This window comes from Peromyscus maniculatus, chromosome X (assembly GCF_049852395.1).
Source record: "Peromyscus maniculatus bairdii isolate BWxNUB_F1_BW_parent chromosome X, HU_Pman_BW_mat_3.1, whole genome shotgun sequence".
NCBI lineage: Eukaryota > Metazoa > Chordata > Mammalia > Rodentia > Cricetidae > Peromyscus > Peromyscus maniculatus.
Genome location: NC_134875.1, coordinates 19434263 through 19578441, shown reverse-complemented (window position 1 = coordinate 19578441; position 144179 = coordinate 19434263). Strand labels below are relative to the sequence as shown.

Here is a 144179-nt window from a genome sequence, read left to right as displayed (position 1 = left end):
AAGGAAAAAAAATTCTGTAAGAAAAAAAAAACAAGAAAAAGAAAACAAAATTCTGTCATTTGCCAGAATATTGTTGAACCTAGAGGCTGCTGTGCTAAGTGAAAGACAAACACTGCATGACCTCACTCCCACGTGGATTCTAACTAAAAAAATAGCATTGAACTCGCAGAAACAGAGAGAAAAGAATGGTGGTTGCTAAGGACTGAGGGCCAGAGATTAGGAGATGGACGGTAGTCAGGCCACACAAAGGTGCTTAGATAGGAGGAATGTACGTAAGAGTTTAAACATGTAACCTGGCAACCGCAGCTCGCGCTAAGACATTATAATAACCGTGTTCTATACACCTAAACATTGCTGCGAGTGTGGGCTTTGTTTTTGTCCTTTGCAGACACGGTCTGGCGATGCAGCAGAGAATGCTGTTGGAGATCCCCCTGCTTAAGTTTTCTGAGTGTCAGGGTTACAGGAATGGCTTTGAGAATAGATTTTAAATGTTCCGACCCTCAAAGCATATGAGGTAATAGATATCTTCATTTAATCATTTCCAAATCTGTACATATATACAGTTACATTGTGTATCATAAATGAATATAATTGTACTGGTAAATCATAAATAACACATTTAAGGCTGGGTATAGTGGCACATGCCTTTCTTTAATCCCATCATTCAGGAGGTAGAGGCAGGCAGATCTCTGTGAGTTCAAGGCTAGCCTGCTCTACATAGTAAATTCCAAGACTGCCAAGGCTATACTGTGAGACCTTGTCTTAAAAAAAAGAATTACAAAAATTAATTCAAATTAAATAAAAATAAAGCTAGTCTATGAAAAGGAAAGTAAATTTAAAATCCTTCAAATATTGGATTGGAATACACATATCCAAACTCTGCTGAAGCTCCTTCCCTTGACTACTAAATATTATACATGTTCTTGTGTCTCATTAGCAGAAATGCAGCTTTGAGTCTTGTCTTCATCATCTGAAGGCTCTTTCGTTGTCTCACAGGAGCTAGAGCGGTCTGCTGATCCTCATTAGAAGGTGCAGCCCACGCCCTTTCTCTCTCTAGCCCCGCCCCCTCTCCCCCCACCAATCATGAAGAGTTTCAGTGATCTCCAGGATTTCCGGATTTGTGTCCAGGCAGGAGCACAGGGAGTCTGTGCAAATACAGATTTGGAGGGTGGTGGATGAAGGTGGGAGGAAAATGATGTTGAACAACACTAAACATATTGATGTGGACTTAATATACCAAGGCTCTGCATTCGGTAGATTCATTTCAGAGGGGAAAGGAGCTTGTTACACAGTCTGTTGGTTAGTGAGCTGAAATATGGTCCAAGGGTGATTTATTCCAAATTAAGGACAAATCTCAGACAGGGCTTGGCCTACTCACAGAAAGGCATCTGGAGCCGAAATGAGACTGCAATGTTGAAGTGAATTGGCTGCCACCTTGGTATGCCCTGAGGACACGACTTCGGAAACGATTTCCCAAGGAGAGCCCAGGCACCTCTCTAATGACTGTTTTGTTTGCCAGAAGTTGCTGTAGCTTTGCCCTTAAGGAAGAGGCATGCATGCTACAACTGCAAAATGATTCCTCTGTTATTGCTGTCCCAGTCTTTGCCAAATGGATCTATGATCAGTTACTAGAGCAAGGATGCGTTGTAAAGGTAGGTGGATTGTTCAGGTGTCTCCAGAGAAATAGAATCAAGACATATGAACATACTGGGTGGCAGGGAATCAAGGGCAGTCTGGCTGTAGGTTCATGCTAAAAACCCTTCCAGCCTCCTCTGCGATCTCAAAGAACAGCCCCCCCACCCCCCACCCCACTGCAACTCTGCCTTGTAAGCCTAAACTCTAATTAGACTTCCCACTGTGCTGACTGCCTAGCTATGGTGTTAGGTGCTAACTTTGCTTAGGCCCTATCTGTGCTACGGGTTGTGAGTATGCCCATGGCATTAATAAGTCTTTTAGTAAACTCTATACTCAAAAGGATGTTCTGCTGCAGCATGCTCCCCATGAGGTCCCAAAGCTGAGCATCTTACTCAGCATGACTGAATGTGTCCCTTGAGGTTTACTTCCTAATGCAACAGAGTTGAGAGGTAGAACTTTACAACTTTTTTTCTGGTGCTGAAGATAGAGTTGAGGGCCTTGTACAACTGAGCACATCTCCAGACTGGAGATGTAGAGCTCCTAAGACATGGTTGTATTGTGAGGCATCTCCATTCCAGGATGGATTATCAATGTTAGAATGGGTTAGTAATCATCAGGGCAGGTTGGTTTTAAAAGTGAGGTTGGGCCAGGCTGCGGTGGTGCACACCTTTAATCCCAGCACTCGGGAGGCAGAGCCAGGCGGATCTCTGCGAGTTCGAGGCCAGCGTGGTCTACAGAGCGAGATCCAGGACAGACACCAAAACAACACGGAGAAACCCTGTCTCAAGAGACAGCTTCTCTCACTGAACCTGGAGCTTGCCAATTCAGCTGGGCTGTTGGTTACATCTATAGGGCTGGCTAGCCAGAAAGCCCCAGGGTTACTCCTGTCTCCACGCTGCAGCAATGGGATTATTGGTATAAGCGACTGTGCCTGATTTTTGTGTTGGTTCTGGGGCTTTGAACTCAGGCCTTCAAGTTGGTGCAGCAAGCACTTTGTTCATAGAGCCATTTCTCCATCCCCCAGTGTCACATCTTACCTCAGACTTACATCCTAAAGCAGTCCTTAGGGATCATGGCATCATTCTTTTGAATTGGTGGCATTATTCTCATTGAGGAGGAAATGGAAACTAATCCAGATACCCTGGCAGTGTGCTTGCTAGATAGAACATGAGAAATCACCCCTAAACCAAACCAAGGCCTTTGAAATGAGTCGCACTTTGGTGATCACATAATCTAAGGCATATCAAGACAGTGCTTGTAAGCTGAACAAATACCCACATCTCGGCTTTAAGGAGGGACACGGCAACAATTTACCTCAGGGTTGCGTGCTGCAATGTTCAGCAAGAATCTGCTAGTTTGGAGTAGGGCCCAGAAAAACAGGGTTTTTCTTGTATAGCATCTGTGGCTTCAGGAATAGTTCCCTGTGGCCAGTTGATACGCAAAACAAGAAAACAAATATGCTCGAAAACTCACGTGTGGCTTTAATCACTAACAACATGTAGGCAGCAGCTACATTAGTTCCTTCACTGCTGCTGAACAAACTACTCCCCCCAGCAGCTGAAAGCGGAAACTATGTAAATGAACAGCACTGTGGGGCTCCGCTGGGAGGCTCACAAAACCAAAGCTGAGGTTTCAGGCAAGCGCTGAGGGGCTGGAGAGCGCAAGAAAACTCACAGCCAAGCTCGGCCTACTTAGTGGCAGATCTAGGTTCCTAAGATTGTATGCAGGGCGAAACAGCACTGGAGGCTGCTAGGACCACACCCATACACCTTTGGTACACATTCTTAAAGCTTCCGCACTGTTACCGGACATCGTGATCACGGTGTCAGGTGGGATAGTACGCACCAGTCTGTGAAGATTAACTTCCAAGATCAATCCCAATCTCTCAACAGGGGAAATGACAGTGAGACTGCATAAGGGACTACGTCCTAGAGAACTTGGCTGCCAGGTGGCAGGCCCAAGGTTTTGGAAACTGACCGAAAGAAGTAGAAGGACAGATTTGTTCTTACTTACATCGAGATTTATTTAAGGCACGACTTCCTTTCCTAGCCATATTATCAAGAGAAAACCATCACTCCTTGACCTAGAAAATGACTTCCTGCCCGTTGTGGTGCACATGTCTTTAAATTGGGAGATTGCATCCAGTGTGCATGCTCTGGACATGCACTGCCTCATTGTGTTTCCTATAACTGGAATTGAATAGTTCGAAATAGGAATGGAATGATACTTTTTACAGGGTCTTATTTAGTCTGGGCTAGCCTTGAAACTTGTATTATAGCCAAGGATAAACTTCAAAACCTTACCCTCCTGCCTCTACTTCCTAAACTCTGGGATGACAGGTGTGTGCCAACACTCCTAGCTAAAATGGCTATGTTTGAGGAGTTGCCTGTGTTTCTAGCTCATAGCACTGACTGTGAAATTGGATAGTTAGGACCTAGAAGGTGGCAAGTCTCTCTTTTGCTACCAAGTGTATGGAGCAGTTTGTATCGGCCTCATTTATGTCTTTGGTGATAAAGGAAGTGATGCAAGCATCCAACCCCACCTGCTACTCCTAGGGATGTAACACCGACCTCCGGTTTCCTATCCTGACAGTTTGAGACACTGCTAGATCATCTTTGCAAGGAGATCCCCAAATGAATCCATTGACATGGAAGTGGAAGTAAAAAGATCATGACAAGCCGGGCGGTGGTGGTGGCGCACGCCTTTAATCCCAGCACTCGGGAGGCAGAGGCAGGCGGATCTCTGTGAGTTCGAGGCCAGCCTGGTCTCCAAAGCAAGTTCCAGGAAAGGTGCAAAGCTACACAGAGAAACCCTGTCTCAAAAAACCAAAAAAAAAAAAAAAAAAAAAAACCCAAAAAAAAGATCACCACTACGGAAACTGCATCTTTCTCAATCAACAATCATATGAGGGAGTATTTCTGGAGGAATACTTGGTTATCACATGATACTTGAATGCATTACAAGGGCTAAAAGGAGGATGGTGTGAAAGGTACGGAGTCCTTCTTAGTACTCTTGTGCTTTGTCATTAGAGGTGATGGACATTTCCAGCAGGTCAATTCACACAGGACATGAAATGGCCCAGCGCAGATGGTTAAGTAAAAAGGCTTGGAGATAGCTCATTAAATCAAACGCCTGGACCTGTTGAGAGGCTATCTCTGGACAATGGGAATATGAGATGGTTGGGACACCAGGTATAGCAGCATACACTTTTAAACCCAGTCCTCAGGAGGCAGAGGCAGGCAGATCTCTGTGAATTCTACATACTGGGTCCTGGGACAGTCAGAGTCGTACAGTGAGACCTTGTCTCAGAAAACCAAACAACAACCAAAAAACAAAAACAAATTAAAAAAAAACCCAAAGCAATACTTGGGAAAGACAACAGTTCTAAATACCAGAGATTACCCTGGTGACCTGCTTCAGAATACAGACTCGTCATGATATTTACCTGATGAGACAATAACATCAATAACATCAACCAGCAGAGGGGAGAGAAAAAAATCAACAAACCAGCAAGAAATTATGCTTTCAAAAAAAAGGCACAGGGAGAAAGCCCATCTTTATTAAAAGTAGTTTAAGACAGTTTTCTTAGAGGTAATTATCTTAGCTAATACATTCACGGGGACTTCAGCATCCTCCTCCTACATCCAGGAACACACTAAACCATTTGCTGCATCTTGCTGACCACAGTAATAACAGGATCATGCGCTCAGGTTTAGATTGCCCCTGATAGTGCTTTCGGACATTAGTTTGTCCAGCATCTCGTCGAGGTAACTTATCAAGTGGTATCTTTTAAATCTGAAAATAAACATACACATCATGTAAAAAAAGATACCCAAAGAAGCTGTGCAGCAGGAAGTTCTGTGTGACCCAAAGCAGGGGCTCCCCATCTGTGGGAATAGTCAGCACATCCCCGGCACCAGGTGCTCTAGCCAATATGAAGGGTGTCTATGAGGCTCCGTGCCCAGCTCAAGACTACCGTGACAAAGGAGGGCTGAGTGGGCCTGGAAGGACGTGTCGAACACAAGTGACATCAACCTAAATGTCTGTGTCACCAGCCTTAACTCTAAAGTGGGGGCCAGGGACTGAGAAACTCAAAGCAGGCGCTGTTCTCCACCCTACACCCAACCACTGTACCGTGAAGATGTGCGGTTCCTCTGGGCACTCACTCACCTTGCGGCTTCCTTGATGGCAAACTTAACAAACTGAATCTGGACTTCCAGAGGTCCCTGCACTTCTTCAAGCAGCTCGAAAATCCTCCCATAATCTGAAGAGAATATAAGAATATTTCAGTATTTCTCAGAAATGAAGAAATAGAACTGGTGGATCCGTGTGTACCTCAGTAATGTGCTTTCTGGTCAGGAATGTTAAATGGTGGGTATGTGTTCTAAATGCCTAAGCATAGACACTAATACAATTCTTATGAGAAATAACCAAGCAACCTTACAAATGAAAGATGGAGTCCACTGAGATGTTTTAGTCAAAGAGCGACTGTACTCAACTATAGAGAAAACCCCGGTTGTGGCAAAGGCTCCCTCTCCTGAGGCAGTTTCAGGTTATTCTAATCATACAACTGGAGGCATCTCTCTTGTCTGTTACTAGCCATTCTTTGGGTACTTACGGCGTCCGAAGCGTCGGATTTCTGCCATCAGGGCATATTTTATTTCCTGATTAGCCTCCTCTGGGCCCAGTGGGAGCACGTAGCAGCTGATTGCCAGTGAAGATGTTGCTGGTGCATTAGCAGTGCTTGCAGAGTGCTCAAGGCTGACACTTTCCTCTGCAGCTTCGACTTTAATTTCCTCTTTGAGATGAAGAGCACCACCAGCCAGAGAACCTTGTGGACTGGCATCTTCTGCCTCAGACTTCAGCCGTTTTTTATCACATTTTCGCAGAAAGACTGTAGGTGGCTTGGAATCACCCTCAGTCATCCCCACCTGGGCTTCCTCGTTGTCAGAAACATCTGGAAAGCAAAGCGGCAAACTGAGCTATGAAGGGGGGACTCCATGACTCCACATAGTCACCTCTGTGCTCTTTAGGGTCTGAAATTATTTTAGAGGAGGAGAGTACACCAGAGAAAAATCTCAACCATGACAAACTGAGCCCAGGATAGAGCATAGAAGAACACCACCGTGGACCTTGTGACTCCATGAACATGTGCACAAACAACTTGGACAGGACAGTGATGAAACAGCAGATCCCTGGTACTCATAGCTTAGAGTCTCACTGATACACCTTACAAGTTGAAAAGCTAAAGATGCCACAATGTTAGTTGCACACCTTCACTAAGAATCTGCATCTATAGGTGACTTTTCATCTTTCCGTTTTGTGCCAGGCTGAATTATTTTCCCTCTCCCTCTGACTCGTCTGTGTCATTTACTCATGTTCTGTTATGCCCAGCACCTGCCAAGCGCTAGGCATCATCAGTGAACATGGAAGACAGGGAGCTCCCCTGCTCCTGTGGAGTTGATAGTGTTGTGGAGACATCATCGGAGAGGAACCACACACTCAGCTCTTCTCATGTGGGGGAAGAAGCCAGCAGACCTGTGAGAGAAAGCAGCAGAGGGCGCTCACAGGGCCACCAGGTTGGTGCTCTCCAGGGGAGGGGTCCTCTGAGCGAATCAGAGGAGGAGACAGAGGGAGCCTGTGTAGATGTGGAGGTCAGCATGCAGTGGGAGCCAGGGAAGGGGATGTGGGCATCGTGTAGTAAACAATAGACACAGAGTATGAAGGTGGGACCCAGATAACTATAGAATAGTGGGTATTGGTGATGCAGAGTCTGATGGACCATGGACAGGTATCAGGTTGTAACTTGCATGCTTGGGAACACAGGATTTTTGTTTCAGCATGGATTTGGCCTACTCTATTTACCTACTGATATCCTTCAGGGTTAAGAGACGTTGTTAGGAAGTGGGTACAGATGGAATGGAGACTGAGCAGAAAACACCTCTCTATTCTATGGGAATTAATCATGACTGTGGACTAGAATGAAAGACTTAAATGGCCTAAGTTAGGAACTATTACATGATTAAGCAAGAGAAGAAAATAAAGGGGAGGAAAACCAGCGACAAGGCTCCACCAATAAGAAGAAAGCTAAAGCAGATTATGGAGAACAGACATCCCAGGAAGTTAGGGCTGAGGAAATGGCCCAATGGTTAAGAATAGTGGCTACCCTTTCCCAAGGACGCAGGTTTGAGTCCCAGTACTCACATGGCCACCCACAACCATCTGCAACTCCAATCCCAGGGGATCCCATGCCCTCTTCTGGCTTTTGTGGGCAGCAGGTAGACAAGTAGAGCATAGATACACATGCAGGCAAAATACCCACATACATAAAATAAAATAAATCCCAGCCAGGCAACGGTGGCACACACCTTTAATCCCAGCACTCAGGAGGCAGAGCCAGGTGGATCTCTGTGAGTTCGAGGCCAGCCTGGTCCACAGAGCGAGTTCCAGGAAAGGCGCAAAGCTACACAGAGAAACCCTGTTACGGAAAAAAAAAAAAAAAAAAACAAAAAAAAACAAAACAAAACACAGAAAGTTGTCAGTAATAAAGGGGTGTCTGTCTACATCACAAGCTTCTGAGCAGTGAATGTCATTATCATTGCAGACCAATGAAGTCCACAAAAGCTTTTGTGGTGTTAATGACACAAAAGGCAGGGACCCACATGGCATTAGAAAATGGAGGAAAAGAGAGAGTAGGTGAAGGAGAAGCAAGGTCAGGTGGGAAAAGCATCTGCTTCCTCTTGGAGCTTGTCCTCGCCAGCTGCAAGGGGCTGTTTGAACTTGCTGCTCTCCCTGCAGTAACCCCCATCCCTTTCATCATTTCACATGGTTTCTTCACTTTGTAAACTGCTCATATCTGTCCACCCAACAACGACATATTTACCTTCTTCCTTCACCCTGACAGGAGCTTCACGTTCTTCCTTCACCCTGACAGGAGATTGACGTTCTTCCTTCACCCTGACAGGAGCTTCACGTTCTTCCTTCACCCTGACAGGAGATTGACGTTCTTCCTTCACCCTGACAGGAGATTGACGTTCTTCCTTCACCCTGACAGGAGATTGACGTTCTTCCTTCACCCTGACAGGAGATTGACGTTCTTCCTTCACCCTGACAGGAGATTGACGTTCTTCCTTCACCCTGACAGGAGATTGACGTTCTTCCTTCACCCTGACAGGAGATTGACGTTCTTCCTTCACCCTGACAGGAGATTGACGTTCTTCCTTCACCCTGACAGGAGCTTCACGTTCTTCCTTCACCCTGACAGGAGACTCACGTTCTTCCTTCACCCTGACAGGAGATTGACGTTCTTCCTTCACCCTGACAGGAGACTCACGTTCTTCCTTCACCCTGACAGGAGCTTCACGTTCTTCCTTCACCCTGACAGGAGCTTCACCTTCTTCCTTCACCTTGACAGGAGCTTCTGACACCATGTCCTCGGTGCACCTTTTCTTTGGTGATGGACCCATGGCTTCTTCTTCAACAGGGCTAACTTCCTGTTTAAGCATTGTGCTAGGCTCCATTTTGTCTGGCTTTTTCCCTAGAAAACAGCAATGAAAAGATAATATTTCCTGGGCGTGGTGGTATACATCTTTAGTCCCAGAGCTCAGCAGAAGCAGGAGGATCTCTGTGAGTTCCAGGACAGCCTGATCTACATAGTGAGTTCCAGGACAGCCAGGGCTGTATACAGAGACCCTGCCAAAAAAAGAAAGAAAGAAAGAAAGAAAGAAAGAAAGAAAGAAAGAAAGAAAGAAAGAAAGAAAGAAAGAAAGAAAGAGAGAGAGAGAAAGACGAGAAAATATAATATTTAACAAACTCTAACCACTACAACATTGAAAACATACTCAAAAAGCTTATGGGATATGATGGGGTAAGAAGTTTCCTCCATAGTAAGAAGAGTCAAGAAAACAGATATCAGAGAATTGTGAAAAAGCAAATGCGGCCAAATCTAAATATACCAAAATGTTTGAAATGACAAAGAAGTCAATGGTACAGTTTTTGAAATTCTCCCGAAGCTTAAAGAAGCAAATAAGAAACTGAAGAAAGAAGTGAATTCATGAAGCAGATGAAAAAAAATGACAATTGAAATAGAGATCATGGGGAGTCAGAGCCGCACAGAAACCTTGGAAATGTAAAGACTGATGCATCAGACAAACAAACAAACAAACAAATAAAAAAACCCATTTAACAGAAAGCATCTAGAGCAGGGCTTCTCTGACCCTAAACCACCCATTCACAGGAGTCTCCTAAGGCCATTAAAAAACACAGATATTTGCATTATGATTCCTATCAGTAGCACAATTACAGCTATGAAGGAGTAACGAACATCATTTCATGGTTGGGGGTCACACAACATGAGGAACTGTGTTGAAGGGTCACAGCATTTGGAAGGTTGAAAAACCCTGCTGTAGCCGGGCGGTGGTGGCGCACACCTTTAATCCCAGCACTCGGGATGCAGAGCCAGGCAGATCTCTGTGAGTTTGAGGCCAGCCTGGTCTACAGAGTGAGTTCCAGGACAGGCGCAAAGCTACACAGAGAAACCCTGTCTCGAAAAACCAAAAAAAAAAAAAAAAAAAAAAGAAAGAAAGAAAAAGAAAAAAGAAAAAAAAGAAAAACCCTGCTGTAGATCAAGTATTACAAAAATTTCCAGGAATTAAAGACAGGATAGCGGAATTATTACTTCCAAATAGCGAAAATTTAAAAAAACAAACAAACAAACAAACAAAAAACACAGCAATCTCGACCACGACTTTCAGGAAAACTGGGACATGCTGAGGAGACGAATCCTCTGAAATTTTGGCTTAAAAGAGGAACCAAGTTACAGTCTAAATGTATAAACTCTAGTCCGTGAAAGTCCGGTCGAAAATCCCCCAAGTCTTGGGGAAAATGTGGCTATGCAAGTAAAGGAGGAATCTGCAACTAGACCTGATCAGATAAAGCGCCTCTCCGTGTCATCTTCTGGTTCGAAGATGGAGGGAGCAGAACAAAGAAAAAATACTGGAAGCTGCCGGACAGAAGCACCAAGTTAGGTACAAAGGCAAACCCACGAGGCTTTCCAGAGACTTCTTCGCAGAAACTCTAACGTCCGACAGCCACAGGCTGATACATTTTAAACCTTGAAAGGCAGTAATTGTCAACCCAGATTACTATGCCCAGTAGATTGATCTTTTAAAATCAGAGGAGAAACAAAGTCCTTCCAGGATCAGCTTGAACTAAAACAATCCACCACACTCAGCTGTCCTGAAAGAGACACTAAAGAAAGAATACTACACACAGAAGACCAAGATCCACAGCCGCACGAGAGAGCAGGGAAGGGAAAAAAGGTCTCACGATAAGAATAGAAAGGCAAACGGCATTTGGAAAGGGGCAAATCTTTTTACCTCAGTGAGCCCACAAAGCTTTAAAACGAACAAGGAAGAAGTCTGTACGTACCTTGCAGTCTCCAGAAAATATGCAGCCTGAGGGGTGGAGAGGCAGCTTATATATAAAGTGCGTGGTGCTGAACTCGCATGCGCACCTTAGAAAAGGTCACACACAAGGGCACTCATCTGTAACCCCAGCGCAGGAAGTCGGAATGGCAGAGACAGGACAGTCCCCGAGGCTTGCAGGCTTGCTCGTCCAGCCTGACCAGTGAGGTCGACTGAGAGGCTCTGTCTTTAATAACTAAGGGAGAAGGCACTAGAGGAAGACACCTGACGTCATTCCCCGGCCTCCACATGTACAGGCACGCACAGGTGAATACCCCCGCATAAAAATGTGCAAACAACAGAAAAGAAATATACAGAACTGAGAAATGTTAAGAAAAAAAAAAAACAACTGTGTCCCCTCTCCAAGAAACTTACTTCGTTGTCAAAGATAAAATGACAGAAAGTATGGAATATTGTATTCCCAGGCAAACAGAATCTGCACAAGCAAGAGCAGCTAGATTGTTATGTGAAAAAGCTAACTTCAAGAAGAAAACCGTAAGAGATAAAGAAAGCCACTGCACCTTAGTAAAGAGAACAATCCATGGAAAAGTTGTAATCATTGTAAGTACGTTCAGAAAATGTTGGAGTGTATCGGCACTACATTAAGGTATAAAACAAGAGACTTCTTGGACTAGTTTAGACCAATAGTGAGCCCAAATTTGAGTTCCCCACTTCTCCCCCCCCCACGCCCCCCCCCCCCGAGTCTTTCATCTGTCTGTAGTTTCTGATTGGGGGCCTGTCTGCTGTCTGTATGCCGTGCTTACGATGTGTCACAGTCCCTGACAAAGGGCTTTGCTCTGGCCGGGCAGTGGTGGCACACACCTTTAATCCCATCACTCAGGAGGCAGAGCCAGGCGGATCTCTGTGAGTTCGAGGCCAGCCTGGGCTACAGAGCGAGATCCAGGACAGGCACCAAAACTACACAGAGAAACCCTGTCTCGAAAAACGCAAAAAAAGGGGTCGGGGCTTTGCTCTGTATTTATTTAATAGCATGGAAAACATGGTATGGGAAAGGAATGAGGAATTCTTCTCTACAAAAATCTTTAACCGAGTTTTGCAAGGGGAGAAGTTACTTTACTGACCCAAACTGACCCTTCAGAGCGTTTAAAACTGCAGAGATGTTATCAACCTAACAGCCACATGCTGCTTCCCACATTTATGGGATATTTGTCATGTAAGGTTGCTTTTAACCTCTTAGCTGCTTTCAGCATGGTTCCCACAATATACATACGTACATTATCCTTGGTCAGGGGCATGGACACATACATACTTTAATATTAAAGCTATGCATTTAGCTTGGCTAGTAAAAGCTGATTGCTTGGGAAATCCAGGGCAGAGTAAATTTAAGAAAATGGGTTAGTTGGCAGATACCATGTTGGTAAAGTTGCCATATTACCAAAAATGATGTACAGATTCAATGCCATCTGCACCAAAATTTTGGTGACATCATTCACGAAACTAAAAAGAACTATTTATAGTTCTTTTTTTGTGCTTCCAGATGGAAGCACAAATGATACCAAATAATCCTAATATCAATCCTGGCTAAGCAAGAGCAGTCACAACCCCTAAATTCAAATTACCCTACAGATTCACTGCGGCGACAAAAAACGGCCTGTGGGCACCCAGTGGGGGAGAGAGGGGAGGAGGCAAGATGGAGGAGGGGAGAGAAACAGACAGAGACAGAGCGAAAAACAGGAGAGGAGAGAGGAAGGGCAGAGAGAGACGCGATGAAACAGAACAGAGGACCCAGGAAATAAGACCAAAAAATACGGCTCTTTCTCGACAAAAGTGCCAAGATACATAAATGGAGAAATGAAGCTCCTTCATTCACCACGTGGTGCTTGACCAGCTGAGTATCTACACGTACAGGACTCAAACTAGGTAGAAAGACCGAAACTCCAAATGGCTAAACTATGACCTGAAACACTGTGACTGCTGCAGGCAAACAGGAATTACACCTCAAGATGCGGACCTAGATAGGCAGACAAAGACCTTTCCAAGATGATCTCAGTGAGGCCGGGGAAAAAAGGAATGGCAGATGGCGTTTCATCCAGCTGGAAAGCTGGATGCAGCAAAGAAAACAATTATCAGAGATGGGACATAAGTTGGCGTCGTGGATGATGAGTATAACCCAGTGTTGAGAGACAGAGGGAAGATTGAGGAAAGTTTGAAGCCAGTCTATGACACCCAGACTCAAAAACAAAGCAAAATCAAATGAAAGAACAAATAACCACGGGAACAGATGTGGCGAAGTGGGAGGAGCAAACCGTTAGGAAAAACTTTCCTTAGGTTTAAAAATGGAGATAAAATAGAATGTAATAAAATCCCATGGAACAGAAAATCTGAATGTTTTTTTTTATATTTTGTAAGATTCATCAGGACTGGCCGGGCAGTGGTGACGCACGCCTTTAATCCCAGCACTCGAGAGGCAGAGGCAGGCAGATTTCCATGACTTCAAGGCCAGCCTGGGCTACAGAGTGAGTTCCAGGAAAGGTGTATTCTACACAGAGAAACCCTGCCTCGAATAAAATAATAATAATAAAAAAAGGATTCATCAGGACAAAAATTTAAACCTTTGTATCCACAGGCTTCTGGTAAGGAGTCTTCTGAACATTTGGGTGGAAAAAAAATGTGTTACACAAATTATTTCATAGAACAGAAAAAAAGTAGATAAGTTTCTAGCTCACTTTGTGAAGCTAACAGAAGCTGATACAAACCTACTAAGATGTACAGTAGAAGAGAGCCAAACTGTGAAGCACAGTCTCTCCTGAAAACAGAAACAAATATCGATTTTAAAAAGTTATTATGTGTGTGTGTGTTTGTGTGTGTGTGTGTGTGTGTGTGTGTGTGTGTGTGTGTGTGTACATACGCCATGGTGCAAATGTGAAGGTCAGAGGACAGCTTCTGGGTTCCATCACATGGGTACCAGAGATTGAAATGACATCATCATGCTCGGCAGCAAGCACCTTTACTTCCTGAACTATCTTGTGGGCCCGGAGACAAACATCTTAAATAAAGATTATCAAACAAAAACCAAAGGTGGGTGGAAGCCATGCCGCACGTCACCGTACAGTTCAATGCAGAAAGGCAAGGCTGCTGCTTTAACTTCAATCAACTTTAAGCTCGGGACAGGGTCAGGGAAATAGCAGGTCATTTTAAGTTCAAATCCTCTTCGTGACTTGAAAGGATCAGCAACTGAGAGCACAAAACCAGTGCCGAACCCCACTGAAGTGTTTCTACAGAAGACAAAATAGCCGTGTTCTCTCGTTTGCCAATCTGGATTGAGCGCTATGGACACCCAACAGGAAGCAGCACCAGGCCTGTGTGGGTGGAGGAAGTGCAGTAGCAGAGGGGGAGAGAGGGAGAGGGGAGGGGATGGCCAGGCGAACTTGAGCACAGTGCCATGACACGTGAGGAGGAGACCTTGAGGACACCCGTTGTTATGATGCAAACCAACCTAACAATTAATAAATAATAAAGTGTAGGCAGGGTGTGGTGGTGCCTGCCTTTAATCCCAATGCTCAGGGACCTCTATGAGTTTGAGGCCAGCCTGATTATTATAGTGGGTTCCAGCTAGGGACATAGCTCAGTGGAGGAGCGTTTGCCTAGCATGCAAGAGGTCCTGGGTTCAATCCCCAGCCCAACAAACAAACCCATAAATACATAAATGCCATTATAGTGGGTTCCAGGACAACCAGGACTACATAGAGAGATTATCTCAAAACTCTCCTTGCCTGGAAAAAAAAACAACAACAACCAACCAAATAAATAAATAATACAGCATGTCTACAAAATAAACAAACAAACAAACAAAAGCCCCTACTCCACCACAATGTCAAAATTCACTTAAAAATAGCAAGCATTTTTTCCCTAAATTCTTCACACAAGCCAAGGATGAATGAACACTCTACCCAACAAAATGTTAGACATCTTGATACTATGGCAGACCAGGGAACTGTGAAAACAAGAAGGCAGGAAAGGAACAAGTGAAAATGTCATGATTACGGGTGACATTTCTATATATAGAGAGCATTTAAAATGATCTAAAACTGGGGCCGGAGAGATGGATCAGCGGTTAGAGCACTGCTCTTGCGGAGGGCCTAAGTTTGATCCCAGCACCCACCCACAAGGCAGCTCACAATTGTCTGTAACTCCAGTTCCAAGGGATCCTACAATCATCACACAGACATACTTGCAGACAAAACAAAAACAAAAACACCAGAGCACATAAAGGAAATAAACCCTCAAAAAAGAAATCAGTTTTTAAAAATGATGTAAAAGCAGGGGCTGAAGAGATGGCTCAGCAGGAAAGAGTATCTCCTTCTCTTCCAACACCTCCATTAGAGTATACTCCAGAGAGTATAAACCACATTTAAAGAATTTGGAGACTGCAATAAATGGAAAGGAACTACGGTATGTCTATGGGTTGAATGTCTTGTTATTAAAACTCAACAGCATAGCTAGGTGTGGTACTGCATACCTCAGAGGCAGCTGGATCTCCCAGAACTCAGGGCTAGCTGTTTCTACAAATGAGTTCCAGGTTACCAAGGTTACACAGTGAATTCCTCTCTTAAAAACAAACAACAACAAAAAACCACCTTCTTAGCATTTCCTCCCAGAAGTATGATAATGGCGTTCAAAATCATGCTATGTTAATTTGTCTAGAAAAAGGGCAACCTGAGACTAAAATGAGTATCGATATGAAGTCTAGGCTATCTAAACAGTCTTCAAGGAAAACCACTGGATCAGAAAACACACTACCACATTGGGGTTTCAGTATTCGAAGCAAGAATAAAGAAACAGCCGTGGGAAAGGACAGCGAGTCTGGGAACAAGCATGGCAAGCAAATCTTTTGATGGTACTGGGGTCCGCAAATGACTGCAGAAAAGGTAATCCATTTCACTGAGACAAGGAAAGATTAGGCCTTGAGCCTACTTCATGGGGGTTGTGAAATAACGCCTATGATATTATGGATATTTGTGGAGTTAGGGTAAAGATTGCTTTATGTTTAAAAATATTACGTGTGTGTGTGTGTGTGTGTGTGTGTGTGTGTGTGTGTGTGTGTGTGTGAATGAGAGACAGACAGACAGACAGACAGAGGAGTCAGAGACAGAGACAGAGACAGTCAGAGAGGCACTGGGTGCTTGTGTGCCATGGTATGCTTGTGGACATCAGAGAACGAACTGAGTCTAGAAGTACTTAATTGAGGTTAGATTTAGGGTACTTAATGGAGGTTCTCACTGGATCTTCTCCCCAGCCGTCTGTTTTTAGAGTACTGAGGACTGAACCTTGATCATTAATCGTGTTAGCAAAACCCACACCCTGAGCCACACCCCTAGTAGTGTAAGGGTACAAGAATCACTGAAGGAAGACCCCAGACTCTAATAGTATGTCGGGGACAAAGAGCATTTATTCCAGCATGTGGGGCCACCACTGTACAAAATGGTGACCCCGAAAGGAGCACACAGGCCCCTTTTAAGCTCTGCTAGGGGAATTCTAGGAACAGTTAGGTCACCTCAAATACAGTTGGTTAAGCAGGCTGTAGCTGCATTAGAACAATTTTAATTGGTTCTGGTTATAATTTTACCGGTTTGGGCATACTTGGGCAAGGCAGGGTATTTTTTAGGGAGATGACAGGAACTGTCTTTTTGGTCACTGCCTTGAGGTACTGTGGGGCTGGCTCAGGCCTAGTACATGCTATCTCCCTCGTTGTCCTTTTAGGAAACTGAAACTCAGGCCCAGCTGTAAAATGGGGAAAGTTCAGACCTTTCAGTACTTCTTGCATTTATTGTTTTTGATCTGCAACAGGCCTCACTAGGCTGGCATGAATTTGCTAGGTAGCCCAGGTGGACCTTGAACTTGCAATCCTCCTGCCTCCCTTCCCAGTTCGGATTATAATCTTACACAGACATGTCCATACAAATGTGAAGGACAAGGAGGTCTTGAGGTGTCCTGTACTATTCCCTTCCTCCATCCTCCATTCCTTTTCTCTTTCCCTCCTCAAGTCTGCCTTCTCCCCTCCCCCTTCCGCTGCACCCCCCTGCCCACCTCCTTTCCCTTATAGTCTCACGTCTCCCCGCTTCCTTCTGCTCCCAATCCTTGTAGCTTTGGGGTTACAGGCACCTGCAGAACTCAGGTCCTGTATCCCCCTTATCCCTCCACCCCCATACAGTCATCCTCCCGTCTCCACTATACAAGTAACCCAGACACATAAGCAGAGGTGAGAAAAGCACTCAGATGTCCTGTGTTCTGTCCCCTCTCGTCTCTTCCCGACCCAAGCCAGAGTCTGGCTGAGCTGGACAACCCAAGGAAAAGTTTTGTGCATTTGCCTCTGGATAGCTGAGGAAAGTCCCTAAGGATTCATGGTTGGCTGGGCCTGGGAAGGCTTAATCAAGGAAGAACCTGACTTTGGTGTAGATACTTAAACTTGAAGGTGTCTCTTCACAGCAACTGGAATCCCAAAACAGACCTCCACATGAATGCCATGGCATATATATTATTTTAAATACTTATTTTTTATTTTAATTTATGTTTAGGTGTTGTCTTAGTCAGTATTCTATTGCTATGAAAAGACCCTTGCCGTGACCAAGGCAACTCTTATAAGAGAAAGGAATTGGGGCTGGCTTACAGGTTCAGAGGCTTAGTGCATTGTCCTCACGGCAAGGGAACATGGTGGCAGGTGACATACAGGCCGAGAGCCACAGTCTGATTCATAGGCAGAGAGAGAGAAGGAGGTGGTGGGGGAGGAGAGGAAGAAGAGAAGAAGAAGAGAGAGAGAGAAAGACTGATCAGGCCTGGCATGGGCTTTGGAAACATCAAAGCCCACCCCTAGACACACTGTCTCCAACAAGGCCACACCTAATAGTTTCACTCAAATAGTTTCACTCCCTGCTGACTAAGCATTCAGATATATGAGTCTGTGGGGGCCATTCTTATCAAACCATCACAGGGTTTTTTCTCTTCTTTCTTTCTTTCTTTCTCTCTTTCTTTCTTTCTCTCTCTCTCTCTCTCTCTCTCTCTCTCTCTCTCTCTCTCTCTCTCTCTCCCTCCCTCCCTCCCTCCCTCCCTCTCTCCCTCCCTCTCTCTCTCTTTCTTTTTTTTTTTCAAGACAGGGTTTCTCTGTGTAGTTTTGGTGCCTGTCCTGGATCTTGCTCTGTAGACCAGGCTGGCCTCGAACTCACAGAGATCTGCCTGGCTCTGCCTCCTGAGTGATGGGATTAAAGGCGTGCGCCACTGCCTGGCCCGTCACAGGTTTTTATGTCTGCATGCGAGCATGCGCATGCAGGTGCCTGGGGAGGCCAGCCCTAGAGCTGGAGTTACAGACAGTTGTAAGCCACTTGATGTAGAAGGTGGGAACTGAACTGGGGACCTCTGGAAGAGCAAGTGCTTTTAATTGCTGAACCATCTCTCCAACCACACACACACACACACACACACACACACACACACACACACACACGTATGAAAGTTGAAACAATAAAGGTTGGCTCTGCAAATGTTTTTAGTCCATTTTAGTTTTTATATTTGCTTATTTGTTTGGGACACGTCACTACCCACATGTAAAGGTCAGAGGACAACTTTTGAGAGTTGATTTTCTCCTTCTACCATGTGGGTCCTAAGGTCAAACTCAGGTCATCAGGCTCAGCAGCAAGAGCTATCTGGCTGCTTCCTGGCTCTGTCAATGTTTATATGCAAGTCTTTATACGGACATATTTCCCCTTTCTCTTGAATATATATCTAAAAGTAGAAATGCTGGATCATTTGATAACTTTAGGTCTATTCTTTCTCAAAACACCACTCTCTTCTAAAAATGTTGCAATACTTCAAATTCCCACGAGCCATGTCTGAGTACTCTAATTTCTTCATTTCTACAACACTCGTTGTGCTTTTAATTTCTATTTCCTTAAAAGCTAAGGAGGCGCGTACCTATTTGGGTTTTGAAAGTCACAGAAATGAGATTTCCCATTTTCTTTCTGGTGTTGGTGAGGCCTCCCAAGTTCTGAACTCCCAAGTTTCTCTGGTATTCTGTTTCTCCGGGGCCCCCACTTTTACAGAACAGTAAACAGTGGAAAAGTATTTTTGTCTTTGGAATATCCTCTTCTCTTCTTGGACAGAGAAATTTGCTTGCAAAGTGTCCATTTGAGTGACCAGAATGGCTAAGGCAGATTTCCCTATCGGCGAGAGTCTGTCTCAGATTTGATGCCCGAGATCTCGGAGGCTGTGAGTGTTGCCAGAACTTGGCAGTTCCCTCCCCGTGGCAGAGATGGGAAGGTGCAAAGGAGGTGTGTCACTGAGATGCGGGTACGAAGGCTGTGCTTCTGTAATGCTTCAGTGGGGACATCTGAGGGTCAGGACAGGAACAGGGGACAGAGACCCCCCCAACAGCAGGGCAGCTGCCCAAGGCACATCAACCAGGTTAAAAAAAATGTGCCACAGTCATGCTGGGCATCTCTGAGCCCTGGTGGCACCCCCGGTTTCACTGTTCCTGGAATTTAAACTCCTGCTGGTCACTCAAGCTAGGAGACAGAAAATGGTGCTCTGAAATAGATCTGTTGAAGGCCAGCCCTGAGGAGAAGAGTTTCCCTCCTCCAGTTGTCGTCTTGCGACAAGGGAGCTGAAGAATGCGGATGGTTTTCACGGACTGCATGCAGCAGGTGAAAATGCCGATCGGCGCCAAATCCAGGAGCCTGGGGGGGTCTTTGTCTCCACTGCACATTGCCCTTCTAGTCATTTTCGAAACTCTGTGGGGAGCTGGGGGGGCTCCTGGGGCCGACTCCTGCATTTTCCTTCCATACAAGCACATTACTTTTCTGAAAGTTGAAGCATGTGAGCTGAGGAGAGGGGGTTAAAGAGACTTTATGGAGTTTAGAATTCTAAGTCAAAAGGATAGGCTGTTGAAAGATTTGGGAAAAGACGACTAGAGATGGAAGGCAAAAAGTACCTCTCCAGTTTGGGTGCAGTGACCCCAGAGGTTCCCTATAAACCTGGAGAACAGTGAGGCTTTGCAGATGCACCATCTGGAAGCAAAGAATGCTGCTCTTCCAGCTGTTCAAGAAGCCAGCTTCCAGCAGTCCACCTTAATGCTGCGTTTTGTATAGGAAATCATGGAACTACTTCAGGAGTGGGCTACATTTAGACTCTTGCTAAAGGAGGGTCTCCGCTTAGCCTAAGAACTTGACCACGTTTGTGACTTTCCCAGAGAGATAAAGAAGAATTGCCTGATTCTGAATTGGAATACACACACACACACACACACACACACACACACACGCACACGCACACGCACACGCACATGCACGCACGCACACACACACACACACACACACACACACACACACACACACACACACACACCCCTTAGAAGCCCAGCTTGACAGATACATGAGTTCATCAGAGATTTTTTTAAATGTTGGGCAGATTTACTCACTGTTCCTGCCTACTTCCTGATCACATCCCACCCCCACACCCTAGGTCCTGTTTGGGGGAGTTCATGTGGTGTCCAGTACAGGGCAAGTGCAAGATGGACCTTTATAAGAATGGACTCCATCCTCGTCCTTATCGGAAATGCTGAGGGTCACCACAAACCCTGTCAGCCCGTGGGAAGGCTGGCTTCGGGTTGCTGCAATGTACACTGTCGACTCCGTGCATAAAACAACTAAATGGGATCCTCTGCAGAATGCTGTTTCTTTCGCTAGAAATTGGAGAACTAGTCTCCCAGCTTTTTTGGGGGGGTTGGCTGTTGCTTTTGTTTACTCCACTTTTCTGATGCTCTTTTGATCCTTGGAGAGGGATTTCTATGATTCCTTTTGTTTTGTGTGTCAAGGGCTAAACTGGGACAGCAACAGTATTAACTGCAACAGTAAATGCTACCTCCCCGGGCATCACAAACACCAGCCAAGAGTTCATGACCTGTATTGCCCAACAGAAAGTCCAGTCAATGTGCAGAAGCATCGTAGAAATCTAAATATCTATGTCATTAATAAGTCTTTAAGCCATTTAAGGTTTTTCAAGACAAAAGGAAATATACGAATATACATATCCATATTGAGTTATCATAGAGGTGAGTTTGTCTTAAACTTTGGTATGTACGTTTTTGCTGGGGCTTGCTTTGTATCTATACTGGGGATTGAACCCAGGCCTCATGCATGCAAGGCAGGATTTCTACCACTCAGCTATAGCCCCTGCCATTTTATTTCTTATTTTGAGACAAGGTTTTACTAGTTGACCAGGCTGGACTTGAACTTACTCTGTAGCTCAGGCAGACATTGAATTTGCAGTTCTCCTGTCTCATGGTATGTATGGATGAAGATTTATTTATACTTTCTCACTACCACCAAGGCTTGGATGGAAGTTGTCAGATCCCACTTACTTAAGAGAAAGTGCCATCTTGGTGCTGGGAACCCAAGAAAGCTGGTCTAGCTTGGGAGGCTGTGGGAAGCGTATTCTCTAGTAGAATATGCCTGTTTGACTGTATAGGGGGGATTCACCACATATCCAACAACTGGTTTTGTTGTAGATTGCCACTGTGGTCCCCATTCCTCATAAGAAGAAATTCGCCTCATCTGTGACTGGCAGCAGCAGTCATCTATGAGTACAAACAAAAATGTTTCGGTGCTATATTATAGCCGCTTAATAAAATGGCAGTGCCTTCTCTGTGGGTACCTATGACTCCGCTTAGCACAAGTTTCTGACCCAGCTTCTCATACCAGGCACATAGGTCCCCTCCCATGGGTGGCCTAAGAGCCAATCAGAATGTAGTCGGTTGTACCATGCTTCTTGTGCCTCTGTCACAGCAGTAAGCACATCTTCCATGGCACATCTGTAGCCCAGCAGGGCCATTTGTGATGGCTGCCTGCTAGCAGCCCAAACAGCATCCTCAGGCACTACAAAGTGCTAGCCAACGAGGAAGAAGTCGGCTGTTCAGTCTCAGCTGTTTTCCTTCGAGGCCTGTATCCAGAGCAGGTTCTGTCTTTAACGCTAGGAGCTCACTGCTCAGTTTGCTCATGCAACTGGCTGAAGTAAGTAGTCTTTCTAGTGTGGGCGCCATCTTGACTGCCTACCTGGCCAATGAATTGTAGACAGGCTACCCTGAGATGGGAGTTTAATTTATGAGTTTGGTTTGAAAAGCATCTTTATTTACCCACATAGGGTGCCTTTATTTAAACTCCTTTGCTATTATTTTCACAACCCTTTTATAAAACAATAAAAACAACTCTGTGGAGTTATAAGGCAAGTGAAGATAAAACTGGAACACCAGAATTTGGGGGACTCTTACTGCAAATGCTCACAAACAGAGACAGCAATTTAACCTTTGAGTTGCACTTTATTCTGAGAGCTGGCTGTCTTGGGAGGCTCACATGTTTTTATTTTATTTTTTCCATTGTGTGTGTGTGGAGTGTGATATATGTGTTGTGTGAGGATGTGTTTGCCATAGAGAGCATGCGGGTAGCAGAAAATGACTTGCCATAATCATTGCTCTCCGTCCACCCTGTGGGCTCTGGAGATGGAAATCAAGTCATCAGACTCGGCTGCCAGAACCTTTACTCACGGAGCCATGTGGGCTCTGGAGATGGGAATCAAGTCCTCAGGCTCAGCTGCCAGAGCCTTTACTCACGGAGCCATCTTGCTGGCCTGAGGATGATTATCTGTTCAAGCTTTCCTTGTCTCTCATCTCCAGTCAGTAGATTGTAGAGAAGGAGAGGATTGGAAGACAATCGGCCCAGAGTTCAGGCTTCTGGCTCTGGTCAGTTAATCAGTCACATTTCTGAGACGTGCGGTATCTTTACTTCTGCTGTTATCATCCCCTGCACTCTCCCTTCATTCTCTGGCTGGCTGGCCCCAGGTGCTTATCGGAACAGCGGATCTAGTAAGCATCTGCTGGTACCAGCCTGTACTCCTCCAGGGTCCCTGAACCGGGGGTGGGGTTAGGTCGGCACAAAGACCCAGTTTGATTAAAATCAAATAGGGGTTCAGATTTCTTTTTTAATATAGAGTACAAATGTATCATATAATATAGAAGAGTAAAGCGCCTCTGTCTGTCTCCTCTGTCCCTGTCAAAAATATCACCATATTTGGGTGTCCAAAATTGTTTTTATATTTCCATTGATTGTTCAAACTTGTACAGCACTGTTTGTAAGATGGGTGTCTGCTCTCATTATTGTTAATCCTCTGTAGATGCCTACTTATAACACTGAGCTGGGTGAGGCCTGTTTACACGAGAATACTTACAGGAATCCTGTGACAATGCACACACATGAAGGCACATCTGCTTTCCTCATCCATGTGCCTAAGCCCTGTGAAATCTATCCATCACTCACTTACTAGGCATATTGACTTGTATGTATACTGTTAGGCTGGTGGAGCCATCCTTCAAGACTGGATAGCCAGGGACAAGGCTCAGAACGTTAACAGTATGCTTCAGGGGAATGCCTGTAAATGTTGCTGGTTTCCAGCCTGTGCTGTCCCCTGCTCCATTTGTACCCTGATTTCACATGTACCCAGTGGATAACGTCCTCGTATTTCGATGAGCAAATGGCTAACACGTTTGTGAAGGCATCAGTTTTTGGTGACAGCAGGAGGGCCTGAATTTGTGTCTTCTGGAAGCCATGGGAAGATCGTTAGCTGATCTGATTTATTTTGTACTTTTCATGTTTTTCTATCTGTTGGCCCACAAACAGTTACAAGTGCTCTCTGCTACTGCGCCATCCACAAAGTCACACCCCTAAAGACAGAGTAACTGTCTGTGAAAAAACTAGTGGCCGTTCCTTGTGAGTCAGCCCTGTTCTTACCCATCCCCCAGGCCCCCAACTCTGGCTTCAGTTCTGCCGTAGTGGTTTTATTTTCTGTGTGTATGGATGTGTTTGCCCGCATGTATGTCTGTGTACCATGTGTATACCTGTTGGTTGCCTGTGGAGGACAGAAGTTGTTGGATCCACTGGAACCGGAGTTACAGATGGTTGGTTGTGAGCCATCCCGCGAGTGCTGGGAATTGAACTTAAGTCTTTGGGAAGAAAAGCCAGTACTCTTAACCTCAGAACCCTCTCTCCAGCCTCCTCGTGACTCTTAATGATCCCATTGGCTGATCTTTTCCTTTCTTTACCCAGATAGTATCTATATTAATTTGTACATTGCCTATTCCTGTTTTGTACCCCAGCTCACCAGGGCCATTGATATACCAAACATATTTAAAGATGGCAAGTATCTGTTCTAGGCCTTTATCTGGCATGGTTATTTGGTTTACTCACTGGAAGTGGTCCAGTAGCTTGGAAGGATATCAGTGCCATTATGGCATGCTTGGTATTTCTCACAAGACTAGCAGATAAGACTCCACGCTGTTGTAAGTTTATGTGCCACATCCATAGAGTCTGGTATTTTGACATTCCCGAAGGCCAGAAGACTTTCAATGCATCTCTTTATGTTATTTGTTGTATTGCTACTGGAGTAGGTTCAGTGATGAAGCCCTCCTGCTGCAGGATTTTATATGTAACAAGCAATATCTGTTTCTGTGCTGCATTCAGGGCTCCTACCCCCTTTTAAAAATGGAACCCTAAATCTATCAGAACAATCTGTTCAACTTGTTTCTGCCATCACCCCCAGCCGTAGTTCTCCGAGCTCTGAGATCGTGAAACAAATGGGCCCTGGGGCCCAGGAACATAGAACTATTCAGCCTGGGCCACAGGAATCTTAGCTTACACATGATGCCCTTTCATCAGGTTATATAAAGAATAGGCATCTTGAGCAAGATGATGTACAAAAATGTGCCCGTGGTGGTTAGTTTTTTTTTTTTGTTTGTTTGTTTTGTTTTGGTTTGATTTGGTTTCTTGAGACAGGGTTTCTATGTGTAACAGTCCTGGAACTCGCTTTGTAGACCAGGCTGGCCTCGAACTCACCGAGCCCACCTGCCTCTGCCTCCTAAGTGCTGGAGGCATGAGCCGCCATCACCCAGCAGATGGCTAGTTTTTATATTAACTTGACACACGTTAGAATTGTTTGGGAAGTGGGAACCTCAACTAAGAAAATCGCTGTTATGTAGCACTTTCCTCTGAGACTGAAACATTCTATCAGGAAGTGCCTTAGCAGAAGGTAAACAACTCAAAACAGCTTCCGGAGTCCCCCAAACTGACCAGATTGACTAGGCCCCTCCATTTGAGAGTAAACAAGCCAAGCTGCTAAGAGTCCCTAGGAGATAAGCCAAATTGCAAAAAAAAAGATTCTGAGAGCAGCTGCCCTGCCCGGAAGAAACAGAGCAGCCGAGCTGCCCGGAAGAGGAGTTTAGACCTAAGTGGAAAGGACACTCTCCAGCCTGCAGAGCTGCCTGCAGGCTGTGCCGCGAGCCCCAGGCTCCCAGCTGTGTGAGCTGTCACCCGGCTGGGGTGAACTCCGGTGAGGCAGCTGGCTTTGAGTCATTTCTGCTCCTGTAAGTAACCTCTCATCCATATTCCTGTGACACCAATAAAAGTCATTGGATCACCAAGTTGGTCCTTGGTGCTATCGAAACGTTGGGTCTATCATTGGCTCCCCATCTGGAGAGAGTGGACGAGTGTATAGTGGCTCCCCAGGAAAAACCTTGTCAAACAATGACCACCAGATTGCCTTGTGTGCAAAGCCTGTACTGCATTTTCTTAATTAGTGATCGATACCTCGGCTAGTGGTCCTGAGTGCTTTAAGAAAGCAGGCTGAGTACGAAGAGCGAGCTAGTAACAACACTCCTTCATAGCTGCTGCTTCAGTTTCTGCCTCCAGTTTCCACCCCAGTGTCCCTGCCCTGCTTGAGTCCCTGTCCTGACTTCCTTTGATGATGGACTATGATAAGGAACTATAAGCTGAAATAAACCCTTTCCTGCTCAAGTTGCTTTGGTAATGATGTTTTATCACAGCAACAGAAACTAAGACAGTTGCCATATTCAGAACTCCTAGAAATACATGTATCTGCTTCACATTTACTGGCACATGCTGATGTTAAAAAAAAAAAAAAAAAAAAACAAGCCAGGAGGCAGTGGTGCACACCTTTAATCCCAGCACTCAGGAGGCAAAGCCAGGTGGATCTCTGTGAGTTCGAGGCCAGCCTGGTCTACAGAGCGAGATCCAGGACAGGCACCAAAGCTACACAGAGAAACCCTGTCTCAAAAAAACAAAACAAAACAAAACAAAACAAAACAAAAAACAACAAGCTTATAGAAAGATGGCTCAGCAGTTGTGAGCACTGGTTGCTCTTTCAGAATACCTGATCATGATTTTTAACACTCACATAGTGACCAACAACACACGTAATTTCAGTTCCATGGGATCCAGTGCCCTCCATGAGCACCAGGCACATAAATGATGAACAGATATACATGCCGGCTGTCTTAGTCACTTTTCAGTTCCTGTGACAAAACACCATGAGCAAGGCAACTAACAGAAGAAAGAGTTCAATTGTGGCCTCACGATTCCAGAGGGCTGGAGTTGGTGATCATCAGTGGGGAGCATAGGGGCAGGAAAGAGTCGGGATGATGCTGGAATAAGTAGCTGAGTGCTCTCATTTCAATCCACAGGCGTGAGGCGGGGCAGGGGGGAGGGGGAGGGGGGGCTGAGACTTATCTCTCCCAACAAGGCCAACACCTCGTAATCCTTCACAAACTGGCAATCAAAGAGTTGGCCAGAGCTTCCCCGACCCCAAAGATCTTGTGCTCCACTAGTGAGCAAAACCTCTTCCGAGGTCCCGTTGCATTCAATATTTGGAGGGGTCTTAGTTATCACAGTTATTTGACCTGGTACATTGGCATCAAAAGCTGCCTCCTACATCCTCAGTTCTCATAACGTCACCTGATCCTCCAATGGTTTTCTAATCACTCAAAGTTGCTGATACATTGGCAGGCAGCATCCAAGAGTCCCTAATGGCCCATATGAGCCAGTCTTTAAGGAGTGAGGGATTTCTTTCAGACAGCTGGAGGTTCTGTGGGCACTGACAGGGCAAAGGATGACTCATTATGTTGCTTTAGTCCCTTTGCCAGCAATGTGCTTAGAGATGATTGACATTCACATCCGCATGCCAGAGCCTCACAAACCAATCAGTAATAACTTCCTTGTTATGCCTGTTTAAATTCTCAGTTCAAGCAGCTCAGAATCAGAATAGTCCCTGATTGCCAGGCGGTGTTGGCGCTCACCTTTAATCCCAGCACTGGGGAGGCAGAAATCTCTGTGAGTTCAAGGCCAGCCTGGTCTCCAGAGGCGAGATCCAGGACAGCCAGGGCTGCACAGAGAAAGCCTGTCTCAGAAAAAAAAAAACAACAACCAACCAACCAAACACAACACAGAATAGTCCCAGATGACCACCGTTTCTTAAATGGGGCCGTTGTCAGGATCTTTGTCTCCATTCTTAATTGTGAACTTTTCTCTTTTTCTGTCCCAAGGGTTGGATTGGTGTGGGGATCTCATCCACACCTTTTACCTCACTGTTTTCCTCCTTACTACCCCGTTCTCCCCATGGATTTTAGGGTTGGGTTCCAGCAACACGCTTTTCTCTTTGGCACTCACGTCCCATTTGTCTCACAGTCATGAGCAACATTACAAAATCGCCATTTCATCCTCCATTTTTTTTAAATCTAATTTTCTGGCCAACTCAGGCTACTGTGGAAGACGCTCCTTGCATGTTGCTTTCCAGCTAGGGCTCTCCTTCCAGCTAGTGAGACAGGCTGCGCGCGTCTTCTTACCTGTAACGGGGGCCCGGAACTGGAGTTCCCGCTCTCCTGCAGGTCCGTCCTATGCACACTACTTGCAGGGGTATCCGTGAGTTCGCGCTTCTACTAGGCACCGGGGTGCTTAGCACAGCAGAGCACACTCATCAAGGAGGCACGCCATTCCTAATCATATGGAGGGTGATGTCTCCTCTCTGGAATTTCCCCTGCAGTTGCTCCACCCTGATTCGTTTGGATCTGGGGGAGGGGTGGTCCATGTTCAGGTGACAATTGTGGTGTCACTTTTCCAGGGAAACAGAGAAGAAGTGACAGCGCTAAGCTCAGGCAGTGCTGGGGAGAGGATGGAAGCAAACAAGACTTACAGTGGAACCATGCGTTTAGGTGGAGCCTGGCCTTTGCCTTCCTAAAATGTTGACAGTCTCGGCAAACACTGTGAGACTGGGGAGGGATGGCTTGCTTCACTGCCGTCTGGCACGTAGCTTTAGAACACACAATTAACTGATGCTCTGCTGGAAAATGGGCTCCTTTGGCTCCAATACGGAAGATTATTTTCCCTTCACTATGTCTTCAAAAGTGCAAATGTTATAGAGAGGAGACCATTTGAGGGTAACATTAAGCGTTGAGGAAGGCCTGAATGTAGGCAAAAGGATACCTGAGTCATGAAAGGGGATGTAAAGGTTGTTGGTTTTTTTTCTAGTTTCAACTCTGTGCTGGATAGATTTAGGTCAGCTTGACAAACTACAGTCATCTGAGAGAAAAGAGCCCCAATGGAGAAAATGACCCCATAAGATTAGGCTAAGAGCCAGCCTATAAGGCGTTTTTTAAATTAGTGATTGATGTGGGAGGGCCCAGCCCATTGTGGATGGTGCCGTCCCTTGGTTGGTGGTCCTGGGTTCTATAAAAAGGCAGGCTGAATAGCCGGGTAGTGGTGGCGCACAGCTTTAATTCTAGCAGCACTTAGCAGGCAAAGACAGGCAGTTCGAGGCTAGCCTGGCCTACAGAGTGAGTTTCAGGACAGCCAGGGCTACACAGAGAAACCCTGTCTTGAAAAACAAACAAAGGGCTGAGCAAGCCATGGGGATCAAGTCAGTAAACAGCACCCTCCATGACCTCTGTATCAGCTCTTGCCTCCAGGCTCCTGCCCTGTGTGAGTTCCTGTGCTGACTTCCTTTAATGATGAACTACTATGTGGAAGTGTAAGCCCAATAAACCCTTTCCTCCCCAACTCACTTTTGGTCATGGTGTTTCATCGCAGCAGTAGAAACCCTAGGACAAACTCTGTCATGGTTTCTTTCTTCCTGGTAAACAAGTGAATAAACATGTAATTAATAGTGAAAGTAAAAAACCCTAAGTGATCTCCATTGCTTCAGAATGACTATTCTAACTATGGGTATTCGCTGAGATGTACAGAGTTTAGGACTGGGCAAGTATTGGAGTGGGTTCCTTAAACAAACTGTGTAGTGTTTTTTATTAGTGAGTTAATTAGAATGAAGTGATTTTTTTAATGTACAAATACTAGGTCAACAAGAATTCCCTGAATGCGATGTCCTTTCTCAGTCAGCCACAGCTTCCACAGTGTTACTCACCAATTATATAAGAAATTTGGAAATCTACACAATGCAATATGGGTCTAGCCTTGAATACACACACACACACACACACACACACACACACACACACACACACACACACACATCAGAGATTCATTGAAAGTACAGGCATTTTCTGTCCAGAAAGTTATAACTGAGTCTAGACTCTACAATATTTGTGCCATAGTTTGTCCTGGTGGCACATACCTATAATCTCAACACTTAGGGGAGGCTGAGGCATTAGAAGGTCAAGGTAGAAATGTCACTTGAGTTTGAGGATGGCCTAGGCTACATGGTAAGTTTGAGACCAGCTTGAGCTAAAACAATGAATCCCTGTGGTACACACACACACACACACACACACACACACACACACACACACACACATTTGTACCTTAGCCTCCAAAATTCTGGAAAGTTAAGGTTAGATTGTTCATGCTGGAGACTTACCATAAACCATAAGGAAATCTATAAGTTGCTTACCCAAATTGCACAGATTGAGTCTTTCCTAAATAAAGACAAACAGCATTTGCTTCAAGAAACTCTGAAACTCAGGGAGAAGTTGACTCTCTGGTAGCCATTTTCTGACTAGGAAAAAGTGGAGAAAGGGATAAGAAGGACCACAGCCTCTGTAAAAACTGTTGATGACTTCAGTGAAGATTCGTGATTACAAAGATAAATGGACATCTTTTGGCTTTGATACTTGTCCAAACAAAAGGGTTAGGAAGTAGTTTGATTGGACAGAAAAATAACTTTGAGAGATCCTGCCTCAAAGAATAGAGAATGACCTGACCAAGGAAGAAGACATGCACACATGCATACCCACACACATGCAAACATGTATACAAACATAAAGAAGAAAAACTTGTAAATTTGCCCAAATATAGTAATTCCATTTAATATAGTAATCAAGGTTTAAAGCTGGTGGTGGGGTTTGGGGATTTAGCTCAGTGGCAAGCGCAAGGCCCTGGGCTCGATCCTCAACTCCAAAGAGAGAGAGAGAGAGAGAGAGAGAGAGAGAGAGAGAGAGAGAGAGAGAGAGAGAGAGAGAGAGAGAGAGAGAGAGAGAAAGAGAGAGAAAGCTGGTGGGGGATAGATAGATTGTTCAGTGGTTAAAGTACTGGTTGCTTTTAGAGAGGACCCAGGTTCAGTTCTGAACATATACAGGGTGGCTCACAACACCCACGTGGCGACTCACAACTACCTGTATCTAGGGGATGTCATGCCCTCTTCTGGCCTCCTTGGGTACTGCACCACGCAGGCAAAACATTCACGCATATAAAATAGAAATCAATACATCTTTTAAAAAGTTTTAAAACTGAAGCTTCAACTTGATTGTGTCTCTTTCCAGAGGGATAATTATCCAGCCTGGTAAGTAATTGTGATGCTAGTGGCAGACAGGGTGGTAGGAACAGCTGAGAGCTCGCATCTCAAACCAAAAGCAGGAAACAGAGAGAAGAGCTGAACTGGCTCCAGTCTTTTAAGCCTCAAAGGCTGGACTCGGTGACATACTGCCACACCAACTCCAGTGTCGTCCGTGTGATATGAACAATTATGTCAATAATAGCGGACGGGAGAGACGTGTCCCACAGGACTAAGCTCCCTGGAGGTCCCTGGCAGAGTGCCCGTGTTATGCCTCCTTCTCGAAGGAGACGTGCTTCACAGATCATGAGCTCCCTGGGCTATGGGTTCTGTATAACTGCTTTTCTGATAATGTTCTAATTAATCTATGAAGCACAGCCAAAATTAATGAATGCTTGGGTTGTGAACTATGGAGAAAAGGGGAAGCTGGACATGGATCTTAATCAAATATAGCAGAATGAGCTATTTTTTAAGACCCCAAGCCGCTAGATAAAGAAAGTATAATAGTTCAGTTCAGGCACTTAATGAACACTCACCCACTCGGAATCCTTTAGGAATCCCAACTAAAGTGTTTTATGGCAGAAAACGTTATCTCATAGGAGGCAGATGGTGGGCCCCTCTGTTGAGGAAGTTCAGCATGGGAAACTTAAGGACTCCATCAGAACCCCTTCCCCTTACAGAAGTAAAAGTACAAGAGTCCATATTTCAGCAGGTAAAAAGGTTTTATATTAAAAGAGATATGTGATAAAAGAACTAAAGAAAGACTTAGGGAGGATCTGCAGCATCCAAATTGGCTAAATGGGCCATGAGAACCAGAAAAGTAGAAGTGCCTAATAAACTAGCGAGCGGATAAGATAAAGATGAAGGACACAGCCGTAACCGCAAAGAAGCCTTCACAAGTTTAGGGACTGTACTAAGTTTAAAAAACACAGACTGCTCTTTGGGTCATAAAGTTCTTGTGAGTGAAGGGATATGTCTAGCGCCGATTAATAATTGTGTGCTTGCTGTTTTATAAAGATGATGTAATTGAATTATTGCCAAGCTCTTGTTGTTCCCTGTATGACTTGATAGTTTTCTCTTCTGTGTATAAACTACTGACTTGCAGAAGTAAAATTGCAGCAGATTCAAACCACTTCAGAGTGTGTTGTCTGTCTGTCATTTGCCGAATCCTTGCCTTCCTGACTACCCAAGCCCTGGTTCCCCTACGGTCCTGGTACCCCCGATGGGCCAGTGGTGACAACATACTTCCTCCAACGAGGCCACATCTCCTAAGCTTTCCCAAACAGAACCACCAATCAGAGTCCTATCATTCAAATGCCCAAGAGGTTGAGGGACATTTCTCATTCAAAGCACACAGATGAGTGTGAGGGAGTGCATGCATGTATGTACAGAGGCCGGAAGAAAACTTGAGCTGTCTTGCTCTCTCATACCCTCCCTTATTCCCTCGAGACAGGATCTCTCGTTCAACCTGTAGCTAGGCTGATAGCCAGAAAGCCTGAGTCTCCATGCACCTCCTATCCCCAGAGTGCTGGAGTTACATGCCTGACTATGCCCTGATTTTTGTGTGGGTGCTGGGGATTTGAACTCAGATCCTGATAATTGCATGGCAAGTGTTCTTACCCACTGAACAATCTCCCCAGGCCCCAAACATTGTATTTCTTCATCACATTGTCAGAGGATCCTTTTTATTGTAAGAGATTCATAGACTACCATGCTAATAAGATTTGCATATATTTTTAGAACAGCTCCTAGGACATCCCTTTTTTGTAATCTACTTGAATGATACCAAAGTTTAAACATTTTTTTCAATAGGAACACTGTCGTCTTGCTTACTTTTTCTTTTAGTGCTACCAAAAGAAAGCCCACATTTTGCACAGCAGTATTCACAATTAGATTTGATTGGAGAACCAGAAGACTAGAATCATGGAGGGACACAACTAAAATATTGTCCACTGTTCAGGCCCAAAGTGGACAGGTATATCACTATAGTTCCAACTGGGCCAGCCCTGGAGGCAGTGGTGAAGGGGAATGTTCTGGGAGGAACAAACCTCTACAGTGGACCAGGCTGTTCCTTTTGCCAGAAGGAGAAGTGGACAGAGGTATGAGTGACCTACATGCATAGGCTGTGTCCCAGTCATTGATTGACTAGTCAGCAACTTTCAGAATACACAATTAAAATGTTCTCATAAGGAGTCTAGAGAAAAGCCATGTTGTGGTCTGGATATAAAGGCACATATGTTAAAGGCCTGGTCTTTGTTTGTGGCACTATGTAAAGGTGATTGGCCCATGAGAACCTGAACTCCATCAATGGTTTAATTCATGGGTGAGTTCACAGTTTAGTGGACTCCCATGATGCTATGCTCTTCTCCATTAGAGATTTTTATTTCAGTTAGAGAAATTATTTGGCCAGGGAAAACAATAATGTCTCCACTGAAAGAGAAGTTGACACTTCCAGCTGGCCTTTTTGGATTGCTCATCCTTTTCAATGAACTGGCAGAGAGGGAGGCTGTTCTTTCCTGTAATCTCTGGGGTGATTGGACCAGACTGTCGAATACAAGTTGAGTTCCCATTTCAAAAGGGATTATAGAGGGGTATACATGATAAGGCTAGATCTCTTCTTGGTATGTTTTGTGATTTAGGGCAATGAGCAATTAAAAGAATTCAGTCGAAGCAGACATCTAATGGCCAGAGCACTGAGGAGTAAATGTTTGAGTCACATTCTCTCTGGCCAAGAACCACGAACAGATAAGGTGGTGGCTGAGGGCATGGGTAGGGAGGAGCAACTATAAACACCAGATACGACATTGTGATCTACTGCATAAACCACGACTTGATGTCTTTAGCCTGATGAGTTGATAACAAGCCCCTTCTCAAGCAGGTAAACAAGAAAAACATCTGTATGTTTAAAGACAATGTTTACAAGAACCCCAGATTTTACTGACAGAGACTCCTAACACTGAAATATTTTACTGCTTTTTCTTAGCGTCTGGAAGGCATTTTAAAAAACTACAACATTCTAGGAAACTTCAATATCTAGTTCCACTCTACTACAACAACAAAAATCCTGTTGTTTCTCAATAACAGCTGGGATAACATTATTAAATGGATAGGATGTATTTGACTTCACTGTAAAGGTTGTGAAATTTCAGTCTTTGTAGTAGCTATACAAATGTCCCAAATTAAGAGTTTTCTTTTAAGCCTCAAAATCAAGACATTTCATTTTCCCAAGGATATCTAAAACACCTGCAGTATGGAGCTTCAAATGTACATAAGATTCTAAAATGAAGTTTCGTGGAAAGTGGAGGTGCAAATTAATGTAGAAACACTTGCTGAGGGCCAGTGAGATGGCCCAGTGGGGGAAGGCGCATGCTGCCAAGGCTGATGGCCTGAGTTCCAGCTCCATGTGGTGGAGGGAGAGAGCCGACTCCTGCAGGTTATCTTCGGACTACCGCGGCATGCCTGTGGCCTTCATACCCCCCCCCACACACACAGAGACACACGTGCCCCTCATGTGCACTGATATCTCCCTCCCTCCCTCCCTCCTCTCTCTCTCTCTCTCTCTTTCCCTCTTCCTCTCTCCCTCTTGCATGCGCACACACACACACACACACACACACACACACACACACCATAAAGGAATTAATGTTTAAACTTTAAAAAAATCTGTTGAGTCCATTTTCCAAGTGTGGTGAGTGATGCTCCACTTCCACACCCAAACTGAACTCAGCTTCAGGCACTCAGCTCTCTCAGCAGACCTGCCAGGAACAAAACAATGCATAGGTTAGGGGTAGCTGAGGCCGGGTCAGGGCCTGTGACAGCATCAGTAATAATTTGAAAAGTAGATTGTTCCTGGGTCATTATGGGCTGGATGGACTAGAGGACTCTCAGGTAGCATTCAGGAGGTTGGCTCATATCTACCACTATTGTTGAGGCCAATGACAAACTTGTAAACAATTCAGCATGTCCTTCATTGTTGTATGGCAGCATCATTCATGGGCCCACCAAGATGACTTAGTCACGTATGACAGCATTTGGGTAAGCTTTTCTATAAAGATCCAGGTGGTAAATATTTGGGGGTGTGTAGGACATTCACTACTTCCATTGCTCAAATCTAGGTGGAGTATCAAAGTGGCCCAGGTATAGACGAGTGAATGATTCCCATTGGGAATATGAAGAGGATGCAGAAATCAATCAATGCCTCTCCACCTTTGCAACCATTCTTACAAGTTAGGACACATCTAGTTCGTATTTTGACAGGTTAATGTGACCTCTGCATCCAAGGAAACTAATGTAAAAGATAACTGAGTAAGAAAAGGGAAAATACATGTCTCCTTTGCCCAAGTGAAGAGAATCCAGAAGAAATCAGGGGAGCATTTCTTTCACAGATAACCCCAGAACTGCTCTTGACACACATGAAAAAGAAAAGGGCAAATATGCCACATGAGAGATGTTAGTCAGCTTCCCTTCAGTAAACGTTCCTCCCTTTGTTTCTCATGATAGGTAGACCTTCAATATTTGTAACAGTTTTAGGATTTCTTTTTATTTGTGTATGCCACAGGTGTGTGGGTCCTCTCAGAGGCTAGAAGAGAGTGTCAGACCCTCTGGGGCTGGAGTTACCAGTGGTTGTGGGTGCTGAGAAATGAACTCGGATTCTCTGCAAGTATAGAATGCATTCTTAACTGCTGAGCCATCTGTCTAGCCCAATAACGTTTATTTTTTAAATGATGTACCCCGAGAAGTACCTTGTGTTTTGAAAAAGAGCAAGAGGGAATCCCTTATTGTAGTGGGTAGCCATTCCAGCTTGGATCTGGAAGTTCCAACCCCCATTGAGACTCTGGCAACTGTCACGCCTACAAGGCGGGGCCAGGGGAGGCGCCTGGAGACCTGAGAGCTGGATGGGCCAGCGCTCTCTCGGTGTGCTCTCTCTGTGCGGGAACGCTGAACGGTGGAGATCGACGGAGCAGAGCTCCAGAGAACACCGCTGGATTGCGATACACCTTCCCCAGACCCTGAGACCTACCCATTACTTAATTTGTGAGTTATGCCATTAAATAAATATCCGTTTAACTATGTGAAGTGGCCAAAATAATTTCCTTGAAAAAGAACAAGAGTGAGCCCCTTATTTTTAGTGATAAATGTTTTTTCACTACTTACATTAATCAAACTTTTGATTTTTTTTTTTTTTTTTACTAATTGATAGTGGAATTGATTTTCCTTGGACTTATTGGGATGTCTTTGGCACAGTCCCCAAAACAGACATTTCTTTGATTCTTTTTTCAGCTCTAGATAGATCGCTGGTAACACATTCGTCTTCTAATCCATCGCTTCCAGGGCTTTTAATTAGGCCCTCTTTGCCGACACTAGCAATGTCATTGAAGAATCCAGTGACATTTCCTGCTGTATTCACAGTGTATAGTGGAGCCATCAAGTGGTCTTGTCACCTTTCCTATGTCTTCTTTTTCTTTTCTTTTCTTCTCTCTCTGTCTCTGTCTGCCTCTCTCTCTCTCTCTCTCTCTCTCTCTCTCTCTCTCTCTCTCTCTCTCTCTCTCTCTCTCTTTCTTTCTGTTTGTTTTTTCAAGACAGGGTTTCTCTGTGTAACAGCCCTGGCTGTCCTGGAACTCACTCTGTAGACCAGGCTGGCCTACAGCCACGTAGATCCACCTGCCTCCGCCTCCTGAGTGCTGGGACTAAAGGCATGAGCCACGACCGCCTGGAAATCTCCTTTTCTTTTTTTTCATTTTTAAAATTTATTTATTAAATTTAATTTTACATATCAGCCACGGATTCCCTTGTTCTCCCCCCTCCCACCCCCCCACCGCTCTCCACCTTCCCCCCAGCCCGCCCCCCATTCCCATCTCCTCCAGGGCAAAGACTTCCCCGAGGATTGAGTTCAACCTGGTAGATTCAGTCCAGGCAGGTCCAGTCCCCTCCTCCCAGGCTGAGCCAAGTGTCCCTGTATAAGCCCCAGGTTCCAAACAGCCAGCTCATGCACTGAGGACAGGACCCGGCCCCACTGTCTGGATGCCTCCCAAGCAGATCAAGCTAACCAACTGTCTTATTTATCTGGAGGGCCTGATCCAGTTGGGGGCTCCGAAACACATGAATTATGAACCAATAGCTGAGGAGCCTTCTTTTTCTTTTTTTAAGATTTATTTATTTATTATGTATACAGTGTTCTGTCTGCATGTATGTCTGCAAGCCAGAAGAGGGCGCCAGATCTCATTATGGATGGCTGTGAACCGCTGGGAATTGAGCTCAGCACCTCTGGAAGAGCAGCCAGTGCTCTTAACTGCTGAGCCGTCTCTCCAGCCCCCAACCTGGGAATCTTCTTATCTTCTTGAGGACAACATGAATGACAGTAAGTTCCCTGCCCCCCCCCTTTTTTTTTCTTCCAGACAGTGTCTCTCCTTATAGCCCTGGCTTTCCTGAAAATCACTATGTCAACTAGGTTAGGCTGGCCTTGAACTCACAGAGATCCATCTGCCTCTGCCTCCCAAGTGCTGGGATTTAAGGTGTGAGCCACCATGCCTGGCCCTAGTTCCTATGTTTCTTGTTCACTGCTGATCCTCAGATCCTGGCTTGTGCTTGGCAAAGCAGAAGATGAGTACATGACCTAGAGGTGTCAGACTGGAAGTGAAGAGAATTTGATATCCTGAGGCAGAAGAGGTAGGGACAGGAACTGCCCCCACAAGAGAGGACGGGGCGGGCCGTGGCGACGCCTTCGGCGCTCTTGATTGGAGGTTTCTGAACCTGAGGAGGGCGGGGAGACAGGGTTGGGAGGGGGCGGGAGAAGAAACAGGAAGAAGCCTCCCGTGAGGCAGAGGAGGTGGTGCGTGCTAGGGGCGGGGTAAGCTAGCTGGGAAAAGAAGAGGGTGAAACCACACACAGCTGTTCTTGTGTTGGGGATGAGTTGAGCAAAGATGTGAGAGGGAGAAGCAAAGGGTGCCTGGGTGGTGGTAGGGTGCTCTCGGAGGGGTCCTCTAAGTAGAGCCTGAGAACACGGGAGGACTGTGTAGATGCAGAGGGAGAGTTCCACGCTGTGTCAAGGACCAGGGCAGAGGATGCAGGGGCATGTGTTGGCGGCCAAGGAGTGAAAGGCAGAAGCAGAGAGAGTGACAAGGAGACCATTGTGACCTAGGAGAGGAAGGACTGGTGGGATGAGTTATCCAGACTCTTCTAGATCACAGTCAGGATTGCATCCTTGGGGCTTTCTGCATGGACATGGCATAGCTCATTTACATATTCACAGCCTCACTCTAATGCAGTGTTGGAGGGAGGATGGATGGGAAATGAACAAGAATGGGAAGCAGGCTAATCAGAACAGACTTCCTGACCATCAGTGATCAATAATGTCAGAGTAGACCAGAAGAACAGAGAAAACTATCTGACTCCAAAAGTATTATGTGATTAAATGAGAGAAGAAAAGAAAGAGAGGCAAAAAGGATGACAGGTACTCATATATAAGAACAAATTGCAGGATGTGGAAAATCTAGAAAGTAGTTAGGGAGACCATTTAAGGAACTATCGTGGTACATTGGTGAGAGATCTTGGTACATTAGGGCTAGAGTAGAGACAATTGTCAGATATTGAATTAGAGATGATGTTGTCAGCAGTTGCTAAAAGAGAGGGTGTGTGAGGATACGAGATACCTTAGTGACTGGAAGATTCTAGGTACAGAACAATGCCGAGTTGTACAGGAGCTGACATATAACTTGTGAATGGGGACTGTACCCAACTCTTTCTGATTGTTGTGAAATTTTTCATGGGTGGGGAGACTAGGCAGTGTCTCCCCTCTCCTTCTAAGGTTCCAATAACAAACCAAAGTTTGAGTCCACCAGAGATCCCCCTGGTGAACCAATGAGTTTATTAGGTTTACCTACACAGCTTGAGTGATGTGTTCCAAGCAGGCGCATGAGGGCCCCTAAAGCAACGCTGGAAAGTCTGCGTGCAGCACAGAAGGCTTCCCCATGGCTGCGTAGATAGGGGCCTCCCTGAATCCTTCCCCATCTAGAACCTCTGGTCCCTCCCTGAATCCTAGAACCTCTGGTCCCTCCCTGAATCCTAGAACCTCTGGCCCCTCCCTGAATCCTTCCCCGTCTAGAACCTCTGGTCCCTCCCTGAATCCTAGAACCTTTGGCCCCTCCCTGAATCCTTCCTCATCTAGAACCTCTGGTCCCTCCCTGAATCCTAGAACCTCTGGCCCCTCCCTGAATCCTTCCCCATCTAGAACCTCTGGCCCCTCCCTGAATCCTTCCCCATCTAGAACCTCTGGTCCCTTCCTGAGACCTTTAGGACAAAACTGAATACAACTGTTTGGGAGGAGTAGCTAGATACTCAGGTGAGGGTTCCATGACAGTCCCATCCCATCCTTCTGGCGTCAGTTATCAACAAGCCCAACTGTGTGACCTTTTCCCAGCAGACCCGACATAATTCCCAAAGGCAGTGGAGTGGCAGTTTAGCTCAGAGGATAGTCCTGTACTACACTGACTCACTGTTGTGTTTAAATACTTATTATGTTTTAAATTTTCTTGTATGTGTGTTCATATATGTGTGTTCAGGATGTGTACCTTTGAATGTGGATGTGCATGCTGTGGTAGAAGTCAGAGAACAACTTTCAGAAGTCAATTATTTCCTTCCACCATGGGTTCTGGGTATTTAACTCAGGTCACCAGACTTGTACAACAAGTGCCTCTGAGCTATCTCACCAACCATGGATTTATTTCTCAAGAAATAATTTCTTGAGAAATAAATCCACACACTTAAGAAGCAAATCTACCAAAAACCTACAGCACACATTATTCCTAGGAGTTAAAAATTAAAATCGTAGGCCAGGCATGGTGGCAATGCCTTTAATCCCAGCTCTTTGGGAAGCAGAGGTAGGCCAGTCTCTGAGTTTGAGGCCAGCTGGCCTACATAAGCAAGTTCAAGGCCAGCTAAGGCTACATAGTGAGACTTTGTCTCAAAAAATAATTAGAATCTTAGCCGGGCGTTGGTGGCGCACGCCTTTAATCCCAGCACTTGGGAGGCAGAGCCAGGCAGATCTCTGTGAGTTCGAGGCTCAGCCTGGGCTACCAAGTGAGTCCCAGGAAAGGCGCAAAGCTACACAGAGAAACCCTGTCTCGAAAAACCAAAAAAAAAAAAAATTAGAATCTTGCAAAGATGAAATGTGCTCTTTGTCACCAATTCTATTCAACAGTACAGTACCAGAATGTAAATTATTTTGATGAACCAAAATGTCAAGTATATAAATTCAGCATTCAAAAATTAACTGAATTTCTAAAAAAAAAAAAACAGTACCAAGAAATGTAGGAAACATGAGTTTTTAAGATAACATTAGCAAACATTAGCAAAACTATGTGAGGAATAAATATGGAAACATACAGAAATATACATCTTTTTTCTTTATTCTTCTCTCATATAGTACATCCCAAGCACAGTTTTCCCTTCCTCTCCTCCCCCCAGTCTCCCCCTCTCCCCTAGGTCCACCCATCCTCCGTCTCCCCTCAGAAAAGAGCAGGCCTCCCAAGGACATCAACCAAGCAGGGCATTATATGCTACATTGAGACCAGACACAGAAATGTACATCTTTTATACATAGAATATATGAAGAATATGTATGTGACAATAATATTTATATATAAATATATATCTATATATCTATATCTATATATAAAACCAGTATGCAAGTAATTATAAAATTACTTGGATGACAACATAAGGAAATGGGAGGTTCAAGCTGGAACAGGGACAGAGTGGGAGAGCAAGGAAAGAGATACCATGATAAATGAAGACATCATGGGAATAGGAAGAGGCAGAATGATAGCGAAGTTCCCAGGAATCAAGAATGACCCCACCTTGGACTAACGGCAATGGTTGAGAGGGTGCCTGGACTGATCTACTCTGATGACCGGATTAGTGAATACCCTGTCATCATAAAGCCTTCATCCAGTTACTGATGGAAGCCGATACAGAGAGCCACTGCTGGGCACCAGGCTGAACTCCAGGAATCCAATCAATGAGAAAGAAGAGGGATTCTGTGGGCGGGGACATTGAGATCATAATGGGAAAACATGCAGAGATAACCAGCCACACTAGTGGAAACCCAGGAACTGTGAACTAATAGCTGTGGAGCCCCCATAGGACTAGACTAGGCTCTCTGGATATGCGAGACAGTTGTTTAGCTTGAACTGTTTGGGGGGCCCCCAGGCAGGGGGATCTGGATCCATCCCTGGTGCATGGGCAGGCTTTTCGGAGCCCAATGCCTATGGATACCTTATGCAGCCTTGGTGCAAGGGGGAGGGACTTGGACCTGCCTCAGGTGAGTCTGCCAGGCTCTGCTGACTCCCCATGGGAGAATTTGACTTGGGGGAGGTTGGAATGGGGGGGTTGGGGGGGAAGGCTGGGGGACGGGAGGAGGGAGGAGGGGGGATCTGTGGTTGGTATGTAAATGAACAGAAAATTTCTTAATAATAAAAACACACTGATAAAAATTTTATTTTAAAAAAGAGAAAAAGAATAGTGAAGACAAACACAAAAAGAACAAATTAGGCAGATCGGGCTTACACTTCTCAGGACTTTCTGTTATCCTTTATTAATCAACACAGTGTGGCACAGAGCATAAGAACAGAACAATGAAATAGAACAGCAAGGCCCAGAGGGATCCCACTCACGTGTGGAAATCTCTGTGCTTCAGAGGTGGCCCTGCAGATGACTGTGGGAAAATACACCAGGCAACATATGGTCCTGGACAGTTAGCAGTCGGCGGGAAATTTTGCAAATGTCAGGGCAGAGTGGCCCCTGCTATAATCATAGCACTCTGGAGGCAGAGCTAGAAGCATCTAGAATTCAAAGCCAGCCTGGGCTAGGAGGTGAGATCTTGTCTCAAAACCTCAAAAACTAAACTGAGTAAATGATGCAATCTGATTGGGTTCTTAATATCTTTCTCTCCCCCCCACCCTGTCTCTGTCTATCTGTCTCTCTGTTCTCTCTCTCTCTCTCTCTCTCTCTCTCTCTCTCTCTCTCTCTCTCTCTCTCTCTCTCTCTCTCTCTCTCTCTCTCTGTGTGTGTGTGTGTGTGTGTAGCTGGAATGTTTCTCTACAGGTCCCGAAAAGCCCCTGCAGTCCCGCAGCCCACTTATAAAATACTCAAATACTCACTCAGATGCTTATATTACTTATAAACTGTATGGCCATGGCAGGCTTCTTGCTATCTGTTCTTATATCTTTTTTTAAGCTATGTTTTTTAAAAGATTTATTTATTTATTTATACAGTGTTCTGCTTGCATGTGTCCCTTCAGGCCAGAAGAGGGCACCAGATCTCATTACAGATGGTTGTGAGCCATCACGTGGTTGCTGGGAATTGAACTCAGGACCTCTGGAAGAACAGCCAGTGCTCTTAACCTCTGAGCCATCTCTCCAGCCCATGTTCTTATATCTTAAATTAACCCATTTCTATTAATCTATACCTTGACACGTGGCTTGTGGCTTACCAGTAACTTACATCTTGCTATTCATCTCGGCGTCAGCTGGCAGCATCTCCTGACTCAGCCTTCTTCCACCCAGCATTCTCCTCTCCCCTTGTCCCACCTGGTGATACCCATGTGATATGAACACACAACGTGTGTGTGTGTGTGTGTGTGTGTGTGTGTGTGTGTGTGTGTGTAAGTGCAGGCATAAGCATGTCACATCATATGTGTGGTGGTCAGAGGACAACTTTGGGCATCAGCCCTTGACTTTCTACCTTGTTTTAGCCAGGGTCTCTGGTTGTTTGCCACTGCAGATGCCGAGCTAGCCAGCCCGCAGGCTCCCAGAGCCTCCCCGGGGTCCCAGAGCCTCCCCGGGCTCTGTTTCCCACCTAGCTGCAGTGGTGCTTGGATACTGCATCTGACTTTGTGGAGGGTCTACGGACTGAATTTAGGTCATCATGTTTGCTTACTAAACCATCTCCCCGGCACCCTCACTTTATATTTCTTTAAAGTTCCAAATGGATTATATACTTAACGAAAAAAAAATAGACGTTAGAAGAAAGTAAAAAAACAAAAAACTTTTAAGACTTCAAAATAGGAAAATATTTCCAGAAGAGGACACAGAAAATGCTAACATAACAAAGAAGGTTCCTGTGGTGGTATTGTGTTCCCCAGTGTAGCTAGAGTTTTCCTGCCTGGCCCACAGTCAGGACAAATCTCTCTCACCTGCCAGTCCCACAGCCGCTCAGACCCAACCAAGTAAACACAAAGACTTCTATTGCTTACAAACTGTATGGCCGTGGCAGGCTTCTTGCTAACTGTTCTTATAGCTTAAATTAATCTATACCTTGCCACGTGGCTCGTGGCTTACCAGCATCTTTACATGCTGCTTGTCATGGTGGTGGCTGACAGTGACTCCTGCCTTCCTGTTCTTTCTTTTCTCCTCTCTGTTAGTCCCGCCTATACTTCCTGCCTAGCCACTGGCCAATCAGTATTTTATTTATTGACCAATCAGAGCAACACATTTGCCATACAGAACATCCTACAGCACCCCAAAATATTGTGCACCCTAATAAACTTATCTGGGGTCAGAGAACAGAACAGCTACTAGATATAGAGGCCAGAAAATGGTGGCACACGCACCTTTAATCCTAGCATTTCAGAGGTAGAAATCCCTCTGGATCTCTGTGAGTTCAAGGCCACACTGGAAACAGCCAGGCATGGTGACACATGCCTTTAATCCCAAGAAGTGATGGCAGGAAGCAGAAAAGGTATAAAAGACATGAGGACCAGGAACCAGAGCCTGGTTAAGCTTTCAGGCTTTGGAGCACCAGTTCAACTGAGATCCATCTGGATAAGGACTCAGAGGCTTCCAGTCTGAGGAAACAGGATCAGCTGAGGAATTGGCAAGGTAAGGTGGCTGTGGCTTGTTCTGCTTCTCTGATCTTCCAGCATTCACCCCAATACCTGGCTCCAGGTTTGATTTTATTAATAAGACTCTTTAAGATTCATGCTACATCTGGCGCCCAACGTTCGTGGTACGAATTCTCGAAAAAGCTACTTGCCTGTGGCCATGCGGGCCCCAGCTCAGGCCCAAGCTACATGTTGCCAGTTGTGGTGGCGCACACTGGTTGGATTTATTGAAGGAGGCAGAGTCAGGAGGATCCCGGGTTTGAGGCCGGCCTAGGAGGCTTGCTGGAGGAGAAGCTGTGGCCAGGGCCAGGCCGAGCCACAAACGGTGGTAGTAGGACCATGGAGGCAGCGGCTGCTGCTCTGAGTTGCTGGCTCCTTCTCATTGTGTTGGTGACTGCAGTGATGCTGCTACCTGGGACAAAGGGTTTACTGCTGCTTGTTCAGAGAAGAATTGCCAGGACCATCGTTTACAAGAAAACATCGATAAAGGTCAGTTCGGAAAGGTTTGGAAAGACAAATGGTGGGGAGAAATTGCTGTGAAGATTTTCTCTTCTAGGGAAGAACATTCATGGTTCCAAGAGACAGGCGTTTATCAGACTGTGATTGCTCCAAACCACAGAGGAGGACTCAGAGGCTTCCAGTCTGAGGAAATAGGATCAGCTGAGGAATTGGCAAGGTGAGGTGGCTGTGGCTTGTTCTGCTTCTCTGATCCTCCAGCATTGACCCCAGTACCTGGCCTCAGGTTTGATTTTATTTAAGATTCGTGCTGCAGGTTCCTATGGTAGCATCGTCAACACTGTCATTTTTAAGTTTGGTGGCATGTAAACACATGTCCCTTTTATTCAGTTTCATTTCATATGCTCCTATTTCATACTGGCCAAATATTACATGGTAACACATTTAACTACACAAAGAAATGCATGTTAATCAGAGCAGAAAAGTCAGTACTTTTAGTAATCTTAGAAAAATGAAGCCCAAATTTTTCAGAATTCTATGCTTATTTGTGAACTCTGCTTTAAAGAAAGCATTATAAAAGCAGGGCTAGGGCTGGAAAGATAGCTCCGTGGATAAAGGTGCTTGGCATGCAAGCCTGATGAGCTGAGTTCAGATTCCATCCATGCTGGAAGGAAAGAGCCCAGCCTGAGTTGTCCTCTGACCTCCACAAAATCTAGAGTCTGCATATGACAGAAATGATGGGACTTTCATAGCCTTTTTTTTCTGTGTGTGTGTGTGTGTGTGTGTGTGTGTGTGTGTGTGTGACACAAAAGCATAAGGAGGGCCATTTGGGAAGAAGAAGGGGACCATTTGGTGAAGGGAGAAGGTAACGGAGGGTTGAATATGGACAGAGCACATAACTTATGAAAATATCATAATGAAATATATCACTCCGTGTGATTAATATACAGTAATACTATTAAAACATAACTAACACTGTACACAAACATGAGAAAAATCTAGGTAAGCTTTAAAACTCATTACCAAAAGCTTGGCCCATGAAAGAGAAACTTGGTAATTTAGACTATACTAAAATCTACAACTTCTCTGTAGCAGATAATATTATCAGAATAAAAAAACAGGCCACTGAGTATAAAAACAATATTTGCAAAATACACATATATAAAGGACACTCAATATATACACAGAAGACTTCAAATTGATCAATATAAAAACAATCCCATTTGAAATTGGACAAAGGATGGGACTGGAGCAATGGTTCAGTGGTTAAGAACATTGGCTGTTGTTCCAGAGGACACAGGTTCAATTCCCAGCACCTACATGGCAGCTCATAACCAGGGGATCCGACACCTTCACACAGACAGACATGCAGGGAAAACACCAATGCACATAAACTAAACAGAAATAAATCATTTTTCAAAAAGAAAGAAAAGAAGCAAAGGAAGAGTGGAGATGGCCAATTTAAGCACATGAAAACATAAAGGCACTGCAACTTACCATAATGGTGAGATGTCGCTTGACACTTAGCAGTACAGCTCAACTTCAAAAGCAGACGATACCAATAACAGATAAGGTGCCAAGCTACAGGAATGCATTCACTGCTGCGGAGATTGCAAAACTGTACAGCCATTTTGAAAGACAGTTTGGCAATATCTTATAAAGCTAAACATAATCTTAACATATGATCTAGCAACTGTGCTCCTTGGTATTTACCCAACTAATTTGAAATTTTATGTCCACACAAAAAACCTACATGGGAATGCTTACAGCAACTTGACTCAAGACCAGCCAAACTACCGAGATGTGCCTCGATACTAAGTAAACAAGCAGGGGCATCCAGAGAATAGTCTAGTATTCAGAGAGGAAAAGAAGTATGTTATCATGACACAGAGAGGAGTGCTGAATGCAGATTCCTGAAAGAAGTCAGTCCAAAAAAAAGGGCTACATAGTGTAGGATTTCAACCATATGGCAGGAAAAATGAGTGTACAGGGGCTTAGGGGAAGGAAGCAGAGGCAGGGTACGGGACTTTTCAAGACTGTGAAATGATTCTATATGATAACACAATCGTGCTTACTCAACATTATGCACCTGCCAAAACTCATTCATCTTTAGAACACAAAAAGTGGATACTGTTGGGCTTGGACTCACAGGCTTCTAATCTCAAGCATACTTGGGAAGGTGAGGCAGGAGGATCTCAAGTTCAGGGTCTTCTGGGGTACTTAGTGAGATACTATCTCAAAATAAAAAGGGTAGAGGGCTTGCTTGCTTAGCTCATGTTAAGGACCAGGTTCAATCTCCAGTACTGAAAACAAAACACAGTAAAATGAACACATACAAAATGAGAAAAGAGTGAACCCTAGTGTGCACAAATGAAACAATTATTTAGGAGGCCAGGGCAAGCCCCAAATAGAATGTACACTGTGATAAAACAATCTAATTGTATTATAGATTTATGAAGTGGCTGGCACGGGGTCATTGCTGTGAGTTTGATGCTACCCTGTCTATAGAGTGGCACTCTGTCTAGACCCCCCCCCCAAAAAAGAAACTAAAACATAAATCAGTCAATGTCCTGAAGAGAGGGAAGTAACACGTCACTTTGCAAATGAGCAGACTTTAACACTAATGGCAAACAACCAACTTGTAATCTCTGTGCTCTTTGGGGGAAAGTTGTTTCCCTGGGCCTGTGAGTTAGAAATCCTGCAATGACTTTACATGTACTTAAATAACTTAAAGAAATATTAGTTATACAACTCAGTTAAGTGAATAGCACATGGTGGGAGTCAGGTTTCAGCTGCAGTGGGAGTTTACCAATTACCAAGGAAAAGAAGTTAGAATGATCTATGGGGTGATGTATTTAAAATCAGCATGAACTCATTAAGCATAAATCTAGGCATTATATGTACAAATAGTCATACTTACACGTAAGTGCACAGGTTAATATGCGCACATACATTTCCTTGTTATATCCAAATGAAAAGATTTAGAAGCAGTGAAATTCCAGTGAGAATGAGCAAATCCAGTGGCCGGGTGTTAGGTGTTGGTTTCTAATACTATTCTTCACCTCAATGAAACCAGACTATTTTTTGAGAATTGGCTAATTCTAGGACTGGAAAAGGAAACAGACAATATGAACTTATAATGTATTGTCATGCTAGAAAGCAAAGAAATGCTTAAAATAAAAATCTACCACGATGGGGGCATGCCAAAGGGACACAGAAGCTCCCAGAAAAAGCTCCCAGTGTTTACAACGCAAACAGTTGCATCAACAAAATAAAGTAGTACTCATATCTGTGAATCCAAACTTGGATAAATGACAAAATAAATTAGTACTGATTTCAGAAGTTACTTCTAAAGAAGACATCTGAATCAGTTATGTAAGTACTCTAACCTCAAGGTAGGATAGCATAAATTCTCACTTCCTAAGTGTGGCCGTATATAGGGACTTCGAATAAGTACTGGGGTGGCGGGTTTTACAGTGGAGACGCCTGACAGCTCTTACCTTTGACACGTGAACTCATGATGAACGGATACATGGCCTTGGCATGATATGATGAGGGCACAGTTTACCTTGGCTGTCTTTCTCTCCCACCCCAACATTTAATCACAGTCTAATAACAGACAAATCCCAGTAGCAAGACATCGAAGAATGTCTATGAAGCTGTCACCGCCAAGAGAATCCAGGACACGATATCTGAATGTAAGGTGGTCCTGAGGATAGATTTCTGGAACACAAAACAGATACTAGGCAAAACCCAAGAAATCTGAATAAAGGATGGACTTTAGTTAATATCTTGCACTAATATTGGTTCGTTGATTTTACCAAATGTCATAAGCTAACGTGTTAGTAACAAAAGAAATCAATTATAGGACACATGAGAACTCTGCATTATCTTTCCAAGTTTTCTAAAAGCATGAGAATGTTCTAATAATCAGTCTACCTTCCTAACCATGCCCCAGGAAAGATAATTCACCTAGTCATTCTAAGGATTTGGGGGCAGTAATTATCCCCTCAATGAGATTATGTACTTCTTCCCAGAAGTCCTTCCTCCATTCAGTCTCTTGCAAATCTTCCATTATGTAGCACAGAGGCAAGAAAAGCGTAACCTTGCTCTTTTGTTTTTCAAGACAGGGTTTCAGCCCTGGCTGTCCTGAAACCCACTCTGTAGAGCAGGCTGGCCTCGAACTCACAGAGATCTGCCTGCCTCTGCCTGCTGAGTGCTGGAATTAAAGGTGTGCACCACCACGGTTGGGCGTTTTTGCCTTTTTCTATCCTTCTGTCTCTTTTGGATACTAGCCAAAGCCTTGAATGCTTTGCAGACGCTCTGGGCTTCCTCGCCACTTCTCTGAGAAGCCTCCTCCTCTTCTGCCTTTCCGCTGCTGACATGTTGACCCCGGGCTGCTGGCTGGTCTTCATCACCGGACCCACCTGCTTTCTCTAAACACCACCCTTCTTCCTGGCAGTTTGCCTGGCCCATTGTTTTTTTCTTCAACTCTAATAGCATTGTCATCAACTGTCAAAAAAGGTCAAAGAACCAATTTGATTTTAGAAAAATACCACTTTTCAAAAAGACAGACTAAAGGGACACTAACGAGTGCTAATCTGTGAACCTTGGGGAAGCAGCTATAAAAGCTATTTGAGAGAAGTGTGGAGAAATTGGAATAGAGAATGGTTCGTTCTTGTTTAGTTACGAGAGTGGCATCGGGATCATATGGAGAAATAAGCAACAGTGGCAAGAAAATTAGGAATGATGGCTCTAAATGGAGAACCTCGAGGCTCATCACACTATTCTTTCACATTTCACACGCTTCCAAATTCCAAAACAAAAATTCAGGAAAAGTATCAGTATGGTTTTAGATATGGGCAAAATGATAACTGGAGGTTATCTAGGAAAATAAGCATGTCAAGATAATTAGGGGAAATCCTCAGAAGGAATAGTAAGGTTTGGACTAGAGATGCCAAATATGAGAATATAGAGCTGGGGACATTGACCAGCAAGGTAGAGCACTTCTCTTTCATGCTCAAGGATTTGGGCTAGACCCCCAGGACAACAAAAAGGGGGAAGAGAAAGGAAATATATAGCAATTTAAAACAATTAGAATTTTTTGTGTGGCTTTTTTCCCCTCTAGAGACTGCAGAGTCCAGTGACAGATCTGTGGACATTCAATGTATGAAGATGGCTCTTCCAATCAATGTGGGAGAAAATAACAAATGGGGTTGGGATAACCAGTTAGCTACTTGGGTAAAAAGTATTCCTATTACCTAAATAAATTCCAAATGAACAAAAGATTTCAAGTATAAAAGCAAACAAACAAAACCCCCTTGAGCCAGTTTTGGTGGGACACACCTGTAATCTGAGCACTTAGAAAGAAAGCTGAGGCAGGATTGTGGTTAGTTCTAGGCTAGCCTGAGCTACATAATGTGTACAGATCAGCCAATACAACATAGAAAGATCTTATCTCAAAAAACAGACAAACAAACAAACAAAACCCCTTTAAAGCGCTAGAGAAGTATATTCAATTCATTCATTCTTAAATGTAAAAGCCTTTCTAGGCAGAGCAAATTCCCAGTAGCCACAAATACTGATAACTCTAACTACAAAAACAAACAAAATTCAGGAAAACATCACTAAACAAACAATTTTCTTAACTTACAAAAAGCTCAACTGAAAACAGAACACGACCACACACACAGTTCACTGAAAACCAAAAGATGAGAAAATGTGTTCCATCTCTTCCATCAAAATATATCAAACTGGCTGGGCAGTGGTACGGCACACCTTCAATCCCAGCACTTGGGAGACAGAGGCAGGCAGATCTCTGTGAGTTCGAGGCCAGCCTGGTCTACAGAGCGAGATCCAGGACAGCCAGAGCTGTTATACAAAGAAACTGGGTCTTGAAAAATCAAATAAAAAAATAAAAATTTAAAAAATGCATTAAATCTTCATTAAATATAAGATTCCAATAATTCACTTTCAGAAGATCAAACCAAAAACCAATTCATATCCAGTATTGGCATGGATCTGGTAAACATTTCTTCTCATACACTGTATGTGGAAGGACACTGGACCGTGATGTCTGAAGGTCAATTTGATAGTAGCTACTGAACTGAAAATGAAAAGCATCCTTTGATCCAGGAATTCTATGGTAGCAATTAACCCCGTGGGCCTAAATCTCATTAAATGCATGTATATATTTACTCCAATATGACCCAGTGAAATACTGAAAACAATCTAAAAATTCACCAGTTTGGAATATTAGTTGAAAAAATAACGAGGTGTTTCTGTATATACTGATACAGAAAGATCTTATAAAACACAAGAAATGAAACAAACAACGTAGAAAAGCATAAACTGTCTAATTCCATTAATGTAAAATAATGAAGTATATGTTGGGTGGCAATTAAAGCTGGTTACCTCTGGAAACATACATATTAGAGAGGGAAGAAAAAGTTCTTTTTTTCTTTCAAAACACAGGGGACAATTCTATTTAGAAATTACACAATGAACAAACATATCACACAAAACAAATGTAACATATGCACATTTCTAGCCATCTAGCTACTCTTTGAGAATATTCTGTCATTTAACAAAATGAAGTTTTGCATCATCCTAAAGCTGGCTTCACTAACAAGGGGCTAATTTTTGTAATTTAAAATTTTTCATATATTTTTTGACTTTCTATATTACCTGGTCTTTTATTCCATATGCATATATTATATTTCCCTTTCCTTCTTAAAAAAAACACTTTGTCAGGTTATTTTTAAATATCCTACATGGACTTTCAAATTACTGTAGGTAACTGGCAAGTTTTATACATGGGACTTGCCTTTAGATTTTCATTAAACTTTTGATTTTTCCCTGGTATGCCAATCATGGTTTTTTGTTTTGTGCTTTTTTTTTTTTTTTTTTTTTTGGTGGGGTCGGGGACAGGATCTCACTACACAGCTCTGGCCAGCTTGGGACTCACTTCGTAGGTCAGTATTAAAGGTGTGTGCCGCCATACCCAGCTCAATCCAGGTTTTTTGACTATCATTTTAACTGTATGCTGCATTTGTGATGTGGTGATCACATGTTGCTGCTCAAGGACCACCTCCTGTGCCCTGCAGGGCACTTGCTTATCTAGAAGTGCCATTATACATTGTGAGTGCAAAAGCGAAAGTACATTAAGACTTTACATATACAGGGGCATGGTGGTGCTCAACTGGACTTGGGATGCAGGTGCAGGACAATTAGGAATTCAAGTCCAGCCTTGACCCCAGCACTCGGCAGGCAGAGCCAGGCGGATCTTTGTGAGTTTGAGGCCAGCCTGGTCTACAGAGCTAGTCCAGGACAGGCTCCAAAGCTACAGAGAAACCCTGTCTCAAAAAACCAAAAAAAAAAAACTTTAAAAGAAGACTTTACATATATAATTAAAGTATGCATTCAGAAAACAGCATAATACTAAAAAAATACAATATCACAATATTAGTTCACGTTTTTCTGGAGACAGAGAAGCTGAAGAAATGAGATTAAAAGTTAAAAACAAAAAACCCAAATACCAAAACCAAGGTGAGACAATCACTTATTTATTGGACAGGGCAAGGTCATTTAAAGAGAGGAAACATATCCAAAAATGGGTTTATTGGTGTTACAGGCATCAAGGCTCACAAACAACAGTATTCAATACATCATGGAAACAGGTCACGTACAGCCAGGAAGATGCTGTCATGTCACTCAAAAGTATGCCACAAGTGCTTAGGAAGCAATCACTAGGGAGTAACTGCATACTTGTCACCAATTCCCAATCTTTATTCCCTGCAGCTGAGCTATTAGCCCATAGGATTTGGCTAGTTCCCTGGTTATGAAGTGTGTTCCTGCGTTCTGGAGAACTCGGATTGTATGTCTCCTACTTTTTAATGTCACTGAAATCATGTCAGTATAGGCTTACCTAGCACTAGCTCACAGCACTGGTTTTGAACTACCCTAGGCAGTAATGGACTATCGCACAGTATTGTAAATAATATTCTGTACTGAACACACTTAGCACTGTTACAATGCACCCATATCTTGTTAAGTTGTATAGTACCATATTTCAAGAAGATAGCAGAAATTCAATGAAGTCGATTTAAAAAAAAAAAAATTGGGGATGTTTACCTGGCCTGAGGTATACAAGCTGTCCGCAAAGGTGGACATATCTAAAATTTACTATGTCAATTATTTGCCAAAAAATTTAGCATTATTTTTAGCAGGATTTTCTTGGCTGGGTAGGCAAGAATAGATTTGAATATCTACTGTAGAAACTAAATAAATGTTAGAAGCAGTATTACAGAATGGATGTTCGGCTAGAAGGGAAACTATTCTATGTAACAAGATTAACTGAGTAGTCTGTCAGGTATTGGCTTTCCCTCTTTAAATCCATTAATCTAGCAACTACTTTTTTTACCGTGATACTGTGGATGAACCTAAGGCCTTGCATATGCTAGCCAAGCATTCTACCAGATTAACAATCCCAGCCCCTCAACCTCTTCCTCTCACTGTACTGGGCTCTGGGTTCTCAAGACGAGTGTTCACTCCACATAGAAAACCGTATTTAGGAATCTGGTCACAACGACTAAAATATTGCATGAATTCATTTTTAGTAAATGATCAGATTATACATATGTAGACTATTATTAGTTCCCTAGGATCTAGCTGGGACACACTGGGAGGAAATCGGAGGTGACTACTAAAGAATACGGGGCTTCATTAGGGGTAGTAAAATGGCCTAGATTTATCATGTAGTTGCACAACTTTGCAATTATATTAAAAGTTACTTAATTGTATGCTTTTAAATTTGTATAACTTCTTTAAAGGTAAGGTCTCATAGTGTATCTCAATCTGGCCTTGAGTTTGTGTGACAACTTTCCTGCCTTGGCCTCCTGAGTGTTAGGATTACAGGCGTGAGCCGCATCTAGCAACTATGCCCTTTAAAAGAATGAAATTACAAAGCATGTAGATTAATTCTCAGTTAACATTGTTATGAAAACACATTAAGAAGGAAGACAGTCCCCAAAGAGAAGAAAATGAGAGGCTCTTCAATCAAGTACTAGTCAAGGAGAATGGGAGAAAGGCTTGATGTGCAGCATGCTTCCTGCATGCCATTTGGATTTCACTATCATCACGTTAGTTCTTGGATTCACTTTTTCTGGGGGTGGGGGTGGGGTGGAATTAAGACAGGGATTCACTAAGATAGCCCAGATTTGCCCCCAAACTGGTGATCCTGCTTCAGCCTCCTAAGTGCTAGGATTACATGCACATGCCACCATACCTGGCTTGACTTCACATTTTTAGACTGTTTCTAAATTATTGTAGGCGATCAGTAGATTTCCGAGTTGTTCTCATTAGAGAACAGTGTCAGTGCTACACAGACTTGGAAAAACAAAAGAATCACAATCCAATGCCAAGGGGATGTAGCTCAGTTTGTAGAGTGCTTGCTTGGCATGCATAAGGCCCTGGGTTCAATCACCAGGAGCCAGAAAACCAGGTATAGTGGCAGCACCTATAACCTTAGCACTGAGGAGGTGGAGGCATAAGGATCATCCTTGGCTACATAGTGAGGTTGAGGCTAGCTCAGGTTATGTGAAATCCTCTTTACAAACAAAAAACAAAAACAACAAAAACAAATCAATGACAAAATAATCTTGTCCTTTGAAGCTGTGCATTACCAGGTAGAAAGGCTGAGGTTCATTCCTAATGAAAAAATGCCACCAAGTGTGAGAACATTTGGATAGCAAGACCCTGCCTGAAACAAACAAACAAAAAAGCTTCAGGTGGGTTTCCTATCAAAATCCGCAGAGTTATTCCCTTTACACCTATATGATTTAACAAAATTAATATGTTGGTGCTTGTGGAAAGCAATAGTCTCTACGAAGTAATGTTGAGCTTCTTAGTTTCCTAGCTAAAAAAGCTCCTCCAACTTTCCTAAGAGTAAAACGACTGTTTCTGAAAACATTCAATGCTGTGTCCTTATGCTCCCCTTCAGCACCATAGTGAAGATGGAAAACTCCAAGCCAGCTTGCAATCAGAAGCTACGAAGCAACTTCTTAAATGACCTTAATTTTCTAAGAGAATTGAAATAGATTAGCTCCAAATATTTAGAACATATTTGGCCCAATTTCTTTGCATATGCCTTTAGATTAAGTGAGACATTTCCTTATTTTCACTAATTTACCAGTTTAGTATGAAATAAATAAGTCAACAGACTTTGAATGAGTGAAACTGGCTAATGACAATCAGTTTTCCTCAATCAATACTAATCTACACAGGCAAGATAATGAAGTCACAAATTGTCTTTTTGGTCTACTTTCAACTAGTCTTACATTATATAATGAGTGAAAATTTTACAACAAAACAACAGGAGTAGTTTCACAGCAAGATGAACTTGTTAAATATATATGTTATGATAGAATTTCTAACACAAAAAACTGCTCACTGCACACAGAATCTCAGAAGTGATGAAACGAGACAGCTAATGTTAGAAGGTATCTGGGAGTAGGGTCTGGAGAGAAACCATTGATAAAGTAAAAACTGGCAAGTATCCGTAAAAGCAGAGTCACTCTTTAGGAAACCTAAGAAAAACTGCAAAGTCACCATTCTGGTCTTCTTAAAGAAGTCGGTCTAATAAGAATTGAAGACCATTTGACTCTTGTGCTGCAAAATGCAGGTGTTACATGGTATTTTCAGGACTCCTAAAACCTGTAGTGCAAAAGAAAAGAAATCTATGAAAATAAATAATCACAAAAATCCCAACGTTTTTCTGGGAAATGTGTTCAAAACAGTGACTTTTACAAAACATGGGAATTGTTTCAAATGAACAAAAAAAACCTCTATACGAAACTTCAAAGACTCATTTCACAGATAACTTATACACCATTTGATTTCAACAATGTACAAACAAGGGCCATAGATTATTGTAATTAGCTCTGAAATAGCAATATAAATACTGATGTTGGGGGGAGTGTTTGACACCCCAAACTCCAATACTCAATTCTGTGTCTGTCCTGTTATTTAATTTGTAAAAAGCTTAACGGCGCAGTGAGTCAAACTTTCGTAACTTCAATGACGTGTTAGAGGACAATGCATCGAGGTTTGAAGAATTTGTTGCATCCGAAGGCCGGAACAGTACTCGGCCACGATGATTAAATACATAAAAAGATGGGTGATTCCTTAAGGTATCAAATGTCCTTAAAAAGAAAAAAAAAGCACCAATTTTAGATAAACCTTTATAAAAGCACATTTGGAAAATAAGCAGGCTTCTAGTTAATTATGAATTTGCTGTGAATTATATTTTAAATAGGAATAAATCTGAGATTAGACTACAAATGGTAATCACACTGTATTGCATATTTTTACTCTACAAAGACTGTAAGAAACTTGGAAATGACCATAAAGTTCTCAGATTTTTTCTTCAGCCATTCATCCTTCCAGGATGCCTATTAATGATAACAAATACTAGATGAACTTCAGTCATCTCTATAAATTTCACAGTAGCTTATGATAAATCATCTTTCAAATGCTAGCATACAGACTGTACCTCTGATTATTCCTCCTTGGCCCTAAGCTGTAGACATTTCAAGGATTTGTTTTTCAAGTACAGTGAAAAATTCCTTTTGGCCTTCTGTATGGACTATTGGCCAAATGCAACTATTTGCTGCCCCCTACTTGATGCCATTTGGTTTGGCTCTTTTCTTTGCTGGCCTCTTGCCTGAGAGCCTTCAAAGACTCTCCCAGTAAGGTTTGTATCATCTAAAAAAGTCCATAAATGTCCTGAGATATGAGCTTTTAGTGTTTGCTTTTAAATATTATTTTCTTGAAAAGAACCAGAGAATCTTCCCTTTATGGAAAAAATCTCAAAGTTAGCCCCACTTAACCACCCAAATGGAAATGGGGGGGGGGCTGGAGAGGTAGTTCAAGGGTTCAGAATGTATACTGTTCCTACAGAGCACCAGGGTTTTGTTCTCAGCATCCATGCTGGGTGGGTGGCTCATAACTGCCTTTAACTCCAGTTCCAGGTGCATCCAATTCTCTCTGGCCTCCGTGGGCACCTGCATGCACATAGTGCACATAAACTCATGTAGCCACATATACATAAATACAAAATAACCTTAAAATAAATTGAAATAATGAAGAAAATGGAGGGGGAGTAACTTCCTCCAGTGTAGAGATATTTACTGAAAATATTGTAAAGGGCTATTTTTCTAGATAAAGAAGGTAGGGAAAGCCCAGAAATGGAATTGAACAAACTGAAGTAAAAATATGAGGCAGGCAAGCAAACAGAAAACAGGAAAAACATGCAGAATAATGATGGTATTAATCCAGAAAAATAGAAAAAGGGCTGAGGGTACTCCTTAGGTTCAAATGACAGAGGAAACAGAAAAGTCAGTTATTCTTCCAAATACTAAGCTAGGACAAGAGGATAAAAGAAAAAGAAGGAAGACACAAGGAGGTAGAGAGGAGACAGGAGAGAAAAGGAGGGAATGAACCTAGTTAATGCTTCTGAGCTATTATCTTTCTATGTACCTATTTTCATCTGTCTATCACATTCTAACGAACCAGTGATTTTAGGCCACTAGCAGGAACCATAATCTAATACCTTGTTTTTACTTCTCTCCTCTTATGGTTTTGTTTTGTTTTGAAGCAGGGTCTTCCTAGACTCTCTTGGAACTCACAATCCTTCTGTTTCATCCTTGAGAGTGCTGGGCTTACAGGCATGTGCCCCTATACCTGGCTTTCAACTTTGACTTGTCCTATGACACCAAATACTGACTTAGTACTTTTGCCTCATTACCCCTACATAATCAAACTACATAATGAAAAGATAAAAGTGAAACTAACTTTTGTGTAGCTGAAATCACGCTGTAAATCATGTACAGAAAACAAATCTCTCTGAAGTTAAATGCTTCTGGAAAGGAACTTACTTATTTTTTAATTCTGAAGTGGCATCCATGTCTTTGAATTCCCCTGCGATATGAACTATGCCATAACAGGTAACTGCAAAGGCCAGAAGTGTTTGAAGAACTATCTGTGAGTATAAAGACGCAGATTAACAAACAGCACATAAACACTCTTTGAAAAAATTGACAATCTGCTTCCCCCAACCCCACCCCGCACTGTGCAAGTTCTAACAAGCATTCCTCAGTGCCACTCGCCAAGGAGTCACTTCTTGAAATGATTTACACTCAGACACAATGAAATCTCTTAAGTACAATAACACTTTTGATGTTTTAGGAAGTGAACTTAGCAACATGCTCAGAGGAGCAAAGTCACCAAGTACTAACTGGTACCAAGCCACTTAGAACTCAAGTACCAAATAGTGTCTGCTTCCAAGAGCAACTAAAACTCTTCTTTGTTATTTTAGTACTGGTTAGTATCAGAGAGGGCACAAAACATATGAGCAGAGTATAAAGAAAAGCAATAAAAAGGTATCACGTACCCGCCAACCAACTAAACTTTCAACCCTTGTCATTTTGAAACAGGGTCTCATTACATATCCCAAGTTGGCATTAAACTCACAATCCTCCTGCATTAGCTTTTCCAGATGCAGCAATTACAGGTATATGCCACCAAACCTGGCTTCTCAGAGCCTTCCAAGTCCCTGTCCCATTATTTCCTTTCTTTCCTTCTTAAAGTTAACTATTATACTTAATTGTGTATTAATCAGTTCCTTGCTGTTCTTGACCATTTTCCTTCTGTTTTTGAACAATTATGGAACCTCTAAAACACATTATGGTTTACTTTTACTCATTTCAAATCTCATTTAAATGCACTCAAATACATTCTTTTGAGTCTAGCTGTCGTCCCTCAACATTCTTTGTGAGATGCATCCCCACAGCAGCTGTCTATTCTTTTCATTGTGTTTAGCACTTATCATATGAAAACACCATGATTTATTTCATTATTGCTGGGAATGTGGGATGTTTCCTGTTATTTTTATAAGGCCAACATAAATATTTCTACATGTCTCCTGGTACACAGGAATGGAAATTCTGAGTACAGAGTATGTGTGTGTTCAGATTTATTACATAACACCAAACTGCTTTCCAAACAGGTTGTGCAAGCAACAGTGCTTAATTTAATGTTTGAAATTAACCAACATGGGATTATGGGCCTCTTTTCTTAATTACGATTACATAAATTTTTAAAATTTGCCAACTGAGAATCCTAAGAAGGTTACTTTAAGTAGATATAAAAATGCATGTATGTCTGTATACATCTACTAAAAAGAAAAGGTGAGAGGAGGGTAAGTTAACAGCCACATATACCATATCTTTAAAAACACTTCGAGACATAATTAGCCACAAGCTAGTACTGTCTAAACCCAACAACATCTGGAATGTTACTTTACATTGCAACCACCAATCTACCAAAGAGATTTTTTTTTGTTTTTTTTCCGGAGCTGAGGATCAAACCCAGGGCCTTGTGCTTGCCTAGCTGAGCTAAATACCCAACCCCTGTTTGTTTTTTTTTTTTTTTTTTTTTTTAATTATTAAGAGATCTTCTGGGGGCTGGAGAGATGGCTCAGAGGTTAAGAGCACTGATTGCTCTTTCAGAGGTCCTGAGTTCAATTCCCAGCAACCACATGGTGGCTCACAACCATCTGTAATGAGATCTGGTGCCCCCTTCTGGCGTGTAGGCATACATGCAGACAGAATACTGTATACATAATAAATAAATAAATTTAAAAAAAAAAGAGATTTTCTATTCATTTTACATACCAACCACAGGTTCCCCTGTCCTCCCTCCTCTCATCCTCCAGCCCTTCCTCCCAACCCATCCGCCATTTCCATCTCCTCCAAGGCAAGGTCTCCCATAGGGAGTCAGCACAGCCTGGTACATTCAGTTGAGGCAGGTCCAAGCCCCTCCTCCCCGCACCAAGGCTGTGCAAAGTGTCCCCCCATAGGCAATGGGCTCCAAAATGCCGGCTCATGCACTAGGGATGGGGTCCCATTCCCACTGCCTGGGGGCCCCCTAAACAGTTTAAGCTAAACTTGTTGTTTTTTTAAAACAGGGTCTCAGCTCAATGTTACCGAGGAAACCCTTGAACTTCTGAGCCTGTTTCTACATTCTAAGTGCTAGGATTATAGGCGTGTGCCCCCATGCCCAATTCATTGGGAATAGAGGATCAAACACAGGGATTTGTGTATGCCAGGCAGACACTGTACTGAATTACATTCCTAGCCCCAAGGAGATTGTGTTTCATATAACACAGCAAGAATGTGGTAAATCAATGAATTGTCATGAAAATATATCCCAGAAAAATGATGTCCAAGGAAAACTATAAAGTAGGTGTGGTGGCACATACTTGTAATCTCAGCACCCAGGAGATGAAGGCAGCATCAGAATCAAGAGTTTCAAGGCCATTTTTGGCTACATACAATTTCAGTGGTAGCCTAGGCCACACAGCCTCTGTCTCCAAAATAAAACAAAAACCAAAGCTAGCTAATTCCAACACTATATATATACTTAGTATTGGATAATGAATTTGGGGACTCTTCCCTGGTGAAGACTATTTCTCCTGTTCTCAGCATTCCTTAGTTATCTGTGCTTCTTTGTCTGGTGTTGAGGCCCCAGAGTCATCCCTTAAATCATACACATACAAGTAACATTATAGGAACTGAGCAGTTGTATTTATACATTTAAGAATATATAGATATATACATATGTATGTAACACAATTTAAGAAATAGAAGCCAGGAATTTGAGTGACATGGGAAAGATTGGAGGGAGGAAAAGGGGAAATGATATAATTATATTTTAATTTCAAAAACAATTTTTAAAGTACATGTACACATACATAATGCTTTTATAAAGGATCTAGTTTCAACCTTATTTCGTTGTTTATTTCACATTTATTTATAGGGAGGAAACATAGGTGCCATAGCGTTAAGGGTTCAAGTCAGAGACTTGCAGAAGTTGGTTCTCTCCTACTATGTGGATTCCAGGGATTAAAGCCAGATCATCAGGCTTAACAGCAAGTGCTTTTACCCACTGAAACATCTTTACCACTGAGACATCTCACCAGTTCCCAAAAGCTGTTTCAATTAGGTAAAACAAAGTACATGTACCTAAGACAACACTGTGTATACATAGGAAAAATAGGAACAAGCCTAAACCCTGATAGCCTTTAAACTGTTACGAGTAAATGTGAAATTGCCAAGGAATTGGATCAGTTCTGTTGCTGCTATTGTTTTAATTGTGTGTGATTAGTTTATATTTTTCACACCTATTGTTTAATTCTGTTACAAAGAACTTACTATTTTTCTAAGTTTAAATCTAATAGTAACACTAAATTATAAGTCAAGTGAGGACTAGGCATTAATTCGGGTTAAAAGCCACCTTCTTTAGTTTTTAATCATTGACTCCTGTCTGTAAGTAAGTACTGTCAGCATTGCTTGTTTTTAAACTTCATTTTCAAAATCAAGAGGAACTGCTGGGCCAGTGAAATGGGTGAGTGGGTGAGGATGCTTGCCACCAAGCCTGATGACCTGAAATTTTTTTTCCCTTGGGACCCACATGGTGAAAGAGAATTGACTCTTGCTGATTGTCTTTTGACCTACACACTTGTGCTGTAATAAAATATTGAAAAAGGAATTTTTATAAAAACTTGAGACAAATAAGAATTTTAAAGGCCATTTTATATTGTGGATACAAAAACTTCTAGAAAGGCCCCCTATTTCCTTCTTTAGTTTTTGTTGTTTTGATAAAGGGTCTTACTCTGTAGTCCAGGTTGACCTCAAACTCACAACAATCCTCATGCCTCAATCTCCCAAATGCTGTGATTATAGCTGTGAGCTACCATGGCTGATAAAAAGTTCTAATAGAAAATCTTTAAGATTTCAAAATCTTTAGATTTTATAGAGTGATAAAAGCAGGTAACATCTGGGCAAGGTAACACAAGCCTTTAGTCCTAGCATTCAGGAGGCAGAGGCAGGGGCAGAGGCAGAAGCAGATAGATCTCCGTGAATTTGAGACCAGCTAGATCTACATAGCAAGTTCAAAGTCAGCGAGAGCTACACAGTGAGACTCTAGCTCAAAAAAAGAAGCAGGTAACAGATGTCATATAATGCTTGAAAATGAAAAGAATACAATAAAATAACATAAAAATTACCACAAGCAAAGTGGTTGATTTTTAAATACGTATTTAATGGAATATAAACGACCAACTTACATCTATTGGTAGTGATTCATCTTCCTTTTCTGTTAGTCGCATATAAGAACGATCTATAAACCAGAAACATACCATTAAGGATATTGTAGCCTGTTTTCCTTTCTTAAAATGCAAGAAAATCAATATACCAAATAAGTGGCTGATTTACATGCTACATAAAGTAATGCTAATCCCAGATTCCTCAAAAACCTCTTCTAATGCAGTCAGCCTTATCTTTATGAATTAGTTTATGCTTGTCATGGCCTGTCTTTATTACCTTAACTGAGTGACAGATGGCCAAGTATGAAACTGAAATAACTAAGCATAATTTTTCATTCATTAGTATAGAAAATCTAGAAATTCTCAAACTTTCGTTCACTAAGTGGTCAAAGAAGTCATAATTATTTAACAGTCGACAGGACTACAAACATCTTCAATGCTGAATGACCCTGCCATTGTACAGTGAAGCCAAAGTGAAAACTGGCATGGGAATGTTTCTCTTCAGTGTAGTGGTGTAATCGGAGTTTCAGGACACCAATTTCTGTCCCTGCTCCTACTTAATTCTGCTGCTGCCTTAACTTCAGGAGGCAGCAAGGGTCTGAAGGATCAGGATTTGGAAACTGGTAACCCTGAGTCATACACAGTACCAGCTCTTCTATTTACTATAATTTACTGTACCTCACTTAAGACATCCTCAGCAACTCCAACATGTATTTCAATTGTAGAGTGTTAAAATGTGAAAGTGAGCAGAGTGTTTCTTAGACTCAAAGAGCTACAGAACCAGTCAACTGAGTTTCCTCGGTGGTAAAATGGGAATGTGAAAGTTAAACAGGGTTTGTTTAGTGCAGGATCGCTGCACTGCTATAATAAAGGTCACTATGGCAGAGATGAGCATGCTACGACACCATAGGATGCTATCTGATGCCACAATTTCACATGACACAACTAGTGTCAAAGGTAATGCCAGACTTTTGCCAGCCTGAGCATTACAGAGATCTTGCTGCAGTTAGTTACAAATCCACAAGGCATTCGAATCATGTGAAAAATATAAAATCCAAAATCTTAATTCTAGATTAAGTAGGACAATTCATACTTCATAATATACTCTAGACTTAAAATACCCAAATTGTTTTAAGTGAATGTGGTATGACTCTGTTAAAAAGGTATGTTTCAGACAGAGCATATTTGAATTTACAGAACTTATAATGGCAGGAGTAAAGAGAAAACCAATCGAATATCAAAAGTAGTTTTGAATTAACCTTCTAATGTCCCACTTCTAGCTAGCTTTCTTGTTTGAATGAAGTCTAACATGGCACTTTAACACTAGCTAGGCATTTCTTCATTGTTGAAACGAGGATGTTGGACTTCAAGCAAGGGCCTTCTTTGCACCATGACTGTATAATAGAGCCAAAGCTTACTTTGAAAATAACACAGTACTCCAGTGTATGCTAATCTCCTCCAGGACGGTGCCTCACAAACTAATGTGCACGTAAATCACCCAGGGATCTATTAAAATGAAGATGTGATTCAATAGGTCTGAGGTGGAGCCTGACTGTCTACTAACAAGCTCCCAGGTGATGTCCATGACGCTGGCCTATTGACCACACTACAAGCAGCAAGGCTCTAAGACACTTTCTGCGGGTCCCACTAAATTACTACTCCCCATGAGCATTTATACACACACCCCCGTTTGCATATGCATATTATTTTACCGTAATTATTTCTTGTAATTATTTCTCCACTAGCCTAAGAACTCCCTTATGGCATCGCGGAACCTCTAGCATCTAAAAGCAGAAGTAACTTCAATCATTGATCTGAGAAAAAAAATTAAAACCCACCATATAGCACGTTATCTTCTGCCCAAGGTCACACAGATTTAACAGTTAAGCAAAATTTTAACGACCAGCCCTTTAATGTTACCGGTCTACTGCTCTTTCCCGTGTCACACTGCCTCCCTGAGGCAAATGGTCACTTAACTTCTCAGACTCTGCCTGGACAGCAGAGCGCCCAGGATGCTGTCGACCTGTCATGAAGCCACAAGCATTCAAAGTTCTCAATCCCACACTTTGATCCGCTTTATGCTGGATCTGACATCTGGTGTCTTAAGTTCTGAGACAGACTCCTGCTCTGAATCCTTTCTCAAACATCAGCAACCTCTTCTAACCTTTCTGCAGTCTAGCTGTTCCACACCCCTCCAATTTTAAGCCTTCCACCGAGGACCCTGAACTGCTTTACTTAGTCACCCCAAACTATACGGTCTCTAACGGCTGCTCCCCCGGCACTGGGTCCGACAGTTCCTCAGGGGAGCGCCCCCACACAGCCCTAGGTGTCCCACACGCGACAAGTCCCCGTCCTTCATGCACTTACGCTGAGCAGCTGAAAAGGCAGCATGGGCTAGGGCAAAGAGGCCGACGCCTACAAGTCCTTTCCACAGCGATGGCGCCATGATTCGGAAGGAGCGGCAGCCCAACAAAAGGAGGCGAAGGGCGGTTGAGCTATTCCTCCTTTCACCGGCGGGCGTCCACGCGGCGCAGGAACATGACGTCACCAAAGCCCTGGGCGCGAAGTGCCGGGTGGCGCAAAACTCAGTGAGCCGTGAGAAGGAGGAAAAAGGAATGCTGGGAAGAAGGAGAAAGCGACACGGAAAAAGGTCCTCAGGGCCTCCTTCGAGTCTGCGCAGTGCCGCTTCTCTCCGAGGGGCGGAGCTGAGCCGAGGGCGTGAAAGAATAGGCCAAGCGAGACCAATGGGGAGGCGCAGGAAAGTGCCAGCAAATAAGCGCGGGACTTGGAGAAGGGGCGGGACTTAGGAACGGCCCAGGAGGAGAAGAGGGTGGGGCTGGTGGCAAAGGCTGTGGGTGGGAGATTCAGAATCCTAGCAGTTTGTATTTGTAAGTTGGCTAGTTAGTTGGTTTGGTTTTCTTTCGAACCCAAGTCCTTTGCTTTCATTAAGTCTTCCCTATGCTTCTGGCCTCGGACAACTAGTACTGAGGAAGGTTGCAAGGGAATTAGCGTGAGGAGGCAAATAAAGTGTGGAGGGTGATAACTTGGGGGGCGGGGTTGGAGCCCTGAACCCTTGACTTGCAGGAGACGCTCAGAAAATTAATTTGGCTTCGTACATTTCTACTTTACCTTTCTTTGAGAAAAATCCACTCAAAAAGGAGTGTAGCATAGCGGAACTGTTTTGTCGTGAAGAATGCTAGCATGCATTAAGGAAAAAATAAGTCAATAAAGGGATGTTTAAAACAATCTGATCAGGATCCAAGTATAACCTCCTTTCTCCGTTTTTGTCTTCATCTCCTAAAATGTAGGCATTCAAAAGTGAGGTCTTCCCTTGATCTCTTTTTGCTCTGCTCTCTGTTGACAAGCTCATTAATTCGTTTCCACTTCAGACCAGCATAGGTACTATAGTGATTCCAAATCAACAACTGTGTCTCAAATACCACTCCTTAGCTCCAGGTCAGCATTCCCAGCTAGCCACTGCTGGATATTAATTTGTGTGTAAGTAGACCCCATGGTAAATGAAATTTATATGGCCAAACGTAATTCACCCCCTCAATTCTATACACGTTACTTCAGTGCCCCTGCTGAGTGGCACAGCTTTGTAAACTGCATATCACAAAATAAATGTAAAGTGTAATTACCGTTCTTTCCCATCGACCTCTAAAGAACTGTCATCTCAATCAGTTGACTCACCAGTACCTGTTTACTGGTACTCCTTATTATGCTTTTTAAATGTGAAGCACCCCACTTGTGATCTCCTTAATCTACTCAAATCAGAGTGTATCACCTTCTAAACTATATCATTTATTTACCATGTTTGTTATGTTACTGTTGATTGCTTCCTCTCTTCCCATTCTGGACTGTGAGCTGCAAGAAGACATAGAACATTGAGTGCCAAATAATAGAAACTGAATGCATATTTGTTGAATGAAGGATGAATAAATGCTGGGAAAGAACTGAAAGTGATTTTATCACTGAAAAAATCTTTACAAAGATTCCTTCTAGCACTTTGAATTGGGTTTTAAAAGATCCCTGTGGTCTTTTGATATACTTGGGTTGCTTCACATCTGAAAAACTGGAAATTAAGACATCAAAGAGCCAACAAGATACTTCCTTAAACTTACCTGTATTGTTTTTGTTCTGGATCCCATTACTCAAATATCATGTCAGTCATTACTGTTCTGTGGGCCCTCTCCACACAGTGCTTGATCAACATCAATTGCAATATCAAGTATTCCTTACAAAAGAAGAAGTATCAATAAACATCACAATCAGAACGAACAAACAACTCATCACTGTTTAATTGGCAGGAAAATGCTTTTTTCTCAATGCTTGGGATGTTGCAAGATAGAAAATCCAGTTTTAAAACAGACCAAAATTTTGTTTTAGCTTAGATAATGCTCATTAAAACTTTTCCAGGTGACCTAATAACAATTTATCTGAAGCAGAAAATTATTAAAAGGCTAGAGGGTTTTGAGAGGGGGAGAGGTGAGGAGGGGAGGGAGGAAACCGACTGACTCTCACTGTGTAGTCTCTGCGGGCCTCAGAATAATAATTGAAACTGTTGTGCCTTATCCGCCTACTCAGTGCTGGGATTGTTGGCATGTAACACCAAGAACACTTTCTTAAAGTCTCTGAGTTCTGGGTCACTTATTTAAAAAAAAAAAAGAAAGAAAAAGAGGTTATGGAGAAATACGCCCACTGAGAAATCTGGTATTTGTATAAGCCACAAATGCATTTTCCTAGTCTTCAGAGAAGTGACTCAGTTGTAGAAAAAACGTTTTGCTTTCTGTTAACTTAAGATACACTTGCATCTTTCCCTATCTCACTCTCTTCCATGCATACACCACTCCTTTTAACCTTTTATCACTGTATCAAATACCAGAAAACTAGCCTGGTTTTCTGTTTTCTAGTCATAAACTGTTAAATCAAGTTCACGGGGTTTGTTTTGAAACAGGGCCTTGTTAGGATGCCCAAGCTGGCTTCAAACACTTGGGCACAAGTAGTCCTTTGGCCTTGTGTACTCCCAGAAACTGTACGACTACAGATGTATACCACCATGCCTGTGGAATGGCATTTCAATTTTCTGTAGATTCTAACCTGAAGGGAGATCAAGGTGTTCTTAGTTAGAGAGAAATGGATCATACTAATAAGTAACTAGAATCCACTCAAACATGGTTCTGCGGGTTGGAATTAGTCCCAGAGTACAAGATGCAACTAGTGATAGCACTGAGTTCTTTGAACAAAAATCAAAATGCATAAAGCACAGTATTTAAAATTCTAAGTAACTGAAGAAGTGCCTTGATTATTCCCCCTCCAAAAACCCTCCCTACATGTGCGGTTAATTATATGATACAGATATTATTGAAGGTGAAGATAATAATAGCTAAAACATTTATAGATAAATGTTTTCCAGGTTAACGTGTTAACTAGAGAAAAGTGTCCCAGCATTGGACCTTAGCTTCATGCCAGCCAAGTTCTTAAATATCTTCATAATGTTACTTGTGAACATTTCAGTCGCTCAAATATATTTCCCCTTTATCTACCATACTCTGATCTAGTGTGAAAATTCGCCTTTCCTGCAAATATGTTCCTATTGCAGATATATAGATATAGATACAGATATAGATGATATAGATATAGATATAGATGATATAGATATATAGATATAGATATAGATTAGATATAGGTATAGATATAGATGATATAGCTATAGATATAGATTGTATGTACTGAGAGGGCTGGTGAGATGGGTTAGCAGGTAAGGGTGCTTGCTGCCAAGCCTAATAACCTCAGTTAAACCCCCAGGACCTACATGGTGGCAGGGGAGAAAATGAATTCCTTAAAATTGAGTATGGGCAAATGTGCAAACACACACACACACATACACACACACACACACACACACACACACACACACTGAATTAAAACTTAATTTTATTTTACTGATTTATTTATTTTGAGTACTTTTCTCTTTTTAAGAAATTTTTTATTCATTTTATATACCAACCACAGATCCCCCTCTCACCCCACCTCCCACTCCCCCCAGCATCCCCCCCTCACCCCCATCCCCTCCTCCACAAAGGTAAGGCCTCCCATAGGGAGTCAACAAAGCCTGGTACATTCAGTTGAGGCAGGACCAAGCCCCTCCTAAATAATTTTTTTTTTAAAAAAGAAGTTTCTTCAAGCTAATTATATTTAGAACAATATCTCTGAGTAACATATTCTAGAATTCTTTTACCTTCTAGGCAAACTAACCTGCTTGGCTGCCCTGTCTGTCTGTCCACCACACCCTCCTCCTTCCCTTTTTCCCTCTATCCTCCCCACTTCATGGACTTAATCAGCAAATAAGGAATTGCATAGTTCTTTCTCAGGTAAGGAATCAAATCAATAAAACAGCAGAAACTGAATCATTCAGACAGGCAGATCTTCCACAGATACATATAGGTTTTACCTAACACATTCATCATGCAAAAAGTGCTTGTCCAGGTTCCCTAAAGACTTGTAACTGATCTGCCAGAGAAGAATTCACACATTTTTTAACAACAGCAAAAACCAGGGCAAAGCAGATAGATCCCTTTGACACGTTTTACCCTTCAGCCAGGCAGATGTATAGCCCTTACCAGAGCTCATGCCTCTCTACAGGCAGCTCCTGGTGGCCCCAGGCAGCTCCCTAGCTACCAGAACTGGAATCCAGGTCCCTAGTTTGAGGCTCTCCCTAGGAAACTAGCATTTTCAAAATTAATGTTGCATCCTCTTATTTTCTTCTTACAGACATAGTGTGTACTTGGAAGAAATTCAGACAAGAAACAACGAAACATGTATCTCAAACGATCTAAGTAACACTTTGGTATTTTGAGAATCCAATCTTTTTTTTTTTTTTTTTTTTTTTTTTTGGTTTTTCGAGACAGGGTTTCTCTGTGTAGCTTTGCGCCTTTCCTGGAACTCACTTGGTAGTCCAGGCTGGCCTCGAACTCACAGAGATCCGCCTGCCTCTGCCTCCCGAGTGCTGGGATTAAAGGCGTGCGCCACCACCGCCCGGCGAGAATCCAATCTTAATAAGATTGTATTTACATGATTCATGGCTTTGAGATTTGTTTACTGAATTACTTATACTGCAATGGTTTTCTAGAGCATGTACTGGGGTAGAGTTTGGACCCTGGATTTTCCTTCTGGACATCTGGGAGACTGAAGGAGTTACTCGTCTCTGTGTTTCAGTTCCCTCACCTGTAACTTGAGGATAGTCACAGTGCTCATTTATAGGGGCCATGGTCAGGACTGAGTGTGGTGATGCCTGTGAGATGTGTAAGTCATCTCACACATTGTAAGTACTCAGTAAATGTTGACTGTCGTTTTTATTATTTAAAAAACATTTGTTTTTACAATTTATATGTATGCGTATCTGTGGGTGGATATGTGCACATGAGTACAGGTGCCTGCAGAGGCCAGAAGACCAGTGTTACCCCCTAGAGCTGGGGTTACAGGTGGTTGTGAGCTAGCTGCCTGATATGGGTGTTGAGAACTGAACTCAGGTTCTCTGGAAGAACAATGTATGCTCTTTAACTATAAAGCCATATCTCCAGGCCTCAATTTTTTTTTATTTATTGTTACTTTACTATTACTGTGGATGTAGGATCTTGGGGGAGGGTGGCTCTTGTGTGCCATGTGCACCATGGCACAGATGTGGAGATCAGAGCACAAGTTTGTAGAGTTGGTTCTCTCCTTGCATCTTTATGTGAGTTTTAGGGCTCAAACTCAGATCCTCATGATTATCCAGCTGAACCATCTCTTAATCCTTATGATTATTTTAATGTGTGTGTGTGTTCACGTGCATGAGTACAGATGAGTGCAGGTCAAAGTACACCCCCAGGTGTTGGTCCTCACTCTCTACCTTGTTTGATACAGGATCTTCTTTTTGCTGCTATGTACCCCCAGACTAGTTAGCCCATGAGCTTCCAGATTCTCCATTCTCTGACTCCCCTCTTGCTGTAGGAATACTGGGATTACAGATGTGTGTTATCCAATCTAGCATTATGTGTGTCCTGGGGATCCGAACCCAGATCTTCATAAGTGTGCAGCAAGCGTTTTCCCCCACTGACTGAGCCATCTCCTTGGTCCCTGTTATTATTATTTGTTATTGATCTTTCTATTTTTCCAAACTAAAGAGATTCCTTATCCCATCACTCTTTCCTAAAGCATCAGTTGCTTCTCCCCTTGATTTTTTTTTTTTTGAGACAAGGTCTCATTGGTTTTGGCTGGCCTAGACCTGCCTGCCTCTGCCTTTTGAGTGCTGACCCTTCGTTTTATATTTTAATTATTGTGACCATTTCTAGATTGAATACATCTCCCAGGGTTTGTTGTTGCATCTGCACAGAGTAGCCTAGGTTACTTGTATGAGCTTAATATGAGCATGCACTTCAAAGAGCCTCCCTAATGGCACTGAAAAAAAAATCTGGCTTTTTTTCACATTGGGATGCTCATATGAGGTAATAAATTGTGTGAAAACTTTTGCATGTATATGGTGAATTCAATGGGTAGCTGTGACCTCTGTTTGAGTTTAGGCATTCTGTTTGGATATAGGCATTCACTTCAATATTGCCTCAGGACTGAGCTCATGATACCCTCCCTTTCTTGTTGGGAAAAGTCAGGACCTCCCACAGCTTCAATACTGAACATATAGCTCCCAAACCTATTGCTGGTCCTGATGTCATTCCTGAACTGTCAAGCTACATTTCTAACTGCCTACTCCAATATCTGCAAGTGGATTTCCCACCACTTTCCTTTTTATTTTGGGGACAGGGTCTTATTGTCATTTATCCCTGGCTGGCCTGGAACTTGTTGTGTAACCCAGGTTAGCCTCAGACTTGTGATAATTCTTCTGCCCCAGCCTTCTGTGTGCTGGGATTATAGTCATGTGTCAGCATGCCTGGATTCCCTCCGATTTCTTACATACAGCCTGTCCATAGCCAAGTTCAGCCTTATGACTTCCTATTATTCCTGCTAACAGGTCTATGTTTTCTAATTATGCAGATTCAAAACTGTGGAGTCCTTTTTCCATGTTTTTTTTTTTTTCCTTTTTGGCAGTGCTAGGGATCGAATCCAGGGCCTTGCAAATGCTGAGCACGCGCACTGAGCTGCATCCTTAGCCATCTACATTCTAACAGTTTGCCGCTTTTATTCCTATCTTACCCAGTAAATTAAGGTCCTATTACATTTTGGAACTAATTCTGTTTTATTTTTCCCTATCTTTTTGGTAGGAGAGTGTGGTTCTTTGAATGAGAAATGTTCCCCATAGGCCTGGGAATTTGAATTCTTGTTCCAAGTTGGTGGTGCTGTTTGGAGTGGTTTAGGTGGCGCAGTGTTGGTGGAAAAAGTATGAGAATGTCATTGGGGGCAGGCATTGAGATTATATAGCCCCGCCCTACTTCCGATATGCGCTGTCTGCCTCAAGCTTGCATTTGAAGATAAGACTCCCGGTCCCCTGCTCTGCTGCCCTGCCTGCCACTTGCTGTAATGCCTCCCCAGCATGGTGGGCTGTTAGCCCTCTGAAACTATAAGCCAAAAGAAACTCTCTTTTCTTTAAGTTGTGTTCGGTCATGGTGTTTGTCACAATGCCAGGAAAGGAACTAATGCAGAGAGGGCACAGGCTGGCCTCAAAATTATGTTGCTCCTACCTCAGCCTTCTGAGCCCTGAAATTACAGGTGTGTGTCACCATGGGAAGCTGCTTTTTCTAAACTCCTAGCTGGCCTCCCAGTACTCATCGCTTTGCATGTAATTTATTCCCTTTTCTGCTGCCAAACCTAAACTGGGGGGATTTTTGATTGGGGAAACGAATGAGCTAAACATTTCAGTTGCATTGTAGCTCTTCCATTATGTGACTTCTCCTAAACTTCTCCACCCTTCTCCCAGGACATGAATTAGTTAACCCACCATTTATCAGGCACTTCCAGTGAACTAAAGATTGTGCTGAGCGCGACGAAGCTTATCTGTGCTTTTCAGTTATCAAGTATTTACTGAGTACTTACTATGTACCTGGTATTGCAAAGCCCTCTTTCAGTTTACCCTTGAATTGAGTTTATGTTTCCATGGAAATTGAACGCCATCTGCAAACATGGGGATTTCCTTTGCACTCATTGAAATTCAAGAGACACTTACTGGTGCGTTGATATGGTATGTGCTAGTGCATACATTTTACATTTTCTTTTGTATGCTTATGTGTACATGCGTGTGTGAGTGTGGGCCATGGTTCATGTATGGAGGACACAGGACAATTTGCAGGGGTCAGTTTTATCCTTCCACCATGTGAGGCAGGCTTATTGGCATATATCTTTACCCACCAGATCATCTTTGTTAGCCCCAGAGTACTTACTTTGGTTAAATTTTGTGCTAGGTGCTGGTGATACAGGACAAAGTAATATCTAATTCCTGCCTTGGAGGTGCTCACGACCTTAGAAAATGAATATGATAATTATCAGGAAAACTAGGATAGAGATCTGCTCAGGGGTTCAGGGCCTTTAGGAAGAGGAGCCCCTAACTCAATCTGTGGGCATCCGGGAACATTTGGTGACCTTTATTCTGAGTTTTGTCAGCCACATAGACATCACTTTTGGAAGGAAGGGGTTGTTGGTCTATTCAAGTAGGAGGAACACAAGGAAAAGCATAGGAGATATATATATATATATATATATATATATATATATATATATATATGAAGCATTCATGGAACTACGGGTGTAATATTTTGTTTCAGAAGATCAGAAGATCTGGGGTAAAATAGATCAGGGGAGAGCAGACTATAATAGTGAAGAAACAGCCTGGAGCCACAGTCCTCCAAAAATGATGTCCCATGTTGAGGGGCCGGAACTAAAGTGGATGGGGACACCGGAGGAGCTGGAGCAAGGGTGTAACATTAAAAGCAGAGTAAAGCTTCAGAAAGTGCTGTCTCATAGGAATGTGGGGGAATGATTGACAGGGACTAAGGCAGAGGTCACACTTTTCCAACAAAGGGTCAGATAACAAATACCTTACAGGCCCCAAGGCCTCTTTCAAAGTTACCCAACTCTGCCCCTGTTACAGAAAAACAGCCATAAAACAGTTAGCAAACAAATGGCAACACTTTTTCCAATACTCCATCATGGATGAGCACTGCAATTTTGATTTCTGGTGATTGTCGCATCACAAAATACTCATTTGGGTTTTTTAAATTATTATTTTACAATGTCAAAATTGTTCTTAGCTTCCAGTCATTAAAAGCAGATGGCAGGTTTCTTTGGGCCCTAAGGCTGTCTTCTGATATTTGATAATCCCCACACTAGGGGATGCAATCCCAGAAAAGACAGAAAAGCTTTGGAGAAGTTTCTCTCTCAAGCAAGAGGAGAAACAGGTGCGATAGTTATGGAGAAGCTTGAAGGAAGGGCTGTATGTCAGCAGATACCTGAACACGTTGACAGAGTAGCAGGGGACAGAAAAGGAGTCACCGAAGGTGGTGGTGGGGTGGGGTGGATGATGGTTAGTTAGAGTTGCTTCTGGAAGAGGCAGAAAGGAAGTGATGGGATGAGCTAGACTGAGGAATACGTTTTCTCCTCCTCCTCCTCCTTTTTTTTTTTTTTGAGACAGGGTTTCTCCGTGTAGCTTTGGTTCCTATCCTGGAACTCACTCTGTAGACCAGGCTGGCCTTGAATTCACAGAGATCCACCTGACTCTGCCTCCTGAGTGCTGGGATTAAAGGTGTGCGCCGCCGCCTGGCCTGGTGAGGAATACGTTTTCTGAAGGAAGAGGAAACACCTTTTAGGTGAAGCTGAAGGGGAGGAAGGATGGGAAGACATGAATGTGGTATTTAATTAATTGGAGGGTAGGAGCTTCCCAGAATGCTTTGAGTTTCTCAACGAAAACAGAAGCAAGGCTAGAACTCTGAATTGTCTATCTGATTACTGCAGTCCCTCAAAGAAGGTGGCAGGGCTGAGAGGAAGATAGAAAGCCTATAAACCAGCCTTTCAAGTACTTTGGATGTGTAGGAGTGACCAGGAAGTGGTTAGATGTCGAAAACGAGGAAAGAGAAGGTCACAGCTTCCCATGAAGGGTGGAGGAGTAAGGGCTTTGAACAATAAGGAGGAAGCAAAGTGTCAGCTCCTTCAGGCTACATGATACATGGTGTGTATGTGCATGTACATGAGCATGTGTGCAAACACATGTTGGCATATAGGACAGCAAGGTTGTGATGAAGTGAACTGCCTCCACTTGAAACAGCTTCAGAGCAATTAAATGGAGGGGATAAAGGACCATGAGAGGAGCCGCTGAGGTGGGAGCTGGGGCCAGAACTGGCAGGGGTGGCAGCAATGACGAGAAATGGAGCTGGGAATGAGAGGTGGGAACAGTGTGTGTGTGTGAGAGAAGCACATTCTGAGGGATGCCTAAGTCCCTGGGTGTGACTGGTGGAGTTAGAGCTGTGTAAATTCCTCCTGGAGCACTGCTATCTAGAGGCTACGGATGGAGAGCGTATTGAGTTGCTGGGGCCATGGAAACTGTGGTGGTAGTCTGGGGCTGGAAAAGATTTGTTCACGGTGGTGACTTTGACTTTAAGACCCAGCCACTCATCAGAACGTGGTTTTGTGCAGAGACAAAACAGCCTTGGAATGAGTGGCTTTGTTCAAAGGAGGTAAGTACTGTGAGGTGTCCTAGCGAGGTCTGAGGAGGAGGAAGGCCAGGGATGCTCCTGGCCTGGGGTTCTTGCCTGTGTAATGTGCCCAGCATGGTGTGAACAGGGAAGTGCAGCTAGACTGGAGCCAGGGAAGGAGGCAGGTGGTCATGAAGTTCCTTGTGAGGACACACAGGCCCAGCTACTGATAGGAGGGCCTGGGCAGTTACTGCTGGAAAAATTCCCGGCCGGCCTGTCAGACAGAACCACCATTCCAGAGTTGTTTTTCTTTCTCTGGAGTCTCACTATCCTCACAGAGCTTAAAGAGAAGTCTTCTCTTTAAGAGAGAACTCTTTAAGAAGAGGCATTCACACTGGGGCTGCCTGTCACTGTTGTTGGGTTATATGAGGCCCTGAGATGAAAAGCTTTCAGGATGATACATTTGATATAAAATGGCAGGGCTGGGATTGATACTTAGTACTAATGATGTCATGTGGATACATACTCACAGGGGGAAGACTAAGCTCCTTTGCAGGATATGCTCAATATATGCTCAACAGGTAGAGATCTGAAGGGATGGTGACAGGCCAGTGCTTGAGACTTGTAGCTTATCCATGTAGAAGTGAAAGTCTAGAGAAAAAGAAGCCTAAATCACCTAAGGAGTGATCCTACAAGTAAGGAGACTTTATTTTTTTGGAGAGGTTCCCAAACACAGTTCAACTGTGGAGGTGAATTGTGAAAATCTTGCCTTGTGAGGTCCAGAGGAATACACAGAAATTACTCTGGGGGGAGGGCGGGAGATGACAGGTAGGAAGTCAAAGGAAAAAAAAACTGGTGATATTTTGTGGTGATATTGTGTTCCCCAAAATATTGTGCACCCTAATAAACTTATCTGGGGTCAGAGAACGCAACAGCCACTCGATACAGAGGCTAGAAAATGGTGGCACTCACACCTTTAATACTAGCATTCCAGAGGCAGAAATCTGTCTGGATCTCTGTGAGTTCAAGGCTACACTGGAAATAGCCAAACATGGTGACTCACGCCTTTAATCCCAGAAAGCGAGCCTTTAATCCCAGGGAGTGATGGTAGAAAGCAGAAAGATATATAAGATGTGAGGACCGGGAACTAGAAGCATTTGGCTGATTAAGCTTTTAGGCTTCTAGCAACAGTTCAGCGGAGATCCATTCAGATATGAGGACTCAGAGGCCTTCAGTCTGAGGAAACAGGATCAGCTGAGGAACTGGCGAGGTGAGGTAGCTGTGGCTTGTTCTGCTTCTCTGATCTTCCAGCTTCACTCCAATAACTGGCCTCAGGTTTGACTTTATTAATAAGACGTTCTAAGATTCCTGCAACAGCATGTGCCTTAAAATAGCAATCCAAAAGAACAAAAGGAGAGGGAAACCACTAAAGATTTCTCCCCAAAGGGCGGGAAATCTGAGCACAAACTTGGTTGACTATTCTTTGCAAGGTTGATGAAGTTATGTATCCATTCCTGATGCGGTAGGTGGCATATATCAAGCTTTGACTGTTAAAGAAAACCTAATTATACAGATACACACATGATCCTTGCCTTTGTGTGAGTTCTTTTATGAACTCTTATAATGTTGTTGTTGTTGTTGTTGTTTTTTACCCCCAATAATGACAGAATAAGGGATTCTGATTTAAGTTACAGAGCTGGAGATTGAGGCCACTCCCAAGGGGCCAACTTCTTATCCTGTTAAGAGACACTGGGGGACGATATCCAGATGGGTTATGAAGATCGATTCCTGTCCCCTTCCCAGCTGTCAGAATAGAATCAAACTAAAGGGCGCGCAATCTGCGTCTGATTACACTAGGCCCATGTTTATTCAGCAGAAAACAGTGGGTTAGATTGGATGTGTTTTCACGCTCGGACAAACCTAGAGCTCGAGGTGTGCCCGTAGGTGGGCAGATGGGCAAAGGAATGGGAACGCGCGGGCGGGAGCTGTGGCGGTCCCTTTAAGAGCGGAGGCCCCGCGGGGCGGTGCCTGCTCCGCGGGCTTGGCTGCAGCCCCGCCCCTTTCCCGTGAGCCCTCAGGGAGTGGTCCGACCGCGGGCGGCTGCGGGTGAGGAGAGGGGCGGGGGTAGGGGGTGGGGGGGAGACATGGCTGGGGCTCGGCGCGGCTGGCGGCTGGCGCCTGTTCGCCGTGGCGTAGGCCGGGCCCGGGCGCGTCCACTTATGCGGCCCCTCTGGTTGCTCTTCGCAGTGAGCGTCTTTGCCTGGGCCGGGGCTTCGGACGGCTCCGGGGGAACGACGAGAGCCATGGACGAGGAGATCGTGTCCGAGAAGCAGGCGGAGGAGAGCCACCGGCAGGACAGCGCCAACCTGCTTATCTTCATCCTGCTGCTCACCCTCACCATTCTGACAATCTGGCTCTTCAAGCACCGCCGGGCCCGCTTCCTCCACGAAACCGGCCTTGCTATGATTTATGGCAAGTGTCTCGGACCCCTGTCCCCTCTCTGGCACTACCCCTTTCTCTGCCTGCTGGCCGCTTCTCCTCCTGCCCTAGTCCTGCTCGGCCTACATTATGCTCCCCTTCTCATTCCATTTTCCACCTCGCCTTAAACCGTCCCCCGTTTCTCTGCCTCACCCCCCTTTATTTCTGCTACGCCCCCCATTTTTCCTACCTCGTTCTCTGCCTCGCCTCCCCATTTTCTCTGGCTCTCCTCTCTGTTTTTGCCTCTGACCCCACCCCCTTTTTTCCTCTGCACCCCTCTGCCCCTTCTCTGCCTACCAAGCTGGGGACCAGTAAGGGTGGGTGTTGAGGATGGGAACGGGAGTCGGGTGCGGTGGCTGGGATGGGGCTTGGGGTGGGGGGGAGGGGAAGACATCCTTGCAATCTATGTCTCTGGGGTGTCAGTTTGTTTAAGGGTCGCTGAAGCTGCAGTAGTAGCTGTACTGCCAGCAGCTGGCATTCATTTGGAACCAGAGTCGACCTTTACTCATTGCCCAGCTTTTGCTATGCCTCCTTTCCAGATGCAAATGATAACCTTACTCCCGTGGAACCCACGCAAAAACCCGAAGTAGGCTACAGAAGGCTCAGGACATTTTAAATGTCGTCCTCATTTATTATACTATACTGTAATACCTGATACGGAGACCTAGGGTTGACCCTTAGGATTCAGGCTTAGGAAAGTGAGGACGAGTCAGAGTTAAGGTTCTTCCAGCAGCATGTTACATACCATATGATGAGAACAGTTCAGCCAAATAGTAATTAAGAATCTTCACGGCTATGCATACGGGTGACTTGCTGTTGGCATGAGGTTATCGACCAACTGCTGTGTAAATGATTTTGGTTTTTGAGTCTCAGTGTGCTTTCTTTTGAGGTTATTTATCTGTGCGTGTGTTGGGGGGGCAGACGATACACACACACACACAAACACACACACACACACAGAGAGAGAGAGAGAGAGAGAGAGAGAGAGAGAGAGAGAGAGAGAGAGAGAGAGAGAGAGAGAGAGAGAACAAGAGAGCAAGAAAGGAAAATCAAACCGTGGGTTTGGAAGCATTTGGAGCCATGCTCCAGCCTTGTGAGGAGGTATTGCTGACAGTCTCCTTATCTGCCTAGGAGGGTAGACAAAGAGTGGGCAGGACATGTGTGAAGATTACCTTCATTTGCTACAGCCTGGAATTGTTGAAGATAGGTAGAGGAAGGTTTGGCATTTCTTCCGTGCAGCCTCCACCCCCTTCCAGTAAATCCAGACTTCTAGAATGTGCACGAATCTCAAGGGTAGCAATAAAAGGTAGTTGTGTGCCGTAAGAAAATGCATGGTCTCAGGCTTGTTTTTCATTTGTAAGGTAATAAATTCTAAGCATGAGGAATATCCCTGTTTACTAGGATGTCAAAAAAAATGTATTTCTTTTTCTTTCTTTCTTTCTTTTCTTTTCTTTTTTTTTTTTTTGAGACAGGGTTTTTCTGTTTAATAGGCCTGGCTGCCCTGGAATTCGCTTTTAGACCAGGCTGGCCTCAAACTCACGGAGATCTGCCTGCCTCTGCCTCCGGAGTACTGGGATTAAAGGCTTGTGCCACCACCACGTGGCCAAAAATTGTATTTCATTTGTAGTGCCTCTTAAGGCTAATTGGTCATACAAGTTGTACATTTTATCTAATTTCTCAGTGTTACAATGTGGGTGACTTGTTTACTATTTTTAACAAACATTTACTAATTAGTTTATTATTATATAGTATGAACAGAATCTATAGATGTGTAGGACCTTTAAGGAGTGTAAAGACATCATAAAAAGCATATAATGACATTTGAACTTGGGTTAAATGCAAAATGAGTCGTAGAGTGTTAAAATAAGGAACTGATCTCAGATAATCTCTTTCCTATGGAGAGAGATGGTTTTATAGGATACTTGATGGTACAAGGCTTTAGACCAGGGATTGACATTTTTTAAAGGGCTAGATAATAAAGATGGTAGATTTTAAGGGTTATGTATATTGCATTTTAATCTGTTTTTTTTTTCCTCTTTGCAAACTTAAAAAAATGTAAAACAGAACAGGGCCCAGAGAGATGAATCAATGGGGTAAGAGCACTGGCTGCTCTTGCAGAGACCCTGGTTTGCTTCCCAGCTCCCACATGGTGGCTCACAGCCAGCTATAACACCAGTTCCAGGGGATCTGATACCCATTTCTGGACTGTGGGCAGTGCATATACGTGCTGCACCAACATACGTGCAGGCAAAGCACGCATACACACAAAGTATCAATAAATGTGTTTTAAAATTTAAATCTTCCAGTTTTTAAAAATTAAAAAAAAAACTATTCTCAGCTCTTGGGCCATGAGAAAACAGACTGAGGTCTAAAGCTGCAGAGCCCTTGAGAGTCAGCCCCAGATTTCTGTTTCCCTGTGCCAGTCACGCTGTGTGAGCTTAGCAAAGCCCCAGTCCTCTCTCACTCTTGTCTGTGTCTTGGGAATGAATGCGGAGGGAAGGTGGTTTTAGCCTCACACTTGCCTCCCGAGTAAACGCTCAATCAATGCTAGCTGTGCTGTTCCTGTTGCAGCTGCAGCTGCAGTCCTCTGAGGCTCAGAAAAGTTTTTAGAAGACACAAACAGAATGAAAACAAATTAAATAGGGACTGAGAGTGACCTCGGCAATGTTTGTTCTTTGCTATCTGGTGTCACTAACTTCCTCTAACTCATGGCTTGAAGTAGACAAAAAGGATTGTTGATGGATGGCCTTTCCTAAAGTTTCTAATATGAAAACGAATAGAATGCCTTAGTAGTAATATTCTATGAAGGAACAGCAAGGGTATCACTTGAAAAAATATAAGGTACAAGAGTGTTAGTCTGGGAGTCATCCTGGGATTGACTTGGAATTCCATAGCTTGTTCCAATTTCTCCTGAGAAGTGGGGGCTGTGGAATAAACAGGTCCCCAACTCCACAATCCAGCTCCAGACTAAATGGGATTTGGTCGATGTATTTCGAATGTCTAGCAAACTCGAGTTTTCTAATCCCGATTACTGCCATTTTTATCTTCATGTGACTCTTGCACCATCATAGCAGTTGTGCTCCTGTATATTTCTAAGATGGCTACTTTATAGTTTCATCTCTAGGTGAAAAGAGAATCTCTGTACACCGTGCTTCAGCCTGATGGCCATCTAACTGTGATACTGCTTTCACTATGGAACTTCTCTCAGAAAAGTGCTGTTTGTGTTTTGATTGACTGATAGAGATGGAGCTTGCTATGTAGCTCAGGCTGGTCTTAAACTCATGGCAGTCTTGCCCCTGCCTCCCTAGAGCTAGGATGACAGGCGTGCATCACCATGCCTACCTACATCGTTTATCTTTGTAAGAAGCAAGGGTAAAAAGCTTAAAGCACAGCCGGGGGTGCTGCTGTACACCCATGATCACTAAACCCAGGAAACAGGCAAGAGCATAACAAGTTGGAGGCTATCCTCGGCTGCCGAGTGAGACCCTCTCTCAAAACAGTCAAACAAACAAAAAGCAGACTGAAGGCACTCATGTGGTCAGCTTCTAGATTGTAATATGGATTAATAATTGCTCTAGTTTAAAACAGGTTCTTAGCCAGGTGGTGGTGGCTCACGCTACCTTTAATCCCAGCACTCAGGAGGCAGAGGCAGGTGGATAGCTATGAGTTTCAGGTCAGCCTGGTCTACAGAGTGAGTTCCAGGATAACCAGGGCTACACAGAGAAAACCTGTCTCAAAAAACAAACAAACCAAACCAAAACAACAACCAAAACCCCGACTCTTATGTGGAGGTACACAGTGGAGACCAGAGCTCAACATTGGGTGGCTTCCTCAGTCACTGTCCACCTTATTTTTTGAGATGGGTTTCTCACTGAACCTGGAGTTCAGGGGTTTACCTAGACCAGCTGGCCAGCACACCCCATGAATCTTCCTGTCTCTACCTCTGTAGCAGCAGGATTACAGATGCACTCTGCTGTAACCAAGTTTTTACCTGGATCCTTGAGATCCAAGTTCAGCCTCTTAGCTTGCATGGCAAGCACATTGCCAAGTGAGCCTTCTCCCCAAGCTGTGCAAGCACAGCATCAGTGCACCCACGTGTTTGGTTCATTGGGCCAGCTTTCTTAAGAAGCTTAAGAGTGAGTCACTGGGAGTTGAAACTGTTGAGGTAGTTAATTAAGTCTGAAAAGTGATCACTCACTGCAGTGTGCTTACAAATAAGAAGCAAATGACAGAAAAATATTTGTTTTGCCTTAGGGAGTCTTGTTTAGTTAAGTCATAGGATTAACTGTTGCTCTGTCAGTAAACATTTGTTAAGTGTCTGTGATACGTGGCATATGATGGGGAAGGCAGGTCAGTGCCACAGTCCTTGCCCCCAAAGTGTGTACAATCTAACGACTTAATAGCTAGTGTTTATTGAGCATCACAGTATGCTGGAGTCTGTATCATTCACTTTTTAAGTAGCATCTCATTTAAACCTCATAGCAACTCTGTCGGATGGGTACTGTTATCTTTCTCATTTTATAGATGAGGAAATTAGGGCTCAGAGAGGTTAAGATCTTCTTGGTATCATATGTTTAGTCAGGAGTCAAACAGTCTATCTGGTTTAATAGCCGCATTTTCTTAGCCAGTAAATCACAACAGATGTCAGTAAAAGCTTTAACTTTCTTTGCTGTCTTGAAGTTCAATTAGCCATTGCCACAGAATTACAGTGTTCTCTTAAAAGATTTTTTTTTAATGTATACGAGTGTTTTGTCTTCATGTATGTCTGTGCACACATACATGCATTGCCCTCAGAGGCTAAAGATAGTATCAAATCTCCTGGAGTTGGAGTTACAGATGATTGTGAGCTGCCATGTAGGTGCTAGGAATCAAACCTGGGTCCTCTGCCTGGGAAGTCAATGCCCTTAAACTACTGAGCCGCCTCTCCAGCCTTCTCTTGCAGCATTTTTGAAACAAGTTATTAATGTTTTTATGAATGCGTGCACAATTTTGCTAGGAGGCCCTGGGCATTGAACACAGGACTTCACTCATGCTAGATAAGCATCCTGTCATTGAGCTATATTTTCAAGGTCCTCTTTTTACTTTTATCTTTGAGATAGGGTCTCACTGAATAGCGCTGACTAGCCTCCAACTTGCTGTAATTCTTCCTCTGTCTTTTGAGTGCTGGGATTCCAGGACAAACACTTCTTTTGAAACTTTCTTTCCTTTCCTTTTTTTTTTTTTTTTGGTTTTTCAAGACAGGGTTTCTCTTGTGTAGCTTTGTGCCTTTCCTGGAACTCACTTGGTAGCCCAGGCTGGCCTCAAACTCACAGAGATCCACCTGCCTCTGCCTCCCGAGTGCTGGGATTAAAGGTGTGCGCCGCCGCCGCCACCACCACCGCCCGGCTGAAACTTTCTTACTATTGGTAAGTGTGAATGTTTGTATTCTGTGTTTGTGAGTGCAGGCACACATGTGCCACAGTGCACGTTGGAGGTAAGAGGATAACCTCATGGAGTCAGTTCTCCAGTGATTGGACTCGGGTCAGTAGGCTTGGGTGGCAAACGCTTTTAGCAGTTGAGCCATCTTGCTGTCCCCAACCACTTCTTGAGGTGTAGAAATATTTATCCATTTTGGCTACACCTAATTCTTCAGTGGTCTACTTCCATATTTTGAGCCCCGGGGTTCTCAGGTGACTGGGCTGGAATTCCTGAGGAAGCCTTGTTGCATTATCTGGAGGAGCAGACACTAGCGGGCCGGGGGGCACCGAGTTCCTTAAACCTGGGAAGTTTTAAGGAGTGCTTTCAACACAAGTGGTCATGAATGCATGGGAGGGGTAGGCTTCTCTTTTGTAAAAATATCTCTCGTCACGTCACCTGGGATTAATTTACATTTTGTAATATCAATATATTCTGTGCGGCCATATGTGTAGGATGCTAGATGTTTCTGCTTTATCTCCCAGACAAAGCACTCTTTTGTGACTGTTCTCTTCACTAGGAATTGTTTCAATTCCATGATTAGGATTTGACCTTTTACACAACTTGAATTTAGTTGATCTGTCAACTTTTTTCCAGAGGAATTCCAGTTTTCCATCTGCTGTAATGAAAGGATCTGTCTTGTTTCCAACACAAGTAATTGTTCTCCATGCTGTTGTTTTATTTTCCAAGGTGTGTTTTTTAAATCTGCCCAAGTGCTGGGCCTTGATCGGGGCACCTGATATTTCAGTGTGGGTTCAGACATGCAGGGGAACCAGTGGACACTCTTCCTTGCATTGGAAAGAATTTATGCTTCTGTTGTTAATATTTATAGTAGCTAAACTGTGATTTTTTTATGTGTAAATGCAAAGGGATAACTTTTACTGAGCCCCTTGTTTCTAAGTCTTTTAGGATATGAGAGAACAAAGCAGTTTCTGTGAACTACACAGAGGGATTCTATGGATGCAGTCTTTCCTCCCTCCAAGGTTACGTCTATCAAGGATTGCTGATAAGCAGTCATGATAGTCTTCCTCCTCTCCCTGCCCCGTCCCTTCTCCCACACTCTCCCCTCTCATTCTGGTGCTCTGCCCTTTTCATCTTCTGGAGGTTAGTCTGGACTGGAGATCCTTCTGCCTTACAGGTAAGCTCCACCATACCCAGTTGTTTTTGTACAGCTGTTTTATTATTATTATTATTATTATTATTATTATTATTATTATTATTAATGTGCTGGGGTTTAAACTCAGGGCTTTGCACTTGATACTGCTCTTGCACCGAGATACACCCTACCAATCCAGAAGGCACGGGGGCTTTTAAAGTGAATCTTCATTTCAGATCTGAACATTGACCAAAGTATTTTTTTTCAAATTGATATTTGCTGTTCAGCAATTCATCATTGCTGCTTACTTTAACAAGCACATGTGGTGTTGGTGAGTTAATTGTAAGGGCCTGTCTGTCATCTTTTCTCCCTCCCTGTTCCCTACCAGCTACTGTCTTTACAGCCCTGTTTCTTTTTTTTTTTACTTAATTTTTTCACGCGATATATTTTGATCATATTTCCCTTTCCCTAACTCCTCCAAGACCCTCCCCACCTCCCTTTTCACTCAACGTCATGTTCCTGCTCACTCAGAATAAGAACAAAGGAAAAATCAAAACAAATACACCAAAACCCAGTAAGATTTAAAAAAATAGTGAAACACCCCCCCCCCCAGATGAAACATGGAGTCTGTTTTGTGTTGGTTAACTACTCCTGGGCATGGGGCCTGCCCTGGAGTATGATTGATCTACCCAGTGACACTCCATTGGAGAACACTGATTTTTCCTTTGCAAACAGAGATCAATTGCAAATAGCTTCTTGGTCAGGGTCAGACTTGGTGTCTACTTCTCCTTCCCAGTGCTGGGATTTTGTCTGGTTTGAACTTGTGCATGCTGTCACAGTCTCTGTGAGTTCATATGAGTACCAGTTAATTGTATCTACAAGATGCTGTTTCCTTGGAGTCATTGCCTTCTCCAGCTCTTACAGTCTTTCTGCCTCCTCTTCTGCATAGCTCCCTGAGCCTTTAAGGGAGAGGTTTGATAGAGACATCCCATTTAATGCTCAACGTTCCAAAGTCTCTTACTCTCTTTGCATTGTCTAGCTGTGGGTCTCAGTGTGAATTCCCATCTGATGCCAGAGGAAACCCTCTGAAGAGGTTGAGTGATAACAGTGATCCTCTATACATCCCCCTGATTCTGTTTCATTTCTTCTTACTCTGGTCAGGCTTCTCCCCCACTAAAACTGCCCTTACCAAGGCAACCCATACCTTCCTTCTTGCTAAACCCAGAGGAGATTTCTCACTCCTTACTTATTTAACATTATTGTAGCATTTGATAGTTTTCATCATTTCCTCAAAAAAAAAAAAAGGAATATTTCTGCTTCTTCCTGAATGCTTACCCACCTCTTATGTCTTCCTATTCCTTTGGCTTTTCCTCCTCGGAGTCGTTATCAGTTCCTCAGTTCCTTTTGGACCTTTAGTGTTAGTTGTTAGTGCATCAGACCCAGGACCCGTATCTGTAGTCCTCTTCCCATAGTTCTCGCTCTCACACCATCATCTCATTGTGTACCTACACTTGACTGACTGTGACCACTAAGTTGAGGCTCTCGGCTTGTGCTCCAGACCCCACATACTCAGTGTGCATTCTCCACAGGCTGATGAAACTCAGCATGTTTGAAACTAAACTGAGAGGGCTGGAGAGATGGCCCAGCAGTTAATAGCACTTGCTCCTCTTCCAGAGGACCTTAGTTCCCAACACCATGTCAGGCATCTCACAACTGCTGATACTACAGCTCCAGGGCACTCCACGCCTTCCTCTGGCCCCATGGACACCTGTGCGTATGTGACAGACAGATGCACACATATAAATGAAAGTATTTTAAAAACTAACTTGGACTTTCACCCCTATAAATCCATTCTCTCTGTGTGTTCCCACTTCATTGAATGGTCTTGTTTTCCATCTGGATGCTCAGGCCAGTATAACCACCTCATTGTCAGTCCATTAAGGCTCCTCTAGTCTTTCATCTCATTTGCCCTAGCCTATTCTACTTAGCCACCAAAGCTTTCTAAAATATGCTATCTTCTAACCACCACTTCTGGCATTACTCTCTTAGATGAGGTCCAAAGCTCTTATTGTTTAATGATTGCAGCATTCACCCAGACCGCCATTTCGACCCTTTCAAGTCTAGACCGACCTTTTAAAATAGAACACTAATGTCAAGCTCACACTCAGGACTCTTGAGTGATTTCTTTTTACTTCAGGGCAGTGTCGTGCAAAACCCCTTCTTCAACACACCTTTTGTTGTTTATGATTCAATTCCTGCAGATCTTGTGGACTTCACCTCTTGTCGGCTCCTAATGTAGCCACACTCAAACATCTTGTGATTCCCCTTATCAGCCATGTTCTGTTAGTCCTTGAGTAGATATGTATTCTATTATACCTCTACCTGGTAATGACATTTAGTTACTTAGGTGACATCACTGTCAAACCCTCTAATGTTCCACTCCCTTAGATTTGGTTAAATATCTTCTATATGTCTATATGTGTTGCATTACAATTGTTTTTTTTTCTTTCTTTTTTTTTTGCTAACTGGATTGAAAACTTTTTGAAATGGACAGTATTTTCCTCTGTGAACCCTGGGGATGTATCTAGCATAATTTGGCAATTTACATCTTAAATGAATGGGTGGCCAGTCAAAATAAAAGACCATGGGAAAGTAAAGTGTAGTTAGCACTGTGACTCTTGCCTTAAGGAAAGTTCAAGAAGTATAGGTTCAGTGTGTAGTTGAGGTATATACATATAATAAAATATTAATTTGCCATACAAATGAAGTTTTGATATATTCTACATAAAGGTGAATGTTCAAATATACTAAGTGAGAGAAGTCAGACACAAGAGGTCATACATTGTAGGATTCTATTTATATGAATTGTCTACTGTAGGCAAATCTATAGAGATGAAAAAGTAGATCTTTGGCTTCCAAAGGCTGGAGCGAGAGTGATAGCTTAGTCATAAACTACTTACTGCGAAAGCATGAGAACTTGAGTTTGGGTCCCCGGCACCCAATTAAAAACAGGCATGGAGCCGGGCGGTGGTGACGCACGCCTTTAATCCCAGCACTCGGGAGGCAGAGCCAGGCGGATCTCTGTGAGTTCGAGGCCAGCCTGGTCTCCAAAGTGAGTTCCAGGAAAGGCACAAAAAGCTACACAGAGAAACCCTGTCTCGAAAAAACAAAACAAAACAAAACAAAGCAGGCATGGTGACATAGGTCCCTGGAGCTCACTGGCCACCTAGTCTAGCCAAAGTCAATGAGGTCTAGGCTCAGGGAAACACCCTGTCTCAAACAGTAGAACAATGACTGAGGAAGACACCCAATGTTAACCTTTAGCCTCTACTACACAGATGTCCATATATGTGCATGCATGTATGTGTGTACACATCTATACATACTCAAAGTTTTTAAAAATTAAAAAGGACCAGAAAGCTAGAGTTTGGGCATAGGGGAGTAGGGACTATTCTACTATTTTTGGAGTAGTGAAAATGTTCTGGAATTAGTGGTGATTGAGTTACACTTTGTGACTATACAATTTGTGAATATAGTAAAGACCACTGAATTGTATAATTCAGAAGAATAATCTTTATAACATCAGAATTATTTCTCAGTAAAACTGTCATTAAGTCTTGCAGCTTATCAGTACAGTTTGATGGAACCCAGAGGATTGTGTGTATCTGAATATGTGTAGGAGTAAAACCTGTATGCTGATCACATAGGATCAGAATCAGGACTTTTCTTTCATTTATTGATTCTGAGGTGGGTATTTTAAATTTTAATTCTGACCTTTCAGTAGTAGAAGAATTCAATCAATCTATAAATGGTTTATTACTTTGCCATTTATTAAATATATATTATTTGGTCCCCTATGTGCGTGTGCTTTGGAAATAAACACAGGGAGCATATATGTTTACCTTGTTAATTGATGGATGGGGATTTTAGAAAAACATACTTTTGTGGTCTTGGGCTTAAACCCAAGGAGTAGCACTAAAGAAACATATTGCTTTTTCCTTCTTGTTTGGAAATAGTGTCTCATGTAGCTCAGGCTGTCCAGGAATGCACTATGTAGCCCAGGCAGGTCTTGAACCCAGTCTTTCCTTAGCCTCCTGAGTGCTAGGATTATAGGTGTACACCAAATGTGTCAGCCTCAAGAAGTATACCTTTCAAGTATGACTGCATCTTCAGCCTGACACCCCATAGAGCATAATCTGTGCACAGATGACTTAAAGATACTTTCTCATTTAGTCACTTTCCTCATTGGTTATGTATGTGATGACTTAGAAATGTAGTGGCCTATGCTGTTACTCTAGGGCACATTTTCCCTCCTGTCCCACAGATTACATGAAGATTAGACTCTTAGACATGTGAATTCAGTAACACTTTAAACTGTAATAGCATTTGGTCTAAAAAATTGGTTCTGATCCACCAGAGACTGTCATCAGAAGTTCTCTGTTCTTAATCCAGAGAAGTGTGTTGGGTACAGATAAGCAGTTTCTGTCTGCAAGAAGAGCTGAGGTGGTCCTTTCATTTCCAGGTCTTTTGGTGGGCCTTGTGCTTCGGTATGGCATTCATGTTCCCAGTGATGTGAATAATGTGACCCTGAGCTGTGAAGTGCAGTCAAGTCCGACTACCTTGCTGGTCAACGTCAGTGGAAAATTTTATGAGTATATGCTGAAAGGAGAGATTAGCTCACATGAACTCAACAATGTTCAAGATAATGAAATGCTTAGGAAGGTAAGTGTTTAGTTGAAGGGGATGTTCGCTTCTTTTGAAAAGGTATGTAATGAGCAACTAGATGAATCTTTAAAAAAAAGAATGACCTATTGTTTTATTTATTTTTTGACTTACTTACTTATTTGTTTTTTTTTTTTTGAGGCAGAGTTTGACTTTGTATGCTGCCATAGAATTTGCTACACAGACCAAGCTGACCTAGAACTTGTAGCAGTCAGTCCTACCGTCTCTGCCTATTGCTTTCAGATGCATTAATACATTGGGTTCCTTTAGTTCCTCCCATGGTCCCACCAATATTTCATTGAATTCTTTTGTGCCTTGTCTGTATTTTAGATGAGCATAATTTAACCTTTCTTTGATTCATAATGTAGCATAACTTCTGGCGCCCTAGTAAGAGCTTCAGGTATTGTACCATGCTTTCTATGGGAGGTTGGGTTGCAATCTCATGTAGCTAGAGTTTTCCTGTCTTGCCCACAGTCAGGACAAATCTTTGTCTCCCGCCAGTCCCACAGCCGCTCAGACCCAACCAAGTAAACACAGAGACTTATATTGCTTACAAACTGTATGGCCGTGGCAGGCTTCTTGCGAACTGTTCTTATAGCTTAAATTAACCCATTTCCACAAATCTATACCCTGTCACGTGGCTTGTGGCTTACCGGCATTTTCACATGCTGCTTGTCCTGGCAGGCGGTTCCAGGCAGTGACTCCTTCTGCCTTCCTGTTCTTTTATTTCACTTCTCTGTTAGTCCCGCCTATACTTCCTGCCTAGCCACGACCAATCAGGTTTTATTTATTGACCAATCAGAGCAATTTGACATACAGACCATCCCACAGCACAGCCAAGTGCAGACCATCTCAGACACCTGCACTCAGGCCCCTGGTCCTAATCATCCTCTATGCGGACCTGCTGGGTAAAGCCACAAGGAACCCAAGAACAGGCTTCCACAGGACATACAGAACATCCCACAGCAATCTCACTAGCTCTCCAGATTCCTGGGTGCTTGCCTGTGTTCCGCTCAGTTTCTCCCCTGAAGCTGCTCAATACCACTTCACACATTGCTCTGTGTTCACCCACCCTTTATCTCCTGTCTTTCAGTTAGCAGGACTTGATCTTTATAGTTGCTTGATTGTGTTCCTGTCTTAGGTAGGGTTTCTATTGCTGTGAAGAAACACCATGACCATGGCAATACTTAGAAAGGAAAACGTTTACTTAGGGCTGGCTTACAGTTCCGAAGTTAGTCCATTATCATCATGGGGCAAGCATGGCAGTGTGCAGGCCGACATGGTGCTGGAGAAGGAGCAGAGAGTTCCACATCAGGATGGGCAGGCAGCAGGAAAGGAGGGTGACTCCAGGCCTGGCTTGAGCATCTCAGACTTCAGAGCCCACCCCCAGTAACACACTTCCTCCAACAAAGCCACACCTACTTCAGCAAGGACATACCTCCTCATAATGTCACTCCCTGTAAGCATACAGGGGCCATTTCCTTTCAAATCACCACAGTTCCTATCTGTTATGGTTTTAAAAATTCCTACAAACTTAAAGTTTACTTTACAACCAGAGTACTTAGCAGCCATGGCAAAGTCCAGTCCTTAAAAATTCTAGGAAAGTAAGTTTTTTAGCATGGTTAAGTGTATAGCTGCATTGTGTTCATATCAATTCTACTGCAGCCTTCAGAACAGAAAGGGGCATCTGCATTGTTAAAACAAGTAAGTTTTAAAATGAGGGGGCTGTGAGGACTGTAAATTTTGATTTGTATGGAAAGTTTTAACTAACTACAGTATTATGTTGTGTAGCTTTAGAGAGATTACCTGTGGAGCAACTCAGTTTCCTTTTGTCAACAGTAAGTGTAGCCCTGAATTCTGTTTCTGAATTTGGGTCTCTTTTATATAAAGCAAAAATATGTTTATCCTTTTCCCACTTTTTTTTCCAAGACAGGGTTTCTCTGTGTAGCTTTGGAGCCTGTCCTAGATCTAGCTCTGTAGCCCAGGCTGGCCTTGAACTCACAGAGATCCGCCTGGCTCTGCATCCCGAGTGCTGGGATTAAAGGCGTGTACCACCCCACCTCCCAGCTCTTTTTCCACTTTTTAAGATTTTTAGAATTTACTTTGTTTTGAGACAGAGTCATGCTCTGTGGCCTTGGCTGGTCTATTACTAAGTAATTCAGGCTGACTTTGAGCTCACAGCAATTCTCCTGCCTCAGACCCTTCCCAAAATGCAGGGATCACAGGTGTGTATTATTTATGTTCTGCTAAGAATTTTAATGTAATATTTTTGCATAGTTTCCATAGAAATAATATAACTGATTATTCCAGCATTGAGTAGGACAGTAGCTATCCTGTAACACAAAATTTATTATGTGCCTAAAACGTGGAAGTATTAGATTCCCTGTCTAGAATATTTACTTTTAAGTTAGCATATAAAATAATAGGTTTTATGTCATTTTCATCTTTTGTGTCATTATACTTGTCTCTAATTTGTCTCCCTTTCCTGTTGCCCTCCACACACACACTCACACACACACACACACACACAGAGTGAAGAGAAATATTACCGAATGGGAAAAGAATCTTTGTCAAGTGCACATCAATCAGGATGTTAAAATCTAGGATATGTAAAGAATCATAAGAAAACCCTCTAAAATCTATCCAATCAGTAAATGTGCTAATAAAGTAAATAGTTTATCAAAAGAAGAAATAAAATGGTCAATAAATAAAAAGAGTTCATCAGCAGACAAATGCAAATTTAAATCCTACATGAAGTGTTTTGAAGTTGACATAGGAACATTCTTGCTGTTAACTCTTTTCCTTTTAATAGTTTGATGACTTAGTGAGATATTCTGAAGGAAATAATCTCAAGGAATTCTGTATTTTAACAGGTTACTTTTGACCCTGAAGTCTTTTTCAACATACTGCTTCCTCCTATCATATTTTACGCAGGTTACAGTCTGAAAAGGGTAAGTGCTTTTGCGTTTCCTCTGCTTTGAGTAGCCTTAACTTTCCCGTGCTTTGATGGGTCTTAAATTTCCTATCCACTTCTTAGTACTTGGCACTTCAGAAACAGGTCATGTCTTCCAAGTTCTCCTTCCTTTTCTCCTTGTCTTTTTGAAATGTTGAAATTTATACCAGTACCTGAATGCTTGCTCTGACTGGCTTCTTCTAGAGAACGATGCTTTTAATATTAGCATAGCAAAGTGCAATAGAAAAAAATATTCTTTGTCAATACTTGGTAGATATTCTAACAGAGCATAACTTTTTTTTTTTTTTTTGTCAGAGACATTTCTTCCGGAACCTTGGGTCTATCTTAGCATATGCCTTTCTTGGAACAGCAATTTCTTGTTTCGTTATTGGGTAAGATTTGAAGCTTGAAATGTCTTTTAGCCTTCACGTTATAATTATAAAAGAGCAGCCTTTGACTTGCATTTGATTTATGTGTTACTGTAATCTCAAATGTGTTTTAAGAACTTTTGTGGTACTTATTAGTAATAAGTTGTTTTACTTTTCCTAAAAGTATTAGCCATATGTAAATACCTGTTCTTCCAATCCAGGATGAATCACAGAGTACTATAGTAGATTCCTTTTCTTGTTCTTCCTTTGTTCTAACTTCTTCAGTAGTTGGCATTTTTGTAATAGAGGAATGTGTTTATTGCACAGGTCCATAATGTATGGCTGTGTAACTCTGATGAAAGTGACTGGACAGCTCGCAGGAGATTTCTACTTTACAGATTGCTTGCTGTTTGGCGCCATTGTCTCAGCCACAGACCCAGGTACGTTTTAGCCAAAGCACATGTGGGTGCTCTTTTGAGCTAGGGAGTCAGGAGTAGGTTCTCCACTAGCGCTATGCTTTCCAGTTGTGGGGGAGTAGACAATTCTTAATTCCTTTGGTTTAAGCTTATTTGGCTGTTTTACTTTATTACATTTGCCTATAGCTGGTTCACAAATTGATGCTGCTCTGATGAGAGCTATTAAATATTTTGTTCAGAAATTTAAATTGCTCTTTATACCCTAGTGATTGAATATAGCAAAAGAAAAGCTAGGTTGTAGTTTTTAAAATTGGTTGTATACTTCCTTTTACATTTCTAGACAACCATTTCTCTAAAAAGCTTCTGCTTATATTCAGCTATCGGCATTTTACAGTAGAAAACAATTTGAGTTTTTTGGTTTTTGTTTGTTATTTGAGATAGGGTCTCATGTAGCCCAGGCTGACAAGCTGGTCTCTAATTCACTAGGTAGTCAAGGATAATCTTGAGCTTCTGATCTTCAACTTGTCCTCATTTCCTGCGCTCTGGGATTTTTGGAGTGTGCCATCATGCCTGGTTTATGCAGAACTGGGCATCAAACACAGGGCTAGGTGCATCCTTGGCATGCACTCTACTGTTTTTGTTCATTGAAGACAGGGCCTCCCTCACTGTAGCCTAGCCTAGCCTTGAACTCATGACACTTTCCTACCTTAGCATTGCACATGCTGTGCTTGCAGGCATAAGCTACCATGCCTAACTAAGAAAAGTAGCTTTAGTAGCAATGCTGATAGAGTCATTGGTATATTATTGAAGAATTTTTTTTTTATAAAATTGGCCTTATGGCTATGAAATTATTCTATTATTGACAAAGCTTGCTTCTTTGTGATTTCAGTGTGAAATCTCTAAGAATTTGTGTTAGTTAATGAATTTAATTGCTAATGAAGTTAAAAATTATAAATGTGTATTGGTAAACTAACAGCTATATTCAAATGAAGAATTTGTAGAAAATTTAGAATGAAATGGTCAGGGTAAACATCCAGAAATTATAAAGAGTTCAGTAAGCTCAACACTAAAGGAATAAATAATCCAATCATTATGTTGTTTGATGAACTGATAAGATACTCTTAAAAAATGTACAAATGGCCAATAAATACGTTTTGAAAATGTTCAACACTTTTAGTCATTGGAAAAATGAAAATCAAAACTACAGAGACTCCATCTCACCTCAATCAAGATGTCTGTCATCAAGGAAACAAATACAAACATATGTTGGTGAAGCTGTGGGATGGGGTGGAAGAACTCTTGCTGGATGGGGTGACTTATGCCTGTAATTTTCGTATTTGAGAAGGTGAAGCAGGTAGATTATTGTGAGTGTGAGGATAGTTTGGCCTGCAGAGTAAGAGCCTCAAGAAAAGGGAAACTTATACACTGTTGGTAGGAATGTAAATTAGTTTAACTACTATGAAAACCAGCATGGGAGTTCCTAAAAAATAAACAACCTAAAAATAAAACTACTATATGATCCAGATATATCACTCTTCCAGTGTAAGTAATATAAATCAGCATACTGCAATGATACCTGTATACCCATGTTTTGTATAGTACTGCTATTCATAGTAGCATGCTATAGAATCAGCCTGGGTAGCCATCTACAAATAAATGATAAAGTGTGATATATACACATAGATGCATACACATATACCATAGAGTTTTATTTTTCATAAAGAATACTGTTTTGTCATTTCCAGAAGAATGGATGGAACTGGAAATCATGTTAAGTGAAATAAACCAGACCAAAAAAGACAAATTTCACATATTTTCTTTCGCATGCAAAACAAGATTTAAAAAGAAAAAACATGGGTGGAGAGGTGTGGGGGTTAGGAAGAGGGCAGGAAGGGGAAGCTTTGGTTAGGATGTGAAAACAAGAAAATATTAAAAAAAAAAAAAGAAAGAAAAAGGAAAACCATGTAAGTAGAAGAGGAAATATTTGGAAAGAGAGAAGGAACCAGCTGATAAGAGGGACAAGTAATGGTAGTGGGATGAATATTATCAATGTGCATTATGTATATGAAAACATAGCGAAACCCATTAGTTTGTACAATTAACATGAAGTAATAAAAGTAAATGGGAAGAAATGCCAGCATAGGAACAGACTCAAGTTTTTTTGCTCTTCTTTGGTGTTGGGAGCCTTGCTCGTGGTAGGCAAGTGCTTTGTTACTGACCTGTGTCTCTATCCCCTAGACTGAAGATTGAGAACCTGGGGTCAAAGTTTTCTTTGACTATTAGTTGGAATTTGGTAGAGGTTTATTCTGTTTCAACTTTTGCCCTTGTGAGTTAATCATCTTCTTTGATTGTCATAGAGCACAATTGAAACAAGTGTCCTAAGGTTATCTTTGAATTCCTTCCTTAACTCTGATAACACAGGGAATGACAGAAAGGAGAAAGATGTGTTCCGTGTTCTATGAGAGCTAATTCTAAAAGATTACTCGGGGCTCACTAGGCACAATGGTGTACATGCTTGTAATCTCAACACTTGAAAGTGGAGGCAGGAATTTAGAGGACTTGTGGCCAGCCTGGGCTGTCTAGTGAGACTATTTCAAAATGAATAACTAAAACACCAAATGAACAAACAAAGAGAGTTCTCAGAAAGCCATTTGTATAGCTTAATTTTTGTGTGTGTGTGCTGAGCATAGATAGAAGAATGTGAGGACTAATGTACACTAGGCAAGAACTCCATGGCTGAGCTCTATCCCCAGTCTTTTGGTGCTAATTAATTAATTAATTTTGTATTGGATATATGTGTAGTGCATGTGTTTGTGTGAGTATGTGTATATGTGTGTGCATGTGTATGAGTGTTTTCCTCTATACCTTTCCACCTTAGTTTTTTTGAGACAGAATCTCTCACTGAGCCTGTAGCTCATCAATGTCTAGACTGGGTGGACAGTAAGCTCCAGGATCTGCCTGCCTCTCCCTCCCCAGCACTGGGATAATAGGCAAGCCTGTTATGTGCCTTTCCATGTGGGTGCAAGCCATCGCCCCGGCCCCTGTATTTTTGCATTTTGACACAGGGCCTTGCTAAGTCCCCAAGGCTGGCTTTTAACTTACTCTATGGCCCAGGCATTCCTTGGATTTGGCATCTTCCTGCCTCAGCCTCTGGAATATTTGGCACTACAAGTTTGTGCCACCCAGGTTTGCCTTAGTTTAGCATTTTTGTTTTGATTTCTTTTGTATGTAGTTCAAGGTGAGCTGATACTCATAGCCCAAGTTGGCCTCCACCTAATGGTAATCCTTCTGCCCCAGTCTTTCTAGTACTGAAATTATAGGGGTGAGCCACCACACCTAGTTGTAGCTTAACATTTTAAAACACCGATATCATATTGCTTCTTTATAGATTGCGCTGAGCCTGTCCCTTATGTTTTTCAAGAAGCCAGTGGTCTGGGGTACCCTTGTCTTTCAGTAGAAGCAGGCATCTTGACCTTTCTAATGATCGAGCTGGCAACATTTCTTCAACCTTCTGGTTTTGTTTTAGTTGGAGCATTGCCTGACTATCTCGAGCAATAATCTTTTGTTTATATAAAGTTTGACAGATTTTTTTTTCTAGATTATGTAGGCACTTTCTCTAGTTCTATTATTGTGCATTATCTTTCTAGAAGTTTGAGCCATAGGTTCTCTATTCAAAATTTGACAGTATTTTTCCACTCTCCTTTTTCTTTCTTTGGGTAATCTTTATGACATCCTGTTCTTGGGGATGGAGAGATGACTCAGCAGTTAAGAGCATTAATGGTTCTTCTGGAGGACCCAGGCTCAATTCCCAGCACCAACATGGTGGCTCATAACTATCTAATGCCAGAGGATCCCATGCCCTCTCCTGGCCTCCATCTGTACCAGGAACTCACATGGTACACAGACATACATGCAAACAAGACACCTACACACATAAGATAAAACAATAAAATAAAATCTCCCCAAATAATTTTTTTCTTTAAAAGATTTGTAATTTTTTTCTTTGTTTTACATGCATGGGTGTTTTAGATGCATGAATATCTGTGCACCATGTGCATGCCTGGTGTTCGAGGAGGCCAGAAGAGGTTGTCAGGTCCCCTGGAACTAGAGTTAGAGACTATTTTGAGCCTCTACATGGGTGCTGGGAATTGAGCTCCAGTTCCCTGGAAGAAGAGCCAGTGTTCTTAACCACTGAGTCACTTCTGGCCCCCAGGTTTTCTTTGCTTTTCAGAATTTCATGCATATATATGTAAACATATGACATATCTGCATGTTGATATGTCTGCGCCCATGTTTTGCAATATAAATTATATCTTTTAAAACACAAGCTTTCTGTTTTTATGTTTCCTCTTTGAAAATGCTCTCATTTCTGGCTATATTAATTTTTCATATCTACTTGGATTTATTTAATGGCTGAGCAATATGTGACCCAGCAATGAAAGTTACAGTGTAACGAACGTATCAGTCTTATCTGATTTTCTAAAAATCTAATATAATTGCTTTCCCAAAAGAAGGGAGTGTTGTGTTTTCTATCCTTCTTACCCTGTAATATCCTGATAGTTGGCTTCTTCATCAGTTAAATATGGCAGCCGTTATTCTGGTCATAAATCTTATGCCAACCAAAAAGCTAAAGTTGCATTTTCATTTCCTGAGGGCTTTACTAAACTTGGTATGGTTTCAATTTGCAAGTTAAGTAGAAGTGAGTTGTAAAGCTCAGGGAGAAGGGGTGTTTACAGAAAGAGATGCTTTCATATTTTCTTCTTTATTAAAGATTAGCTGCTACTTAGTCTATAAAAATTCTGAATATACTCTTTATAGGAAATAAATGTACAAAACCAGACTCTTCAAATTTGCATGAAGACGGTAAGCCAACTCAGTCCTTCAAGATTATTTTCAGCTGTTTTTGAGAAAGGTGGTGTTGCATGTAGCCAATTAAGAACAAATAGTGTCAGAAAATTACTAAATCTTTAATTCAGTAAGAGAGTGTTAGAAAGGAAAACATGAATTTCCAAATACCATCTAATAGCTGTTGAGGGACACATGCTGTGTTTGTGATGTCTAAGTATTCCTCTGATTCTTTCTATCCACTAGTGACTGTTCTCGCCATCTTCCATGAACTTCAAGTTGACGTTGAACTCTATGCTCTTCTCTTTGGTGAAAGTGTCCTCAATGATGCCGTTGCCATAGTGCTGTCCTCGTGAGTGTCAATTTTCTTTTATACTCGGAATGGTACATGCAAGGGTACTAGCTGCTGAACGTCAGTTGTTGAGTAAAATACATTATGACTAGAAATATTTGAAACAATGAGTCTCTTTTCCTTGCTCTGCTAGGAACATACATTTTATAGATAACTTGGAAAAATGCATGGAAAAAAAATGAAAGAAAAATTGATATATATTCCCATCATATCAAAATAATTCCTATAAAAATCCAGGACTGTTCCTTCTGCTTTTTTGTTTGCCATGCATTTATATAATAGTCATTTCAATGTCTGTAATTTTATTATGTGTTTTAACATTATAACACAAATACATTTTTACTTAGGTTTAAGTTTTGAATTCAAAACTGCATGAAAAGGTTTGTATATAAATTCTGTTCTTTGCCAGGCAATGGTAGCACACAGCTTTAATCCCAGCATTCAGGAGGCAGGAGCAGGTGGATCTCTGAGTTCAAGGCTAGTCTGGTCTACAGAGCGAGTTCTAGAACAGTGAAGGCTACACAAAAAAACTGTTTTGAAAAACCAAAAAAGGAAAAATACAAAAGAAAAAAAGAGAAACTCTGTTCTTAGGATCTAATCCTTGGTTTCCTAGCTCCTGAGAACTGTTTAATAAAAAAGTTTCTTTCATGTCTCACTGTTTCTTCAAATCCAATCACAGATAGGGATATATTTTTATTTGCCTCTCATTTCTGTTTTTATTTTTAACTTTTGGCAGTTTTGGGGATTGAACCTTTAGCCTTGTGTTTGCTAGGTAAGTGCCCTAGCATTGAACTACATCCCCAGCCACTCAATTTTTATCTTGGAAGTAGCTTATTCATAGGTGTATTCTAGCTATATTTTCACATCAAAAGATTTTTTTATTCTTTGCAGCTTGTGGTATTCTCTGTGAACTGCATTGTAATTCTTTTTTCTCGCCCTCAATCTTTTACTACTGGATATTTGAAAAACTTTTATTCCTTTGCTTTCCCAAAGGAAGTTGCAATGTTTAACCTAGAGCTTTCTTCATTTGGCATAGGCATAGGTATATGGTAGAATAAATTTCAGAGGTGACTGGGATTTGTGGTTGCTTTAAAGGACAAATTTTAGTTTTATTTAATATTGGCAAGTTGCCAGTTAGAGGATTGTATCATTTTATACTTGAACCACCATGATATGAGACTATCTTTCCTCAGCACTTCCCCAGTCAACTATTATTCCAGATTTTATATTTTTGCCAGCTTGATAATTGAGAAACTATATTGTAGTTCAGTTCATTTTTCTTGTTTACCATAATCATCTGAGAAATGTTTTTATCTTAGAGGTGTTAAATGTACTTTTCTTGATGATAATTGTGGAATGAGCAATGCCTTTTATCCAAGTATAGAAATTGCTGTATGTGTTGTTACAAGGTGTTTGCAGGTGGAAGATGTTCTGTACCCCTGAGGAACTCACTCTTACCTAAGGACATACACAATCACATGGGCAGCTACCTTCACCTTATGCTAAAACTTGCCATGAGCAAGAAGAAGAAAAAGCCCTTTACATCTTCTCATGACTTTAGTTTCTCTCCTTACTTCTACTTTGTTAGTTATACAAGAGTCATAAGTCATGGATTCTGTTTTGCACAGCGCGACTGCCACTGTTGCCTTACTGCGCAATGAGAAATTACCCTTTCAGAAATAAAATGCTAACCCCTTCAATGCTGTGGATAGCAATATTTTAAAGTTCAAATCCCTTTCTGCGAATGCTCTATGTTTAAGTGTTGCTTCCTTCCCTGCTGTATCTATTGCCAGAATTTTTTATAACTAAATTAAGAAATGAAACCTAATGGCTATAACTAATATTGATGCTGATGCTAACTGTGAGTACCTTCAATGATGATAGGTACAAAATAAAAGTTGTATACTATATAAAAGGAGGAATAGATGGATAGTGTAATTTTAATTTATGTATTTCAGAAACATGACATGATAAAGGTCATTGAAGCTTCTAGTATATAAGTACACGAGACTCCCAGTCCTAAGTGCTACTCCAGACAATTATTTTACTGTGTAATCATCTACTGATAAGCATTCCTTTCTTTTTGCTCTAATGAGTTAAGAGTTCAAAAAGAAATCTTTGTTCTGTTCTGTTCCTATCTTTGTTTTGTTTTGTTTTTGTTTTGTTTTTCGAGACAGGGTTTCTCTGCGTAGCTTTGCGCCTTTCCTGGAGCTCACTTGGTAGCCCAGGCTGGCCTCGAACTCACAGAGATCCTCCTGGCTCTGCCTCCCGAGTGCTGGGATTAAAGGCGTGCGCCACCACCACCCGGCTGTTCTGTTCCTATCTTAAACTGTTGTTTACCGTGCCTTACATTTTCCATCAATGAAGTAACCCATTTCCTGTAACTTTAGCATATGACCAGTGTTAAGAAAAACACATACATTGAAAACATTTGTGTTTTGGTGATGAAGAAATACGTTCAAAAGAAAAAGGTTTTCCATGGATGTTCTCACAAAGGGCCACACTCCTCCTATTGCAGCCTTTCTCAAATTGAGTTCTGTGAGTGAAGGAAGCCTTCTAGAAAACAATTTGAATGATTTCTTTCTCTTAAGGATAATACATAGCTAGTACCTTTCTGAATTGTTAACTCATGCCATCTCTGCTCCAGCCTTCACGGGAGGCTTCATTATAACAGGGAGCTGTGAGCTATAGATGTGTCCATGGAGCTGAGCAAACGAGTTCCTGCCCCCAAATGAGAGGGAGAGCACTTGTGTTGCCTGGCCATGGGAAGTCACTAGAGGGAGGTATTCAGCGGTATATTGACACTCATTTTACATTCACCTTTGATGTGTTTCAAAGGGTGTTAAGTATACTCTACTTGTATTGCATCCCCTTAGTTTAGTAATTGCTGTTTATATTCTATAAGGCAATTTTGTGTGGAGAGAATGCCTTTCTGAGAGAACTGTTTGGCAATTAACAGATTAAGGCAACCCTTTTAAATTTATAAAATTTATTTTGGAACTTGTTTATGTTTCTGTTTGGTGGGAGCCAATTCTCTCCTTCCACCATGTAGGTTCCAGGAATTGAACTCAGGTCATCAGCCTTGGCAGCAAGTGCCTTTACCCACTGAGTTATCTTGTTGATTCCAAAGATATATTTTAAAGTAAAATTTACAGGCCAGTGTGTAGCCAGAAGCTTTTCTCCCCGCCTGCTGGTACCCAAATAACCAGTCAGAGGCTTAATATTAATTGCAAACTGTTTGATCTATGGTTCAGGCTTATTGCTAGCTAGCTCTAACATCTTAAATTAACCTTTTTCTATTAATCTATTTTTGCCATGGGGCCATGGCATTACCAGTCTGCTGGCATTTTGTTCTTTGGGTGGCTGGATCGTGTCTGCCCTGACTCTGCCCTCTTCTCCCTGTCTTTCTCTTAGATTTCCCACCTGGCTCTTACCCTGCCTCACCATAGGCCAAAACAGCTTCTTTGTTTTTTTTTTTTTTTTAGTTTTTCAAGACAGGGTTTCTCTGTGTAGTTTTGGTGCCTGTCCTGGATCTCGCTCGCTCTGTAGACCAGGCTGGCCGCGAACTCACAGAGATCCACCTGGCTCTGCCTTCCAAGTACTGGGATTAAAGACGTGCGCCACCACCGCCCGGCCACAGCTTCTTTATTAACCAGTAGTAACAACACATATTCAAAGTGTACAGAAAGACCATCTCACAGTACCATTGGCTATAACCTTTTTAAAAGTGAGAGAAATATTGCTATATTTCTCTCCAGAAATGGAAGCTGTTTTGGAAGCACTTGATCAGCACTGTAGCTACAGTATTGCTCTGTTTTGATGAAAATAGCACAAAGGCATAGACTAAAATATATAAAAGTCACAAAGATATTCTTCCATGCTGCTGAAGAAAGAAATATTAGGAGCAGTTTTTGAAAATCCAGTTTATGCTTTTGTTTTTATTTTCTATTGTACAGGAATGAAAAAACAGGGGCTTTTGCATGCCTTTTGTATGTGAGGCAAGTGTTCTGTTAACTGAACTTTATCCCCAGGCCCTAGAAGCAACTTTTAAAGTCTAGCAATGGGCAAATGGTTAAATAAATTATGCTGCTAATACCATTTTAAATTCTTAAATATTTTGGTTTTGTAATTCTTGTTTCATTGCTCATTGAAGGAGTAGAGTTCAAAACCATGGGCTGGTATATAGCACAGTTGATAGACTGCTTGCTTAGCACACATGAAGCGTTGGGTTCAATCCCTAGTACTACATTAAAACTAGGCCTGGTGGTACATATCTGTATTCCCAGTACTTGGCTGGTAAAGGCAGAAAGATCAGTAATTCAAGGTCATCCTCAACTACACAGTGAATTCAAAGCCAGACTAAAGTACTTATGGATCCATGACTCATAAAGAATTCAAAACATTATGCATGTGAAAAAAGAGAAAATAAATACAGAAGGATAAAAGACACATCTGTTAAGGCAGTAGATGATGGGGTGATTTTCCCTTGAGCCATATGTTGCATTAATATTAGGATTTTTTGAAAAGTATTCATGTAAATATTTATGCTACAAGATGGAATATGTCCTGATATGGAAAAAATGAGTCAAGATTTCAACCCAGAGGCCAGCATTTGCCTAAAACAGAAGACACAGTCCATCATGTGTCTTCATTTTAGTAATTAAAGAATAAAATAATGATTAGCGTGAAACTGTAGTTTAGACTAATCCAAAGGGAGCAACGTGAGGAGGCAGAGCATACGTATTATGTTTCACTGAATATTGTGAAAACAAATATTATCAAAGAGGATGAAGGTTGCAGTAGAGAAGTGTGGTTTTCTTCCTGTAGAATGTATTTTAATGTTACATAGCATAGTCATATCACACTTGTAGGTGGAGTTTTTCTGTCCCGCCAGTCAGTTCTGTCCCACCAGCCAGCTCCCCAAATAACCACAGAGACTTGTTATTAATTATAAGTGCTTAGCTGCTTGCTTAGGCTTGTTACTAACTAGCTCTTAACATTTTAAAATAACCCATTTCTATTCCTTTATTGCTGCCACACATGGCTTTTGACTTGTTACCTCATTTTGTACATGCCCTGCTTCCTCTGCCTCTAGCTGGCAACTCCTGAGACTCTGCCCTTCTTTTTCCCAGCATCCTCCTAGTCTGGCTCTAACACCCAATCTCTTCCTGCCCAGCTATAGGCCAATTAGCTCTTTCTTAACCAATGAGAGTAATACATATTTACAGTGTACAAAGAGTGTTCCACCACACACACTTACAATGGTGTGACCTTTTGTGTATATGCAAACTTATCGTGCTATTAAAAGCCATTTCACATTTATCGAAACAATATATACTCTTTTAGTTCCAAAGTGATCTAGTTACTTTGAGCTTTTAAACACAGATGTATAAAAATTTCAACTCAGATTGAGTGTTAGAAGTTTCTTAATGGTATTACTAGAAACTGATGTGCTTTAATGAAATAGATACTAATTAGGAAATCATACTTTGGTCTTGGTTTTTAACAGTTTAATCTGGGAGATATAAAGAGAACTTGTCATTACATGGTATAGGTAACACACTTTTTAGCCTTGAATCAGAAAATAATTGTAGTAAGCTCAGGGTGAATTCATTATATTCTTAGGAATGTGTTTTTCTTCCTCTTCTTTGATATGACTTATATAGTGTCTTTGAGTCTGTACTTTTCAGTACCTTAATTAACTGAGATGAGAAGTGATTCAGTAACAGTAAACACTGTTAGCAGAGACCTTCTGGTAAAAGTGGTTTTCTTGGTCATTTCTATTTCCTTGGGTGACTGTTATAAAAGAAGCTCTTTTCAGACCAGGTTTGGAATTTGAGTTCAAGGCAGAGATTGTTCATTTTCATTGCCTGGCTTGACTTGGTTCAGAGTGACTCTTTCTTAAGTTGAGGGTGGAGGGTCCAGCTAGGTATGCCCAAAGTCCTCCAGAGTGGGTCCTAATTCCTTGGAAGGCCTTTTGAGCTCATTCACCTAAAGAAGTCTGTTTTAATGAATAAATACATATTAGGCATTTGGCCCATTCTGGCATTTTAAAAGTTGGAAAAATCCTTCATTTTCCCATAAGAGGAACCATATGCAATGGGGTTGAATATTGAGCAATGTTCTTTATATTCGTATGCCTCTTCAGGAAACAAGTAGGGTTTGTTTATTTTCACTAGTGTATTAGGGCTTTGGAGCACTAGAAAAACACATTCCTAAGAATATAATGAATTCACCCTGAGCTTACTACAATTATTTTCTGGTTCAAGGCTAAAAAGTGTGTTACCTATACCATGTAATGACAAGTTCTTTTTATATCTCCCAGATTAAACTGTTAAAAACCAAGACCAAAGTATGATTTCCTAATTAGTATCTATTTCATTAAATTCGTATCTATTTCATTTGGAGCACAGATAATTCTTTTTTTTTTCCAGTTTTTCGAGAGAGGGTTTCTCTGTGTAGCTTTACACCTTTCCTGGAACTCACTCTGTAGCCCAGGCTGGCCTAGAACTCACAAAGATCCACTTCCTCTGCCTCCCCAGTGCTTGGATTAAAGGCATTGCCACCACTGCCTAGCTTAGAACAGATAATTCTTAAACATAATCATACACACACACACACACAGGGAGGAGCGAGGGAGAGGGAGAGAGAGGAGGGGGGAGAGAGGAGGGGGGAGAGAGGGGGGGGAGAGAGGAGAGAGGGGAGAGGGAGAGGAGAGAGGGAGGAGAGAGAGGAGAGGGAGAGGGAGAGAGAGAAAGGAGAGGGAGAGGGGGAGAGGGGAGAGAGGGGGAGAGGGGAGAGAGGAGAGAGGGAGGAGAGAGAGGATCAAGAGGATCAAGAGGAAAAGGCTTGGTACAACTTTTAAGTAGAGACCTTTATAGTGGTCTTTATGGTGCTCCTGAAAGCTATGTTTTCTTGCTAGCTGTTTATACTGCAGGATTCTTTTTTGTAGCCTTTTGTAATTCACATACAAAGAGTTGGATGTAGCTGGAAGTTTTCCTGTGCCCTGCCAGGTCCTGCAACTTCTCAGACCCAAGTAAATACACAGAGGCTTATATCAATTATGAATTGCATGGCCCTGGCCTATGGGTCAATTTTCTTGCTAACTAGCTCTTATAACTAAACTCAGCCCATTTCTATTAATCTATATGTCGCCACGTGTTCCATGGCTTTACCTGTGTGCTATTACATGCTGCTCCCTGGATGGCAGGATGGCTGCTCCCTGGATGGCAGGGTGGTATCTCCCTGCCTCTCTTTTCTCTTCTTGTCTGTCTGCTTGAATTTCCACCTGTCTCTAAGCTGCCTTGCCATAAGCCGATGCAGCTTTATTTATCAACCAATCAGAGCAACACATATTCACAGTGTACAGAAAGACATCTCACAGCAGTTGGAAGTCTCTTTCTTCTTCTGATTTTGTCATTAAAGTTCTATACTAGAAAATGCTTCCATTTTTTTGTTTTTTGTTTTTGTTGTTGCAGTTTGTCACTGTATAGCCAAGGCTATCCTAGAACTGGAGTTTCTCCTGCCTTAGCCTCTCAAATGCTGAGGTTGCAGGTGTATGCTATTATATCCGGATTTGGATAATATTTTAAAAGTAAAAGTTGCTACTAGAATTGAGAGCAATCTTGTCTTTTTTATAGCTCAATAGTGGCATACCAACCAGCTGGAGACAATAGCCACACCTTTGATGTCACAGCCATGTTCAAGTCTATTGGAATCTTCCTTGGGATCTTCAGTGGATCTTTTGCAATGGGTGCTGCTACAGGAGTGGTGACAGCTTTAATATCCTTTTATTCTCTGTATTTTGTCCTCTTAACCTACTGAGGTAGTTTAATGAGGCATGGTTTTCCCTAGTTCCATGGCTGGAATTGCTTTATAGTTACTAGTCTTAACCAAGTTTTTCTGAAAACAGGAAGCAATCTTTGTTACACATTCACTTAATGAATTCCATTGTTTTGCATAGGCTCAGTGCCTTAAAATTTGTGTGGGGAGCAAGGTCTCATGTATTTCAGGCTGGCCTTGCATTTCCTATGGATCTGAAGATGTCTAGAAGTTCTGGTCCTCCTGTCTCTTCCCCCCAAGTGTTAGGAATCTAGGCATATACCACCATACCCAGTTTGTGCAGTGTTTAGGCTTAAACCCAGGGCTTTGTGCATGCCAGGCAAGCCTTCTACCAACTGAACTGTATCCCCATCCCTCAACCCCTCTTATGTTTTTAATTTAATTTTATGTATATGCCTGTTTTGCCTGTATGTATGTCTGTACATTGTGTGCATACATGATGCCTGCAGAGGCCAAAAGAGGATGCTGGATCCCTTGAAACTGGAGCCACTGAGGGTATGGGTGCTTGGAGCTAAATCCAGATCCTCTTCAAGGGCAGCCAGTATTGTTAACTACTTAGCCATCTCACTTGCCCCTACTCCCTTTTTTGAGACTGGATCTTATTATGGTAGCCCAGGCTGTTCTCAAATTTATGATCTTCCTGCCTTAGCCTACTTAGTGCTAGAATTGCTGTCCTGTACCACAATGCTAAACTGCCCCTAAACTGTCACTGAAGAGTCTTTGACTAGATGCAACTATCCCTTTGAGGACGGATTTTGAAGTTCTAGATTAATTGGTGTGAAGTAAATAGACTCCTCAAAGTCTTCGGGTATTCTCTGCTGCTGGTCATCTTTGTCACTCTTCTCTCTGTGCTTAACAGGACAACAGAAAGTGTGGTTCCTGGGTGAGCACATACACGTGTTCATCCAGAGCCCTGGCCTGGGAGTCCAGAGGACCTGAGTTGTAGTCCTGATACTGTCACTAGCTAGCCAGGAGTAATACAGGGCAAATTATTCTTATATTCATTCAGGAGACATTTGCTGATTGCTTGCTACAATCCAGATGCCGTAGTCTGGGAATCAAAGATAAGACAAACATGGCTCCTGCCTTGCAGACACAAATATGATAGAGGTGTTGACATTTGAACCCTGGATCTCAGTGTAGGAGAGTGGACGGTTGGGAAAATTGAGTAGGACTAGCTATAAATCTTTTTTAAGATTTATGTTTTTATTCTACTTCTGTGTATGTGTGAGTGTATGGCACATGTGTGCAGGTGTCCCCAGAAGCCAGCAGAGGGTGTTGAATCCCCAAAAGCTGAGTTATAGGTGGTTGTAAGCCACCCTCACAACCCAACTCAGGTCGTTTGGAAGAATATCAAGTGCTCTTAACATTGAGCCCTCTCCAGTTTCAACCAATTATAAATCTTTTAAGACGCTTTCATGTAAAACATATGTGTACTTCTTTTTGAACACTCTTGGTTTTATGCTGGAAGAGAGTACATTCCTGAGTTTTTTGTTTGTTTGGTTTAGTTTTTTTGAGATAGGATTTCTCTGTGTTAACAGCTCTGCCTGTCCTGGAACTCGATTTGTAAAACAGGCTGGCTTTGAATTTATAGAGATCCTCCTGTCTCTGCCTCCCAAGTTCTGGGATTAAAGGTGTGAGCCACCATGCCCAGCTATCATTCATGGCTTTGTAATTGGTGAACTGAGGCATAAAGGGCAGAAAAGGCGGGTTGAAGGGAGCCAGTACAGGCTGTGTCTCTTCTCTGCTACAAGATCTTCAGGGCTAGGAAGTGTATCTTGTTTATTATTTGTTATGGTGCTAGTTTATGGATTGACTCTAGATTCTAGCCCTAGATTTATCATAACTTGGCACAGGCTCTTCCACTATCACCCAGCATACACTTTTTTAGATTAGTATAAAGGAGTGAAGCGCCTCAGTTTCTTCATCATGCGATGAATGCTTTGTATTGCAGATGAGCTAGAAGATCAAATAAATGTGAAACTCTGTGGAAGTTACATGTTTTTATAAATGCAAATTGTTGTAATTATGGAAACTGTCATGCTCTGGGCCACAAGAGAATGGAGTTTTGGCACGGTTGTGTTTCAGTGTGCTGATCTCATCTGTCTTTTATTAAGTGTTTTCAGGCAGAATATGTCATACTCATAAATCAGTCGGAACATCTAATTTGTGAGATTTTCTCACTGATAGGAGGGCAGCTCCATAAGATTTCATTCTAAGAATTTCTTACCATTTTACTTCATGCCTTTTGTGTTAGAGAGGCTCAAGAACCCATCCTGAACTTTCACAACTACCTTGAACTGACTATTATTTTCTAGTTATATTTGTGTGTTACTATGAGATCTTGTTACCAAGCTTAACAGTCTTACGTGACAAAGTTCACCAAGTTGCGGGAGTTCCAGCTGCTGGAGACGGGTCTGTTCTTCTTGATGTCCTGGAGCACCTTCCTTTTGGCTGAAGCCTGGGGTTTCACAGGTAGGTGACTTTCTTTGCATTGTAAGCCCAGATGAGGAGTGACTTAGAGAGCTCCTTTCCAAGTAAGGCAACTCCTTTAGTGTTTGAACATACTCATTATGGTTGGGAGTCAAGGTGGAGCTTCAATGCAAGGAATTGGTTCCTCCCAACGAAATAAGTCAAAGTAAATGAAAAGGTCAACACTATGCATGGAATCTACTTCTGTAAAATAGGAGACTTTGTATAAAATTTAGGAGCCTGCCTTTTCTGTGAATTGGACTTTTCTGTCTTTGCAGGTGTGGTTGCAGTATTGTTTTGTGGAATCACACAGGCACATTATACGTACAATAATTTGTCCACAGAGTCTCAGCATAGAACGAAGCAGGTAAGAGAAACTTTATAAACAATGAATAACATTTTCCTTCTCTTGGCAAAACAAAAGGTTTTAATTTTCAACTTAAATATTTGTGATCATTTCAAACTAATGTCTTCTCTTCCCCTGACTCTAGAAATGGCTGGCGCTGGCAGGTTGCAGGATAGCAGCTTCTAGGGCAGCAGTCGGGCAGCAGAGTAACCAGCAGAGGCTGTTATGATTGGACTTCTGAAAACTAGTCAAGTGGCTTCCCCTTCTCTTAGTATCTTCCTAATCCAGTGGCTGCTAAGAGGAATGATTTGAAGGCCCACTGTGACTTGATCAGAGTTTCTGCTGTGCAGTGTAGGAAAGATTGACTTCTTATCTGGATCTGCTGAGCTACACAGAGACTAAGCTTTCTGCACTCTTCATCCAGGCCCTGTATTACTGCTCCTTCCAGGAGCACCGGGCTGTCATTGACTGGGCACCGCATGAACAGGCTACCTGAAAACAATCCTGACGGAGTTAGGCATATCGCTTTCCTGTCTTAGGAGACATAGAAGACCAATTAATAAATGAACTGTAATGTCTGCAATAGTAATGTGGGCATATTGGATGACTGTAGTAAGAACTAGGAACTTCCAATTTTGCAGAAGGCTAGAAAAGATGAGTTGAGTCTAGAAAGGACCAATAGTGAAGCAAAATAGTAATCCCCCCCCTCCTCAAGCTACATGCTTTCCCCAACACTGCAAAAGAAATTAGGCTCCCCCCAGAGCATTTATATGGAGGTTACAAATCCCTTTGTCAAATAATTTAGTACACTGAATGTACAGCTGTAAAATAGCCAGAGGAGTGGTCTTTTTTTAGGTGGCAAGGTAGGGCATAAAAACAGCAAGGTAAGAGCTTGTTGGTGACATGAAACTTGCATACAGAAAATACATATAACCAGAAGGAATCACAGTGCATGGACTTGGAATTCTACATTGTACAAAACATCTGGGAAGACAGAAAACAGTTTGAGGCTGGAGGAACTGGATGTTATCGTAGTAGAAACGATGCATCTAAAGATGAGAAGGATTTGGGTAGCCTGGTACAAACAGATGTAGTCCTTAGGTTAAATTTGGTCTTGGCTATTTTGTGAACTAGAACATTCTTATAATTTGAAATGGTTAAGAAAAGCTCAGGAGAGTATTTTTTAAACAATGAAAGCTATATGGAACTCAATGTTAGTGTGTATTACTCAAGTTTTCTCAAGCCAGAGCCACACTCATCTTTTTTTTTTTTTTTTTGGTTTTTTTATTATTATTATTATTATTATTATTATTATTATTATTATTATTATTTTACAACACCATTCAGTTCAACATAATAGCCACAGAATCCCCTGTTCTCCCCCTCTCGCCCACCCCTCCCCCCAGCCCACCCCCCATTCCCACCTCCTCCAGATCAAGGTCTCCCCCGAGGACCGGGGTTGACCTGGTAGACTCAGTCCAGGCAGGTCCATTCCCCCCTCCCAGACCGAGCCAAGTGTCCCTGCATAAGTCCCAGGATTCAAACAGCCAACTCATGCAACGAGCCCAGGACCTGGCACCAATGCACAGCTGCCTCCCAATCAGATCAAGCCAACTGACTGTCTCACCCGTTCAGGTGGCCTGATCCAGTTGGGGGCCCCTCAGCCTTTGGTTCATAGATCCTGTGCTTCCATTCATTTGGTTATTTGTCCCGGTGCTTTATCCAACCTTGGCTTCAACAATTCTCGCTCATATAAATCCTCTTCTTACTCACTAATTAGACTCCCAGTGCTCCACCAGGGGCCCAGCCGTGGATGTCTGCCTTCAGATTCCTCAGTCCTTGGATGGGGTTTATGGCACCACTATTTGGGTGTCTGGCCATCCCATCACCAGAGTAGGTCAGTTCCTGCCGTCTCGCGACCATTGCCAGCAGTCTTTTGAGGGGGTATCTTTGTGGATCTCCGTGGGCCTCCCTAGCTCTCTGCTTCCTCCCCTTCTCACCTTCTCATGTGGTCTTCATTTACCATGGTCTCCTATTCCTTGTTCTCCCTCTCTTTTCTTGACCCAGCTAGGATCTCCCACTCTTTCCCTCGACTGTCGCCCTTCATTGTTCCCACTCATGACCAGGCTATTCATGTAGATCTTGTCCATTTCTCCGTGTCTTTTTTTGGGGTCCCGTTTTCCAGGTAGCCTCACTGGTGATGTGAGTAGCAGTCTAGTCATCCTTGTTCCACATCTAGCATCTTCCTATGAGTGAGTACATACCATATTTGTCTTTCTGAGTCTGGGTTACCTCACTCAGGATGATTTTTTCTAGATCCATCCATTTGCCTGCAAACCGTGTGATGTCGTTGTTTTTCTCTGCTGAGTAGTATTCCATTGTGTATATGTGCCACAATTTATTTATCCATTCTTCAGTTGAAGGGCATCTAGGTTGTTTCCAGGTTTTGGCTATTACAAACAATGCTGATATGAACATAGCTGAGCAAGTGCTCTTGTGGTATGATTGAGCATTTCTTGGGTATATGCCCAGGAGTGGTATAGCTGGATCTTGGGGGAGATTGATTCCCAATTTTCTAAGAAAGCGCCATATTGATTTCCAAAGTGGTTGTACAAGCTTGCATTCCCACCAGCAGTGGAGGAGAGTTCCCCTAGTTCCACATCCTCTCCAGCATAAAGTGTCTTCAGTGTTTTTGATCTTAGCCACTCTGACAGGCGTAAGGTGGTATCTCAGAGTTGTCTTGATTTGCATTTCCCTGATGATTAGGGATGTTGAGCAGTTCCTTAAATGTCTTTCAGCCATTTGGGATTCCTCTGTTGAGAATTCTCTGTTTAGTTCTAAAGCCCATTTCTCAATTGGACTGTTGGTCCTTTTGATGTCTAATTTCTTGAGTTCCTTATATATTCTGGATATCAGTCCTCTGTCAGATGTGGGGTTGGTGAAGATCTTTTCCCATTCTGTAGGCTGTCGCTTTGCCTTGTTGACCGTATCCTTTGCTCTACAAAAGCTTCTCAGTTTCAAGAGGTCCCATTGATTGATTGTTTGTCTCAGTGTCTGCGCTACTGGTGTTATATTTAGGAAGTGATCTCCTATGCCAAGGCGTTCAAGACTATTTCCTACTTTTTCTTCTAGCAGGTTCAGAGTAGCTGGATTTATGTTGAGGTCTTTGATCCACTTGGACTTAAGTTTTGTGCACGGTGACAGATATGGATCTATTTGCAGCCTTCTACACGCTGATATCCAGTTATGCCAGCACCATTTGTTGAAGATGCTTTCTTTTTTCCATTGTACACTTTTGGCTTCTTTGTCAAAAATTATATGTCCATAGGTGTGTGGGTTAATGTCAGGGTCTTCAATTCGATTCCATTGGTCCACATGTCGGTTTTTATGCCAATACCAGGCTGTTTTTATTACTGTAGCTCTATAGTAGAGCTTGAAGTCGGGGATTGTGATGCCTCCAGAAGTTGTTTTATTGTACAGGTTTCTTTTAGCTATCCTGGGTTTTTTGTTTTTCCATATGAAGTTGAGTATTGTTCTTTCCAGATCGCCACACTCATCTTTTAATGTATATATAGCCTATACAGCTTTTCTGCTAAACTGGCCAAGATGAGTTGTGACAGAGACTTTTTGCCTGCAAAGCCTATAATATTTACTCTCTGGCACCTCATGGGGTTTTCCAGTTCCTGCATTCAGAATTAGAGCTGAGACTCTGGATCCACTGTGGCTCTCAACACTGATTCTACTGTTTTCTGGCTATGTGATCAGGAAGAAGTTAGAGAATTCCTCCGTGTTTCAGTTTTGTACTCTAAAAATGGAGATATAATAGTACTTTCTTCCTGAGTCATGAGATTAAAATGTGATAGTGTGCATGGAGTCTTTGCTTAGTATGGTAATCAGGCCCATAGTAATAATGAAAGAAACTGTACTTACACCCATTAAGCAAGCAAATAGGATATAGAATGTATTAAATCATTCATAGAAAAATATATACCTATTTTATTGTTTTCTCTTATTTTGGGTAATAAGCCAACTCTGCTTTTTTGTGCAGTTTTGGGGATTGAACCCAGGGCCTCTTATTTGGTGGGCAAGTGTTCTACCACTGAGCTGTATCCCCAGACCTTCCAACTCTGCTTTAAAAAACATTTCTAACTCTGCTTTTAAAAAGAGTAAGCCAGGCATGGTGTGTACCTGTAATAAAAACACTTAGGAACTGGGGAGCTGGCTCAGTAGGTCAAAGAGCTTGCCATGCAAGTGTGGAGACTTTTAAATCTCCAGAATACATGTAAAAGTTGGATGCATAACGTGAGTGTCTATAAGCCTAGCGTTCCTAAAAGAAGATGGGAAGTAGAGACAAGAAAATCTCCAGAAACCTGACAGTCAGCTAGCCTGCTATCCACAGCCAAAAAAAAAACAAAAAACAGAGGTACCCTGTCTCAGAGAAGGTGGAAGGCAAGAACTAATACTTGAGATTGACACCTGAACTTCACACGAATTCAGTGATATATGTGCTTACATTCATATACACAACACAGCACACCCATAAACACATGCACTTAGGGAATGGAAGAGGATAATCTGGAATTCAAGGTCACCCTAAGCTACATGGTAAAATTCTGTTCCAAGAATCTCATCCAAACAACAACAAAAAACAAAAACACCAACAAATTTGCTCAAAGCCATAGAGCTAGCAAGTAGGGAAAAATGTGGTTTAAGCCTAGGCATTTAGACTCCTGAGCTCAGATTCTTTATCTTTCCTGTTGTTGTGGGGCAGATGGCTCCTGGGAAAGGTCAAGGAAAAGTAGAGCTAATAGAGGGCCTTCACTTTATTGGAAAATTCTCGTACCCCTGCAGTGGAAACAGGGATGTGAATGGGTAGACCTTGACAGGCATCAGGGGAGGGTGCTAGGTTCATACTATCAAAGAGAAGCCCTGTTTCCATAAAATGAGAAACTAAGACCTAGTGAAAAGTAAAGGTGACAGCTCCCAGTGATATAACAGTGGTCATGCAAGATCCTCCGCCAGGGCAAAAGTAGCTCAACTGTGTTTTGTAATTTGTAGAGGAAAGTATCTTGAAATTCATTTTAAGAGAGATTCACTGGGGGCGGGGATGAGAAATGGGCATGAAGTGCTTGCCACTTAGGCTTCAGAATCATGTACAGAGAGTGATGGAAGCTAGGCTAGGGCATTTCAAAAGAAACATGGGGTTTGGACGAGAAGAATAGCCAATGAGGAGGACTGAGAAGGGAGCTGCTGGGGGGACAGGACAGGAGGGCACACCATTCTGGCTTTCTGTGGGTTTGGAAACACCATCTCTACGTGTGTTCCCCTCTGAGTCACATGCTTTCAGGTGGATATATGGGCTTTACGTATTTAAAATGTCTGTTACTCATGTTTTCAGTGTGACACTTACTTATTGGAACCTTTTAAATTTCATTTCAGTTGTTTGAGCTTCTCAATTTCTTAGCGGAGAATTTCATCTTCTCCTACATGGGGCTGACGCTGTTCACCTTCCAGAACCATGTCTTCAACCCAACATTTGTAGTAGGAGCATTTGTATCCTTTATCATGTGTCTATTTTGAAAATTTTAATTGAGATCTTCATGTGGTTGATAAAATATTTAAATGTGTGGGTTTTTTTTCTGAGAAAACAAGTAAGCATATCAACCATTTTTCCCAATTCCATTCTAGTCATTTTTCCCGTTCTATTTCTATTTGAATTTATTGCACAAAAATGGTGACAGATTGGAATGACAGAAGTCTCTTACCTCTCTGCCAACCTCAAAGGTAAAAGTATTCATCCATCGATAGGTACAGTGCTACCTGACTATAACCGCTGTGAAGGTGGGAAGAAGATCTGAAGTGTCAGCCATCGTAACACACTCCTGTCTCAAAATCAAATTTGAAAGTGGAGCAGTGGGGTGGCTTGGCGGCAAGCTGCTTCCCTAGGAAACCCCCGACTTTCGTTTCCAGCACAGCACAACAGAAGGAACAAAAACTGTCCTTAGTTACTAAAGGAGAGAGAGCAACTTGAATATGGGGAAGAGTTAGCATCTATGGCACAGGGCAGTGCGGCCACGATGAGGAAACTTGAGTAAGGCTATATTCTTTCCCGTCTTTTTCTATGTCATCTAAATGAGCACTTTCACCATTAAAGCCAACCTGAGGGGCCGGCAAAGTGTCTCTGAGAGTAGAGATGATTGTCACCATGACTGACAATCTTAGTTCATTCCTTGGGACCCTTGGGATAGAAGTTGAGAACAGACGCCTGCAAGTTGGCTTCTGACCTCCACACTTATGACATGAATAATAAATGTAATAAAATAAATAAGAAGTAAAATCAACTTGAAAGAAAGAATCTGAGAGCATGAAAGACATCCTCATGACAAGATGGGACAGGTGGAGTCTGGAGTTTATAGAGAAGCTGGCCTCTGCGCAGGGCAGCTTCCCCGGTTGGTGAAGGAGATACGGTGAGAAAGTGGAGCTCCTAGCTGATGGCTTCTGTATTATAAAGTCGGAAGTGATCTTGCCTGCTGAGAGTAGGATAGCCAGGTGGACAAGTTAATTGTTGTGTAAGAAATAACCTGGAAACTTACATTCTTTACCTCAAATGGTATCGGGGCTTAGGAATCCTGGCATATCTTAGCTGAGTAATTCTGGCTCCATAGCCTTGCAGTGACATGGCTTGCTGGTGTGGTGCTGAGGACTGGTCTAGGGCTGGAGGAGCCATGACAGCCTCACTCATATGGCTGTCAACAGAAAGGACCATCTTTCTGTAGGACCTAGCCTTAGAGGAAGTTTCAGCATGGATTCCCACAGTGAGTGAGCTGAAAGAGTCTAAGGATGGAGGCCAAGGTGCCCTTTATAGACCAATGTTGGAAGGGAAATCTCATCATCACTTCTGCAATATTCTGCTGGTCATACAGACCAACTGTGGTACAGTGTGAGTGGGGATCACACAGTATAAAAGGAGGCAGGGCTCATTAGGGACCATCTTGGAGGCTGGCTCCCACAGATAAGAGTTTGGGGGAAGATAGAAAGTTTATGAAGTAGTCATGGAGAGTTAGGGGAAAGTCAATCAAAGGATTGCAATCTGATTGCTGAGCATTAAACGGGGACCCATTTGACTTTGAGGAATAGGTACTTGCAAGATACCAATCTTCTGTGTCACGTGACTCTGTCCAGGAAGACTTAACGGTAAGCACAGGACAAAAAGAAAACACTGGGCCCATTGAGGTTTGTGGTTTTGTTGAGTGAGTGTGATGGAAAGAGAAAAGAACAAAATAGATGTAGACTGTGGGAAGAGTGTCTCTACCACATGGAAAAGAAGTGAAGTGAAGAAAGAAGGGGGCTGACCATCAGAGGCAAGACTAGAGTGGTCTTTGGACTGAAGAGCCCAGGGAGCTGAACCATCAGAACCGGGTACTTGAGATGTGGAAGGAAAGATTGCGGTCAGGGAAATGAATCCTTAAATAAGGGATTTTCAAAAGAAGCATTAAAAACACTTAGGAATCCAGATTCTGACAGAGCAGCAGATGAAAAAAATGAAAACCACACAAGATCAATGTTAGAAAGTGAGATTTTTTTGAAATGCTATTCTGCAGTCTTCTAGCAAAACAGCAAAGTCCTGTCAATAAGAGAGAGCCTAAGCCTGAAGACATTGCTTCAGAGCTCGTCACTACTTGAAATTTTTTTGAGTAGCCACAGTAGTTTAATCTATAGTAGTTAACCTAGAAATAAGGTTAAATATTTGCAAGGTTTCTGAGTTTGTTAGGACTTGAGATTATCAATAAAGAATCTATGAAAATGATTCTTTTTGCAGGGGAGCTCACAGACTCTAGACCGATAGCTGTGGAACCTGCATGGGACTAGACTAGGCCCTCTGCATGTGGGTGACTGTTGTGTAGCTTGGTCTGTTTGAGGGCCCCTGGCAGTGGGATCAGGATTCATCCCTGGTGCATGAGCTGGATTTTGGAGCCCATTACCAGTGGTTGGACATCTTGCTCAGCCTTGATGCAGGGAGGAGGGGCTTGGTCCTGCCTCAACTGAATGTACCAGGATCTGCTGACTCCCCGTGGGAGCCCTTTCCCTTTTGGAGGAGTGAATGTGGAGAAACCTGAGGGGGAGGTGGGGGAAGGGGTGGGAGAGGGAATTGTAATATAAAAAAAAAGGAAAAATGATTCTTAACAGGTCAAAGCCATCCTGTCTCTGGTAGCCTGTGTTATATTTGGTTTTGTGTGACAATGACTCAAATTGACCCAGGTTTAAATGAGTTAAATGAGACAAGTTTTTTTCTTATGTAAAAGTCTGAGCTTGTGTGACTATGGAATTGTTATGAACTTGGGCAGCCTTGGTTCTGCTCTCCATAGGGAGTCACCCAAGTTCTTGTGGTCCATGGCGTCTGACCCTTGTGCCTCCTAATTATCTTTAAGTGTACACACCACTTGCACATAGCAACGCCAGCAACACCTACCTGCAAGGGAAGCTAAGAATCATACTCTTTATCTGGGTGGCTTTGTACTCAAAACTTGGGGCTAAAGGGGAGGAGGGTCTCGTGCTTAGAAGAAAAGACTAGGTACAGATTTTTGAAAACTAGCAGCCTTTGCCATACTGCCTCCCATATCTTTTTGCTGCTGTTACATTTTCTTTTTCTTTTTTCTAATGGAATTACTTCCAATGACATTTTAAATTTTAGTGTATTTTACATTTATGAAAAGAATAATGAAGATAGCACAGAAAGCTGTCCTAAAGCTCACACCCCAGTTCCCTGTTAGCACCTCATATCAGCATAGCACATTTGTTACAAGGAACATGCCTGAAGCGATCCATTAATTCAACTTCATGCTCATCCTGAGTCTCATGGCCTTCCTCTAGCATGCTGTTGCTATATCAAGGTCCTACCCAGGACAGCACATTACATTTGCTGTGTAGATTTCTTTGGCTTCCATCTGACTGACAGTTTCCCAGTTGGTCCTTAATTTTAGTGAGCCCTGAACAATTTGAGAGTACTGACCAGGTGTTTTGTAGAGTGTTCCTCAATTGAAATTTGTCTCATGCTATCCCAAGGTCACACTGGGTAACATGTATTTTTGGGAGGAATACTAGGGAAATGAAATGTCGTTTCCATTGTGTCGAGGACATGTATTTATTAACATGTTAATGTGGCGCTGTTAGTTTTAGTCACATGGCTGCCAGGTTTCCCCATTGCAGGGTTGCTCATCTTTTTCTATCTTGTCCTGCTTGGAAAAGAAGTCACCTCATGCAGCCCACATTTAGGGACTGTGGAGTTAGGGTTCCTCTCCCTGAGGACTAAATGTTTACAAAATTGCTTATAATTCTTTACATAGGAGATTTATCTGTTCTCCCTCACTTGATATTTTGTCCAGTTGTTTATTTCTGGTATCATTTATTTGAACAATACTTATTTATTATTTTATGCATTGGATTATTTACAACATTTTTTAAAGTTTTGTTGTTCAAACTGTCCCAACTTTAGCCATTAGAAGCTTGTTTGGTAGACCCCTGCTTCCATTTGGCATGCCTTGTTGTCATGCTTTGGGGACTTGGGTTTTGTTTTTTAACACTTCTTACTTTCTGGAAGTATAAGATGCCTCTGTTCATTTTGTGCACTTTATACCCAAGGACTATCTATTTCTCCAAGGAGCTCTGGTTCCTTTTATTGGGAAGATAGTATTGGGAACCAAGATCTGGGCTTTGGGTATACTTAGGATACTGGATGTTCTTTCTTATTGACCAGTGGTTCTCAACCTATAGGTCAAACAACCCTTTCACAGGTTACCTAAGACCATTGGAAAATACATATTTACATTACGGTTCATAACAGTAGCAAAATTGAAGTTATGTAGCAATGAAGTAATATTATGGTTGGGGAACACCACAAGAAACTGTATTAAAGGCTACAGCCTTAGGAAGGTTGAGAACCACTGTTCTAGACCCTGTCCATGGACAGAGGAAGGTGTTATCCATGTGTCTACACACATCCATAGATCTTTCCCTTTGTAACCATCGGCATCTCCTGTCATGAGTCTTTACTGATGTCTCCAATTGTAAGCTCTTACCATTACCAGCCTTCTCTTACCATTAACTGTCTTCTCTTGTTGGTTTGTACACTTCCATTCCCAGGATAAAGAACTTGACTGCTAGCATCTTCCATTCAGTTGTTTAGTTGTTCAGTTGCAGTGTATGTAGATGCTCATGTGCTGCTTAAAAGTGGAGATACATTTGGAGAAGTGTGTCATCAGGCAGTTTTGTCATTGTGGGAGCATCATAGAATACATTTACATAAACCTACATGATATAAGTCAGTTATTCAAAGAAGCTTGTCCATACAGTTAGAACAGTTGATAAACATGAGATATATGAGGCTGTTGCTGCATGCTATTTCACAGTAGACTTATCTTTACAAATGCCATGGGTTATGTGTGGATGTCTGAGAACAACTTTTAAGACTCCGTTCTCTCCTTCCACAAAGTGGGTCCCAGGAATTGACCTAAGCTTGTCAGACTTTACTTACTGAGCCATCTCCCCAATCCAAACTCTGTTTGGTAAGTAGAAAGAATACACTAAAATAATGACAGAAAGCATAATATAGTAAATATGTAAAACCAGTAATAATCACTTATTACCAGCTACTGTGTACTACACATAACTGTGTGTGCTGTTCTTGTATATGAGAGGCAGCATAATAGGCCTGGTTACGCTAGATGTAATTAGGCAATAAGAATCTTTCAGCTCCATTATTATACAGGACCACCATGGTGTAAGCACTATTCGCTTGAAATGTTGCAAGGTACATGGCTATATGCCAGTGCTAGTATTGTTAACTAGCACTTCCCTGGAAATCAACTCCATCAACAAGCATTTCATTCTCTCCTTTTTTGGTGAATTTTTTGTTGTTGTTCATTGTTGTTTTTGGGGTAGGTGGGAATGAGGTTTCATGTAGCCCAGGCTAGCCTCAAACTCACTTTTCATCCAAGGCCAACTTTGAACTCCTGCCCTCCTGCTTCTACCTCTTTTTTTTTTTTTATGTGTAGTGTTCTGTCTGCATTTATGTCTGCACACCAGAAGAGGGCACTATATTTCATTAGATGGTTGTGAACCACGATGTGGTTGCTGGAAATTGAACTCAGGACCTCTGGAAGAGCTGCCAGTGCTCTTAACCTCTGAGCCATCTCTCCAGGCCTGCTTCTACCTCTTATGCCCAGGCAATGAGTATATGAGTCTTGCACACACCCTTTGGCCTTAGCAATTGCACTCTCTTTTTGAAAGGTGTTTACATCAGCACTGTTTCAGCCATGCTGCTTTGCATTTAATATTACATTTCCCTTTCTATTCCTTTCAGGAAATGTGGTGGGGATGATGATGTAAACCCTGCAGTAAAATTTGCAATTATAAAGTACAGGTTTCTGTAGACAAGGAATGGGAAAAAATCACCCAAACTATTTCTTAGTTAAGACCCACCTGAACTGACATGAAATCTGACCTTTTGTGCAGGTTGGAAGTACACATTTAGTGAGCCCCAGCAGGGCTTTGCAGGAATTTCAGGGACATGAAGCGACTGAGCTGCCCTTTTTTGTATTCTTAGGAAGGAAGGGGTAGTTTAGCCAGCTTGACTTTCCTTCATCTCAACACTGCAATGGAAATGAATGTGTCTGTGATGATAATAATAAAAAAGTTCCTCTTTTAGACATCATTTTCTTCACTTAATGAATTTCCTACATGCCAGACATTCACTGTCAAGTCTGTTAACTACTAGCCACGTGTGATTATTTCAATTTAAGATTTATTTATTTTATGTATATGAGTGCTCTATCTGCATGTACAACTTTATGCCAGAAGAGGGCATCAGATCCCACTATAGATGGTTGTGAGCTACCATGAGGTTTCTTGGGAATTGAACTCAGGACCTCTGGAAGAGCAGCTAGTGCTGTTAACCACTGAGCCATCTCTGCAGCCCTGATGATTTCAATTTAAATTCATTCGAATGGAATAAAATCAAGTGGCAGTTCCCCAGTAATCCTGACTGTAGTCCAGTTACTCTGTAGGTATAGATGGACCGTTCTAGCAGACAACACTTTGTTAGACAGTGTTGTCAATAGACAGGGTACTTACTCCCCACCTTGAATGTACAGCTTAACTTACCAGTAGTAAAACAAACGATCCTTAACCTCTTAATGATTTTAGATTGCTATTTTCTTGGGAAGAGCTGCCAATATTTACCCCTTGTCTCTCTTACTTAATTTGGGTAGAAGAAGTAAGATTGGATCAAATTTTCAACACATGATGATGTTTGCTGGTAAGTTTCAGTTTCTTCTCTGGTCTACCCCTAAGCTACCATTTACACCACATATGCTAACTTCTATAGTCTGAGACTCAGGTACTGTGTCAGAAACATTGAAATTGAGTCCTCAAATAGAAAACTCCTTATCAGTTCCCATTCTCTTCTTTGGGAATTTTTCACACTATGCTTCCAAATCTTTGATTTCAAAATATGTCACACAAAGTAAAGAAGTTAAAGACGACGACAAATACATTTTTATAGAAAAACCTGCAAGTGGATGTTTATAGTGATGCAGAGCAGGCCAGGATGAGGAGGTTGGGCTAATGGGTGGCACAAAATAATTGAGACAGGAAGAGTAAAATTGTAGCTCTGCTTTGTAGCAATGGTCGCACCCTTCTATGCATTGTCAAAACATTATAAATTGAATTTACTATACATAAATTACTAAGTTTTAAAGAATTGTTAAGAGGTCATGCTGGATGTGGTAGCAGATACATGCAATCCCAGCACTTGAGTGACTGATGCAGGAGAATTGTGAATTTGAGTAGCAAGACCCTGTCTGAAAAATCAAACAGATGATCAGTTAAAGTCAATATTATATATTAACTCTATCAGTCATTATTTATGTATGCTAAATATTTACTTCATATTTGTCTATATGCTCTCAAGTTTTGGGGTTATGGGTTTTTGTTTGTTTGTTTGTGGGTTTTTTTTTTTTTGAGACAAGATTTTTCTGTGTTGTTTTGGTGCCTGTCCTGGATCTCGCTCTGTAGACCAGGTTGGCCTCGAACTAACAGAGATCCGCCTGGCTCTGCCTCTCGAGTGCTGGGACTAAAGGCGTGAGCCACCACCGCCCGAGGAGGTTATGTTTTATATCTCTGAGTTTATTTATATAGTCTACACTGGCGATGAGCTATTGAAGAAATCTCTCTTCTATTCCCTGTAGGCCTTCGTGGTGCGATGGCATTTGCCTTGGCCATTCGTGACACTGCCACTTACGCACGGCAAATGATGTTCAGCACCACACTTCTGATTGTATTTTTTACTGTGTGGGTATTTGGTGGTGGCACTACTGCCATGTTGTCATGCCTGCATATAAGGTAAGTAGGAATGGAGGACCTCATTTTCATATTCCATTTTAATTCAGTTTACTTTCGTTTTTAGTCATGAGGAGATTTTAAGCTTTGTCAAATCTGTTTTCATTTTTCCTTCTTAAAAAGTGCATAGCATAATATAGAAAAAAGAAACTGTAAGAAAAAGAACTGAAAAGCATTATTACTGCTCTGAAGGTTAGCATCCCAGACCTTTGCTATGCATTTTAGGAAAAGGGCAACACTAAAGTGCTCTTCTAAACTGGTTTTAAAATGTGATAATAGAAGAAAATGTATCACAGCATGGGCATTTGCCCTGGTAAATATCTTCATATTATTTGAATAGCTGTATGAGTCCTGGCTAATTTAACCAAATCCCTGTTGTTGTAGTTTTATATTGTTTTTAGGCTGTAGCTATTTCCATCTGAGGGTTTTGCTGTTACTTTTAAAAAATGAATGCTCTGAAGCCAATGTGCCACCCTACTCTTGTTTAATTATTTCTCTAGGATGTATTTCCAGAAGTGGAATTGATTAATCCATAAGATATGTATGTATTTAGGGCTTTCGATAAGATTACCAAATTCAATCCATCGGCAGTGTGTGAGAGTCCATTTTACCCCAAATCTAATCAATCATAGATATTATCATTCTTTTTCATCTTTCTGATCAGCACCATTTCTAACCTAACAAACCTACCAAGGCCAAAGTGATGTAGTCATGGTCTTCAGTGTGTACTGCTTAATGTATTCAGTTTGAACGCTGTCTTGTACCTCGAGTTTCTGCATTTGTTTCCATGGATACAGCAGCTTGTGTCTGAAGCCTTTGTGGATTGTAGTTCTGTGTTTGGCTGAAACGCCATAGATGTTAAAAGCTACCAAGCTTCCAGGGTATATGGGCCTCATTCGGAAAATCAGTGTTTCACCTAATAGAGAATCTATCATTTGTTTCTTTTACTTTCTATTATGCCTTTTAACATTGCAAAGACAAGCTAGCCCTTAATTACACAATGAATGTTATTAATGTCTTAATCCCTCTTTACTATTCAAATCCCTTTCTTCTAATTTTTGTGCTATTTCTGTGTATAGCAGATAATATAGTGCAGCATATGCTTTTATACATCCAATAATGTTCTTATAATCCTACTTACTACTTGTAAGAGGGCTTAACATTTATTAAGCACCTACTATGTGCCAGGCATTTTGTTAAGTGTGTTTAACATGTTTATCTAATCATAATATCTGTTTTATAAAGAATATAGGCTTTAAAAGGTTGTTAATTGTTCAATATCATACAGATAATTAAATGGTAGACAGAGGAGCCTCTGTTCTTAGTTCCTTCAGACAAGGTGCATCAAGAAATAAGTGTGGTAAATTTTGAAAGAAGTAAACTCCTTTCTTTTCTCAAAAGCTTGTAACCGGGAGAGTAAAACAAAATGTGAGCTAGCTTAGAAGAACTAATACTCATCAACGGAGAATCACTTTTGTTCCCCTTACTGCCCTCTACACAGAGCAAACAAAATTCCCATGCTTTACCATCCTCCTCAAAGGAGAAAAGAAAATCCCACCTACTCCTACTGAGTTTTCTTTACATCCCGGATTTGAAAGCTCCCTGGCTGGCCCCATCTTGCCTACCTTGCAGCACAATTGGAAGCTTAATTATATCCACTGCCTTGTAGTTTTAGACTACTTCTTGGTTTCTTGTTCTATTGCAGTGTCTTGGGTTGTTTGTGAACAGAGGTTTATGTTAATTTTTAAATACGTTTCTAATTGAAATAGAAGTATATCACTTTCCTCCCTCTAAGTCCCTCCCAGGTACCCTCCAACCCCTCCCATGTCCTCCCGCTCTCAAATGAGGCTATAGATTTTTATGGTCCTTACTGGATAGTTTATTGGATGTGCTGAAGACTAGCCTGCCAAAGAGTTGTGAAACATATACTCTTAATTTTTATATTTTAACTCAATTGTTGCTTTAATTTTTCTAAACATGTATTGGCTTAAAATGTTATTTATCACATTTACTTAATAGTTATATCACAAATTTTCCATTTTCTCTATTTTAACTGTTAGTAAATTCTTAATAATTAACATAAATAGAAAATGTCATTGTTTTCATGGCATTTACTATTACTGTAATTATTATTAGTTTATCTTTCTGTTGGCATTTAAAGCCTAAAAAGTTGTTTTTTCTTTCCTACCTATATTTGGGAGGAAAGGCAAAGGCTATAATGTTAAGCATTTCTTCTCTTCCTCCAGCTTTTTAGTGGTGTAGTTTTGAAATTGCTGATGAGTTGGGATTGTTGAATATTTGTGTACACACCAACTTAACCTTTACATTCTTGATCTTTTCTTCTTAATTGTGGGCAAGGCCTTTGACTATTCAGAGCCTCAGTTTCTACATCTGTGGCATGACACCTGTTTCCTGGAATTAATTGTGAGGATTTGGTGAGCTAGTAGTATCTGCAAAGCTCTTTGCACCACATTTCAAGTGTGCCTTTTACACAGTCACTCAGTAAATATTTACTGAGCACTAACAGTTTGGTGGACACTCCTTGTTTCAACTTCCAACTCACTGGTTCTTAGCAGATTATTTTATCTCCTCAGGGGATAATTGACAATATTTGGAGACATTTTTGACAGTCACAACTAGGAGAAGGGACTGCTGTTGCTATCTAGTAGACAGAGTCCAGCACCCTGTTTAGCATCCATCCTACAGGGTACAGAATTGGCTGCTGTCTAGACCTGCCCCAAATGTCAGTAGTGCTAAAATGAAGTAGCCTTATTCAAAAGGACAGTGGCAGTAAAAAGACAGAAGAGGTCTCTGTTCCCATTTAGGGGGAAAGTGGTTTTACAAAACCTAGTACATAAATAAATGAGCATGACAGTTTTAGATGATGCTAAATGTGATGGAAATTAAGATGCGGTGATGGCGACTGGGAATGTGAGATATATAATATGAAGAAGCCAGGGAAGGTCTCTTGGGAAGGTTATATTTGAGCTCAGTCTGAGTGGCAAGACCCTGCCAGTTCAACGACGACCAGGAAGAGCAGTCCAGACAGAGCAGTCGAGCAGCAAAGGCCCAAGGCAGGAGCAGATGTGGCCTGTTTGACACAGAGAAAGAAAAGCTTACATGATGAGAGTGATCAAATGGTAAGTAGAAAAAAAAAAAAAAGGTGGACAAGACCCTAAGGGTCAGAACTCTGAAAACTCCCTGTGAAGGGCCAGAAGCAACGAGTTTAGACTCCCCAGGCGTGTGATCTGTCTCAGCCAGCCAGAGCTGGTGTCACAGGCAGCCACGGGTGATCTGAAATCACATAGTATGGCTGGGCTCCATCCAGACCGTCTTTACCACTGGAGGTGCATGAGGGCTGTAGTTTGTCCCTCCTGTCGTAGTCTTGTGGTTATAGTGAAGACTTTGAATTTGAAAATACAGAGGAAATCGTGAGGATAGTAAAGCAAGGAGTGACGTGATCTAATTTCCAGTGTATGACAATCATGTCCTCTGTCTTGGGAGCAGTGGATCCCCAGTGAATTGATCTGCTTGCATCCTTTCACATAATTGGTGACAGTCACATTTGGCACCCTAGGGTTTCGCTGGCACACATGCTTTGCATTTCTTTGACTCCAAGCCTTAGGTTGGCCTGGGATTCTCTTTCCTTCTTAGGAATTGACAAAACCACCCTTCCTCCTCCCCCTCCCCCGTTCCTTTTCCTTAGAGTTGCTGTGCAGCGTTGGGTCTGTCTATCCCACCCATTATCCCATTCATCCTTGTAATGCTGTATTGCCAGAAGAGCTACCTACCACTTAGCGCTAGTGATGCATCAAGTGTCTCAATACATTCTCCCATTTAATCCTTGCAGCAACACTTTGTGGTGACACTAACCCGATTTCCGGGGTGACAGAATTACAGTCCTTAGGGCCACATAGCCTGATTGAGCTCACATAGCTAGAAATTATCCTGGGGTAGTCCTGAACCCATCCTGCCTCCACAGCAAACTCTGTTTCCCCACTAGTCTGTGAGCTCCTTGAGGACAGGGACCGTGTTTAATTCATGTCTATGCCCTGTGCCTAGCGCAGTGCCTGGCAAATAATAAGTGCTCTGTAAATGTTTATTACATTGGTTCTGGGTAATGTGCCATTTGAATGTTGAAATGTTCTATCGTCTAGACCACTAGATGTCACTTGAGATGCATAAATGTGGTGAGAGTCCACTGTGACAGGGAAGCTAGTAACCAGGGTCTGGCCATTTTTAACGAAGTGAAAATGAACCTTTGTTTGAGTTTTGAATCTGGCCATTGCCACCTGTTTTCAGATACTTGGACCATGACTCCCTCGCCTTCCGGATAGAGTTTTGTATCATTTCCCTCCTTTGAGTGTTGTCTTTGCAGATGTTGCTAACAGCTTCTTGTACTGCTGTGTTGTCTGTGCTGTCTGTGGTTGGTAACCGAATCAATAAACATTTGAGCACCTATTGTATGTCAGGTACTATGCTAGACTCTGGGGATACAGAGATGAATTGAGACATGGCCTTTACCCTCAAGGAGCTCACAGTCTTTTTGGGGAGACGGACAGGTAAATAACTACACTGTACTGTGATGTGTGTTTCTAATAGAGAACTTAGTGCTACAGAAGCACAAAGGGGTGGTGATTCTGTGTGGACGTCGCATAGAGCAGCTACTTCGGCATTTGACAAATGAGTAGAAAACTGAGGGGCACAAGTTGCAACCCGAGGGAGTGAGTGGCATGAGCAAAAAGAATGCATCGACTCTTGCAGCTGTCAGGGCCTGGGGAGAGGAATGGTGAGGGTGTTACGGGGCACGTGGAAGAAAATGACTGGCAGTGGGGTGACAAGGTAGGCTGGAGTAAAGGGTGGCCACTAGGGTGTAGAGAGATTTGAATGTCCTGCAAAGGACTTGAGACATGACCCTCAGGGTTGTGTGCAGTTCTCAGAAGCTCCTGTGAAAGCAGTGACCTACAGAGTTCCATGCTATCCACAGTTAACTCTGGGGGAGAGCCTGGCTGCTGGAAAGGCTTACTCGACAGAACCCATGAGTCAGAATGAGGGCTGGAACATCAGGGATGGCAAGGAGAGGAGACCTGACCGGCAGGGCAGGAGAAAGGGCAGAGTTGGCAAGGTCCGAGACTAGAGAGGAGACCCAGAACTGGTTAATGGAGTGGTTCCCTGGGATGCCCGAAGGAGGAATTTGATGTAGGTACACAAGACTTACAAGAACCAAGGCTGATGTCCATCGGTTACCCTGCAGTCCCCTGCACCTGCACGCCCTCTGTCATCTTCACAATGCTTCCGTGAGAGCAGTGGCCCAGCTTTGCTTTTGAAACTTTCTAATCATTCTCACTGGGCAGTTTCTCTCCCTCACCGCTTAGAGTGGACTACCATTCAGAGAAGAAATGCTATTTTACCGAAACTGGTAAGTGGGGTTTTAGGAATAGAACATTTGCCCTGCTTGCCTTAGACCCAAGGCTGTTGCTAAAGAAAGGGACAGGTGCCAGAAATGTCTACCCCAGCCTGCAGAGAAGAGGGAACATGAACCATTCTGGAGCTTCTGTGTTGAGAAAAATAGTTGACAATATGAGTAGACCTTCTGTTGGCTTCCAAAATCTCATTTGCTCTTTGTGTTTTTCCTTTAGGGTTGGTGTTGATTCAGACCAAGACCATTTGGTAAATATGTGCTTGTGTTGTCCTGGCATTTCTGCCCAGTGTTTAGTCTCTCTTAGACTTCGTGTCACTCTGTAGATACTGTTTTGTTTGCCTCTGCTTTTAACTGACATTTCTGGCTTTTCTCCCTGCTCCATGAAACAGAACCATAGTTTAGGCAGCAAGTGGCTATCAAGGGTGACAGCTTTCCTATCTGTGGCTGTCCTGGCTTTTCCCACCGAGGAGAATAGGCTCTTAAGTGCTCCTGGGTGTTGAACGAGGGCTCTGGCGCGGGCAGCCTTTTTCCACTCGGGTTGCGCATGAAGGCTTGTCTCTGATGTCAGCCCCACTCCAGCTGCTCTTCCTGTGCAACTTTCCAATTGGATGAGCAGCAGCTGCCCTTGAGAACTGCCTAGAATCTTCTGAGTGTCCAGCTGGTCCCCCTGCATATTTGGGGGGTTACACTCTCTTAACCTAAGCCTCAGCCTTTTCAACACAGCCCCTCCCTTCCTTCCTTCCTTCCTTCCTTCCTTCCGAGTGTCAGTGTCTCAGCTGCTCCTATGATCTCCAGACTTGTGGACTGAGCACAGCAGAACTGTCTGCCCTTGTGAGAATGACCACCCTTTATGGTATTTTCCACCCTCTTTTTAATGGTTTCTGAGCAACACTGAATAAGTGATTCTCTATTACACATTACCCTTTAGATGAGAAATCACAAGTGAGGTTTTTGAAGATAGAAGGTATCTTTTGAAACATAATTCCTGTTGTTTTCTGAAACAAGCCGTGGTGTATTTTTTTCTGCAGGGTGTGCTTTAAAAGAAAGCATTTACTCAATTCATTTCCCAAGTGCTAATTTTAAGCGATGACTGTGTGCGTGTATGCTTGTGATATAGTAAGTACTTGCCCATTTTGTGGTCAGAATCTTAAAGTAGAATTCCCCGGATGAACCAGATTATATACTTTTTCATCCAGCCAAGCTTCTGGGATAGGTCCAAGAGGTGCTTACATCTCAGTAGTGATAAAACATTATATTTACACAGCTCCTGAGTCAAGTATGTTGCCACCAGCCCTGTTCCCCCTGTCACCACAGAGGAGAAATAAGGGAAAGAGCCAGATAGGTGACTATCAGTCATGGCAAACAGAAAGAAAGACTTTTCCATTGCTTTCGGAACCCTTTGGACAGACATTAGCAAGATGGCCCACTGGGTAAAAGCGCTTGCTGGCAAAGCCTGACAACCTGAGTCTGATCCCTGGAACCCTTGTGAAAGGATGGAATGAAAGAAGTGACTCTACAGAGTTGTTCTCAAACCAACGCCTGCATCTGTGGCGTGTGCACACACGTGCACACACGTGCATACACACACACACACACACACACACACACACACACACTGATGAAAATCAATACAATTAACAAATTAAAAACTCCATGGAAATCTCAGTTGCATTGTTTACTCAGTCCATTATGAGGCTCAAGGAACATTCTAGTCAGTATGGAGCTTAGGGTGTGCAGTGGTTATATGGTAAGGTCTGTACATGATTTGTTTTTCAAGAAGTGAAGGCAGGGCCAACGACATGGCTCAGTGAGTAAAAGTGCATGCTGAGCAAGTCTGATGTCCCGAGTTCAATCCCTGGAACCCATGCTGGAAGACAATGACTTCTAACACACCCAATAAATGATAATAGTAGTGGTAGTAGTAGTAGTAATAATAATAATAATAATAATAATAATAATAATAATAATACAATACGAAAAGTAGTAGTAGTAATAACAATGAAATTTAAAAAGTGAAGGCAAAATTTTAAAATAAGGCAGTTCCGTGGGCTAGAAGTATAGCTCACTGGTAGAATATGTAATTAATTTGCAGGAGGTCCTGGCCATCCCCAGCACCAAAAATTAAACAAGAAAATAAGAAGTAAAGGCATGAGAAACTTAATGATATAAAAGCAAGTTCAGAAGTTCTTTTGTGCTTGTGAGCACATGCAGTGTTCTCAGATATTTTTATAGTTTTTTGTGTATGTGTTGATTCATGTTGAGGGGCAAAGTAAGCTATTTGGAGATTGAGAGGGCAGGAAAGAGACAAAACCCAAACTGTAAGCTCTATGTCCTTAGAAAATCACAGAACCATGGAACATTAGTTCTGGAAAGGGTCTTTGGGAATCTGTATTGCTTGCATGTTATACTGTGAAGAAATTCAGGTTCAGAGAAGGAAGGAGGTTTGCCCCAACTAGTTAATGTCAGGGATCCAGGACTAGAGCTAGCTAGCCTAATTGTCTAGTTACTGACCATACATATTACGAATAAGGACATGTCATACTTTTGTAAGCTATTTCAGAAGCTGCCTGCTTGCTGTGTTAGTCTCCCTCCAGCCAGTGAGTTCTGCCAGAGCGCTTCCGTGTTTTCATTTTGCCACCGTGTTCTGAACATAGTAGCGACTTTGAAAACACCAGTTATTTTTGAAGTCTATGACACAGCTCTCCAAATATAGGGTGAGATGTTTTCTTCTGTAAGTGCCACTGCATCGACAGTGCAAATCTTTCAGGTTGAGGAGGTGAATTAATTAGCCTCTACTGGCTTTTCTTTAATCTGTGTGTATGTGTTTATGTGTGTGTGTGTGTGTGTCGGAGTCTGCATGTGCCACAGTACATGTGAGTGCAGCCTTGGGTATAGTAGAATAGGATCTCTTTGATGTTGGTTGCTATGTACACCAGTCTAGCTGGTCTATGAGCTTCCAGAGATTCTCCCATCTTCACTTCCTATCTCACCCCATAAGCATAGGAGTTACAGAGCAATGTTGCTGTACCTGGCTTCATGTGGGTTCTGAGGATTTGAACTCAGGTCTTCATGCTTGCATGGCAAGTACTTTTCTCACAGAGACATCTCCATAGGCCCCACATTGATTTTTTTATATTTTTGAAATTATAATATAATTCTCTATTGTTTCCCTACTTCATTTTCCTCCCTTCAACTTCTCCCGTATACCCCCTCCTTGTTCTCCCTCTCAAATTCATGGCCTTCTTTTCTTTAATTGACCCCACATTGACCTTTAAGTGGTAATAGAATCATAAATTAGTAAGCTGCCTGAGTCATAGAGATGCTTAGAAAAGCCTTTCAGTATCCTATACCAAAGCTGCAGTATACAAGCCACCGAATGTCTAATGTTTTCCGTGTTGGACACCATCTTTCATGAAGGCTCTATTTCTGATTCTACAAAGGAATGACTCTACATAAACCTGTCTGCATCTTTGGTATTGATTTATGTCTGTCTGTCTGCAGGGTGTTCCTGAAAATGAAAGGAGAACTACCAAAGCAGAGAGTGCCTGGCTCTTTCGGATGTGGTACAACTTTGATCATAAGTATCCTTAATGATAAAACATGATAGTGCAGTTGAATGAAACAACTTGATGTGTGAATGTGTGCACACTGTGTGTTGGGGGAATTCTGGGGATGAACCCAGTGACTTGTGCATGGTAAGCATGTACTTTACCACTGAGCTACAGCTGCAGCCCCAGACCAGCTGTTTTGCCTTCCTGAAGCAGAATGTAAAACCTGCCTCTCTCCACAAGTGTAGTGGAGCAGGCCATTCCCACCAATGAATTCCTTGGGAACCCAGGGAAGCGGTTGGCCCTGGTTCTCCTACGAACTGGCTGGCTGGAGGGAACCCAGAGCCTAAATGACATGGCTAATTGTTTAGATATGGACTTCTTTATTGAGGAACCTTTAGTAGTTGATGTCCTTGAGATGATTTGGAGGATTCTGTGAGAGTATCCCTTGCTTGTCCGTGTGCTTGTTGGGGTGGAAGTCTTTGGGGAAAGCACGAGGTCGAAAGGACATGCAGAGTGCTTGACACATCACTTCTCTAGAAGCCGCCTTCCCCTCTGGGGTAAGGGAGAGTGTATCTTTTTTCCCTCAGCCTTTCCAAAGACCAAATCCTCTCTGTTCAGAATGCTTTTGTGATTAAAAAAAACTTTGTATGTTTGGAAAAATACACCTGCCTTCATGATTAGAAGCCATTTCTTGCTATATTCTGTTTACTAGATTTTCACCTCCATTTTTTGCAAGTACTTTAAATTAAATTGCCATGTGCATACAAAAATTCAAGCATATCTGTGGCATTAAGGCTCCCATTAGGGTGTGAGAGCCTGGGTTTTTTAAATTGTTTAAAGATTATGTCAGTACTTTTGGCTCCATTACCAGCATCTTGGATATATTCCATTCCCATATCTCTTGAGGCTTTTTCATGCCTCCTATTTAACATTTTTTAGTTCTCTAGAATAAAATGTACATTTTCTACATTCACAAAATAATTTAAGTGATTCCAATTTAGAAAAAGAGCTTAGTTTCCTGTGTGATTGTGTAGGAGTAAACACCAAAGACTAAACTCTAGTCATTTTAATGCCCAGAGCCCTGGTAGAATTAATTATTCATCAGTCTAGATTTCAGCTCCTCTGTTTAACCAGATTGTTACCATAGAGTTATAATTTAAATATAGTGACATACAACGTATGTGAACATTAAGAATACAGTTTAATGAATTTTGACCATTTATCCCTGTGTACTTACTGTCCATATAAATATTTGTGTATTTATAGCTCAGTAGAAGGTGCCTTGTGTTCTCTTCCCTAACATGCCCCACAAAAGAGTAACTGATTCTGAGTACCACCAGCATGAATTAGGTATTCCTGATTTTGATTTTCACTTCAGTAGATCATATTTATTCTTTTTGTGTCTTTGCTCTTCACTGGCATCTGTGTCATTTATCCAGAAGGCTATGGTAACCATATTCAGTGAGCTGGAGTTCAAATCTAGGGCATTGTGCATACTAGAGAAGCAGTCTGCCTCAGTCCTTCTTTTGTTGTTGTTGACAAAGCCTCCCTAGTTATCCCAGGCTAGCCTAAACTTATGATCCTTCCATGTCTGCCCTCTGAGTGCTGGGCATACAGGCATGTTTCCCCATGCCCAGCCTTTTCTTTATTTCTCTATTAGGCACAGAACTCTTTAGAATTTTCTTTTGGCAGATTGTTTGGTGATTGATATAACAAATCCCTATTCAGTACTACTAGACAGAGCCTTGCTCATTTTTATATCAGCATTCTGAGAATTTATCATTTCTGTTTATAGTGGCTTTGTGTAGACAGAGTGTGTTTATAGAGAGAGCTTTAATCTTTACATAGAATTTATTAATATAGACATGTGTGAATGTTGCCTTTTAAAGATGTATGTGTGTGTGTGTGTGTGTGTGTGTGTGTGTGTGTGTGTGTGTGTGTGTGTGTGTGTGTGTGTTGGGAGGAATATGCTACGGAGATCAGAGGACAAACTGCAGGAGTCAATTCTCTGCTACCGTGTGGATACTAGGGGTAGAACTCAGGTTGTCAGACTTGTTGGCAAGTGCCTTCACCCTCTGAACCATCTTGCTAGCCTCAAAATTTTGTCTTTAAAATTGTTTTTGAGGTGATGTTGCTGTGTAGTGTGCCTTTGAATTCACACTCCTCCCACTTGAGCCTTCCAAACATTGGGATCACAGGTATGCACCACTATGTAGAGCTAATAACTCTTGTATGTTGTGGAGATTGACCCCAGGGCCTTAAACATGCTAGGCAAGTGCTCCATCTCTAAGCTACATGCCCCGGGTTCTCATTTTACAATGGCCTTTCCCCATTCTTTTCCTTGTGTTTTCCTCTTTTCTCTTCCAGTTACCATGAATTACCAAATCTGATCAAATGAGGATCTATGATATAGGAGTTCATGAGATGTCGTTTAGTTGTTGTTGTTTTTTGTAAGTCTTGGGATTTCCTTTTTCTTTCCTCCTTCACCTCCTTTGAGGTTTGTAGGAAGTAAAGCAGCATGATAAAGAAATTCAAGTCAGAGCATTCAGGGTCCCTCAGAATCCATACTAAATGAGCAAAGCCATTTTCTTTAGTGTATGCTACTGCAATATTTCTTCTTCCCTGTGAACATCATCCTTACTTTCTTTTTTAGTTTCTGCAGTACCAAACTCAGGATGCGCTTGTGTTCCTTCAATCCCTAAAAGCAGAAAAGCAATGGGATGTCCTTCAACAGGCTCACGAGTCAAAGTCAGACCAGGATCAGCTAGCAGATATGTCCCCATTCCCTTCATTGTGTGACTTCAGGTGGATCATTGACCGCTCTGTGTGTCAGTCAGTGTTCCTGTCTGTGAAATCAGGATAGTGAAAAGGTCTCCTCCCTCTGCTGCCTCACTGCTGTCATATGGCGGCAATGAGATGTGCCTGTTTGGCAGCCTCTGAAGAGGTCAGCATGCTGCGGCAGTGATCATCTGAAAGGGTGTTATTTGAGGCTGAGGTAGGTGTCATTTAGGAGCAAGTAGAGCACTTGCATAGCACGTGCAAGGCCCTGGGTTTGCTCCCCAGCACCACTGTGACAACAAGTTCCTTACTCTCTTAAATATGTACAGAAATGAGTGCGCCCTTCCTTAACCATGCCTGCACAGCTACCTGAAGCCCCTGCTGACGCACAGTGGGCCTCCTCTCACTACCACACTCCCGGCCTGCTGTGGGCCCATCGCCAGGTGCCTCACCAGCCCTCAAGCATATGAAGTAAGTGGCATTTGTTTATTTCCTTCCTGCTGTTGTCTTGAGGCAGGTTCTTGCTGTATAGCCCAGGCTGGCCTCAAACTGGTATTACAGGCATGCACTACCTTCTTCCAAACAAAGGAAGTGGATTTTCCGCACTAATTGAGTTCTTTAGCAAGTTCAGTTTAGCTGTTCTATGGGTTAGACTTCTGGTTTTATTTTGGTTTGAATTTCTTGATCTTTGAGGTATACAGTCTATGAGAGGGAATTTAAGCATATTTTGTTCACGTAGAAAATGTACTGAAATGTGTAAACAGAGCTAACACCCTTTGAAAATAGACTAATTCCTTATCTTACAGCAGATAATTTGAATATGTCATTCTATTTCCATGCCAGCTTTAATTTATTTGCAGTATGGGGCCTGACTTCAGCAGTGGGATGTTTCCGTGTCTTCATTAGGCTCATCACAGTTCAGCTGAGAGGATTCCCAAACAATTTCTCTTAGATTTCATGACATTTATTTCAACCAAAAATGTGGTATTATGGAACTTTTCCTCCAAAGGAAAGGAAATCAGAATGAAATGGTATGCCATATCACACTGTGCTTTGCTGGACAGTTTTGATGTCTGTTAAATACAAAAGATGGGCTGTGATTTAACATCTGTAACTTTGGGATTTTAGGGGAATGCATCCATGTCTGGTCCATATAGCTGGAGGGTATAGACACAGCTAGACAGAATCTAGATTCCATATATTTTCCCGATGGACTATCATGGTTGATGGTTTGGGAAATATTAAACCAAGAAGAAAGTGAAAGTTGTGCTAAAATGTAAACACTTGATGGCATTGGATGTGCTTCCCTATGACAATGCCCCCCACTTTGGCTGCTTTAATGTGGCATTTAGAACCCTGAGTTAGTGGGAACTGTAGTGAAGCAGTGTGGACCTGGACCTTTCAGTTGGTTGTGTCCTCCTTTGTAGTTTGTTAGAGCAGATTCCACAGTGGGTCAAGGAGCAGTAGGCAGTGTGAGGATGGCACCTGGGCCAGGGTAGCAGCCAGGAGCTTTGTTTTGAGTCACTGTACATTTGACAGATTGTGCTAGTGGTGTGGGGAGAATACTCCATGCTGCCTTGTCTCCCTCCCATGTAACCCAGGTTCTGCATGCAATTATTGTTGTTTTCCATTGTGCCACATGACTCTACATAGTAGTCTTGTTGCTTCAGGCAGAGGCTTGGCTCTGACTCCAGAGACCCAATAATGTACCTCATCCACAGCCAACAGGTCCACAACTCTGTGTGTGTGTGTGTGTGTGTGTGTGTGTGTGTGTGTGTGTGTGTGTGTGTGTGTGTGTGGTGTCCCGGGTATGATGGCACATATCCATGATCCCCTCACTTGGGAGGTAGAGGCAGTAGTAGAGGAGTCCAAGCTCATCTTCAGACACATAGCAAGTTTGCAGTTAGCCTGGGCTAAACTGAGACTCCGTCTCAAACAACAATAACAAACGAACAAAAACCTGCCGCCAACAACCATTAAAAACCCACAAACAAAAATGAAACAACTATGGTAGATACAGGTACCAATACAACACATCACTATCTGAGTGCCCTGGGGCTGCTGTGACAGACTGAGTGGCTTCGGAACACAAAGTGTTTACAGTTGAGGCTAGAAGTCTGAGGTTAAGATAGAGACGATATTGCTTCCCCCCAGGCCTCTCTCTGGGTGTCCGATTCTTTGCTGTCCATCCTTGGCATCCCTTGCTGTTTAGATGCTTCCCCCAGTCTCTGCCTTCCTCAGCACTGGGTGTCATTTTGCTGTGAGTGTGTCCCTGTGCTGTTTATGCTATCGCAAACAGCATTCAGGGTGACTGTCTGCATTTAATATACTTTTACATATAAATTTGTTCAAGGACATAAATGAAAAGTATGTAGAATTGATTTTCAAGGGCTGTTACTAGATCAAAAGGAATGTGCCTTTTACGTTTTTTTCCGGACCTCAAACTTAAAGAAAACATTAATCAGGAAATGCTAAAGAGCCCCCACTGACATGCAAAGGAGCTACAAAACTTTGTTTTAACCAAATGGCAGACACTAGCTAGATTTGTTGTTACTAGTTAAATATTAGACAGGAAGTGATTTCGGCTGATTGGTGGCTATGGACTTGTTTCTTTCAATTGGCCTTTTGTATTTTAATCTTTGAGCATTTGAGGATCTTTCTAGTAATAGTTAATTTTTGATACCAGAAGCACAAACAAAAATAAAATTCACCAGCAGCACCATCGAGCACTTATGTTGAATGACATTTGTCTACCCACATACATTGGTTTTTTTTTTCTTTGCCAAAGGGGACTATATATTGTTGACTTTCGCCCATTTTATAGCACTGTATTAGGTATAGTGTTTTGGAAACTTTTTTCCCATTAGAACAAAAGCTTGTGAACCTGGAAAACAACCGTGTGGCAAGAGATTCCATGTGTCTCCATATGCCATAATGTGTTGTGTGGTTGGACTAAGAAGCACTTAGCCTTGTATCGTAACCTCATTTGTGTGTTCCCCTGCTCCCGGGCCCAGACTCTAAGACCCATGAGGGCAAACGGATAATGTGCAAGAGCGAGTGCTACTTGCAAACACAGGGCCAAGGACCAGATGCTGTGGGAGCACACAGGATGGACACCTAATGTAGAGCAGAAAAATCCAAGGAGACTGTCAAGAGAAAGCCAGGAGCAGGGACCTGGGACTTGCAAGGGATAGGAGGGACAGCATGCCTGATGAGGGAGAGGTGAGAGAAGGACTGGAGAGTGGGATGGCTGGCAGCACAGCAGTCCATCCTGCAGGAAGGCTGCTGGTTAGGGGAGACGAAGCTGAAAGGAACAAGTCACGTTGTCTTGTAAGGCGAGGTTAGGGCTCACGATTTTCTAGCAAGTATGGTGGGCTACCACCGAGACATTTTAAATAGGGGGTGCTCAGATTATCCCCGTGTGGAAATGATCTCGGAAGAGCTGGGCTTACCTTACCACCTTGCCTGGCTTGGATTTTCTTGCACTGCTTAACAACTCTTAAACCTTATATTGTTTGCATTTAGAACCAGGAGCAATTGAAAGATGATGACTCTGATCTTATTCTCAATGATGGTGATATCAGTTTGACGTATGGGGATTCTACTGTGAACACTGACTCCGCAACAGCCAGTGCCCCAAGGAGATTTATGGGCAACAATTCTGAAGATGCTTTGGATCGGGAGCTTACATTTGGGGACCACGAACTAGTCATTCGTGGAACACGCCTGGTTCTTCCGATGGATGATTCTGAACCTGCGCTAAATTCATTAGATGATACAAGACACAGTCCAGCCTAAGCTTTCTAATGCTCACTTAGTGGTTTGTAAACTTTGCACATGTGATTGTGAAGAAATGTGTACTACCTACAAGTCCTAGTGCATGTCTCCGAATGTGTAAGCTATATAAATGCTATTTATATGGCATAGGAAGAATATAAATACCCTGTACAAGGCAGATTGTGAACAGTCTGTCCTCTTAAGTTGTGCTGGCTGCACTACATTGGCCGGATCTGTTTTAGAAAGTTACTTTCACAGTAATGTTGTGTGTTCTGTTAGTTTAATATTTCAGTTAAAGTATAAAAGTGACAGATTGACCCTCTCTTATATTTATCTGACATTTAACCAGAGTACTAAGTTCTTGTGATGTGAATTAATTTGTGTGTGGCAGGGGGAGGGAAGGGAAGGGGGAGAGAAGGGGGAGCCGTTATTCCCTGGGGAATCTAAGGAGGAGAGGTTCCTTTGTTGGAAAACTTTTGTTGATTGCTGCTGCCTTTGTCATGACTTTTTTCTTTCCCTTTTCTCTGGTGGCCCTTTGTGGTGCAAGGAGCTGATGGCATTTTGATCTCACCCCATTCAGGTTGGGGACTGAAGTGTGGGGGATGTTTTTCCCCCATTGATGTGAAAGAACAGATTTCCTGACTACAGTACATTGATGCTCTGAGAAAGAAGGCTACAAATGACCTCCAAGACCTTATTTCTTTGCTTTCACACCAAGACCATAGGAATTGCATCCAGCTGGCTTAGCCAAAGTATAGGTGTATAGAGTTCAGGGCACTTGTTACAGCTTTGGGGGCACTGGAGCATGTGGACATGGGGGAATAGGCTGGTGGTGTTGGAGGTCTCTCTTCCCAAATATGTAAATATTCTCTACCAGATAAGTTGAAATAAGAAATGTAATTGCTGCTTCATTTTCGATTATGTTCTTTGTGTGTATAGTAAGCCTTGTTATCCGAAGTTTTTTATATCAATTTAAATCGCTGCTCTTTAGCAGCCAAACAGGAGCAAAATGTAAAATTTTTAAACATACGATGTTTAGTGGTCACTTGTTAGTCGGTAGTTGATGTTAAAAATTAACTTATGAACCCATAATTGTTCTGTACTGCACCAAAGGCAGCCGGTAAGAGAAACACAGTGCTCTGCTGTGTCTTTGAAAGGATTCTGCTTTGTGTAAAGTGGGTGTAGTTGTCTTCATTGTCGTGTTCCTTTTTACTGTTAGACACCTAAGCTGCCATGTGGTGGTTTTTGATGGTTTTTTCACTTCATATTCATCGTATGAGAGTGTTTTCTATTTTGTAGTGCTGCAAATACCTAAAGGTACATTGAACACTTGGAAGGGGATACTTTTTGATGGATGCTGATTCTGACCTGTTTCTGATTCAGGTCTGAGGAGAATTGCCTTAAATCTAACCCAATGAGGAAATTGATTACTTATGTGACATTCAAATTTTCCACTGAAAAATACCCTTCTAAACAAAACGTGCACTTACCCTCCCGAAGGGTTCTGTGCCATTGTGAACACTCCTTGAGATGTTAAGGGAATTGTAATGGTGTCCCCTTCGTGGCAGCCTTGACTGTCGGCATGGCCATTTGGTAGGTAGTGGTAGAGACTTTCCTGCTGTGCAGGAACTCCTCCTGTGAAGTCTGCATTTTATATGATGTGTGGCTCTTCATGCACTAAATAATTTCTTCTTCTTAATGTATGTTGGGGTTTTCAATGTCAGCATCACCGACCCACAGTTATTCAAGTTGTAAAAGGGTATATAGTAATTTAACTACTCTCTTTTTACTCCGTCAGGTTACTGAGCTCACATTATGAAAATGGCTATAAATACTTAGCATGACAAATTATGTAACCTGTCTCTTTCCGCATGCATAAGACTTGTCATTAAGGAAACTGATAATGCTTGAGTCCACTAAATCTGCCTTCAGTACTTTATCAAAGGGGAACCAAGCCTGTTGTGCTTACATCTTCATCTGGAAGATTTTTTCCCTCTCTCGTCTGTGTACACATCCCCATGCAAAGAGAAAACCATCTCTGTTGAGACAGCTATTGGAATTAAAGACCTGAATGAACTTTGATGAAGTACAGTCTGAGTTACCATCATGCATGAGTGAATTGCTCTCTTGGACCTGTTTTTCTGTTGTTTGTGGAACCTACATGTTTGATTGACTTGAACATTGCATCTTTCAGAGTTATTTTTTAAGATCTCTTGGCATTTATCCTAGTCTGTGTTTGGCAGTGTGCTGTTAAAGTACTAGACTTCTAATCTTTATGTGCTTTTTGTTTTCCCTTGGAGTACTTGGAAAGATGTAATAGTGGTTTCTTTTAGGAAAATCTGTCATTAAAAAAATTATAGCCTTGCAAATAACTACTCACTGTTATTTGAGTCACAGCTTATTCTAGAGAGACATAAAGAATGCTGACTTCATTTATTTTTCTACCTATATACATACTGGAAAGAGGGGGAGGACTGGTGTTTTAAAAAGAAACTTGACAGTACTTAACTTATGAGGTGGCAGAGTTGGGGTGCTTATGTATAAGGGTGAATGTAATTGCTTATGGTCACAGTTGGACCATTTTAAGAAAAACTGGTCAAAGCCATCAAGTTCCATTTCATTGATTTGTAGCCTGTTAGTGCAATAGCAGAGATTGTCATGAAAAGAGTTGCATTGTAGAGCAGGTGGGATAGTTGTGGATTGGGTTAGGTAGAAAGGCAGTTCCAGGTTTACCTGCGGAGCACAACCACATGAGCGGTCCTTCACATTAAAGGTATGTTTCTCTTTGTACATGAGATGTTTGGTGGTTTAGAGTTTGTATTAGTCAAGGTTCTCTAGAGGAACAAAACTTATAGAATTTATATGATTTAACTAAGAAAAAAATTCATCACAGGTGTGCCCAGCCATGTGGATTTTAGTTACTTAATTCCAGATGTAGTCAGGTTGACAACCAAGAATAGCCATCTGACCACAACTTAAATGTGTGTGTGTGTGTGTGTGTGTGTGTGTGTGTGTGTGTGTGTGTGTGTATTCCAATAAATACATATTCTAATAAATCCTATGTATATAATAATATAGATATGAAATTTATTAGAATGGCTATATGTGTGCATATATGTATGTATATAGGATTTATTAGATGGCTTATAGTCCAGCTAGTCCAACAATGGCTGTCTACCAATGGAAGTCCAAGAATCCAGTAGTTGTTCAGTCCATGAGGCTGGATGTCTCAGCTGGTCTTCAGTCTACACCGGAATCCTAAAGAAGGTGGGCTCTAATGCCAGTGAAGGAATGGACTTGCCAGCGAGAGCAAGCAGCCAAGAAGAGAGTGAGCTTTCTTCTTCCATGTCTTTTATACTGGCTGCCAGCAGAAGGTGTGGCCCAGATTAAAGGTGGATCTTCCCATCTCAAAGATCTGAATTAGAAGTGGGTATTCTCATGTCAAATGATTTAATTAAGAAAAAAATCCCCCACAGGTGTGCCCAGCCACCTGGGTTTTAGTTAACACCAGATAGTCAAGTTGTCAACCAAGAAGAGCCATCACAGAGTTTGCTAACAGCAGCTTTGTCTAGTTTTGTTAATGGCACAAATCACGCTGTCAGTTATGCTGTGTGGCTGTCTATTCCAGCTTCCTTACTCATTGCTCACTCACTAAGGGGCACAGGTGAGAGACACCCACATCCAAGGCTCATGCCTTCAACCAGTTCATTTTTCTCACCACACAAAACCCTTTATTAGATTTGAGCAAACACCTTTGTTAACCTGATTTAGTGCTAGAATATAAGGATGTGGAAGGATAGATGTTCTTGACTTAATTGGAAAATTCTCAACAAGAAGTACTTATCAAGATGCTGCAGGGTGAGGCTTGTAAATAAACTAGAAATGTTACTAATAGTTGTATTTTTTGAGTCCCTCTTAGGTACATGTACTGTGTTTACAAGGTATTTTTATTGCTTTAATTTTCCGACATGAGTGTCCCTTCACTTTTCAGCTGAGACAGACAGAAGTGCAGAGTTTGCATGACTGGTACCCATGGAGCTATGACTCAAATCCAGCCCCAGCCCGATTCCAAAAGTCCAGATTCTGTTGTTTTGTTTTTGAGACAGGACCTAACCGTAAGGTCAAGCTGCCTTTGAATTCACTGTGTAGCCCATTCTGGCTTTGAAACAAATGAACCTCCTATCTCAGCCTCCTGAGAGCGTGATTACAGGCGTGTATCACCACACCTAACATCAAAAGTCCAGTTTGTTAACTACTGATTCCAGGCACAGGCTCCATACTAAACTAAGTACAACCTGAAGATGAGACATGGAGTTATAGATTTCAAGACTGTTGTCCACATTTCCTGCCCTTGTATGAGTTTCTGGATGGGAATATCCTGATATCCTTAGCCGAGGGTTGTAGCAGGAATCTTAGAGAATCTTATTAATAAAATCAAACCTGTAGCCAGGTATTGGGGTGAAGCTGGAAGATCAGAGAACCAGAACAAGCTACAGCCACCTCGCCTCACTGGATCCTCAGCTGATCCTGTTTCCTCAGACTGGATGCATCTGAGTCCTCATCCAGAATGAATCTCAGCTGAACTGCTGCTCGAAAGCCTGAAAGCTTAACCAGCCAAATGCTTAACCAGCCAAATGCTGGTCCTTCCTGTGTCTTGTCCAATCTGTTGAGTGAAGCTGGCTGATGAGCAGCTCTGCCTTACGTTCCCTTACACTGCCTCTTAGCCTTTTCACCAAGGGCCTATCTTTCATGCCAGAGTATATGGTCCTAAACAATGGCTTTGTAGTCACAAGAGTTGGGCTGGTATTGTAAAAGCCCAGGCTTTTAGGGTTATACAGATTTAGGTTCAAACTCGGGCCCTGCTACTGAGTGTGATGTTGACCAGTTACCCAACTTAATGGAGCTTTTTCATTCTCTCTCCTTGTTGTTCAAGGGATCTGAGCTCATACTTTGAGCCACACACAGTGGGGATAGTAGCAAACAACTGAACAGCAGTCTCAGCTTTGTGCCAAGTACCGTATGACGACATTGTCAATGATCTCTTGGGGTACTTGGGAATCACTCGTGTAAGAAGGACTGCTTGATTTCTAGTGGGGGCCTATTGATTTTTACGTAATAACTTCAAATACAGTAGTCACGAAAGCTATGACCAAAATGTAGGAACCCTCCCTGGGGTGATAGCAGGGGCCCTGTAATCTGGTGATACAGAAACTGAGGCTGACTTTTCTGTTAAAGTGATGTTTAAGTTTAGATCTCAAGAGTTAGTCAAGGGCCAGCTGAGTGAAGTGATGAGGACCATTCCAAGCAGAGTGAAGTGACATTCCTTTAGTCGGGTGTCTGTTGAGAGACAAAACTTACGCTGTGCTATATAATTCAGCAAGAAACAAAATGGAGCTACCCCCACCGCACTTAGGAATCAGTTGCAAGGACAGAATCCTAGTTCCAGTGTTAATCATAATGAGTGCCCTGAACCAAACTGCAACCTCCTCCCTTCCACCCGGGGTAACACTACCCCGTCCTGTATGTCACCTTAAGGGCCTTGGGAAAAGAGGAGCTGATGATGCCTTTTCTGAGTCTTTGTGTCCCCAGGCGAAAGAGCCCTGTTCTCTTACCATCTTCCCTAACCCGAGACCACCCTGGCTTGTTTAGTTTCTGTGGCTGCATCAACCCCTCCTAACCATCAGCAGGAAGACTGAGCCAAAGGCACCCTGCTCTTGGGAAGTCTACATTCCCTTCAGGGAAAGCAAACCATAAATGCACATACATGAAATAATGAAAGGGTGGATAATTGGCCAGCAAAAAATAGGAAAGAGGGTAAAGGGCATGAGGGGAGGGGCTGAGAGTAGAAGAGGCAGGGGGAGGAGTTGAAAAAGTCAGCAATCGGTGGGATCATAAATCAAAGCCCAGCCTTAGCTACACAGCACAGTTGGGACCAGCCTGGGGTATGCAAGACCCTCCTGTCTCAGACAAACAAACCCCGCATGTAGGTAGAGAACAGGAGTGCAGAGGTCTGCTTTAGAATGGATGCTCAATGCATGCTTGTTGACAGGGAAAAAATGTCTCCTTGTCCTTGATTCAGTTGGAAGACTGCTATAGCAGAATAGGAGAAGCAATAAGTAATAGGAGGGCAGAGTCCCAGCCCTGCTTGCCACTGAGCACTTTCAGAAAGCTACTTGAATCTCTGAGCCTGCTTCTTTATAAAATGATGACATGTCAGAGACTCAGTGAGCTTCTTCAGCTATTACCATATGCCAGGCACTGTGGTAGGTGGTGGACTATGATTTCAGCTGTAAAAAAACCACCAGCCCTATTAGGGGATCAGATGAAGTGATGTACATTAAAGCAGCCAGACTGAGGTTGGACGTTCTGTATGGTTTTGCTGATGAGGTGCTATGTGATTATGATATGGAAAACACTTCATAGACTGTCCAGATCCTCCGGGCTGCTTCCTTTCAGAATCTCCAGTTCAGTACATTGGAGGGATCCCAAGTTCCTGCCATGGTGAAGACTGAGAGCTGCCTTATTGCTCTCACAGCTGAAGCCTCAAGTCCATGAGTCCATTTTCTGGTTAATTTTGGTAACCCAAATAGCGTCTTTTTTTAAATTATGAATTCACATTATAGTTGTAGCTTAGGAAGCCCTGCCCTCCATGTTCAGCTGCCAGTGCTGTTGGGTACGTACTGGGTTCCTCTCCAGGGATAAAGCTTAGCTGTGGAAGTCATTTCTTTTGTCCTGGTGGAAAAATATGTTGAAAGCACTACGAGTACTTCTTGGAAATGAAGTTTAATTTCACCTGTTCTGTTGGAACTATGTGTTTACTTACAAAAATTGCTTGAGAGGTAGTCAATTCTTGCATGCTTTGAGAGTCACGAGGCTTTGCTGCCTCATTTTCTTGTTTATTTGAGTCTCCTATACAGCTGTGTTCCCATGTGGCTCGGGCACAAATGATGTGAGCTGTTTTCCATCTGAAAAATCTGGGAGCCTTCTGTCAGATAATGAAAGTTGCCCCCAACCCGCATTTTGGTGCTGGTTTTGTGTGAGAAGGCAAGATAATGGCAATTAGACCCCCTGGGTGTGCCACAATTTTTTTTTTTCACACTTTGAAAAACTCAACAAAGTTCCATTTTCTAAGAGGAGCCAGGAGTTTGATATTTAACGACTTTGGCCAACCAGTATTTTAAATTCTAACTTGCAGTCAACAGACCATTAGTGTCTCATCTGGGCTAAAACTTGAGCCAGGCGAGGGGCAGGGGAAACACAACACAGGGGTGTTTAAACCATGGTTTGAGACTAAAGGAGAATGCGGTGGACTAAAGAAGAGCATCACAGTGGTGGGAGAGGCACGCGAATGAGGTGGGGAGGTGGAATTGTGGCCCTTCACATTGCTGCAGAACATGGCCCATCACAAATGTCCACACCATGATCCCTGGAACGTGTGAATGTAGAAGTGTCTTGTGTGGCAAAGGGAAGTAAGGAATTAAGATTGCCAACGGAATGATCTTGAAGTGGGGAGTTATCCTGGGCTATACAAATGGGAGCCAACTGAATTACACAGGTCCTTAAAATTCATGAACTGTTGCTGACCATAGTCAGAGAAGGAGAGCCGATCACAGACACAAACCCAGACACGTGCCACCTGGCTGGCTTTGAAGAAAGGAAGGGGGCCTCTGGAAGCCAGAGCATGCCGCAGCCTGCTGACACAGTGAAGTTAGCCCAGTGAGAGCCCTGTCAGACTGTTGACCTACCAAGCTGTGAGGTGACAAGTGGGTGTTGTTTTAAGCCATTGAGCTTGTGGGAATTTGTTATGGCAGCAATAGGAAGTGAACAGACTGCCTATGAGGGAAGGAACATTGTTTCTGTTACTGTCTCGTTCAGAATGTCTGTCTAGCTTGTGCCAGGCATTGTGCGTGGTACTAGGGCACAGGAAGAACTGAACCGGTCCTAGACAGTTGGGTAGAGAAGATTAGGAGTCATATTGACAACTGTGATATAGCCCAATAGGGCCATGATGGAGGAAAGTTCCTGTGATAGATTCCTACTCTGGGAAAGGATGGCGGTGTACACTGGAGAAGGCCT

The 144179-nt window shown here is 42.5% G+C and overlaps 3 protein-coding genes and 1 non-coding gene across 9 annotated transcripts; 2 read left to right on the top strand and 2 right to left on the bottom strand.

Annotated features, from left to right (window-relative positions):
- Positions 1-5152: 5152 nt before the first annotated feature.
- On the bottom strand, positions 5153-27946 carry LOC121825765 (uncharacterized). 3 transcript variants are annotated; one of them, XM_076561748.1, is made up of 5 exons: positions 27790-27946; positions 8519-9172; positions 6254-6592; positions 5806-5899; positions 5153-5430 (listed from the first exon to the last, which is right to left on the bottom strand). In XM_076561748.1, exons 2-5 carry the CDS (start codon positions 9153-9155, stop codon positions 5334-5336), a joined length of 1167 nt encoding a protein of 388 aa, XP_076417863.1. In that variant the 5' UTR covers positions 9156-9172; positions 27790-27946; the 3' UTR covers positions 5153-5333. The 3 variants fall into 3 exon arrangements, with proteins under 3 accessions (XP_076417863.1, XP_076417864.1, XP_076417862.1); XM_076561749.1 differs by lacking the exon at positions 27790-27946 and adding an exon at positions 15580-15613; XM_076561747.1 differs by lacking the exon at positions 27790-27946 and adding an exon at positions 11065-11270.
- On the top strand, positions 14672-14749 carry Trnaa-agc (transfer RNA alanine (anticodon AGC)). The gene has a single exon. It is a non-coding gene; the product is annotated as a tRNA-Ala (tRNA).
- Positions 27947-51607: 23661 nt separating the features above from the next.
- Positions 51608-63895, bottom strand: Mmgt1 (membrane magnesium transporter 1). Its single transcript, XM_006991982.4, has 4 exons — positions 63590-63895; positions 61244-61296; positions 56994-57097; positions 51608-55259 (listed from the first exon to the last, which is right to left on the bottom strand). Exons 1-4 carry the CDS (start codon positions 63666-63668, stop codon positions 55100-55102), a joined length of 396 nt encoding a protein of 131 aa, XP_006992044.1. The 5' UTR covers positions 63669-63895; the 3' UTR covers positions 51608-55099.
- Positions 63896-75814: 11919 nt separating this feature from the next.
- On the top strand, positions 75815-138475 carry Slc9a6 (solute carrier family 9 member A6). Of its 4 annotated transcripts, XM_015985588.3 has the most exons (18): positions 75815-75942; positions 76084-76308; positions 87387-87586; positions 90460-90537; positions 90855-90931; positions 91235-91347; positions 96415-96520; positions 104161-104302; positions 106732-106837; positions 107113-107201; positions 112620-112733; positions 119382-119493; positions 120425-120578; positions 125048-125137; positions 126215-126245; positions 129499-129578; positions 132692-132797; positions 135852-138475. In XM_015985588.3, the coding sequence occupies exons 2-18, from the start codon at positions 76140-76142 to the stop codon at positions 136122-136124; spliced, it is 2040 nt and encodes a 679-aa protein (XP_015841074.1). In that variant the 5' UTR covers positions 75815-75942; positions 76084-76139; the 3' UTR covers positions 136125-138475. The 4 variants fall into 4 exon arrangements, with proteins under 4 accessions (XP_015841074.1, XP_076418149.1, XP_006992042.1 ...); XM_076562034.1 differs by lacking the exon at positions 125048-125137; XM_015985587.3 differs by lacking the exon at positions 75815-75942 and having other exon boundaries at positions 75954-76308.
- Positions 138476-144179: the final 5704 nt, after the last annotated feature.

Bases quoted from the DNA above. Each gene is read 5' to 3' on its own strand.
- LOC121825765 (XM_076561748.1), bottom strand. From the start codon at position 9,155: ATGGAGCCTAGCACAATGCTTAAACAGGAAGTTAGCCCTGTTGAAGAA. The intron at 6,593-8,518 runs GTAAATATGTCG...TTTGCTTTCCAG, and splicing joins TGTCAGGGTGAAGGAAGAAG to ATGTTTCTGACAACGAGGAA. The intron at 5,900-6,253 runs GTAAGTACCCAA...TATTCTCTTCAG, and splicing joins AATCCGACGCTTCGGACGCC to ATTATGGGAGGATTTTCGAG.
- Mmgt1 (XM_006991982.4), bottom strand. From the start codon at position 63,668: ATGGCGCCATCGCTGTGGAAAGGACTTGTAGGCGTCGGCCTCTTTGCC. The intron at 57,098-61,243 runs GTAAGTTGGTCG...TTATACTCACAG, and splicing joins ATGAATCACTACCAATAGAT to ATAGTTCTTCAAACACTTCT. The intron at 55,260-56,993 runs GTAAGTTCCTTT...TTTCTTTTTAAG, and splicing joins ACTTCAGAATTAAAAAATAA to GACATTTGATACCTTAAGGA.
- Slc9a6 (XM_015985587.3), top strand. From the start codon at position 75,981: ATGGCTGGGGCTCGGCGCGGCTGGCGGCTGGCGCCTGTTCGCCGTGGC. The intron at 90,538-90,854 runs GTAAGTGCTTTT...TTTTTTTGTCAG, and splicing joins CAGGTTACAGTCTGAAAAGG to AGACATTTCTTCCGGAACCT. The intron at 119,494-120,424 runs GTAAGTTTCAGT...TATTCCCTGTAG, and splicing joins ACACATGATGATGTTTGCTG to GCCTTCGTGGTGCGATGGCA.